The sequence below is a fragment of the Rhinatrema bivittatum genome, chromosome 3 (genome assembly GCF_901001135.1).
Source record: "Rhinatrema bivittatum chromosome 3, aRhiBiv1.1, whole genome shotgun sequence".
In the NCBI taxonomy this organism is placed as follows: domain Eukaryota; kingdom Metazoa; phylum Chordata; class Amphibia; order Gymnophiona; family Rhinatrematidae; genus Rhinatrema; species Rhinatrema bivittatum.
In genome coordinates, this window is record NC_042617.1 from 63,759,242 (window position 1) to 63,903,420 (window position 144,179).

Below are 144,179 nucleotides of genomic sequence, written 5' to 3' on the forward strand. Positions count from 1 at the left end.
TATAGTGAATAGACATTGCACGCTTACTTCTATTTCATTACTTCCTAATTCACAATTCTTTGCATTGACAATGCTATCATTATTTTTAATTAATGCTCAGTCCTTAGTTAAAAAGGTTCCTTTATTGCCAATCTACTAGCAGAAAACTATCCTGATATTTGCTGCATAACGGAAACCTGGTTTAAAAATTCGGACGCTCTACTGATCAACCAGTTGCCCAGAAGTTTATATGATGTTTTTTCTATTCCTAGGGCTAACAAGAGAGGTGGTGACTTGTTGTTAACTGTGCATAAAAAATTTAAGTTAGTACATCAGATCACTGATATAGTTTCACCATTTGAAATTGGACTCTTTAAAGCTAAATTTTCACAAATTTGCTTACTATATGTTGCGCAGGAGGTGGACCCTTGGCCTGGTGCAGAATTGGTACAGCCTTCTGGTTGGACCTAGAGAGCGCCTGCCATCAGGAGGCGGAGCACACGAGGAGACAGAGGCTAGCTGGAGCTTCGCCAATAATAGTCTGGGGTTTCCGCAGGTTGAGCCCTTGGGTACCTGAACTGCCTGGACTTAGGTGAGTCTCAGAGGGTCTCTTGGAGAGGTAGTGGAGAGGTGTGCCCAACACGAGTAAGGCTGTGCGGCTGATGCAGAGAAGATGGACAAGACCTGAACTAGAGAAACTGGAGGCCTCAGGGAGGTAACAGTTCAGGAAGGCTCTCCGAGCGGAACAGGCAGAGTCCAAGCAGGTTGGTCTGGTGGTCACAGAAGACAAGAAGAGGTTGTCCAAGTGAAGCGCAAGGGTCAAAGCCAGGGTATCTGTCCGTAAGTGGTCAGCCAAAGCAAGGTTCAAATCCAAGGTCAGTCCGAGTGTAGTCAAGGCAAGCGAGGGTCAGTTCCAGGTGGCAGTCAATGTGGTCAGGCAGGTAGAGGTCAGTTCCAGGCAGCAGTCAACGTGGTCAGAAGGCAGACAAAGGTCGGATCCAGGCAGTGGTCAGTCGTAGTCAGGCAAGCAGGGGTCACAACCAAGAATCAGTCCAAAGGGTACTACCAGGGAACATGGAGCAGGAACAAGACAGATGCTGGAAGATGCTGGAACAAGGAGATGCTGGAACAAGGAGACACTGGAACAAGGAGGCACTGGAACAAGGAGATACTGGAACGCAGGATCAGATACAAGGAACAGGCAAACTAGTACACCGAGGTGTCAACCCGATTGCCAAGGCGAGGTTCTGGAGACAGAGCCTCGCCTTTTATACTAGGGCTGTGTGATGTCATCAGGATGCGTCCGAGCTGGGTTTCCCGCGCTTGGTCCTTTAAAAGTAGAGGCGATGGCTGCGCGCGCACCTAGGGATGGGGCCGAGAAGATAGAAGACGCGGAGCCCCTATGGGATCTCCACTGAGAGGCCTGTGGCGTGGAAGAGGCTAAGGATGCCTGGGAAGAGCATCGGGGACGTCAGGAGCTGGCGGTGGCAGAGAGGTGGGAGCTGGTAGAGGGCAGCGCGAGGTGAGCAGGGCCGACCGCGGCACCAACCCCGCCGGGATGTGCAACACTATATAAACCCCATGGTTTACTTGAACATAATAATTCTCCATTAACCAAATTTATCCTAGATAATATTGATATGGATTTTCCAGCAACAGTTTTATGTGATTTTAATTTACATGTTGATGTAAAACCACTTTCCTCTACCTGTGAGACTCTACTATCTACTATGTATGCCATCGGTTTTCGACAGATTGTGGATCAACCAACTCACAAAGCTGGCCATATTGTTACGTTCTGTGTGTTTAGAACTAGATAGTGGGCCCTTGGGCCGTGGCAAGAGCCGATTCCACCCCAGGCAGGAGACCTGTGGGGACTCACCATGACAGGCGGGGTCTCAGCAGTGATGTACACCAGAGGCAATAGTTTTAGTGTACAGCAAAGATAACCCGAGGAGCGGATTGATGGACTCAATCCAGAGTAGATGACCTGCAAGCTGGTCTCTCTGGTAATGGCCCGCAGCGCAGGATAAGCCAGGGAATACTTACTCTTGATGGGGCTTGCGCAGGTTGTCTCTGGTAGTGGTCCGCAGTGTGAGGTAGGCCGGAGGCCGATGCTGGAAGTTGCACAAGACAGTATGAATCTGGTAGTGGTCCGCAGCACGGGGCAACCCAGGGAATACTTCCTCTCAATGAGACTTGTGCAGGCTGTCTCCAGTAGTGGTCCACAGTACAGGGTAGGCCAGAGGCTGGTGGTAGAAGTTTGCCAAGACAGTGTGGATCCGGTAGTGGTCCGCAGAGCGGGGTAATCCAAGAATCCACAGAGCGAAAGAAGAGGAAGTTGTAGAGTAGATCCAGTACTTACTCCGAAATGAAGTAGCCAGCTGTAGTAGTAGGCACCGTGGAGACCCAAGGTACAGGAGCACAGAAGGGTCGTCTGTGGAATCAGAGTAGAGACTCACTGGGAAAGAGAAGTGAGGCAAGTAGGGATGGCTCTCCAAGGAGTGGATAGTCCTGAGTGCGGCAAGGCCCCCGAGGAGTGGGTACCAAGATCACTCAGACAGGTCAGATATCTATGTTTAGATCTATTACTGACAATAGCTGTTTTCTAGTCAGTTTATAAGCTTAAAATATATATGTTGTCATCATAAAAGCCCACAGATCAAATGAGGCACCCTATAGTATTCAAAACAGTCCTTAACAAACTTACTGGGACATTTCTCATTTCACGTTATGGCCTTAACTCTAGCAATAATGCACATGTTATTATGGAAATGAGACATTTACTATGCAAGTGAGAGGAGTTTGGGCGGAGTTAATGGTAATCAGCAGCTCCTAACATTTAATGCAATAGAGTAACATAGAAACATAGAAACATAGAAACATAGAAATGACGGCAGAAGAAGACCAAACGGCCCATCCAGTCTGCCCAGCAAGCTTCACATTTTTTTCTCATACTTATCTGTTTCTCTTAGCTCTTTGGTTCTATTTCCCTTCCACCCCCACCATTAATGTAGAGAGCAGTGATGGAGCTGCAACCAAGTAAAATATCAAGCTTGATTAGTTAGGGGTAGTAGGGGTAGTAACCGCCGCAATAAGCAAGCTACACCCATGTTTATTTGTTTTACCCAGACTGTGTTATTCAGCCCTTATTGGTTGTTTTTCTTCTCCCCTGCCGTTGAAGCAGGGAGCTATGCTGGATATGCGTGTAGTATCAGTTTTTCTTCTCCCCTGCCGTTGAAGTAGAGAGCTATGCTGGATATGCGTGAAGTATCAGTTTTTCTTCTCCCCTGCGGTTGAAGCAGGATATGCATTGAAAGTGAAGTATCAGGCTTATTTGGTTTGGGGTAGTAACCGCCGTAACAAGCCAGCTACTCCCTGCTTTGTGAGTGCGAATCCTTTTTTCTTCTCCCCTGCCGTTGAAGCAGAGAGCTATGCTGGATATGCGTGAAGTATCAGTTTTTCTTCTCCCCTGCCGTTGAAGCAGAGAGCTATGCGTGAAGTATCAGTTTTTCTTCTCCCCTGCCGTTGAAGCAGAGAGCTATGCTGGATATGTATTGAAAGTGAAGTATCAGGCTTATTTGGTTTGGGGTAGTAACCGCCGTAACAAGCCAGCTACTCCCCACTTTGTGAGTGCGAATCCTTTTTTCCACATTTCCTCTTGCTGTTGTAGCTTAGAGTGATGTTGGAGTCACAGTAACCATGTGTATGTTTATTGAATAAGGGTATTATCTCCAGGCAGTAGCCGTCATTCTGGCGAGCCACCCACTCTTTATTGACGGCCTCTTGATTTTATGGATCCACAGTGTTTATCCCACGCCCCTTTGAAGTCCTTCACAGTTCTGGTCTTCACCACTTCCTTCGGAAGGGCATTCCAGGCATCCACCACCCTCTCCGTGAAGAAATACTTCCTGACATTGGTTCTGAATCTTCCTCCCTGGAGCTTCAAATCGTGACCCCTGGTTCTGCTGATTTTTTTCCTATGGAAAAGGTTTGTCGTTGTCATTGGATCATTAAAACCTTTCAAGTATCTGAAAGTCTGTATCATATCACCTCTGCTCCTCCTTTCCTCCAGGGTGTACATATTTAGATTCTTCAATCTCTCCTCATAAGTCATTTGATGAAGACCTTCCACCTTTTTGGTCACCCTTCTCTGGACCGCCTCCATCTTGTCTCTGTCTCTTCGGAGATACGGTCTCCAGAACTGAACACAATACTCCAGGTGAGGTCTCACCAAGGACCTGTACAAGGGGATAATCACTTCCCTTTTCTTACTCGATATTCCTCTCTCTATGCAGCCCAGCATTCTTCTGGCTTTAGCTATCGCCTTGTCACATTGTTTCGCCGACTTCAGATCATTAGACACCATCACCCCAAGGTCTCTCTCCTGCTCCGTGCACATCAGCCTTTCTCCCCCCATCGAATACAGTTCATTCGGATTTCCACTCCCCATATGCATGACTTTGCACTTCTTGGCATTGAATGTCAGCTGCCATGTCTTCGACCACTCTTCCATCTTCCTTAAATCCCGTCTCATTCTCTCCACTCCTTCCGGCGTGTCCACTCTGTTGCAGATCTTAGTGTCATCCGCAAAAAGACATACCTTACCTTCTATCCCTTCCGCAATGTCGCTCACAAAGATATTGAAAAGGACCGGTCCCAACACCGATCCCTGCGGTACACCGCTTAAAACCGCTCTCTCTTCAGAGAGAGTTCCATTTACCATCACACATTGTCTTCTGTCCGTCAACCAGTTTGCAATCCAGGCCACCACCTCGGCACTCACTCCTAAGCTTCTCATTTTATTCACCAGTCTCCTGTGCGGGACAGTGTCAAAAGCTTTGCTGAAATCCAAGTAGATGACATCGAGTGCTCTTCCTCGATCCAATTCCTTGGTTACCCAGTCAAAAAAGTCAATCAGATTTGTCTGACAGGATCTTCCAATGGTGAATCCATGCTGCCTCTGGTCCAGCAATTCTCTCGACTGTAGATAGTTCACTATTCTCTCTTTCAACAGTGACTCCATTACTTTTCCCACCACCGAAGTGAGGCTAACCGGTCTGTAGTTACCAGCCTCTTCTCTGTTCCCACTCTTGTGAAGCGGGACCACCACCGCTCTCCTCCAATCATTCGGCACCACTCCCGTTTCTAGGGATCTATTGAATAGGTCACACAGCGGACCTGCCAGCACATCTCTGAGCTCCCTCAGTATTCTGGGATGAACTTATCGCCAGAAATAATTATACCTTTTTTCTATGCATTATGCCCATGGTAGCTGTGCATTACCGAAAAAGTTTTTTTTGAGTAAGAGAGAGAGAAAGCACCTCTGTAGAGAGCACCATGTCACTCTACTATTTATTAGAGATGTGAATCGTGTGCCAGATCGTCTTAACGATCAGATTCGGCTGGGGGTGGGGGGGGGGGGGGGGGAATCTGATCGTTAAGATCGTGTGCTGCAGCAGTCAAAAAAGCAAACAGAATGTTAGGAATTATTAGGAAGGGAATGGTTAATAAAACAGAAAATGTCATAATGCCTCTATATTGCTCCATGGTGAGACCGCACCTTGAATACTGTGTACAATTCTGGTCACCACATCTCAAAAAAGATATAGTTGCAATGGAGAAGGTACAACCAAAATGATAAAGGGATTGAACAATTCCCCTATGAGGAAAGGCTGAAGAGATTAGGGCTGTTCAGCTTGGAGAAAAGACGGCTGAAGGGAGATATGATAGAGGTCTTTAAGATCATGAGAGGTCTTGAACAAGTAGATGTGACTCGGTTATTTACACTTTCTAATAATAGAAGGACTAGGGGACATTCCATGAAGTTAGCAAGTAGCACATTTAAGACTAATTGGAGAAAATTCTTTTTCACTCAGCGTACAATAAAGCTCTGGAATTTGTTGCCAGAGGATGTGGTTAGTGCATTTAGTGTAGCTGAGTTCCAAAAAGGTTTGGATAAGTTCTTGGAGGAGAAGTCCATTAACTGCTATTAATCAAATTGATTTAGGGAATAGCCACTGCTATTAATTGCATCAGTAGCATGGGATTTTCTTGGTGTTTGGGTACTTGCCAGGTTCTTGTGACCTGGTTTGACCTCTGTTGGAAACAGGATGCTGGGCTTGATGGACCCTTGGTCTGACCCAGCATGGCAATTTCTTATGTTCTTATGTTCTAATGCCAACTAAACTCTTGCAAAACTGATACAAGCACAATTTCTAATGACTCATGGGTCCATTTTCAAAAGGTTTACTGAACTGACTATAATACTGACACTTGCTGATGGATTTATTTGTTGCTTGGTGACTCCCCTTGGGTTTTTTTTTTTTAATTTTTCAGCAGTCTTTGACAATATAGTCTATGGTGTCCAGGGCTGAGTGGCAGAACTGAGGCTTGGATGAAAGTTTTTGTCTCAACATAGATTCGTTTTATAGGGCCTCTCACAAAATGTACTAATGGGTAATAATTTTTCTAATTTATGTTCTAGTGACTATGGCAACCCTCAGGGTTTGCTATTTTCCCTATCGCTTATGGCTCACTTGGGGAAAATTCTGGCTAAATTATAGTTTAATTGTTTTATATATGATGAATTGTTTTATATATATATTGATGATATACAAATTGTGGCCCCTTTGGGTATTAACCCCACTTTGAATCAATGTGTAGATGTAAAACCCTAGAAAATCTGATATCCTGAGAGTGCAAAAGCAATCTCCTGAGATAAGGCCAATAATGCCTACAAATCCCTAATGCACTGTTACAGGAACTCTATCCTCCAAACAAAGAGAGATTTCTTCGCACAAAAAATCCATCACTTCATCTTTGACTCTAAAGCCCTGTTCTCCTATGTCTCAGCTCTCACCAAACCATCCCAACCAACTATCCCTGATGAACAAGCACTATGCAAAGCTACAGAACTCGCTACTTACTTTGAGAATAAAACTACCAACCTGATAGCCCCGCTTATCTCAACCAATCGCCAGCCCCCTCCCCCTTACACCCCCACAATACAACAAAAAACAAGATTCAAAACTTTTGAGCCCACTTCATTTTTGGAGATAGAAACCATCCTCAAGAAGCTGAAGCCATCCTCTCACCCATTGGACCCGATACCGTCAAATCTACTCATCTCCATCCCAAAAACCATTGCTAAGCCTATTACTGAAATCATAAATTGCTCTCTATCACAAGGTCTAGTACCAGACTCTCTAAAGCTGGCCATTCTCAAACCTCTTTTAAAAAAACAAAACTTGCTGTCAGCTGACCCTGCTAACTTCCGCCCTATAGCTAACTTACCATTTATTGCTAAACTCTTGGAAAAAATCGTCAACAATCAACTCTCAGAATACCTCGACGAACACAAGATCCTAGCCCCAGCTCAGTTAAGTTTCTTCAAATTAAATACTGAATCCCTTTTAATATCACTCTCAGACACCATCCTCCTGAGCCTAGAAAAAAGACAACCTTATTTTCTCGCTCTTCTAGATATATGTGCGGCTTTTGACACAGTGAACCACTCAATACTCTTAGATCATCTCGCAGACATAGGCATCACTAGAACTGCACTCAGCTGGTTCAAGTCATTCCTTAGCAACAGGTTCTTCAAAGTCAGAATCAACAATAAGGAATCCCACCCTGTCAGCTCCACCCTTGGAGTCCCTCAAGGATCATCTCTCTCCCCAATTCTGTTCAACATTTATCTTCTCCCACTCTGCCATTTACTTGCAACTCTAAAGATAACTCATTATATCTACGCCGAAGATGTGCAAATACTCATTTCGATCACTGATTCCCTCCCCAAAACCCTCAGCTTCTGGACTAGCTGCCTTCAGGCAATCAACCAACTTCTCACCAGCCTCAACTTAGTCCTTAACACGAACAAGACGGAGATCCTTATCATCTCCCAGGATGACAATAATGGGTCAACCAACACTCCACTCACATCTCAATTAAGTTTCTCCTCCCAAGTGAGAGACCTTGGTGTTATTCTGGACAACCATCTAAACATAAAAAAATTTGTCAACAATACCACAAAGGATTGTTTCTTCAAATTATAAGTCCTAAAAAAGTTGAGATCCCTCCTCCACTTTCAAGACTACCGCACAGTGCTTCAATCCATCATCTTTTCAAAAATAGACTATTGCAACTCGCTCCTGCTCGGACTCCCAGCAAACACCATCAGACCCCTGCAGATGTTGCAGAACTCCACCACCAGGATTCTGACCAACACCAATAAAAGAGAGCACATTACTCCCATCCTTCAGAACCTTCATTGGCTATCCATCAAATTCAGAATTCCCTACAAAGTCCTCACGATAATTCACAAAGCCATGCCCAATCTCACCCCTCTTGATCTAAACATCCATCTTCATCACCACACGTCTTCCAGACCTGTTAGAACTGCTTACAAAGGCACTCTTTATGCCCCCCCAGCCAAGACCCCCTTAAGGAAACACGCCCTATCAACAGCTGGTCCCCCACAATGGAATGCTCTCCCCCGGATCTCCGGCAAGAATCATGCCCATTGACCTTCAAAAAAAAGCTTAAAACGTGGCTATTCAGTCAAGCATTTCCCCTATCAGATGAACATTTCTCTCACTCTTGATAGGACTAGCTTGGTTTTTCAAACGAGCTATTTTCCCTAATGGACAACCGTTCTCTCTCTCCCTAATGGACAACCGTTCTCTCTCTCCCTAATGGACGAACGTTCTCTCTCTCATGACAGGACGAGACACTTGTATTGACTGATCAGGGCATACCACCTGCTAGCAGGATATGCCTCTTTATTGCGTACATGTTAACTGAAGATTTATCAATGACTGGTTTAATTCTCTACCCTACCCTATCCTTCCCTATCCCACCCTATCCTTCTCTTCCCCCTCTCTAGACCCCACCCCATCCCTGATCCCACAGCCCCCTTGCCGCCAAATACAATCCTATTGTTAAATCCTTATTTCTCTCTCACCTGACCTTATCTTGTATGCTAATCCTCCTTTAACAAATCCCCCCCCCCCGCCTCCATCTCACACCAGAACCACACTAGATCAGTCTCCCCATAACTTTTCGGAAGTATCTCTGAGCTTATCTCATAAGCTGATATGATTCCATTTCGTTTTTGCCCACATTTGAATGTATGCTCTTTATTCTTTTAATTATTTATTTTGTTCTGGATTTTTTAATTCTAATTTAATGTTTTGGTCTTCATTCGAATGATATATAGCAGTTTGTATTTACCTCCTGTATTTATCTTCCTGGATCCCAGTTCTATGTAACCCCTGTTATATGTAATGCTTTTATGCAATAATCGTTTCAATGTAAACCAATGTGATATGTATTTTCGACATGAACGTCGGTATATAAAAGTTCAAAATAAATAAATAAATATATAATGTACGTCTATCGATTCATCTATTTTATATATTTACATTAGATTATTGATGAATGTCTCTCTATCAGAAATTTTTATATTTGGAAATTTAGCAAATTGTGTCCTGTAGGTTGAATAAATCATGATTGTGAAACGTAGGGTTAATCGGTCAGGAAAATATGCCGTCCTCTGTTTCTTGAGCCAGGAAACTAGTTTGTATTTTCTGTTTTTTTCATGATCTAGATCATTTTCAGAGCACAAAGCATTTGTGGTTATTTAAATCAAAGGGTTCAGATTTGCTTTAAGAAATTCTGTCCCACTGGAGTATGAAGCACACACAGAGCAGTTCTGTTATCTTTGTAACATTTTCACTAAGCTTGGCTTCCTCCAAGAACTAGGAAGCAGAAATGCTATTTGCTATTGAATGTGGCATTACGTTAAAGAAAGAAAAAAAAAACCAACAACTGAACATTTGCTCAGGCAGGCTGCCAGTATCCTGATCCAGCATTTATGGGAACATCTTGAAATGACTCCCAAGTGCTGTATCTTCCATCACCCCAGACCACTGTCTGATCATGAGAAGAAATAAACAAGGGATGATGATCTGAGAGCTGCTGGCAGATACAATATTAGCTCTGTTTTTTGTTCCCACTTACTATTATAGAAATGTTGTGATTAGATGAGTATTAGCAAGAAATTAAGCATCAGAAAATTATTCTGTGCCAGTGCTAATTAATTATCAGAACTTTCTTTTATAAACTAGGATAATTGTACATAAAAAGAATGCTTCGTAATATGCAATACACACAACAGCTGCCTGCTGATGTTCAGTTGAATGCCTATTTAAATTTAAGAAGGAAACATAGATCTACAGCTAACTGTAAAGTTAATATAGACCTTAAGGACAAGGATTGTATGCAAGACTGAAAATGTTTTCTTAAGTTGTGTATCTATGCAAATCATATTTTTTCAGCACAAGGAATATTTTACATTGATGCCTTAGAGGTATATATTCAAAAGGATCTAGCCAGCTAAGTAAGGACTTAGCCAGTTAGATCAAAACCTTTGAAAATTTGCCAATCTGTTACGTTTATGTTGCGCATTCCGTCCGCGCTAGGCCCGCGCCCATGCCTGCTCACCTTGCTCCTGCGCTAATGGGCCCCGGGCCGTCTACTCCCACTGCCGCTGCCAGTACCTCTCGTCCGCAGCGTCCCACGGTGGTGTCTCCCAGGTTTCCACCTCAGGCCTAGCTCCTCGCTGGGACGCGGCCCCCATCCTAGGTGCGCGCGTGTGGACCGCCCAACCCCTTAAAGGGCCAAGGGCGAGAACCAGCTTCGCGGCGCAGCCCGATGATGACAGCTAGCCTCCATATATAAGCGAGGCCCTGTTCCCCAGGACCTCGCTTTGGCAATCGGGTCGACACCGTAGTGCTCTGAGTTTGCCTAATCGTGTTCCAGTGTCTCCTTGTTCCAGCGTCTCATTGTACCAGCATCTTCTTGTTCCAGTGTCTCCTTGTTCCTGAGTCTCCATGTGTTCCTGGATCCTTCCCGGGTAGTGCCTTCGGACTGATCTCTGGTACTGACTTCTGCATGCCTGACCATTCTCTTGTCTGCTGCCTGGAATTGACCACTGCCTGCCTGACCATTCTCTATGTCTGCCACCTGGAACTGACCCTCGCTTGCCTTGACTATGCTCGGACTGACTTTGGTATTGACCCCTGCTTTGGCTGACCACTTCTGGACTGATACTCTGGCTCTGACCCTTGCGCTTCACTCGGACACTCTCTTCTGGCCTACTGTGACTACCAGCCAACCTGCTTGGAATCCACCCACAGCTTCCATCCTATCTTCATTAGGGATGTGAATCGTTTTCCATATCGTCTTAACGATAGAAATCGTGTGGCAGGGCAAGAAAATCGTCTTAGGCACGATTTTTTAGTTAAAAAATCGTTAAAAATCGTTTTTTCCGATTAGTGCGCACTAACTCGAGTTAGTGCGCACTAACGGGAGTTAGTGCGCACTAACTGGGAGTTAGTGCGCACTAACTGAAAATGATACAATTTGACACTTTTCAGGTCAGTTTAGGTATGAATATGTATTCCTATTGGCTGCCCTCTTATTTATTCATGTTACCAAGTTTCCTACTGACAGTATATGGGGGATGGGAAATGGAAACAGTTGGTAGCTTGACAAAACAAGTAATGTGATCAGTCAATGTGACTAGAACTTGTGCCCTAACCCTGATACCAGGGGTATTGTGATCTTCCTGCACACAGTACCCTATCCCTATTAATACCAGGAGTGTTGTGATCTTCCTGCACACAGTGCCCTATCCCTAATACCAGGGGTGTTGTGATCTTCCTGCACACAGTGCCCTATTCCTGATACTGGGGGTGTTGTGATCTTCCTGCACACAGTGCCCTATTCCTGATACCGGGGGTGTTGTGATCTTCTTGCACACATCCCGGTATCAGGGATAGGGCACTGCATGCAGGAAGATCACAACACTCCTGGTATTAATAGGGATAGGGCACTGCATGCAGGAAGATCACAACACTCCTGGTATTAATAGGGATAGGGCACTGTGTGCAGGAAGATCACAATACCCCGGAGGAGTGAGGGTCAGGCAGCTCCCCCCTGTCTGTGAAGCCAGCCTCTCACTAGTAATGCAGGGAGGGAGCTGTCTCAGACTTCACCATCCTCCCCCCCCCCCCCTTACCCACACACCATTCACTAGCTGGGACATGGGGGAAGTCAGGAGTGAGGGTCAGGCAGCTCCCCCCTGTCTGTGAAGCCAGCCTCTCACTAGTAATGCAGGGAGGGAGCTGGCTCAGACTTCACCATCCTCCCCCCCCCCCTCACCCACACACCATTCACTAGCTGGGACATGGGGGAAGTCAGGAGTGAGGGTCAGGCAGCTTCCCCCTGTCTGTGAAGCCAGCCTCTCACTAGTAATGCAGGGAGGGAGCTGTCTCAGACTTCACCATCCTCCCCCCCCCCCCTCACCCACACACCATTCACTAGCTGGGACATGGGGGAAGTCAGGAGTGAGGGTCAGGCAGCTCCCCCCTGTCTGTGAAGCCAGCCTCTCACTAGTAATGCCGGGAGGGGGCTGTCTCAGACTTCACCACCCCCCCCCCCCCCCCCCTCACCCACACACCATTCACTAGCTGGGACATGGGGGAAGTCAGGAGTGAGGGTCAGGCAGCTCCCCCCTGTCTGTGAAGCCAGCCTCTCACTAGTAATGCAGGGAGGGAGCTGTCTCAGACTTCACCATCCTCCCCCCCCCCCCCCTCACCCACACACCATTCACTAGCTGGGACATGGGGGAAGTCAGGAGTGAGGGTCAGGCAGCTCCCCCCTGTCTGTGAAGCCAGCCTCTCACTAGTAATGCAGGGAGGGAGCTGTCTCAGACTGGTATCAGGGTTAGGGCACTGTGTGCAGGAAGATCACAACACTCCTGGTATTAATAGGGATAGGGCACTGTAAGAGATGACTGTAGTAGATTGAATAAAGATCTGATGTTTCTGCTCTCCTCACACCAAACAAAAACAACACACAAGCAGAGAAGCCCTTCTTACAAAGCTGAGCTAGTGAGTTAAGTAGGAGGAAAAGTAAACATACTGGTGCCAGTGTGGCTACTTAAAAAATACACTTACCAACAATCAATTACATATATTTGAACTGTGTACAGTTCCAGCCAGGACCACCTTTCTAAAATGCACAGTGATTGGCAAATTCAACATGCACTAGCATTTCAGGTGCCTGCTAACAAAAATAATAAACAAACAAGTTCTAGTCACGTGAGTGCTGATCATTACATTACTTTTTTTGTCAAGCTTCCAACTGTTTCCATTTCACATCCCCCCAACCATATTGGTAACATCAATAGATAAGAGCACAGCCAGCCAATAGGAATACATACATACATATTCATTCCTAAGTGACCTTTACTGACCTGGGAAGTGTGAACACTTTGTTTCATTTTCTGTTGGTGTTCGTTAGTTTCCAGTTCCATTTCCCATCCCCCCAACCATCACCTCAGTGGTAACCTTGGTAACATCAATAGATAAGAGGGCAGCCAGCCAATAGGAACACATATTCATTCCTAACTGACCTTCAGTGACCTGGAAAGTGTTTATTTGTATCATTTTCAGTTAGTGCGCACTAAATCGAGTTAGTGCGCACTAACGGGGAGTTAGTGCGCACTAACTCGAGTTAGTGCGCACTAACACGATTTAACGATTTTTAACGATAAATCGTTAGAATTTCTATTGTATCGTGTTCTATAACGATTTAAGACGATATAAATATTATCGGACGATAATTTTAATCGTTGAAAAACGATTCACATCCCTAATCTTCATCAGTCGCGCACCCTTTCTCATAGGCACACCCCTCCGCTACCTCTCTGGCAGACCATCTGAGGCCCACTTCTGAGACCATCTGAGGGCCCGGGCCGTCCACTCCCACTGCCACTGCCAGTACCTCCCATGCAGGTCCGGATACCCAAGGGCTAAAAATGTGGAAACCCCGGACTGTTATTGGCAAAGCTCCAGCTAGCCTCTGTCTCCTCATGTGCTCCACCGTACCAATCCTGCACCAGGCCAAGGGTACACCTCCAGCGCAACAGTTTAGCCACTCAAATAATGGATGGGTCTAAGACCAGGGTTAGGGCAAATGTTAGGTGGTAAGTACAGATCTTCAGAACTAGCCATAAAACTTAAGGGGTCATTTAGTAAGCCGTGATAAGCATTTATGGTGCAAAAAATGTTATTTATTGCACAACACTTGGGCCGTATTTTAATATCTACACCCGATTTTATAACATGTGCGCGCATATTATAAAATCCAGAGTCGGCGTGCACCTTGCATGCGCCGAGCCCTAGGGGAGCCCTCAGAGGGAACTTTCCTTGCGCCCCCCCCTCACCTTCCCCTTCCTTCCCCTATCTAACCTGCCCCCCCAGCCCTACCTAAATCCCCCCTACCTTTGTTTTCTTATTTACGCCTGCCCCCGGAGGCAGGCGTAGTTTGCGGACGCCTGCCGAGTGCCGGCACGCGATCCCCGGGCCCAGCTGCAGTGGAGAGGCCTCTGGCCACGTCCCCGCCCCGCCCCACCCATGCCCTGCCCATTTTTTCAAGCTCCGGGACTTACATGCGTCCCGGGACTTGCGTGCGTTGCTGGGCCTATGCAAAATAGGCTCGGCGCATGTAACCCCCCTGCGCGCGAAAATCAAGCCGGATTTATGCACACAGGGCTTTTGAAATCTGCCCCTTATTGCGGTAATATCACATGACAGTTTTCACCAAATATTATGTGTATATAAATGCATACAAAGCAGCTCATTAAGGCCTAATTTTATGTAAATAAAATAATCTGGCTTGCCTCAAAAAGCACAAGCTCTTCTTTGTCCCAAAAAATGAGTTACAACTCTGGAGTTATATCTAACTTTCCCCTGGATCATTGGGACAATAAAGTGCATCAGGATGCACTGGGACTGCAGCTTGAAAGGCTACGCCAGTCCCTCCTAAGAGGGTCAGTTAAAAAAACATTTACATGCTTAAAATAGGGGCTTATATGTGTAAATATATTTTACCCATGTAAGTGAGCTTTTCAAAATTGCTACAGTATATGCCATTGAATTGTCCATAGGATAGTCACATGTAAGTGCACTTTATTATAGGGATGTGCTATCATTTTTCTCGAATTAGGCAATGTCAACAAAATTGTCTAATTCAAAATGGTTTGGGAGAACCGAGTAACGATTGAATTTTTTCCGAAATTTTGGGAAAAATTCATTTTTGAGTTAGTGCGTGCTAACTCCCGTTACTGGGCACTAACTCCTGATAGTGCACACTGCCAGGTTAGTGCGCACTATCGGGAGTTAGCGCGCACTAACTCCTGATAGGGCGCACTAAACCAAAATTCGGGGCCCCCCCCAAAAAAAAAACCCGAACCGTGGAAAAAACAATTCCCACGGGGGGCCCCGAAACGAAGCCCGATACAAAATCTTTACCTGAAGCACATCTCTACTTTATTAGGTGAATTTTAAAAGCCCACTGCGCACCAAAAGTAGAAGACACGCGAATATGTCCGGTCAGTGCTTGTCGAGCAGATATTAAAAGCCGCCTATGTAAGTGCACAAATAAGAAGTTGCAAAAAAGGGGCAGGGCATGGGCGTTTTGGGACTTTACCAGAAATGTGCACTTAATATTTACGCACACAAGTGTGTGCTGGGATCCCCTGCTGCATAACTTTACTACTGCTATGGACGGTGTGTTAAGAAATAAAATAAAAAATGTAGGCTAGTCAGTGGGATTTTAAGGATTGGTGCCAACAGGGTTAAAGGAAGGCTTCTTAACTAGGGAGATTAGGAAGTCCTATTCCTTACCTAGGTGAACTGGAGCGAAGTGGGGCAACTGATAACTCCATCGGCGCGTCCTCTAAAATCCTCCCACTTACATGATCGAGGCATCATTTGCATGCACATGTGCACCTCCATATAAAATCGTGCATATATGTACGCGTGTGCAGCCTATTTTATACTATGGCACGCATATTTGCATGTATGCTATAAAATGGCTTCGTCCTTTGGCACGAGCTGGCAGACATGAGTACATGTGCATCTATGTGCCAGTATCAAAGTTAGTGTCTCTGCGCAAAAATGGCTTTTTAAAATTGCTATGATAGTACGTTATTTATAAGTGTTATGCTTTTCAAAATTACTCTTTAAGAATGCAAGATGAGAGCTGTACCTGCACTAACTATTCAGGCTGGCAGGAGAAGGAAGGAATCTCTCCTCTTCCCACTGGCTTACATAGATATTTTTCAGGGTTAGTGGGTGGAGGGAACAAGGGGGATTTGAAAATTGGAAAGGGAGAGCCTAGGCCACCCACAGTCAAAAAAGCAAACAGAAAGTTAGGAATTATTAGGAAGGGAATGGTTAATAAAACAGAAAATGTCATAATGCCTCTATATCGCTCCATGGTGAGACCACACTTTGAATACTGTGTACAATTCTGGTCGTCGCATCTCAAAAAAGATATAGTTGCGATGGAGAAGGTACAGAGAAGGGCAACCAAAATGATAAAGGGGATGGAACAGCTCCCCTATGAGGAAAGGCTGAAGAGGTTAGGGCTGTTCAGCGTGGAGAAGAGACGGCTGAGGGGGGATATGATAGAGGTCTTTAATATCATGAGAGGTCTTGAACAAGTAGATGTGACTTGGTTATTTACACTTTCGAATAATAGAAGGACTAGGGGACATTCCATGAAGCTAGCAAGTAGCACCTTTAAGACTAATCGGAGAAAATTCTTTTTCACTCAACGCACAATAAAGCTCTGGAATTTGTTGCCAGAGGATGTGGTTAGTGCAGTTAATGTAGCTGGATTCAAAAAAGGTGTTGGAGTTCTTGGAGGAGAAGTCCATTAACGGCTATTAATCAAGTTACTTAGGGAATAGCCACTGCTATTAATTGCATCAGTAGCATGGAATCTTCTTAATATTTGGATAATTGCCAGGTTCTTGTGGCCTGGTTTGGCCTCTGTTGGAAACAGGATGCTGGATTTGATGGACCCTTGGTCTGACCCAGCATGGCAATTTCTTATGTTATTATGAGAAGGGGAAGAAGCCCTTGGCCAGCTAGAGCATTTGAGCCTATATCAGGGTACAAATTATATTGCAATGACAGGGAGGATCAGCTTGGTGGGGGTGTGGCACTTTATATCTGGGAGGGTATAGAGTCCAACAGGATAAAGATCATACAAGAGACTAAATGCTCAGTAAAATCTATATGGGTAGAAATCCCATGTGTGTTGGGTTGGGGGTAGATTTTTTTAAAAAGCGCGATCGCGTACTTTTGTTTGCACAGCAGGCGCAAACAAAAGTATGCTGGATTTTATAAGATACGCGCATAGCCGCGCGTATCCTCTAAAATCCTGGATCGGCGCGCGCAAGGCTGCCGATTTTGGGCAGCCTGCCTCCGTTCCCTCCAAGGCCGCTCCGAAATCGGAGCGGCCTCGGAGGGAACTTCCTTTCGCCTTCCCCTCCCTTCCCCTACCTAACCCACCCCCCCAGCCCTATCTAAACCCCCTCCTTACCTTTGTTCCTAGATTTACACCTGCGAGAAGCAGAAGTAAATCTACGTGTGCCAGCGGACTGCTGGCGCGCCGTCTTCCGACCCGGGGGCTGGTCCGGAGGCCTGGACCACGCCCCCGGGCCGGGGCCACGCCCCCGGTCCCACCCCCGAAATGCCACGCCCCGCCCCCGAAATGCCGCGTCATCTGGTCCCGCCCCCCAACATGCCCCCGACATGCCCCCTTCGAAAAACCCTGGGACCTACGCGCGTCCCAGGGCTCTGCGCGCGCCGGCAGCCTATGGAAAATAGGCGCGCCGGCGCGCAAGGCCCTGTTCGTGTAAATCCGGGCGGATTTACGCGAGCAGGGCTTTTAAAATCCGCCCGTAAGAGTATAGTGATAGGAGTATACTACTGTCCACCTGGACAAAATGGTCAGACAGATGATGAAATGCTAAGAGAAATCAGGGAAGCAAACCAATTTGGCAGTGCAATAATAATGGGAGATTTCAATTATCCCAATATTGACTGGGTAAATGTATCATCAGGACTTGCTAGAGACATAAAGTTCCTGGATGTAATAAATGACCTCTTCATGGAGCAATTGGTTCAGGAACCAACAAAAGAGGGAGCTATTTCAAATTTAATTCTTAGTGGAACGTAGGATTTGGTGAGAGAGGTAACAGTGGTGGGGCCACTTGGCAACAGTGATCATAACATGATCAAATTTAAACTAATAACTGGAAGGGGGACAATAAGTTAATCTGCAGCTCTAACACTAAACTTTCAAAAGAGAAACTTTGATAAAATGAGGAAAATAGAAAAAAACTGAAAGGTGCAGCTGCAAAGGTTAAAAGTGTTCAAAAGGCATGGACATTATTAAAAAATACAATCCTAGAGGCACAGTCCATATGTATTCCACACATTAAGAAAGGTGGAAGGAAGGCAAAATGATTACCGTCATGGTTAAAAGGTGAGGTGAAAGAGGCAATTTTAGAAAAAAAACATCCTTCAAAAATTGGAAGGAGGATCCATCTGAAGAAAATAGGATAAAACATAAGCATTGTCAAGTTAAGTGAATTTGAAATGAAGTTGGCCATAGAGGTAAAAACTCATAATAAAAACTTTTAAAAATATATCCGAAGCAAGAGACCTGTGAGGGAGTCGGTTGGACCATTGGATAACCGAGGGGTTAAAGGGGCTCTTAAGGAAGATAAGGGCATTGCAGAAAGACTAAATGAATTCTTTGCTTCAGTGTTTACTAATGAGGATGTTGGGGAGATACCAGTTCCAGAAATAGTTTTCAGGGGTGTTGAGTCAGATGAACTGAACAAAATCACTGTGAACCTGGAAGATGTAGTAGGCCAGATTGTCAAACTAAAGAGTAGCAAATCACCTGGACCGGATGGTATGCATCCTAGGGTACTGAAGGAACTCAAAAATGAAATTTCTGATCTATTAGTTAAAATTTGTAACCTATCATTAAAATCATCCATTGTACCTGAAGACTGGAGGGTGGCCAATGTAACCCTAATATTTAAAAAAGGATCCAGGGGCGATCCGGGTAACTATAGACCAGTGAGCCTAACTTCAGTGCTGGGAAAAATAGTGGAACTTATTCTCATGATCAAAATCGTAGAGCATATAGAAAGACATGATTTAATGGAACACAGTCAACATGGATTTACCCAAGGGAAGTCTTGCCTAGCAAATCTGCTTCATTTTTTTGAAAGGGTTAATAAACATGTGGATAAAGGTGAAGTGGTAGATGTAGTATATTTGGATTTTCAGAAGGCATTTGACAAAGTCCCTCATGAGAGGCTTCTAAGAAAACTAAAATGCCATGGGATAGGAGGCAATGCCATTTCGTGGATTACAAACTGGTTAAAAGACAGGAAACAGAGAGTAGGATTAAATGGTCAATTTTCTCAGTGGAAAAGGGTAAACAGTGGAGTGCCTCAGGGGTCTGTACTTGGACCAGTGCTTTTCAATATATATATAAATGATCTGGAAAGGAATACGATGAGTGAGGTTATCACATTTGCGGACGATACAAAATTATTCAGAGTAGTTAAATCACAAGTGGATTGTGATACATTATAGGAGGACCTTGCAAGACTGGAAGATTGGGCATCCAAATGGCAGATGAAATTTAATGTGGACAAGTGCAAGGTGTTGCATATAGGGAAAAATAACCCTTGCTGTAGTTACACGATGTTAGGTTCATATTAGGAGCTACCACCCAGGAAAAGATCTAGGCATCATAGTGGATAATACTTTAAAATCATCTGCTCAGTGTGCTGCAGCAGTCAAAAAAGCAAACAGAATGTTATGAATTATTAGGAAGGGAATTGTGAATAAAATGGATAATGTCATAATGCCTCTATATCGCTCCATGGTGAAACCTCACCTTGAATACTATGTACAATTCTGGTTGCCGCATCTCAAAAAAGGTATAGTTGCGATGGAGAAGGTACAGAGAAGGGCAACCAAAATGATAAAGGGGATGGAACAGCTCCCCTATGAGGAAAGGCTGAAGAGGTTAGGGCTGTTCAGCTTGGAGAAGAGACGGCTGAGGGGGGATATGATAGAGGTCTTTAAGATCATGAGAGGTCTTGAATGAGTAGATATGAATCTGTTATTTACACTTTCGAATAATAGAAGGACTAGGAGGCGTTCCATGAAGTTAGCAAGTAACACATTTAAGACTAATCGGAGAAAATTCTTTTTCACTCAACGCACAATGAAGCTCTGGAATTTGTTGCCAGAGGATGTGGTTAGTGCAGTTAGTGTAGCTGGGTTCAAAAAAGATTTCGATAAGTTCTTGGAGGAGAAGTCCATTAACGGCTATGAATCAAGTTTACTTAGGGAATAGCAACTGCTATTAATTGCATCAGTAGCATGGGATCGTCTTAGTGTTTGGGTAAATGCCAGGTTCTTGTGGCCTGGTTTGGCCTCTGTTGGAAACAGGATGCTGGGATTGATGGACCCTTGGTCTGACCCAGCATGGCAATTTCTTAGGTTCTTATGTTCTTACAAACAGCAATCCAATTTATACAAGCACCCATATGTACTGCTAAACAAAGTTTGTACAACAATAGAATCTTAGCCTCTGGAAACAACACACGTGATCTGTTTTACACAGTAAATAAGTAACAGGTTCAAATGATAACACCCATGTCTATCCTGCAGCTAATATTACTAAGGCACTATGTGAATCTTTTGCTGAAAGCAAAGAAGAGTCATGTGTGTTTCTGTGGTTGTTGCTGACCTTAGCTGTCATGTATCCAAATAACCACTGCACAGTTTTCTTTATTACCCTTTCTGGAGGCATCCATAGTGTGAGAGCAGAATCCTCGCTGTAACCAACCCTTGTGCATTTTTGTGCCCTGAGGTTCTCTTCTATGGGCGCATTGTAACCCAGTTGAACAACTTAGGGCACAGAGTGAAGCCTGCTTGCTGCTTATCACCTCCATCGAGTAGAGTGTCTTGCATTATGAGAGGGCTACAATAGTCGGTCGTCTTCTATAAAACATATTTATGTATGGTTTCTTCATACTCTGTCTTCCCAAGTGGATGATGGCAATTTCTTGTGCTGACATAGATGTTTTGTTTGTGTGTTGTCAAAAGTTATCTAAGGGAACTTCAGCAGAAACATACATTCTGCATACACAGAATACACCTCAACAATGGGTGCAGAGCAGAACTAGGGCATTACCCGTACAACTCACCATACAAAAACATTATTCTGGTTCTGGTGTCATCTCAGAAACACCAAAACAAACTCCCTCTACCACCAGGTGTAATAACCCTCCTTATGAAAATACAGTAGTTTACCACCAATGCATGTCCTATTGAGAAAGCACAGCAAATAAGACTGATACAGATGCTTACATGCTAATAAAATACCTCACCTCAGGGATACACACACCTAACAAAGGCCCAAGATCTGCAACAATACACACAAACTAATCCGCACAAAGTTACATCTGCGTTATGGAACACACTCAATCCAGTAACAACCCTATAAATATTTAAAAACAGCAAAATTGCCACAAAACAAATAATTTAAATGGCAGTCAATAAAGAAAAATAAACGTAAAAAGCCACCTTTACTTACCCTCTCCAGCAACTCTCCTACTCCTTTCCCTTGCAGGCCAACAGCATTCGCCAGATGCAGCAAAGGCTGCTGAAGCTCTGTCCTCACAGTCCTCTTCCTTAGGGCCCACAACCAGACACACACACACACATTAGACCCCACGAGCAGTTTTCTTTTCGCACACCAGTAACTTCCCCGACCAATGCCTCTCTCTCTCACACCAGTCACATCCTGATCAGTCTCTCTCTCACATACACACACACACCAGTCACCTCCCTGACTGGTCTCTCTCCCTAACACACAAACATATCACCTCCCTGACCAGTCTCTCTGTCACACACATGCTCTCAATCACACAATGCTCTTACACACACGCTCTCTCTCACACATGCTCTGTATCACACACATGCTCTCTCACTTAGACACATACTGTCAGCACACTTGCACAAACATATACATGCTCTCAATCTCACACATACATGCTCTATCCCCTCTGGCTCACACACACTCATGACCCCCCCACCCTCTCTCCAGCACAGATAGCAGGACCTTCTCCAGCCCGCACAACTCAAGAACGAAGAATCCCATCATCTGCGAGGGGCTAACGCTACTCTGTGGATAAAGGTGAACTGGTAGATGTAGTGTACTTGGATTTTAGGAAGGCATAAGTTCCTCCTGAGAGGCTTCTAGGAAAAGTAAAAAGTCATGGTATAGGTGGCGATGTCCTGTAGTGGATTATAAACTGGCTAAAAGACAGGAAACAGAGGGGTACATTTTAAAAAAGCGCACGCGCATACTTTTGTTTGCGCACCAGGCGCGAACAAAAATCAGGGGTCGGCGCGCACAAGGGGGTGCCCATTCCCTCCACCCCCCCCGCACCATTCCCTCCACCCCCCCCCCCCGCACCTTCCCCTCCCTTCCCCTACCTAACCCACCCCCCTGGCCCTATCTAAACTGCCCCTCTACCTTTATCACACAGGTTACGCCTGCTCGAAGCAGGCGTAACTCACGCGCGCCGATGGCCTGCTGCCGCGCCATCACCTGACCCAGGGGTTGGTCTATAGGCCTCAGTCACGCCCCCCGGAATGCCCCTGGGCCGGCACCATGCCCCCCCGGAATGCCCAGAACGTTGCGCCGCCCCCGACACGACCCCCCCCGACACGCCCCCTAGCAAAGCCCCTTAACTAGCATGTTTATCTGTGACACAAGAGTGCTCTTTTCTCAATCTATGGTCCTTCTTTCTGGAATTCCTTCCCTACTATATACACCTAATGAAAGATAATAAGGAATTCAAGACTCTCGCTTTCATTGGCATTGAATACGGGTGTTATTTCTCTCCTTCTTTCCGTCCCACAGATTTTTTGATGAGTCGCTCCATTTGTTGTTTTGTCTTTTACATGAGTGTTTTGTTATTTCTGTACTCTGCCCACATGATAATGGTGTAAGTTTTATTGTATCCCACCCCAAACATTTTGTAGGGCAGGTAATAAATTATTTGAAATAAAATAAATAAGTAAATGCACGGGGATTAGGTGGCCCAGATCAGAAGTCCTAGACCAGATACAATATTTTATTTATGGGGATTGGGAGCAGCTCTTGGCCAGCTAAAATATTTGTCTTTTTGATGTTCAGGGAGGGCACTAAGCTGCTAACATTTTTCATTTATTATGGAGTCAAGACAGGAGGATAACTGCTGCTCATCGTGTTTTGTTTTGTTTTTTACAGTTGTCCAGCTAATTTAGGCCTGTGATTTCTCTAACTAGAATCAGCTGAAAAATGGTACCCGCCCAGTGCTGATATTCAGTGCTAACCCCACCCTGGAACTCCTCTATCTTGACCCTTTTATATTTGACTAAATTTTAGGTGAGCAGTGACATGTCTGGCTAAAATATAGCTGTTCAGCAGGGAGGAATACTTAAAATTCAAGGTTTGATCAGCTTCGACCTGAACTTAGCCAAACTCTATTGAATATGCACCTCTAAGTTTTGATGACTAAGGGGGTCATTTTCCATGCGGATCACACGCGATAAGGGACGTTTCGCCCGCCAAAAGTCCCTTATTGCGTGCGATACCACCAAGTTCGGGGCGGAGTCGGGGCGGCATCAGCCCAGGAAGAGGAGGAGTCGGGGTGGCACCGGGGCCGAGGCCGTGAAGACTTCGTCGACAGTGAAAGGTACGCACCTTTATCGCTGCCAGGTTCACGCTGCAGAGGTGCGATCAGTGCCGGCTAGCACAGGATCGCCCCCCCCGCCCCCCGTTATCACGGGATTCAAAGAGCCTGGCAGTATTAGTAAATCCAGTCCTCAATGTAGGTGAATTTTCAGCTAAGAATAGGGAAGATAACTTTCAAAAATTGTATGCAGCAGCATGTATGTAAAGATATGGCCGTGATCAGATCTAAGCTAGTAATTTATAACCTATACATATGATGTATGCGTGTTTTATAACAGCCATGTATCTCTGTCCTGCAATGTGGATGTCTATGTACACTTACACACTAATACATGCAAATGCAGTGAAATCATATATATCAAGGTATTGAACTGTGTATTTTATGTACCTATTGTAAAAATGTACGAGTATATTTTATGCACAAATGTAAAGTTTGACTTTCTCATGTAAGTCGGCCAGTTTTAAAACATGGGTGTGAAAATGAAATTAATCAGTTCACTAATTAGTCCACCAGTTCATCCAGTCCTTCTCCAGGTCATCGGTACCTTTCTGGTTCTTCAACCTGAAATCCCCCCGGTTTCCCAAACCTCCCAACCAGTCTGTACTATAGAAAAAACATGCTTAATATAATTTATGCCAGATAATTAGCCAAGGTAAAAATACATGAGTAAGTTGGCAAATGTATGTGCATGTTTTTTAAAATAGCAAATTAAGCATGTAAGTGTTGGCCAGGCCCCGGAATGTCCTTTTTTTACTCACGTATATATGGACATGAAAGTGAAAAAAATATACACATTGGGGCGGATTTTCAGAGCCCTGCTCGCCTAACTCCGCCCAAAACCGGGCGGATTTAGGCGAGCAGGGCCCTGCGTGCCGGTGAGCCTATTTTACATAGGCCTACCGGCGCGCGCAGAGCCCCGGGACTCGTGTAAGTCCCGGGGTTCTCCGAGGGGGGCGTGTCGGGGGCGTGACGGGGGGCGGGCCCGGTCGTTGCGGCGTTTCGGGGGCGTGTCGGCAGCGTTTTGGGGGCGGGTATGGGGGCGTGGCTACGGCCCGGGGCGGTCCAGGGGCGTGGCCGCGCCCTCCGTACCCGCCCCCAGGTCGCGGCCCGGCGCGCAGGAGGCCCGCTGGCGCGCGGGGATTTACGCCTCCCTCCGGGAGGCGTAAATCCCCCGACAAAGGTAAGGTGGGGGCTTAGACAGGGCCGGGTAGGTGGGTTAGGTAGGGGAAGGGAGGGGAAGGTGAGGGGAGGGCAAAAGGAAGTTCCCTCCGAGGCCGCTCCGATTTCGGAGCGGCCTTGGAGGGAACGGGGGTAGGCTGCGCGGCTCGGCGCGCGCCGGCTATACAAAATTGATAGCCTTGCGCGCGCCGATCCAGGTTTTTAGCAGATACGCGCGGCTCCGCGCGTATCTACTAAAATCCAGCGTACTTTTGTTTGCGCCTGGAGCGCAAACAAAAGTAGGCCTATTCGCGGAGTATGAAAATCCGCCCCTCATTTTTTACTTTTTATGACATATGGAATATACGAGCAACTGCTACTCATGAGCATATTTGCTACTTTGTATGTATGCAACATTTTGAAAATTTATCTCTAAGGATCTTAAGTTCAGCTGAAAATATGTTCTTAATTTGACAGCTTAGTGTTTTTTGAATATCAGCCTCTTAAGATTTTATTTTAAAGCTCCTAGAATGTTTGACATTTTGTTCCCATATTTTATTTCATAATTATTAAAGTTTAAGTGCTCAGTAATATCGGCCAATTTTCTATATTACCCAGTTTTCAATGTAAAGGGTGTTATAGTCTGAGCTTGTTAAAGCAAATAATGCCAAAATAGTCTGCTTGACAGCATAAGACACAGAGGTCAAAATTACTAAAGAATTTACTGTCACAAAAAGGGGAAACTCTTTAGGGAAACTGATCCAAACACTGAATTCAGTACTTACGGTTTTACTTCAGTATGTTTATTTTTAATCTCTATTGTTACACAAATGGCATTTTTTTGTAGTTTAGAATTCACCTTTTGAGAATATTTTCAGCTCTTTAGGGATTTCTTCCACTGTCCTTTCCTGGTTCACTTCCTTTTTGGCTGATCAGTTTTTCAAGGTTTCATTTGAGATGATTCCTCTACTCTGTACCCTTTAGTCACAGGTGTTCCTCAAGGTTCTTCGCTTTCACCTGTCTTATTCAATATTTACTTTGCCCCTCTCTGTTCGGTCTTTGCTCATCTGGACATTAAATTTAAACTTTAGGCGGATGATATACAATTCTTTTTTCCGATCACCTCCACAATAGATCAAGTCTTTTCTAAGTTGTCTTCCTATCTCTCACAGATTAGAGGCTGGTTGTACGATAACAAGCTGTCCTTAAATTTCGGTAAAACTAAAATCATCCTGCTATCTAGAACAGCCCTGGCTAATGCCCTCCCAAGTTTTACCATTGAAGGGCAAATAATCCCTGTTGATCTTCAGGTAAGAGACTTGCGAGTCATAGAGGATTCTTCTTTCTCACTGAATTCTCATATCAGTACTTTGGTCCAGTCTTCTTATTTCAAACTTTGTCAGCTACTGTCCTTAAAACCCCTTCTCTGTGATTCGGCTTTTTGTATGGTCACCCGGTCACTTGTTCTTGACTCCTTAGATTATGGTAACGCATTGTTTCTAAGTCTTCCTCATTCTCCAATCGCTTCAGCTAATTCAAAATTCAGCTGATCGGTTTACCTCTGGGGTTTCATTAAGGGACCACATCTCCCCAACCCTGGCAAAGCTACATTGGCTGCCTGTTATTTGACGGGTTAAGTTTAACATTTTCACCCTGGTTTTCAAGGCCCGCTGCGGCCTTGCACCATCCTGCATCGCCTTCAATATTCAAAGATATCACCCAGTTAGCCCTCTTTGCTCAGCATCCAAAAATTTGTTCGAAATGCCCTCCCTTAAGCACTATTTGGTCGAACTTTGAGCGCATATTTTTAGTGTCGCAGGTCCCAGTCTCTGGAATTAGTTGCTGGACAAGATCAGAGCTGAATGTGATCTTTTCTGGTTCAGAAAGCTACTGGAAGGGCACCTTTGCCTTCCCAGAATAATGTTTGTATTGTTTGATTCAGCAATTAAAGGTGGTAACTGATCTGCTTATTCATCTGTACATTTTCAGTTATTATGCGTTTTGTACCTGTTGTTTTACTACTGCTAAATTTTGTGTATGTAACTGTATTTCTGTTGAGATTTTTAGATCAGGGGAATAAAAATTGTGCAAATCAAAAAATAGTTCTAATATTGAGATTATACGAAGTTTTCTTGATATTTAATTATTAAAAAAAGACAAAGGTCAACATTTTGAGCTGTTCTCAAACTATTGTGTTTGTATCAGGTACATCTTGAAAAGCATTGTTTCTTTAAAGGATCAAAGTGACCCCCTCCCGCCAGCCAGAATTGGAAAGGTTGCTGAGCCTACGAGCTTAATTCAAAATTCTCACTCCCTGTAAATAAACTTTGGTTAAGAGAAGCAGTACTGCAATTCTGCCCTTTAGCAAATGTCCCACATTAATCATGTCTATCATCTGAGGGTCTAATAATTAGCAAGCAACCTGCCATTCAAAACCGAATAACCTTTGCTCTACATTGTTGTCTTAATTAATCATTGCTGATTAGCTTGACTAGCTGCACATTGTTATCAATCATGATCAAAAGAGAATGCAGGATAACCAAATAATCTGGAAAACTAGATGTCAAATTAGTGAATTCCTATGTGCTGTTATTAAGATTATTCCCCTGTCTAATAAAGGCTCATCAAAGAAGAATGGTTTGAGTGCACCTCTGACAGGTCAATCCAAAGGTCATACAAAGTATATACGTTCTGTATCACAGCGCAGTGACCCTTTGTATAGAATTTATAATTCTGTCTGAGCTATAAATGTGTTCTTTCGTTAACTAGAAATGTGATGGCAGAAAAAGACCAGATGGCCTACCTAGTCTGCCCATTCCCTCAACTAATTTAGCTTTATAATTCCCATTACTCCATCAGATATCCCCTGTGTTTATCCCATGCTTTCTTGAATTCAGATACTGCTTTGTCTCCACCAACTCCACTGGAGGCTGTTCTAGGCATCTACTACCCTCTCGTAAAGAAATGTTTCCTAAGATTACTCCTGAGTCTACTCTCTTTCACTCTTATCCCATCCTTCTAGAACCTCCTTTCTGTTGAAACTGGCTCATCTCCTAATCATGGAAACCTTGGAGGTACTTAAATGTCTCGATCGTATCTCTCCTATTTTGCCCTTCCTCTAGGATATATATGTTTACAGGGCTGGTGCTAGCTTTTTTGCTGCTCTGTGTGAACAATTACTGTTCTGCCCCTCCCCCCCTCCCTGCATCATTTAGTCTCTATCCCATGCTCATCAAAAGAAGCCCAGCTCCCTCCAGCAATCAATATTTTTAAAAACTGACCTCCCCCCCCCCAAACAGAACCCATGGTTAAAGGAAATGTATTAGGTACCCTAAGCAAACCTTACAGCCTTGCACACACACGCACACACACACACACACACACACACACCCTCTACAGATGCGCATACAATTCAATTATGTATTTATAACAGAATTCTCATGGAAAAAGAACATTGAAAAGTACAGTCCTCTGAGGCAAAATTATTACTTACAACATGCATATGATATTTACTAGGGATGTGCATTCGTTTGGCCACCCCGAAAAACGAAGCGGATTTTCCCGAAATTTCGGGAAAATTCATTTTTTGGGGTTAGCGTGCACTAACAGACTGTACTTTTCAATGTTCTTTCTCCATGAAAATTCTGTTATAAATGCATAATTGAAATGTGTGTGTGTGCGCGTACTAACCCCGAAATTCGGGGCGGCCGAAAAAAATCAGCCCGAACTGCGGGAAAACAAAATTTCCCACGGCAGGCCGATAACAAAGGCTGAACCGAAAGATTCGGCTGAATCACATATCTAATATTTACATCCACTGCTGTGGTGCCAACCAGAACATCGTGCAAAAAAGACACTTGGAACTCATATGGAATTACATTTTTTTAATGTGTGCTGGGTATGGGCTTGGCCCTCAGAAAGCCATGAATAAACAGAATTATCATTACAATATAGTATACCTCGCATACCAAAACAACCCTAACTACCAGCACTCAAACAGTAACAATCATCTATGAAAAGGTAACACTGCACGTATTACACCAGGCTCTAGAACATCAATACACTTCTTTTTAGGAAAACAGAACAAATCAGACTGCTATAGATCACTACAAGAGAAGGACAACCAAAATGATAAAAGGGATGGAACAGCTCCTCCATGAGGAAAGGCTGAAGAGATTAGGGCTGTTCAGCTTAGAGAAGAGATGGCTGAAGGGGGATATGATAGAGGTCTTTAAGATCATGAGAAGTCTAGAACAGGTACCGGTAAATATGAATCGGTTATTTATTCTTTCGGATAATAGAAGGACTAGGGGGCACTGCATGAAGTTGGCAAATAGCACATTTAAAACTAACTGGAGAAAATTATTTTTCACTCAACGCACAATTAAGGTCTGGAATTTGTTGCCAGAGGATGTGGTTAGTGCGGTTAGTGTAGCTGGGTTTAAATAAGGTTTGGATAAGTTCATGAAGAAGCCCATTAACTGCTATTAATCAAGTTGTCTTAGAGAATAGCCACTGCTATTACTGGCATTAGCAGCATGGATATCTACTTAGTGTTTGGGTACTTGCCAGGTACTTGTAGCCTGGAGTGGCCTCTGTTGGAAACAGGATGCTGGGCTTGATGGACCCTTGGTCTGACCCAGTATGGCATGCTCTTATGTTCTTAATAAATCTTTATTGAATAAGTGTTAAACTTTACTGGGTCGGGGGGGCTTTAGATACGTTTGTGGGTGTCCCCTATCTGTGGTGGGTTTGGGTTACCTGAGCCATTATTTATTTAAGGAAGTGTGGACCTTTCCTTTATGGCTGGCAAAGGACAGCACTAGGGGGCTCTGGTAAGCTGTTGGTGTGATTTGGGGCAGTTGTAACACTCAGGTAGCAAAAATAAACATCTTGTAAAAAAACGGGAAAACCCAAAAGGAAGGAAGGAAGGAAGGGTGGCAAAGCTTCCTTCACCTAAACTTGAAAGGGCAAAAATAACATTCTTCCAAATGGGAAAAAGGCACCCTTTTCTCTAGTCCATACCCAGGCCTGAAGTATAGAAGCCCAAAGGCCCTTTCCCCGGTAACATAACCAAAAAGAGGATCAGGCAGAGACATCCTGCCTCCTGAAGGGCTAACTCAAAAGCTACACCCTAAAATGGCAGCACTGGGTTTTATACTCTGGGGACTCCACCATTTCAGTCTCCCACATGGGGGGGAGCTAAAACCCAACACTCTACTATTTCTATTACCCCTACTATAGTGGGCCTAACCTCTTAGTAGAGATCCTTTAGGTTTTCAACATATGTGAAAGAGGGTATGTGAGGAGAGTGTTAGACAGTCAGTCCTGGTTGCCCATGTTTTGGTTTTATTGAATTTTTACCTTTGAACGTTTCAATGTTTTTGTAGGTCTCTGAAAACGCAAACTAGATTTATAAAGAAAGCCCTGCTTTCAGGCATGGATCAAAGCAAATGTGCACCTCTTTTCTTTGTGACTGAAACATAGTGCCGAGCTCTCTCTAGCCCAGGGTTACCTCTGAGTCTCTCCTGTGTTGATAGACTGAGTGGGCTTTCTTGCTGACTTCAAAGCCATTTTCCCTTGACTCGGCTTTCATCTGAGAAATTTTGTATTCACTGTGTTTTTGAATAATGTCCCGTGGCAATACCTAAAAGAATCTATATAAAGGCTCATTCACAACAAGGTTTGTGGTAACAAAAAAAAAATACCGGTACGTCTTTCCCCATACCCACATGTATGCTCTGCTTTAATTGCCAGCCATATGCTGGTATTGTATTATTTCATTTCTTTTTCTAGTTTTCTTTCCAAATAAAGAACACACTGTATAGTTCATTGGCCTTTTAATAGCAAAGTGGTATCGATAGGTGAAAAAAGATCGATGTGGATATTCTTAGATTTTCCCATTGAGCCTGCACGTGGGAAGTGAGATGTGTGTGAGAGACAATCCATCCATATGGAAAACCTGCTAAACGCTGGCCAAGAAAGATTTAGGAATTACTGCATTTTACTGTTTTCAAGAACTTCTGGTTAAAGGAAAAGCTCTGTTGAAATATTTTTGTTTGATTTAAGTAACTCATTGTTGATTTAACTGGAATTGCTTTTTTATTACTCTGGCAGTTTTTATTCTTGAGCATAACATTCATTTTTTAAAACAGCTACACCAGAAGACCCAGCTTAACACTATCATCTAGAGATGAGAATCGGAACCGGAATCGGTTTGGATTCCGGTTCCGATTCACATGTGGTTATTTTTTTATCGGGCCCAATCACGGTTTTTTTTATCGGCTGCACCCAAGCCGATAAACAAAAACCCACCCCGACCCTTTAAAACTAATACCTTAGTTTCCCCCACCCTCCCAACCCTCCCAAAAACATTTTACAGGTACCTGGTGGTCCAGTGGGGGTCCCTGGAGTGATCTCCCACTCCTGGGCCATCGGCTGCCACTAATCAAAATGGCACCGATGGCCCTTTGCCCTTACCATGTGACAGGGTATCCGTGCCATTGGCTGGACCCTGTCACATGGTAGGAGCACTGGATGGCCCACGCCATCTTGTGCTCCTACCATGTGACAGAGGCTGACTAATGGCACCGGTAGCCCCTGTCTCATGGTAAGGGCAAAGGGCCATCGGCGCCATTTTGATTACTGGCAGCCGACGGCCCGGGAGCAGGAGATCGCTCCAGGGACCCCCACTGGACCACCAGGTACCTGTAAAAAGTTTTTTGGGGGGTCGGGAGAGTGGGGGAAGCTAAGGGATTAGTTTTAAAGGGTCAGGGTGGGTTTAGGGGTTATTTTTGTGTGCCGTTTTCCCCGCCCTCCCCCAAATCAATAAGAGAACCCCCACAATCAATATCATGGGGTTTTCCTATCGTTTTGGGGGAGCCCCCAATTTCTGACGATTTTGAAAATATCGTTTGATATTTTCAATCGTCCGAAGCCCGATTCACATCCCTACTATCATCTTTGTCACATTATCCTGTCTTCCTTTTTGAGACATTATTCACATCTTATCTCTTTTACACTAGCAGCCTACACACTATAAAGCTTAATGCAAACTCTCTCCTCCGTGTATTCACTTTCCAATCTCATTATCTCATTTATTCCATATATATCTATATGTTTCCTTTTCTTCCTGTAAACATCCACCTATTCACTAATTTTAACTAGCTTACTATATAAAAAGTTGCCTAACTCTTGAAAAAAACAATATAAAGTTGTTTGTCACTTACTACTGGCTAAGGGGGTCATTTTCTAACTGTATCACACGCGATAACTTGATAGGGGCGGAGTTGGGACCGGAGGAGGAGGAGTCGGGGTGGCGTTGGGGGGACGCAGCGGTAACATCACTGGTGGTGATAAAGAAAGACCCGTTATCGCCACCAGTAGCGCGCCCAATAGTACCAATTTTCATGGTGGCGCTATTGGGTGTGAAAGCCGGCAGCGATAACACCGTGGTGGTGCGATCGCTGCCGGCTTTTGCAGGCCCACCCCCCCTCCCCCCCCCCCCGCTTTGCCGCCCCCCGTTACCCGGGGATTCAGAAAGCCGTGCACCATTAGAAAATCCAGGCCTAAGTGAGGTAACATATTGCCTTCCATGGGAACTCTCCTCATTTCCCCTGGAGACTCATGAAATTTGCATCAATTGCCAGGTCTCAGGGGAAACACTAAGAAACCTAGGGCTTCTCAGTTTACTGTTCCAGCCATTCCCCTTCAGTAAGCTTGCAGGTAGGGGAGAAGTGAGCATGGAGCAGACACACGCACTGCAGGCAGCATGTGGGGAGAATCTGCAGCTGTGATTCCAGGACTTGGGACCTAACTGAAGGTGGAGTAAGGGTGCACAGGTTTTTGAACTGTGACTTATGAGAGGGGTGGGAGCAAAGAGAGTGCTGGGCTCGGAGAGAAAGGAAGGGAAAGAAAGTTGGGGTCATCCCTGGAGGGGAGGAAAATGGTGGTGGTGGTGGTGGAGAGAGATTGTGTGGATTAGCAGGGAAGGAGTAGAACAGAGAAAGTTGATGGGATAAGGGTGAAAGGGGATAGACTCAGGAATAATCCAAGGAAATATTTCTTTACAGAAAGGATGGTGGCTGCATGGAACAGCTTTCCCATGGAAGTGATGGAGACAAGAACAGTATCTGAATTCAAGAAAGCATGGGATAAGCACAGAGGGGCCAATGCAATGTTTTGGCAGAGAAAGCAGTCAGTGCCCACTTTCTTAACGCACCCCCAGGAGATCCCCTTGGGGGCGCCATGCAATATTTAAATTAGGGGGTTGCATTAGCAAGTAGGCACTAGAGGTGCTTGTGTGCCCCTACGCCTTCTTGCTAAGGAGAGCCCGAGTGTGTTGGCCCTCCACCGGTTAGGAAAACCGACGCCACGTTTATCGGCGTCGGTTTCCTAAACACCATACAGCAAGGGAGTTCAGGAAATGGACGCTTCCGAATTGAGCGTCTGTTTCCTGCACCCGATTGCCGGCGCTTTTTTAAAACTTTTTTTTGGTTAAATTAGTTTACTTTTTCCTTCTACTTAATATTACAATGATATTAAGTAGGAGGCAGTACAGAAAAGCATTTTTTTCTGCTTTTCTGTACTGGTTTAAGAAGGGCTCCTTTTAAAATCTGCCCCATAATATCATACAGTAGATAAGAAAATGACCAATTGGTCCATCCCATCTATCTGTTCTACTAACCTAATATCCCAAATTCCAATACAAAGAAGCTTGACAGCTTGTAGGAAATCATTCTTTATCCAAGCAAGTTTTTGATGTCTTCCTCATTGGATTTCTACTATCCAGGGTAGATGAGCATAGAAGAACTCATACTTAATTCATAGCCAGGCCTCTTCTCCTCACTTGAAAGCTTACTTCTAGACTTTGTAATAATCTAAACAATTTAAAAAACTAGTGAGGCTGTTGTTTGAATATCTGTCCAACTAGGTCCCATGGTCTTTGCTGGATGGTACCTGGCTATTACCAATTTACCCTACTAACCCAATTGGTTGCTGAGGAGTTGCAGGCTGCTGCTTCAGCCTGGCTTACCCATGGCCTGTAGTGATGCTAGATCATACTTCCTTTATCTGTGCCTTTCTTTCTCCTTTTTATCTTCTTAGACAGTACCCAATCACCACCAACCTGCTGGCATTGACTTGGTTGGCTTCTGGGGTGTTATAACCTTCTGATGGATTCCAGTGCTGTCAAATGTGTGGCCCAGTGATTTATTCAACTCATTTCAAAGGCAACACTTTTTTTTTTAATGTATGCACTTTTACAATAAATCATGAAGAAAAGAACAAAGGTTTCCAGGTTTTACATGTCATTACATCATTTGTTACTCATACTTCTTTAAAAAAAATATTTCAAGACATTACCTGTCTATACCTTATTCTCCTAATAACTATTAGTCAAAAGGTAGGTATATAAGATTCCAACCTTACTAGAACATAAATACCAAATAAATGGAAAAAGCAAAAAAGAAAAAACCCTATTCTAAATAATACTGAGCTGGCTGAGCTACGTTACTCCCAGTTCCATGGTTATCCAAAAAAATCTCAATTGGGATGGTTCGAAAAAAGATAGCGCACATTATTCAAGTATACCAAACATTTACAAGGATATCTAACTGAAAGTTTAGCCCCCAACTAACTTCTTGACCCATATCCAGGAACTTTCTCCTTCAGATCTGAGTAGCTCGAGTAAGATCCGGGAATACCCAAATTTTTTGTCCCAGGTACCTTTCACTTCTGTTACGAAAAAACAAATTCAATACTGAGTCTCTATCTGTTGATAATACAAATGTTACCAAAAGCGTCCCTCGGTATTCAATTTGTTCTTCTGCTGTTGTTTCAAGAAATGCAGTTAGATTTACTTCTGCACCCAATAAAGGTCCAACCATTGTCCTTTGTTCTTTCATTGTTAATGATACAAATATATATAAGATACTAATGGTAATGTTTCCTTTGAAAATTGAAGTTCAATAAGATATCTCTTGAACTGTTCTTTAGGAGAGATTAATTTTCCTTTAGGAAAATTTAATATCTGCAGATTCAGGTATCTGACAGAATTTTCTAAATTTTCAATCTTCTTCATAAATACATTCTCATCTTGAATTAACTTTTATTGAATATCCTGAATGGAAGAAGTTTTAACTTCTAGTTCTTTTATTTTCACCTCATGGGTAGCTAACTTTGGTTCAATTGCTTGGATTTTACACTGTGAACTATTAATAGCCTCAGTTAGTGAGGCTATCGAATTCTGGATCATCATTAAAGCTTCCCAAACCATTCTCAGTGTAACTTAATTTGGATTTACTAATTTTAAACTGGGAGTTACTCTTGCTCCTCCTTCCCGGCAAATTTCAGTGATCCTAACGGATTCATTTGCAGGTTCCTCTCCTCTTTCTAAGTTGACAAAAGAGGTGCTTATCCTTAAAATGTCAGGTTCTTCCATCAGACCACTCGACCCACTTAGTCTGTTCTCCACCTCTGCTGCGCCTCTATCAATAACACCCCCAGTTGGACTCGGTTCCAGCCTCTGCTACTGGTTTTGCACCCAAAGTTGTTTGGTGTGCAGACCAGTTCTATATCTGGATGTGGCTATTCATTAGAGGGGAGGGAGTTTCAGGAGCCCCAGGGCTTAGAGATGTATGAATGTCCAAAGGAGCCTGGGTGTGTTCTTCACCCATCTTCCTAGCAGACGCACCTGGGGTAGATACATGGGTTGGAGCAAAAAAGCCGTCAATAGTTGATTGGGAGGGTGTAGGCAGAGTATTTGCAGAGGAAACCAAGCACACCTTACCCTTCCTCTTCATGTGAGGTATGTGATTTAAGGAATTAGTTCAGCAAATGAGGGGCTTATCTAGCTCAACTTTTCTTTTATTTTCCAATCTAAGAATCTTATATACAGTGGAGGCGATAAGAGAAGAGATATTTATTGTTGTACTTTACTTACTTCTAAGTGAAGGAGAGCCTGGGAGATGATTCTAACAGTCCTTCATTTCAAAAGAAAGCTGCCCGCCCCTTAGGCGCGTACGGCTTCAGCAACGTGCTGGCAGTGGCTACGCGCCGCGGTATGGCCGGTTATGAAGGCCCTTCCCCAGACCCTTCCTGATGTCGTCAAGACCGGAACTAAGGTGCTGCAATGCCGTCGGGGCTAGGTTTCAGTCCTTACCCCCGGATTTCGCTGTAGTAGGCAGACAGGCAAAGATTTCCACTCCCTTCTCCTCAACCTCCGGCAACACTTATGAGGAATTGATATTCTTTTAATTTGAATTGCAAGCTGATGTCAGAAGGAGCTCTTTTTATTCTTGATATGAAAATTTAAATACCTTTATCCTAACATTGTAACATAAAGGTAAACATTCAAAAACCTGCTGAATTTAAAGATTACTGGAATTTTAGTCAGTTATTTTAAAGACAATTTTCAGTTGAACCTACCTGGCTAAGTTTTCTGTTGAATATTTGTCTAAATCTTTCCATTCAAAATTTAATTGGCAAGATAATACAAATTGAGCTACCTGGTGTGGAGAATCAGTGCTAGATAGTTAAGTTCAATCTTGCCTTCCCCAATTCAAACTGAAAGTGAAACTGAAAGTCCCTCTATATCCTCTTCCATTCCCCCAAAACTCTGGTATCCAAATTTAATACAGGACTGACAACCCCGTCTTCCTTCATCACAATGAGATTCCAGTTTGTTCTTTACTGTCCCTGCCTCCAGCATCAACTACTTCCAGTGCATCTGAAAGCATGCATGCTATCATCCACTATGCATAATTTTAGCCATATTCACAAGGGCAGATGTATCAAACCCATTTTTACATGGGTAAACTTGTTTTTCCAAATTAAATGTTTTGATTATTGACTCATTAATGTGTAATTCTTGACACATCAATGGCAATTTGGTGTAAAGCAGGCCCCTTACACCAGCAATGTTTCACAAATATGGTTGTCTCAAGGGGTACATCCATGTAAACCTCAGTCCACGCAAAGCATAGAAATGGCTATCTTCAGTCCATTATACTTAGGAAGGATGATTTTATAAGAACCTGCGGAGGGCTGAAGTCAGCTTAGAGGATAAATTTCAAACAACTCTGCGCAGCCCCATATACATGCACATAGAGGTCTGCACACATTTACTGTAGAATTTTATAATCTGCATAGATTCATCTGTGCAGATTATACAAATCGCATATTTATAGCTCCAGACCTATGCATGCACATTTTCTGTACGCGGAAATGTTTGCACATAAGTGAGCTCTCATGCTCATATATTTGGCCGTATATGAACTCATATATGTGAGTATGTTTTTATGCCCGAGCATGAACTTCCAGTTCTTCCAGGGTAGTCTCAGTCTGAGATGATCCACTGGGCAAGGCAGCCCAATTTCATCATTAGGGTCATGCCAAGGTTGGTGGATAATGAGGGAGAACTATTTCCAATAAGGGAAAAAAATAAATTGTTGGGCCTGGCCTGATGCAGCTTCCAGGCTACATATAATCATGGAGCCTCCTGTAAGCATGGGATAAGTACCAAGTGGGAAATATGGGGTAGGGTACAATTATGAGTAGTTAGTGGGGAGAAGTGAGGAGTAGAGGGTAGAGAATGTAGGCGTTAGCCAGTAAGTACGTTCAAACCCGTACTACATATATATAGATGGTAGATATCCCATAAAACAAGCAAAATGTATTTTTGGGAAATGATGCTATCTTTTAATTAGAACCTCACACAACAACCAACAGTAAATTAACAGCATTTTATTCTTACTTCTCCATTACCTGCTATTAATTAAGTTGACTTAGAAAATAGCCACTACTATTACTAGCAACAGTAGCATGGAATAGACTTAGTTTTTGGGTACTTGCCAGGTTCTTTTGGCCTGGAATGGTCACCGTTGGAAACAGGATGCTGGGCTTGATGGACCCATGGTCTGACCCAGTATGGCATGTTCTTATGTTCTCTATAAAGATTGAGGACCTTAAGAAGAATGTTAAGATCTTAGTTCTCTGTAAACTGAGTTGATTTGATTTGTATCAAGAAAGTCGGTATAAAAAAGCTCTAAATAAATAAATAAATAAATTAATGTTCCATTTCTGGTTTTAATCCCAGGCTCCACTATTGCCCTGCCACTGAATAAAATCCTGTCTCAGCCTTGATCAGCTAGATTCCCTCAAAAACATTGATATCTAGCCCTAAACATTCCTGGGTCATGGCCTTCCCTGTCATGAGCAAAATATAAAAAAACTACCTCCAGAATACAATAAATCTACGTATAAAAAATAAAATGAACAGTATAAAGCGTAAGTAGCAACTGGATAGACTATGTTTTTAATTATCTATAGCAGCATAATGCATACAGCATCTTAAATAAATCAAAATGAACAAAAATAACTCAAAACATACATATTTTTATTGTTGGAAATTCAAAATTTAAAATATATTTACTATAAAGTATGATAAGCGGGCATCAATTAGATAAAAACTAAATTAACGTGTGAAAAGACAATTACAATTAGTAATACATGTTTTTATTATACATCTCAGAATTTATTCATAACTGGTTTTGTAACCCGAGGAATAGTACCTTTAGGTAACTATGAGATTAGTTTGTTTTCTTTGACCTGAGTTAGAGTAAATGTATTGAACTGATGTTGAATATTATGAAAGAATGTGATTCTTTTGTGAATTTTCTTTGCGGATGTTGCTGACCTTAAGTAAATGTAAATAAAGGTGAGCATACTGTATAGTAGTATTTGTTTCTTTTTCCTTTATGTTTGATGTCTGTTTTTCTTTTCTCTCTCTGTGCTTGTGTGGAAGCCCCTGTCTAGCTAGACTTTCTTTGTATTTGTATTTCAGTCTGTGTGTGCAACTTAGCTGTTGTAAGATAGGTAATATATAGCTTGGGTTCCTAGCTGTGGGCTCGCTGTTTTGTCTCCCCATCATGTTAGAGGGTAAGGCTAGGGATCATTGCTAGTGTGCAGTGCTTGAATAGCTAGAGAGCACAAACAATTCTTCTCCTCTGTTCCATGAGTGTACATCTGATCCTGGTCCTTCTTTCTTGTTGGATCATGATGTCCTATTATACTAGGCTTTAAATAATCAAAAGGGGAAGAGATGCTGTTTACTCTTTTACTGAGAATCTTTCCACTCCTAAGAGTTCCCTTTATGTATGACCTGAGGTCTTGATGGAACTGAACAGCTAACTAAAGAGAAATCAATAAATAAGCAACTGTCCCTAATTTGAGAAAATTTGAAGGAACACAAGGTTTCTCAGAGAAACACTCTCTAATACTTTCTCTCCTCAAAGTACATTTATCTGTGATCTCTCATGATAATTTATCTTGGAAAGCTCATATATGCAGTGTTGTGCTCGGGGGGTGGACCCTTGGCCTGGGGCAAGGGTGGAATGGCTACTGAAAGGGAACAGGAGGTAACTGGCCCCAGGGGGACGGAGCACTGGAGGAGACAGAGGCTGTGAAAAGCTTCACCACTGGAAGTCCGAGGTCCCCCGGGAGGAGCCTGTAGGGACCCGGGCAGCTTGAACTTAGGTGGGCCTCGCAGGGTCTCCTGGGAGCATGAAAGTCCGGCGTGCCCACAGTCACAGAAGGAGCACGGTCAGGTTTGAGCTGCAGCAAGGAGAACCAGAACAGAGTTGGTGACGACAAGGCGAGGAACAGAGCCAGAATCTGGAAGCATGGTCAGGCAGGCGAAAGGTCAATGTCCATAGATCAGTCCGAGGAGTGGTCACCGAAGCAAGGGTCAAATACCGGAGGTCAGATGTAGTCTTTGAGGCAGGCGGCAGACAGGCGAGCAAGTCAGGAACCGGCTGAGGTCTTTGAGGCAGGCGGCAGACAGATGGATGAGTCAGGAACAGGCTGGGATCGTAGACAGGCGCCAGGCAGGCAGGCAGGTCAGGAATAAGCCGAGGTCAGTACCAGTAAGACAGTCCGAGGGTACTACCTGGGAAGGCAGACAGACGAACACAGGAACAGGCAGGACTCAGGAACGAGGATGCAGGAACAAGTCAGGAATGGAACTGGAACAGAAGGATGCCGCGGAACCCGGTCCTGCCCTTAGCCCTACAAGTCTTGGGGCAGGCCGCGCGCACGTATGGGCGTGGCTAGCATGGAGGAAGACGCCGAACCTCGGCATGAGGCCTGGCGTGCAGAGGAAGGCCCGGCAACCGCCGCCGCGGACTGCCGAGGCCTAGCTGGACTAGCCACCACCGCGAGGGAGGTCGTCCCGGGGCCCGCTGAGGAACTATGCAGGTGAGCGGTCCCGTGCTCGGGATGGCCGTGGGCGGGGCGTGTAACATGCAGTACATATTTTAATTATCTGGATATAGAAACTTTTTACATTTATTTATTTGTTTTATATTCTGTTTTTTGACACTTCGAGACAGATTACATTCAGGTAGTGTATTCAGGTATTTCCATATCTCCAAAGGGCTTACAATATAAAAGGTGAATTTTAAAAGCCTGAGGTAATTGTGTGTTCATTTAGGGGATGCACAAGTATGTTGGGCCATCCCATGCTGAGCGGATTTTAAAAGCCACAAAGGAAAAGTTCCAAACAATTGGTGTGGTGTAGACGTGGTCTGGGAGGGGAATGGACATTTTCTGGATTTCAACTTTAAAGTAGTGCATAATAAATACTTATGCGCTCAGGTGTGCGCCGGTTTCCCCTGCCACGTAACTTTACTTCTGCTATGGATGACACGCAAGTCATGAAATAAAGATAAATGGAAGGATCTGCGGAGTTGTAAGAGACAGGGCTAACAGGGGAGAAGAGCGGCTATTAAACTAGGGGGGTTTGGAAGTCCCATTCCTTGCCTAGGAATTGGAAAACTGGTGAAGGCATCAGCATGCGTGTCTTTTAAAATTCCCCCACTTCTGCGGTAGAAGCGGCATTTGCGTGCAGAGGTGCATGTCCACTTAAAATTGCCTACTCATGTGCACGCGGTCAGGCTATTTTATAACATGTGCACATATATGCACATATGTTATAAAATGGCCATGTCCCTGGGTGCGGGCTGACGAATGTGCTCACTTGTGTGCCTGTTTAATTAGTACCTGATTCACAAAGGAGTTTTCCCATAGACACAAAATGGGAGAAAAACCATAGTGAATCTGGCCCTTAGTTTGTACTTCAGGTAATGGAGGGTAGAGTGACCTGCCCAAGGTCACAAGGAGTGGTAGTGGGATTTGAACCCTGCTGCTCTAACTACTAGGCTAGTCCTCCTATATTTTTCCTGGTATAGCTGTGTATGTCTAGTGGCCAGCTTAATATTGGTGAGGTTCTCAGCACCACCCAGCTCCTTGTTTAAAAGGCACTCTAGTAAGCTGGCATTCAAGTGAACACCATCACCAGAACTAATCTTCCTGCACATTCCTGGAAAAATGCGTCTTTACATACTTTTGACAATTTACTGTTTTTTTCTAAAATAAATTATGTCTCTGAAATAAAAGCCCTGCTGGATCTGCTGAGGTAATTATCTGTGTGTTCAGCTATCTTAGCTCAGCTAACTTCCTTATAACTGGCTTTCATTCACTTCCACACTCCTAGAAAATGCTGGAAATTGTTATTCCTATGGCCCAGCTGCACTATTAACTTTGAACTATTCCTGATCTTAGCTTTGTGAAATATTTTCCAAAATATTAGCAAATAATGTTTCTCATTCACATACACCTATTCATTCATACAAATGTGTTTGCTCCTTTAATTATTTCTAGGTGTTTTTACAATGTTCTGCAGCACTTCTGACAAATACTATAACAACTGTCTGTCTCCCTGTGATTCTAAACTGTCACAAGCCTTTCTTTTACAGAGATATCCTTGCCTTAATGATGTCACTAGGAAAAGTAGGTACTTTAAAGTTCTAGTTATAGTGTTCACTTCTCACTAGCACTCCCTGCTATAAGTAGTATTGGACTATACAAATATTTAGTGTCATTAGTCAAAATACTTTCCAAAAAGCCAGGGGAGCAAATCACAGTGTTTCTCAGGTGTTACTTCTCTGGCCATCTCACCCTGGTGTTTTTCTAGCTTCTGTCACAAGGCACCTTGATTTCTATGGTAATGGTGTTTGAAACAGTTTTGATCACCTCTTAGCCCTGCTTTTAAGTGTGGAAAACCTGGACTGGGCTACCCATTTCCATCCAGAATGGAGTTAATGTATACAATTTTTTTTACTTTTTAAATTTCTTTTTCTCTAAAAATGCTACTTGAACATTTCTAAAGTGGCCTACCCATCTGATAGGATCATTCATCAAAATGTGTTATGGATTTAACACATGATAATGCATTAACGCATGCGTTAACACCATAATGCACACGATAAGAACAGTAATGCATGGCGTGAATGCAAATATTTTGGAGGGGTGGGATCAGGGAGGGGTTTAGGTGGGATTTAGTAAAATGAAGGGAAATATTGCACCATACGATAACATAACTCATGCTATTGCATGATTTTAATGCCAGAAATAACTACACCTTTTTTCCTGGCATTAGACTGTGTGATATGCCCGAATTGGCCATAATGCAATTTGTGATAAAATTTTTGAATTTCATGGGCTTAGGAAGGGGGGAGGAGTGGAGAGAGAGAAAGAGAGAACACCTCTGGGGAGGGCCTCACGTTATTTGGAGTAAAGAAAATCTCACAAAGATGACATTTTTTACTATGTTATTTCACCCTAGCTTGATGGTACCCTGTTACAGAGCCAATCAAGCTAGGGTGAGAGAACATTTATTTATTTATTTTATTTATTTAAAGTTTTTATATACCGGCAATCATGAAAACATATCTTGCTGGTTTACATAGAATGGGGGTGCAATAAAATACATAGAACTTAAGAACAAAGAACTAGAACTGTGGTGACAGAAGGTACAGTTACATTTAACAAGGTGGCCAAACTTGGAGTAGGAAAAATAGAAAAGAGGATAGAAAATGGTTAAACAATATACAATTTAAATGTAGTATACAAAATAGATAAATGTTATAAACAAACGGCAAGGTGATTTAGGAGTTATTGGATTGTGTCATTGAGTTGTGTCCGGAAAGGCTTGCTTGAATAACCAAGTCTTAAGTTTTTTCCTAAAATTTGGGAGGCAAGGCTCCTGTCTGAGGTCTGTAGGAATGGAATTCCACAGTAGAGGGCCAGCTGTGGAGGTGGCACGATCTCTTACGGTAATGTGTTTGGTCGTTTTCGCTGGGGGAACCAGGAGGGAACCTCTATATGCATCTCTGGTAGGTCTGGTGGAATTATGTACTTGGAGAGGGAATTGGAGATCGAGAGTGGTGAGTTGATGTATAGTTTTATAGGTGATAGTTAAGGCTTTATACATGATGCGGAAGTATACGGGTAACCAATGAAGCTCTTTCAGGATGGGTGAAATGTGGTCTCTTTTCCTTGCGCCTGTCAGAATACGGGCAGCTGAATTTTGAACCATCTGTAGTGGTTTGGAGTATGATGAAGGTAGACCTAGCAATAGGGAGTTGCAGTAGTCCAGTTTCGAAAATATGACTGCTTGGATGATCGTTCTGAAGTCTTGAGCGTGGAAAAGAGGTCTTATCCTTTTCAGGACCTGGAGTTTGTAGAAACAGTCTTTGGTTGTTTTGTTGATGTGTGCTTTGAAGTTTAGCCGGTTATCTATTAACACTCCTAGGTCTCTAGTTTGTGTGGTAGGGAGATTGGTGGGAAGAGTACTGTTGTTGGTGTTGTTTTCAGGTGAGATAAGAAGGATCTCAGTCTTGGAGGAATTTAAGATGAGGTGTAGACTGTTGAGTAGTTGTTTGATTTTTTGGTGGCATGATTCCCAGTAGTCAAGAGTATTAGAGTATGTGTCTTTGATGGGGATGATGATTTGGATATCGTCTGCGTATAGAAAAAACTTTAGATTGAGGTCGGTGAGAAGTTGGCATAGAGGAAGAAGGTAAATATTGAATAGAGTCGGAGATAATGAAGAACCTTGTGGGACTCCTATGGTAGAGTCAAATCTTGAGGATTCCTTGTTTTGGAGTTTGACTTTGTAACCTCTATTGTTGAGAAATTTCATCTTTGTGAGACTTTTCTCACTCCAAATGACATCAAATCTTCACCAAGGTGTACTGTGCTGTTCGTGTGTCTCACTCTACATGAGAAACTGGCCCCTAAACTACCACCAACACCTCACCTTGACCTATTAGATGGCCCTCCTATAGAAATATAAATACTTCACTACTATGAGGGTCTTATAGATCATCTCTCTCTCTCTCTCTCTCTCTCTATCTATCTAGTAATCCTAATTTGGATTACAAGTTGGACTTGTTTTGGCCCCTACCACAATTCTGGTGCCCCATGCCTTAATTTTATTTATTTTTGACTGTTTTATAGTACTCACTACTGGCACTGAAACTGCCAGTTTTCTGTAGCCTTTGAACCCTTTCAGGATATAATCATGTTCCCTTGACCTCATGTGTCCTCTTGCCTTATTTTTACTTACTTTTATACATTATAATTTATTTATTTTTAGATTGGCACTGCTGCAATCTCAGATATAATGTCATGATGACATCACTGAAAAATGCAGCCTGTGCTGGGAGCTTTCTCACTTCCTCCAGACACCCACCATAGCAGCCTCCCTTAACAGCGGCATCTCCATTGCTACTGCTGCCAAAATGAAACTAATTTGATGCAGTAAAGAAAGCATAGATTGGTGTGTGTAAATTAGCCATGGGGGCCATTCCACAGCTTCATCGCACCCTCTCTTCATAGCAGGATGCTTTCTTATTTCTTGTTGAGCTGCAAAAGGACGTGCATAGCCCTCCCCGCAGCATGCAAAGGCCTCTTTCCCTCTCTCCTATGCTGCAGGAGACAGCAGTACTCCAATGGCTGTAAGCAGCAGCACAGCACTACTCCTGTATGGTCCCCCCCTAACCTCTTTTGCAGCTCGATGCTGCAGGCATGGGCTTCCTCTCCATTTCCTAAGCATTAGTGCTGCCCTCCAACATGGGCCTCCTCCCTCAATACAGCCATTGCACCACTCCTGTCTTTAGCCAGCCATGACAGCTTCCTCAAACAAGGGCATTTATCCATGTAAGCAGCCTCTGTGTGGTAAACAAATATTCAGAAATTCAAGAATGCACACATGAGAAAATATGGGTGTACATGGATGGAGTTTCAAGGGCATTCTGGGGTGAGATTTGGAAGAATGCTCTCATTGATACATTTTGTAACTGGAGTACGTGCATACATCATCAAACGTGTGCATGCTTTAATGCTTGTAGATATTAAATTTTGATCAAGTGATGGAGGCTATGGGTGAACTGGTAGAGGGTGCAAGTGAACTGCTGAAGGTCTGGGTCAACTAGTGGAGGTCTCGGCAAATGGGTGAATTGAATTATGCACACAAATATTTTCATAAGTGAGATATATGCATAAATCAGCCAATTTTATAGAATATCTGCCTCTGTGCATACACTAAGGATTATTACTTGCACGTTACAATTATTTGACTCATAAAATATATACATGTACTTTGATAAAATAGGTGTATAAACTATGCATAGCCCTATATTAAAAGATGTGTGTGTACAGAAACATATGCACGCACTTTCGCAGTGGTGACACACGGCATTTTAGAAACTGTGTGACTCCTATTTCACAGTTTATTAAATAGAGGCGCAATTCTAGGGCCACCTATTTATACATGCATGTGCTGAGTTCTGCCCACTATTAAAAATTACTGTCCCTGCTGAGATAGCTGACCTTAGAACCTAGTATCAGCAACAATAATCTCTTAAAGTTAGCATGCATGCATGCTGGGAAATGGACATTATTTTCTTTGCATGATACAAAATATTTTCTTTTCAGCTGCATTTCAATTCATCTCTTTGGTGCCTAGGATGGCCTCTTTTGTGGAACGATGTCTTTTGCAGCCTCAGATCTTCCAGGCCACATGCCACGAGGCTTCAAACCTGTTTTGAATTTTGTGTTCTCACTCCTTTCGTTTGAAAACTCTGTCCAGTTTCAAAGAGATGCAGAAGTAATGGGTTTCTCCATGGTGATATATTGCATTTTCATACCCACCCACCTATATTACATAATGCAGCGAAGGGATTCAGCACATTCAGTGTTTACTGAAGAGGATGTTGGGGAGGTACCCGTAATGGAGAAGGTTTTCATGGGTAATGATTCAGATGGACTGAATCAAATCACGGTGAACCTAGAAGATGTGGTAGGCCTGATTGACAAACTGAAGAGTAGTAAATCACCTGGACCGGATGGTATACACCCCAGAGTTCTGAAGGAACTAAAAAATGAAATTTCAGACCTATTAGTAAAAATTTGTAACTTATCATTAAAATCATCCATTGTACCTGAAGACTGGAGGATAGCAAATGTAACCCCAATATTTAAAAAGGGCTCCAGGGGCGATCCGGGAAACTACAGACCGGTTAGCCTGACTTCAGTGCCAGGAAAAATAGTGGAAAGTGTTCTAAACATCAAAATCACAGAACATATAGAAAGACATGGTTTAATGGAACAAAGTCAGCATGGCTTTACCCAGGGCAAGTCTTGCCTCACAAATCTGCTTCACTTTTTTGAAGGAGTTAATAAACATGTGGATAAAGGTGAACCGATAGATATAGTATACTTGGATTTTCAGAAGGCGTTTGACAAAGTTCCTCATGAGAGGCTTCTAGGAAAAGTAAAAAGTCATGGGATAGGTGGCGATGTCCTTTCGTGGATTGCAAACTGGCTAAAAGACAGGAAACAGAGAGTAGGATTAAATGGGCAATTTTCTCAGTGGAAGGGAGTGGACAGTGGAGTGCCTCAGGGATCTGTATTGGGACCCTTACTGTTCAATATATTTATAAATGATCTGGAAAGAAATACGACGAGTGAGATAATCAAATTTGCAGATGACACAAAATTGTGCAGAGTAGTTAAATCACAAGCAGATTGTGATAAATTGCAGGAAGACCTTGTGAGACTGGAAAATTGGGCATCCAAATGGCAGATGAAATTTAATGTGGATAAGTGCAAGGTGATGCATATAGGGAAAAATAACCCTTGCTATAATTACACGATGTTGGGTTCCATATTAGGTGCTACAACCCAAGAAAGAGATCTAGGTGTCATAGTGGATAACACATTGAAATCGTCGGTTCAGTGTGCTGCGGCAGTCAAAAAAGCAAACAGAATGTTGGGAATTATTAGAAAAGGAATGATGAATAAAACGGAAAATGTCATAATGCCTCTGTATCGCTCCATGGTGAGACCGCACCTTGAATACTGTGTACAATTCTGGTCGCCGCATCTCAAAAAAGATATAATTGCGATGGAGAAGGTACAGAGAAGGGCTACCAAAATGATAAGGGGAATGGAACAACTCCCCTATGAGGAAAGACTAAAGAGGTTAGGACTTTTCAGCTTGGAGAAGAGACGACTGAGGGGGGATATGATAGAGGTGTTTAAAATCATGAGAGGTCTAGAACGGGTAGATGTGAATCGGTTATTTACTCTTTCGGATAGTAGAAGGACTAGGGGACACTCCATGAAGTTAGCATGGGGCACATTTAAAACTAATCGGAGAAAGTTCTTTTTTACTCAACGCACAATTAAACTCTGGAATTTGTTGCCAGAGAATGTGGTTTGTGCAGTTAGTATAGCTGTGTTTAAAAAAGGATTGGATAAGTTCTTGGAGGAGAAGTCCATTACCTGCTATTAAGTTCACTTAGAGAATAGCCACTGCCATTAGCAATGGTTACATGGAATAGACTTAGTTTTTGGGTACTTGCCAGGTTCTTATGGCCTGGATTGGCCACTGTTGGAAACAGGATGCTGGGCTTGATGGACCCTTGGTCTGACCCAGTATGGCATTTTCTTATGTTCTTATGTTCTTATGTTCTTAGAAGAAAAGCAGTACCGCATCTTGATTTATATTTCTTCATCCAATGGCACGAAATGCTCCAAGGGTATTAATGATTTACTGTAAATGTACAGGCTGTACCAGGGTCATATTGAATCTGTTTCTTATACAAGGATGTGCATATGTGTGAGCAAATTGTTGTAGTTTTCTTTCAGATGCAAGAAAACATTACAGCTGCAATAGAATACAAATTTGATTTGACACAGAGAAAGTCCATTTGGCCTTTATGATGAAAGCCTGTATTTTTAACAGAGGCTCTGGTTTAGTGTTTTTTCTTTTTTTCCCCCCCAGAAACAGAGAATGAGGAAAAGCTTTAATAAATCAGGTCCATAGTTTAGCCTATGCTTTGACCTTTTACCAATAACAAAGCACCATGTTGCTGAAAAACCGAAGCAAAGTGTTCAGCTGTGGGGCAGGCTTGCCAGATTTAATGCCTAGATTTATCAAAATGCTATAAATATAGCAGAAATAGTGGCTGTGATAAAAAAAAAAAAAGGGGGGAGGGGCAAGGTTGGGCTAATTTCCCTGCTCCTGTATCACATAGGCAATTTCCACAAGATGCAATACATTTATTACACCATACTGGGAAAAGGAGAGAGAGAGAGCTCTGTAGAGAACACCATGTCACTCTACTATTTCTGCTGTGTGACTTGATGAAAGATATAAGAGGAATTGATATGTACAATACACTGTCTACCTAGCTACATTTCATCAATTCACACGGCAGAAATTCTTCAGTAATGTCAACTTTTCTGTTTCTACCTCCTACTGTGTATGTAAAACTGCCCCCCAAACTACCACGATCCCCAAACCTCACTCCGAGTTAAAAGTGCCCCCCTCTTATAGTAGTATAAATAGTAGAACCAGTCCCATCCATGTCAGAAGCCACCGGTTCCCATGCCTTGAACTACTCTATCACAGACCCAGACATTCAACCCTTCGCAATAATTCCTTCTTCCTCTACCATTTTTAACTTGTCCTATCAAATATAATCTCAATCTGAACAGCAATTGCTACAACACAGTCTTTCTTTTGTCCCTACTGTACAATATGATTCTTTTAAGACACAAACCTTTTTTTCATCGATTTTTGAGGTTGTTGAAGATTAAATTGTTTTTTTCAACTGAGCTCATTGGACCAGATATTTCTTTACTGTCTCATAAGTCTCATTGGGTTCCTCCTGGTCCTCCTAACCCTCTATTCACCACCTTTGAAAAGCTGGTATTACATGACCTGTCTCTTTGGGAACAAGGTTTTGTCAACAAATTCTGTAATATGTCACATTCCGAAAGGGCCGCCATTATTTCTCTTGCATCTGACTCCTCTATCGTGATTAAACTGGCAGACAAAGGTGGGAGTATAGTAGTGCAGAATTGTATTGATTATGAAGCTGAAGTTTCCTGACAATTATCCGATAGAATGTATTATCTGCCACTTTTAGAGGATACTTCTCCACAACCGCATACAGTTATTACACATCTCATTCAGCATGGCCTTGATCACCACTTTCTCACTAACAAAGAGGCCGATTTCATGTGCGAGAAACACCCAGCTACTCCTGTATTTTATATTTTGCCAAAAATTCATAAGTCACTAACATTACTTCCAGGTTGCACAATTGTTTCGGGCATTGGATCTCTCTTAGAACCTCTTTCGAAGTTTGTGGTTCATTTTTTGCGTCCCTTCGTTCCGCTGTGTCCTTCTTATGTCCGTGATTCTGGTCATTTTATTTCCTTACTTAACAATTTTCCTGTTCCATCTGAACCTGTTTTGTTCATTACATTGGATATTGTTTCCCTTTATTCGAATATCCTGCAGGAGGAAGCCATTTCAGTTGTGGAGTCAATTTTATCTGTTCATAGCCCAAGTGAACATATTCCCACATCATTTCTAATCTCATTGACCCGTATAGTGATACAAAAAACTTTTTTCAATTTCTTGGTTGTTTTATTTCAACAAATTAAGGGTACTGCAATGGGGGCCACCATGGCCCCATCAATAGCCTGTCTATATGTAGCCCAGTTTGAATCTATTTTTATTCATAACTTACCTTTCAAACAGTTTTACCCTATTTGGCTAAGATACATAGACGTCGTTTTTCTAATTTGGGCCGGCACTGAGGTCCAATTTGATCTTTTCTTTGATTGGTTGAATGCCAGTAATCAGCACCTTAAATTTGATTTTTGTCTCCATCGAACCCAGGTTTCCTTTTTGGAAGTTTTAGTTAGCATTCAGGATGCTACCTTTATTACCTCCTTGTACCATAAACCCACTGATCGTAACACTTTGCTCCAGTATAGTAGTCATCATCCATGCCCGTTAAAAGACAATGGGGCCGATTTTAAATCCTATTCGCGTGGGGTACATTTGTGCGCACTACCAGGTGCGCACAAATATAATCCGATTTTATAATATGCATGCGCTGCCATGTGCATGTTATAAAATCTGGGGTCGGCACGCGCAAGGGGGTGCACCAAGCCCAAAGGGAGTCCCGATGGCTTTCCCCGTTCCCTGCAAGGCCGCTCCGATTTCGGAGCGGCCTTGCAGGGAACTTTTCTTTTGATCCCCTCACCTTCCCCCACCTTCCCCTATCTAACCCACCCCCCAGCCCTAACTAAATCCCCCCCTACCTTATTTTATATTTTACGCCTGCCTCTTGCAGGCATATCTTGCGCCTGCTGGCTGCTAGCGTGCAAACCTCCTGCACAGCCGCTATGCCGGAGGAGTCAGGACCGCCCTGGACCACCACTGGATCGGCGCCACACCCCCGGCAATGGCCCCAGACTGCCCCTTTTTCAAAGCCCCGGGACATACGGACATCCCGGGGCTTGCGCACGCTGCCGAGCCTATGCAAAATAGGCTCAGCGCACACAGGGGTAGGTTTTCAGGGGTTACACACGTATATTACGCACATAACCCTTTGAAAATCTACCCCAATATATACCAGTTGGTCAATTTCTCCAACTTCACAGAATCTGTTTTTCCCACCAACAGTTTCTCAGACAAGCAAGAATTATGTTCCTAAGTTTTCAAGAACGAGGTTATCCCATGTGCATCATTAAGCATGCCTACAAGAAAGCTCTTTACATTAATTGGGATCTGCTGTTTGTTCAGCACCATATTGAGCCTTCTTCTCAACTTATTTGTATCCTTCCTTTCTCCTCACATAGTCATGAGGTGATTAACATTATTAAAACTCGTTGGGACACACTTTGTCCGCACGCTGTTTTTCAGGAATTACCATGGTTCGCTTTCACCAGAGGTCGAAATTTAAGGGATAGCCTCGTTTTCTCTGAGCACAAATCGCCCCCCTCGGTTGACACTGACACTGCTAGAGGACATACCCCATGTGTGCACTGTTCCATCTGTACACATTCTATGAATATCCAAAGGTTTGTACACCCTGTTTCTTCAAAGCAATACACTCTCCAACATCGTACCACGTGGGCATCGAGTGGTGTAGTGTATGTCGTATTATGTCTATGCCCCTTGATTTATGTAGGCAAAACCACCCATCCACTTAGGGCAAGGATAATTGAACACCGCTCATGTTTAAAGCCAGGTTGCTGTGAGGCACTACTAGTTGACCATTGGTAGGCCAGTAACCACACCATTTCTGATTTAAGATTCTTTGCCCTCGAACAGCCACCAATACCCACACGTGGTGGTGATTGGTCATCTGCACTTATATGAAAGGAGCAGAGATGGATATATGAGTTAAATTCATTGACACCATTTGGTCTCAACCATGAGATTGAGTGGTCCATTTTCTTTTAAGTCTATAATGTTGTCTACAACATTGATTTCACAAGTTTCTTTGTCCTCTTTCTCCCTCTTTTTCTCTTTTATTTTCCCTTACTTCTTTTTCTCTCCCTTCCCTCCCCCCTCTTTTTTCCTCCTTCCTCCTTCCTCCTTCTCTTTCCCCTTCCCCCCTTTTTTCCTCCTCTTCTTTTCTTTCCTGGTGTTTTCCTTACCCCTCCCCTTCCTCCCTGCCTTCCTTTCCCCTTTTCCTTCTTCTTTCTCCCCTTCCCCCTTTCTCCCCCTTTCCCTTCCCCTCTTGTTTTCTCCCTTTCTTTTCTTTTCTTTTTCCTCCCCTTCCCCTTTGTTTTTTCTTTTTTCCCTTCCCCCCTTTCCCCCAACCCCCCCCTTTTTTCCATTTTCTTCTCATAAAAATAGGCCCCTATACACTTTACACTCTTCCATTCCCTTTATCTTACTTCAGTGTGATTTTCTCTTTTCCTACCACCTATCATGACATTGCCATTTATCATTGGTGGCTAGTTCCCTATTTAACTGTGTTGATCTGTTTTCTTTTTGGTCTCTACGCAGACTTACCCAGTTTAGATTGAAATCATTGCTGTCTGTTTCTGTGTTGTTTCTCATTTATTTATTTTATTTATTTATATTCTTTTTATATACCGACGAACGTTGGGAACATCTCATCGGTTCTCATACTCATTCGTTTATCATGCATCATGTTTTATATCTGCCTTGCTTCAAAAATATTATTTTTCCTTGCAATTACCTTTCAACTCCGTATAAAATATATCTTGTGATTGATACCAATCCCCACATAATATATACACACTATTGTCAGTCATGGTCACGTGACCCTCTTTTTGGTGTGATTTTTGTCCTTTCCTCCACCCATTTAAGCACTTGCATCTCAGGGCTCTCTTCTGTGACAACATTGTCGGAGTGCTCCTCTAACCCATTCTGGTGAGTCTGTTATTTCTTTTTCAATTCCTATTTAGCAGCTGGAACTACAAAATGAGACCTTCCCGGTCCGGATTCAACCAGTCACAGTCAGAACCTGTAAGGTTTTCCACACTCTTTGTTTGTAGTGCATCATGTATTCACTTTTTTGTCCCCTCATGCACTCAATTTTGTTTTTTGTGTTCCGTCTACTTCAGATACCAGTTAGCTATTTTTGAGGCAACTAAGTAATCTGTAATTCACATAAAAGGGAGTTCAGCTTCACTGTTCTATGGTTTCTCCGGATGACCTTGCTTGGTCTCTTTGATTTTTTTCTATATTTTCTATATTTTTTACATATTCTTTTCTATTTTTTCTTACTTTTAATCAGACTTCTCCGTTATGCACTCTTACCTGTATTTTGTTAGGTTCATATTTCCCGACATTGTGATATTCCCAAGCATAAATATTTACATTGTCCAATTCAGCAGACAGCTTTAACAAGAATTGTTCCCCAACTGAACCTTACTACCTAAACCCGGTTGTCAGTTGTTATGCCCAGGAGGGTTGTGAACCCTTGGACCGACAGGAGGTTGGTATGACCTTTAGGAGATGGCTCCTGAGGTTCCCCCGTCAGGTGGCGAGGCGGAAGAGAAGTTAGGACTGGCTGGATCTTTGCTGGTGGAGACTCAGATGGGCCCCTGAGAGGGCAAAGAGGCGTGGAAGCGGAGCAAGGACCAACTGGATCTTTGCCACTGGAAGCCCACGGCCCCCCCCCCCCCCGGGAGGAGCCTGTAGGTACCCGGGCCACTGGGACTTAGGTGGGCCCTTGAAGACGGATGGTCCGGAAGACGTCCGAGGTCGAGTACCAGAGGATCGTCGCTTGCCAGTCCGAGGTCACACACCGAGGGATCACCGCTTTCCAGTCCAAAGTCACACGCCGAGGAATCACCGCTTGCCAGTCCGAAGTCTCACGCCAAGGAATCACCGCTTGCCAGTCCGAAATCACACACCGAGGAATCGTCCGAGAAGAAGCAGGAACCAGGAATCAGGAAACCGAGGCACCAGGAGACTCACCGAAGCGAGCAGACTTGTTGCCAAGTCAAGGAGTGGCTGGAGGAAGGCTCCTTATATGCTTCCCCAAGCTTGGCCCATCAAGAGCAGGTGAGGGTAATTTAGGGGATGAGGCCCCTTTAAATCTTCTAAGGAGGTGTGGCCTCGCGCCTAAGAGCAGAGCGGCCATCTTGCCCTCGGGAATGCCTGCAGAGCGGCCTGATGCCACGCAGAGAGACGTGGGGACGCTTCCCCGCCGGCAGTCCCCGCGGAACCGCACCGAGGAGCGGGGACGGGTGGAGGCGATTCCTGGCATCTCCCTGATGCTGTCACGGCGGTGGCCGTGGCCCCTGATGCAGCAACTCTAGGTAGGGGGGCTCGGCCGCAGCCGCCCATGGCTGGGAGGCACGACAATCAGTTATTCCAAGGTATTGATACTCTTTATGGTTCTTGTTCTCGATTGTGTTTTTGGGACCGTCTGCTTGTGCTTTATCATCTTGTTTAAACTGATCCTTTACCCGTATCCTTTTTAGGTTTATTACCTGTCCTGTGCCACACTTTAGTTCTCCCACAGCACCCTGGGTTACAGGCTTAAAGTTGGCATATTCAATTTCATGCTGCTCGTTACGCATCAGATACTCTTTGATCCTTTGATCATTTCCCATATACCTTGTTTCTTTGGCAAGTTGTCCTGACCTTTCTCTCTCTAACTTCCTCATTTTTCTACTTTTCAGCATCGTCCTCCACGCTAGGTTTTTTACACAATCTTCAAGTAAGTGTTCTTGGTTTGGTGGTTCTAATGGTCCTTTGTTATGCCTTAGCCTTGTTCATCTTTCCTGAATTAAATCTCTTACATTAAATCTTTTTTAACACCTCTTCTCAGCCCTTAGATTTATTTACCTACTTTGTTGGTTAATTTTTTGTCTGTTGCTTTTTTGTTTGTGGTTTTGTTTTTTCCTTTTGGTCTTATTGTTATTTCCCTTTGTGCACTGTCCTGGTTACCTTCTCTTTTAGCCTTTTATACATAATTTCACTTATGTGCTCGCCGACCTGTGAGATACCTTAATGTTGTGCTTTGTTTCTATAGATTTTTGGAAGGTATGGTCCCCCTGAGGCAGCCCTGATGCGAAACACGGCCGTGTTGGGGTCCTTGCTTGTACACTACAGTTGAACTGTATGTCTAGAATTATGCACAACTGATGTGTGCAGACTTATAAATAAAATGCTTTTTGTTAATGGTTATTGTCTAGTACATTGCTCGCCACACATTACTTTTGCTGTATTTTCTCCATATGTGTGAGCTATGTACTCCGTGCATGCTCTGTGCTTTTGCTCTATAAATAGTAGAGTGACATGGTGCTCTCTACAGAGGTGCTTTTTCTCTCTCACTCAATAAAAACCTTTTTGGTAATGCACAGCTACCATGGGCATAATGCACAGAAAAAAGGTATAGTTATTTCTGGCGATAAAATCTGCATTGCTGCATGTTACTCTATTGCATTAGACGTTAGGAGCTGCTGATTACCATTAACTCCGCCCAAACTCCTCTCACTTGCATAGTAAATGTCTCATTTCCATACTAACATGTGCATTATCGCTAGAGTTAAGGCCATAACGTGAAATGAGAAATGTCCCAGTAAGTTTGTTAAGGACTGTTTTGAATACTAAAGGGTGCCTCGTTTGATCTGTGGGCTTTTATGATGACAACATATATATTTTAAGCTTATAAACTGACTAGAAAACAGCTATTGTCAGTAATAGATCTAAACATAGATATCTGATCTGTTATTTTATGTATTTTCATTTTTTTGAGGTTAATAAGACAGAGTTCTTTTTGCATTTACTAGAGAATGCTACATTATACTTAGGAAATGATTAAATTAGAATAGTTAAGTAATAGAAGCAATTGTATTTAGGAATATGTCATGTGCTTAGTCAGCAATCATTCATTTAAAAAGAATTGCAACCTCTGTTATTTCTTGTGAATAGTCATAAGAAGTGTATTTTTGGAAAGGAAAATAATACTCAGCATTTTCCTCATCAAGGGCAATTTCCTGAAATTTCAGACTACAGTAGAGATAAGATACACTGAGTGTATGGTTGGTATTTGATTTTTACATACTGCTTGGAAAGGGTGAAAATAATTTTCCCTAGCTCTTGTTCCATTTGTACTCATTTTTCAAATAAATAGACATGTAAAGAATTCACCAAGTTGAGATGAATAAAGTGAGTTACAGTGTTGAATGCAGGACTCATGCGACTTATGTGTCTACAGTTCAGCAAATGCTAAGAAGTGAATTTTAAAAGCCGGGGGCATGTCAAAATCAGGAGATGTGCATGCATGTATTACATGCATGTGCCCACCTGATTTTAAAAGCTGCCTACATGCACACACATCTGATACATGAATATCTCACTTTGAATAAAAAAGGGGCTTGGTATGGGCAGGTCATGGACATTTTGGGGTGGGAGTCGAGAGGTGTGCGGTTCAGCACCACATTACTTCTGCTATGGAGGAGGTGTAAGTTAAAAAAAAAATACAGGCACCCTTGAGGGGTTTAAGAGGTCTGAGGTAACTGGTGGGTGTGCAGGCTAAAGAACCAGGGGGGTTTGGAGGACCTAGCTCTAGACTGGGTGAACTGGTAGACAAACTTGTGAAACTAGTCATGGCATGGACGCACCTGTAATAAAATTCCACCACTTACATGGCTCAAACCTGTCTTTACGTAACTGTGTGTGACCACTTGCAAAATTGTGCACACACATACACGCACCAAGGCTATTTTATAACATATGCGCCTGCATGCCAGTTTGAAAGTTACCATCCCTGTTTTTCAATTTTACCATCCCTGATTTTAAATAGCAAGTTTTAAAAAAATGGATATGATAAAGTAAGGTGAAAAGGACATATGATTATATTAAGGGCAATACATAAGAATGCTAAAAACCTCAAAGCTTGAATTTGGTTGTTTGGGTGGTCTTGAAGATAAAATGTAAGCAATGAGGTCGATTTTATAAGCATTGTTCAAACAAAAATGCCCACATATGCAAGTATGTGGGCCATGCATGAGCAACATGGATCTGTGGGAGATCATCCTTAGCTAAGAGGTATCTACAGATCATAAGCCCAAGGCAGTGCAGGGATGAGAGCCAGTCTGGTGAAGTCTGCCTGGTCCCAAGTAACAGCAAGCCTCATCACTGTATGTTTTTGGGTAGTGGGGAATCTCTATTCTCCACATCTCCATGACTCCTCCGCAGTTGTCACACAGCAGTTGACACAGTGTTCTTACAGGTTGTAAGTAGATGACATATTTTTTTAACTGTCAGATCTAAATGTGTTTTTATTGAATGCCTTTTACGTGGAGTGAGGATTCAAGTAAGGGCCCACAGTAATCTCTTTTGAGGTGATTAATGTCACATCACCTAACACCAAACAAGATTTATATGTATACTATGTAGTCTCTGGGTCTAGGACTGCAGCTGCACATTTTTGCTCCCTATAGATGAACAAGACCTAGTGCTTCTGACCAGACTTATGTGTTGACAGATGTGCTAGATGTAGAGAGAAGGCCCATTGTTTGGTCAGAGGTGACAGATCTTCACAGTAGAATAGGCTAATGGTATGTTATGGCTGCTCTATAACATTGGTAAATTCAAAACAGCATCATATTTATAAAATAATGTTAAATAGCTATTCCCATGTAGTCTTATGTTTTGCCGTGCAGAGTTAACCTCATAAAGTTTTGGCGGGCTCTGCTTGATTAGCCTAAATTGCCATTCATATATTGGTGCTGTCACAGGTAAGTCACCGAATGGTTATAATCATTGGTTACTCTGCAAGGATTTTTAAAGTTATTTTTTTATTATATTTACGGTATCCAGGCAGTGCAATATGTGTTTTGTGGAGCAGGATTGGAGCAGCTCAGATGTCGAACTGGCTCTTGCCCGACACGGCTCGTGTTTCTGTTAAGCTTCCTCAGGGGCCGGGAGATGCCAGATCTAAATTTAAAGAAACAGAGTTTACTTAGGTAACGCCGAGAACTGACCTTGTTAAACTGCTAGCAACTATGTACATACGATTTCACCGTCTGCCCATAAATCTCTTCTGCTACCGGGATGCAGCTTTTGCCGGACAACAGGATCCGCCATTTGACTGGGGGTTTTAAACCTACTTGTTGCTTAGGAAGGAACCAATCAAGGAGTGAAGTTTGGTAGACTGGGAGCCAATAGCATGCTAGAATAGCGAAGACCATTCAACGGTGTCGTTTAATCCCTGGGGTGATTCAGAGGCTAGTGTGAATATCCACCATTGTTCCCGGTAATTTAATGAATAGTTATGGTCACCTCCACGAGGATGTATATTTATTTGTTCCAAAATTGCCCACTGTAATTGGTCAAAAGTGTGTCCGGCATTCATACAATGGCTCACCATGGGTGCCTCCATATTACCTGTGTTGAGGCAGCTCCTGTGTTCGTACAATGGTGTTTTTATTTTTCTACTAGTGCGACCTACATATAGAAAGGGGCAAGGACATTGGATTACATAGACTACCGAGGTTGAGTTGCATGTGGTGACAGATCTTTTCTTGTATCTGTATCCTGTTATGGGATGTTGCCATTCAGTCCCCTCTATAGTAGTGGCGCACATGTCGCACAGTCCACACTGGTTGTGACACCCTAATGCCTTGTATTGAATTTTGAGATTGGAATCTGCTCGCACTACCTGGTCTTTGAGATTTTTGCTCCGCTTATAAGCAAACATGGGATAATCGGAAAATATTGAGTGTAGTTGAAGAATGTGCCAGTGTTTTTTGATACTTTCCATAATGAGATAGGATTTGTCCATGTGGGTTAATACACAAATATCCTTAGTCATTGGGTCTTTTGCCTTGTATTGTAATAAAGCGTGCCGAGGAGAGTACCATGCTCTTTTATAGGCTCTGTATACTGCCGAGTAGGGATAGCCCTGAGAAAAAAACCTTGAGGCGAGAATGCCAGCTTGAGTTTTAAAATCCCTGTCGGATGAACATAGCCTTCTGATCCTAAAAAACTGGCTGACTGGGAGTCCGTTTTTGAAAGCCCTGGGGTGGAAACTATGATACATCAGGAGATTGTTTCTTTCAATTTCCTTACGGAAAACTGTAGTTGTAAGATGAGAATTTTGAATCACAATTAATATGTCTAGAAACGCTATTTGTTCAGAACTGTACTGCGATGTGAATTTTAAATCTTCATCAAGAGTGTTGATCCACTGTGTGAAAGCTAACAGAGATGTAAGATCTTCTGTCCAAAATATCAGAAGATCGTCAATGTATCTTATCCATAGAGAAATATGATTAAACCATGTTGACTCGTATATGTGTTGTCTTTCCAGTCTGTCCACGACTAAATTGGCTATAGATGGGGCTGCCGACGAGCCCATAGCAATCCCGTGGGTCTGAAGATAGAAAAGATCCAAAAAAGAAAAATAGTTTTTCTGTATGACTATTTTGGCTATCTCATACACAAAATTGAATGGAATCCTGGAACCCATCATGGAGTCTCTGAGGCATTCATCAATAGTGCGGAGGGCTGTCTCGTGGGACACATTAGTGTAGAGAGACACTACATCCATGGTCATAAGAAAAGTTGGTTTTGTGAGAGCCTTGTGATCTTCCAGTATTTTGAGAATGTGTGTTGTATCCTGGGAAAAGGATCGCATGTTGTTCACTCTTGGTTTGCTCTATAACATTAGCATAGCTATACAAACTATTGGAAACCAACAGAGTGAAGACATTGATATAACACCTGTAGTCAAGCATTTCTACATCTTTTCTACTGGATAGCATATAGAGGTGACCACTAGCTAGATAGTGCCCATCTCACATACATGCCCATGTACCCAAGAGTTAGCTAAGAGTATGCACTCTGTGGAAGGCAACACAAGCCACTTGTGAAGCTCCACAGTAAGGAGCTTCCTGTTTTGCTCTTGCTGTCTTCCTTGGAAACATATAATGAGCTTTCAGTTTTAGGGCCTAGGCCATATGGTCTTGCATATGAGAAATGTGTCTAGTTGCAATGGCTAATGACACTCTAGCATGCAAGGTCATGTGGGTCCCAAACCTTTTACCTATTGAATTTTTAAGACAAAAGCCATAGAATGAAAAGACACAACCAGAGAGTGAAATTTCAAAGCAGGTGACCACTTTATTAAACAAAAATTGTAGTCACCATATTCAAAGCAAGTCAATGTCTTTGGTAATCACATTCTGCAAGGACAAGATATAAAACAGCACTTGACATTGTAACTGAAATGACCAGCACATTTAGTTGAAATATGTACATACATTTTTATAAATGGCAACACGACATATACAGTATTATGATCTTATCTTTTTGAAAAATTATGATTACTGTAAAGAATCTATAAAGTGGAAGTGGCAATCCAAGAGTTCAGTACAGCTCTAATATTAGAGCCAATGCCAGCACAATTATGTGATGGCAAGTGAAGGCCCAGACAGTCCATGTTGAAAGAGTGCACACAAAGGGGGGACAGCCTAAGGGTCACAGCAGCAAAGTTCAAGAAGAAGGCCCAGACAGTTCATGTTGAAAGAGGGTACTTGAAGGAGGTCAGCCTAAGGGCCATGGCAGTAAAATTCAAGAAAAGAGGCCAGACAATTCATATTGAAAGAATGCACTCAAAGGGGGTCAGCATAAGGGCCATGGCAGAAAAGCTGAAGTAGTAGGCAGCAGGACCAGGACCGAAGAGCACAGCATTGAGGCAGTAGGACCAGGACCGAAGAGCATAGCATTGGGGCAGTAGGATCAGGACTGGAGAGTGCGGCATGGAGGCAGGAGCCCCAGCATGCAGGCAACAGCAGGATTAGATGAGACAACAGCATGCAGGCAGCAGCAGGATTAGATGAGACACCAGTATGGAGGCATGAGCAGCAGGATGAGATGAGATGAGACACCATCATGGAGGCAGGAGCAGAATGAGATGAGAGACACTAGCATGGAGCCAGCAGCAGGATGAGATGAGACACCTGCATGGAAGCAGTAGCAGGAAGAGATGAGATGAGACACCAGCAGCAGGACCAGAAGATGAGAAATAAAGAGAAGAGACAGCAGCAGGACCATGACTGGACACCTCATCAAAGAAGTAGAACTATGGGCAAAGCATAGAGGAGGGCATACCAAGTAAGCAGCAGGACAATGCAGGAAGAGAGTAGACCATCCCCATCAGCAAGCCAGCGTAGGAACTCTGTAGTCAGGACAGGCCCAGCAGTCTTCTTCCATCTAGCCAGCACAGGAACTCTGTTATCAGGAATGGACTCCCGGGAGGATGGGGGATGTTATGGGTGAAGAGTCTGGCAATCTGTCAAGGATTTGTGTTAGTGCAGTTGTCAGATTATAATGGAGGTAGAGACAAGGTTAGGCCCTGCTTCACGGCTGCTATCTGCACCTGCAGGGCCTGGGTGTGATGGATCTGAAACCTCCTCAACTGCACCAGTTCAACACATATGTGGTGGAGGTGGAGCCCAAGCCTCCTTTCAATGTGGATGAACGTGTCGTTTACTTTCCACTTCAGTTCTGCTGTGCTATGGTTGCTGGGGTTTGAGGCACTGTCTGTGGCTCCAAAACTGGCATGCCTGGGCTGGGGGGCTGATCTATCTGGGTGTCTGCTTCATCTTGCTGGAGACGTGGTATGCTGGAGCCAGGTAGGAACTGGCCAGCTTCCTCCCATTACAGGGATGTTCCCTCCATGAAGCAGGAGAGTGTAAGGCTTGTGTTGAGGTATAGGGGAGACAATATCTGGTGCTGTTCTGGTGGCCGTTGATGCTGCTCCTCCTCTTCTTCTCCACTCCACTCCACTGCATCTGTGCATCAGGTTGCAAGGCTGCAGTGATAGCTAGAGCTCTGTTCCTGGTCCCTGGGGCTGCAGTGCTGGTCCATGAGGCTTCATAGCTGGGACCAGCGGTTTCCTGGGTGAGAGCTATGGAAACAAAGAAGAAAACATAAATATGCATGCTAAGAAATACACATAAGAAGAACATAAGAAAATGCCATACTGGGTCAGACCAAGGGTCTATCAAGCCCAGCATCCTGTTTCCAACAGTGGCCAATCCAGGCCACAAGAACCTGGCAAGTACCCAAAAACTAAGTCTATTCCATGTTACCATTGCTAATGGCAGTGGCTATTCTCTAAGTGAACTTAATAGCAGGTAATGGACTTCTCCTCCAAGAACTTATCCAATCCTTTTTTAAACACCGCTATACTAACTGCACTAACCACATTCTCTGGCAACAAATTCCAGAGTTTAATTGTGCGTTGAGTAAAAAGAACCTTTCTCCGATTAGTTTTAAATGTGCCCCATGCTAACTTCATGGAGTGTCCCCTAGTCTTTCTACTATCCGAAAGAGTAAATAACCGATTCACATCTACCCGTTCTAGACCTCTCATGATTTTAAACACCTCTATCATATCCCCCCTCAGCCATCTCTTCTCCAAGCTGAAAAGTCCTAACCTCTTTAATCTTTCTTCATAGGGGAGCTGTTCCATTCCCCTTATCATTTTGGTAGCCCTTCTCTGTACCTTCTCCATCGCAATTATATCTTTTTTGAGATGTGGCGACCAGAATTGTACACAGTATTCAAGGTGCGGTCTCACCATGGAGCGACACAGAGGCATTATGACATTTTCCATTTTATTCACCATTCCTTTTCTAATAATTCCCAACATTCTGTTTGCTTTTTTGACTGCCGCAGCACACTGAACTGACGATTTCAATGTGTTATCCACTATGACGCCTAGATCTCTTTCTTGGGTTGTAGCACCTAATATGGAACCTAACATTGTATAATTATAGCATGTATTGTTTGGCATAAGATGTGCATTTTGTATCAATTAATGTGAGAATCTTATGCCAAAAGTAGGACATCTGTAGTGGACATCTGTAGCAGACTTGATATTTACAATTAAGGTGAACTTACCAGCTCAGCTCACATGGTTTCCAGATTCTCATCCATCCCCTTGAAGAAGTCCAGTTCTAGCTATTGAATCAGGCACTGTTCCATAGGTGTCAGAACTATGGGGCAAGAGGCACTTCCTTCCAACTTTTGCAGATACTTATTGCAGCTTGCCACCTTGGTCTTCAGCTGAGCCTTGATTTCACAGTAGCGATGGGTCACCTGACTGGACAGGTGACCCAGGATATCTCCTGGCCAATGGTGTACTATATCTTACCCTTGACTGCACTGGATGTCTTTGGGGTCTTGTCCAAGGCCCAGGCATTATCTCGTGCCTCTGCCAAGACCCTGGTGTCACACTCGAGCCTAGGCTACATCCCCTCAATTGGGCCAGCCTATGCCCTAGGTGAGGCCTTGGCTATGGGCTAAGACCTAAGCCCAAATCATTAGTTAAAAATAAAACAAATGAATAAGATTTGTTTAATTCAAGGGGGGGAGGGATTCAGTTCAGGGCCATCCCAAATGAATTAGCCTTATTTGTCACACTGAGGTGCCAACCAGAAAATACTGCGAAAAAGCAAGAGACACTTGGAGCTCATATGGTATTAGGCCTAATGTAATGCGTCTTGGGCATGGGCATGATCTTCATAGAGCCACAAGAAAACAGAATTACAATTAAATAAACTTTCTATAACAAAACAACACTAACTGCCAGCACTCAAACAGCAACAATTCTACTTATAAAAGTTAACACTGCAAAAATTACACCAGACCTAGAGCACCAATATAACCCCTATTAGGAAAACAGAACAAGCCATGCTGCTAAAGATCCTGATATAAAATCTACATATTATTGGAATACCTCACTTTAGTAACACATGCAAAATACATATAGACCCCCAAATACAGATGAAACAGACTATAAAGTATAAATAGAAATGTACAGACATAAACTGGAAACTGCAGTAAGTCAAATTCTATATGCACTGCAATAAAGGAAAAACAAAAGCATTACCATTCCTCATAAAACAATAAAATTAGTAAAACCATACCAATGAAAGAATAATTCAAAACTAATGAATAGAATAACATTTAATAATTGAGAACGCAATTAAAAATTTTCCAAATACTAATAAAATATTTCAAATAACACATCAAATAATTCCCAATAATTAAAACTAATAAGGATTTTAAAAAATTCTCCGTTATCCATACCTGGGAACTTTTGATGTCCAGATGCCCTAAAATTGCCGTGGATTAGCAGGCAGAGAGGAAGTATAGTCAGTCTCTCACACACTTGTGCTCATGCCCTGTCACCCACATACATGCTCTCTCTCTCACACATACATACTCTCTCTTCCACACACATACATACATGTTCTCTCTCTCCCACATACATACTCTCTCTTCCACACACACATACATACATGTTCTCTCTGTCTCCCACACACATGCTCTCTCTGTCTCCCATACTCATGCTCTCTCTCTCTCTCTCACTCTCCACTGAAGCAGCAGGCAGCAGCAGTCTCCTTTTTCAGCTTCCACACCCAATGGAACAAATTTCGGCCACAGGGGCTGAACTAGCTCTGACTTTGGGCTCCTTCCAGCAAGGCAAGGCAGGGCACACACCTCCTTCCCCTCTGAAGCAGCATGGCCCTGCTGAAATCGACAGCATGGGAGGCGGGGCCTTAGTAAGTGGTAATTCCACAGTCCCTTTCTCACATACAGACTCTCGTTCATACCCCCTGCCTCTCTCACACACATACACACACAGGCTCTGTTTCATACACATAACCTCTCTCTTCCTCACTCAGAGGCTTCTGGATTTCATACACACACACACACACGCACACTGGCTGCATTTGCATACACACAAGTACAGGCTCTCTGGCTCTCATACATCCATCCTCGGCAGTCTTGGTTATCAGCCCCCAGGAGATTTGTTCCCTAGCCCCTGCTCCCCTCCTAGACGTCCACTCCCCAGCACTCTTGGTCCCAAGCCCCCTCTCCCCTTTCAAACTCCACTCCCTAGATCTCTTGCTTCCAAGCCCTCTCTCCCCTTTGAGACCCCCATTCCCCAGCAGACTTGCTCCCCTGCCTTAGCACTATTGCTCCCAATCCCCCTATCCCCAGCAGTCTTCCTCCTCTTCCCCCCTTCCCCCCCCCAGCATTCTTAGTCCCAAACCCCTTTTTTCCCTCTCAGACCCACAACTCCTCATCAGCCTTTCTCCCCTCTCCTCTCCTCTCCCAGACACCTCACTCCCCAGGAGTCTTACTCCCCAGCCCCCTCTCCCCTTCCAGATCCCACACTCCCCAGCAATCTTGCTCTCTAGACCCCTCGCCCATCCCAGAAACTCCACCCTCCAGATGTCTTACTCCATAGCCCCCACTCCCCAGTAGTCTTGCTCAACAGTTCCCTCCCTTCCCGGTCTTCCACTTCCCAGCAGTTTTGCTCCAAAACCCCGTTTACCCTCCCAGCCCCCAGCAGTCTTGTTCCCCCTTCTACACTTTCTCACCCACAATCCCCTCATTCACCGCAGGTGGCCAGTGCATTATTTCAGTGTATGCTGCTCAGCCCTAAGGTGCTGCCATGATGCTCTCACTCACTCTCCTTGCTCTTGAACAATCGAAGGACCACTGCCTTGCAGCACGGGCTGCTTCTCCCCTCCCAGCTGCAGTGCCTGAATGACATCATCAGGTGCCAATAGCTGCAGAGGAAGAAGCAGCCCATGCCACAAGGGCACAATCCTTCAATTGTTCAGGAGTGGGGAGGGTAAATGAGGGGATCATGGCAGCACCACAGGGATGAGCAACATTAAGAAAATCATGCGTCATCCCAATGCCCCCAATGAGGCTTATCCCATTGTTGGCGGCCCTCCCCTGTTCCATCTCCTATGAGTGGAAAAAGCAGCGTGGCCCACCAGAATCATCAGTGTGGCCAGTGGGCCATGCTGCTTTTACAATTATGGAGGCCCCAAATGGCAGCACTATGGGCCTTTTGGTAGCAGCACTTTGGCCATGGCCATATTGGCCATAGGCACCTTACGGCTCTGCCTATGCCGATTTCTCCTCCTCCTTCCACTTCTTTCCAATTCTTTCCACCTCCTCCATCCTCCTCTCTCTCTTCTCCTCATGCCTTCCATACAACATCCTCTCCACCACTCCGCACTCCTCCTCATCAGTACTGCTCATCATCAACATACCTATGAGATATGGTAGAACAGACATTTCCCTACCTTAGCCGATGTTTGGAGAGCAGTTACCAAGATGGAGAAATCACTGTCCCAAGCAATATCTCAATGTGGTAATTTTTCTATGGAGGCTAGGAAAGCTCTTGAGATCATGGAAGCCGTTTGATGCAATTAGAATCTTCAATGTCTGGTTTTAGCTCTCAAGTTACAGCTAGCCAGTCATGTGGAACTTCCTTTAGGAAGGAGATTATAATTTGCTTTACTTTACTTATACATAAACATTTTGAAGGCTGGAAAATGCTATGAGGGGAAAAGATTTGCATTTCTTTAATTTTCCAATATCTAGATTGCTTTCAGCTAGTAAGCTATTTAAAAAATGTGTGCGGGAAATTTTGAGTATTCCTAGTAAAGATATATTAATTTCTAAAATGTATTATGTTCCTCGAGTTAAGAAAAGAAATCAAGGTGCTGGTGAAGGTATGGATGTTTTGCAGGTAGGCAGCCATAATTTAACATCATTTTTACAGGTATCCATAGATGATATACAAAGTAGGTTCACTTTGGAGCAAGATAAAAATTTAGTACGGCAAAAATATTTCAAAAATAAAGAATTCCTATTCTGAGGCCAAGTTCAAGTTTTTCCCGAAGTATCCAGGAATACTCAATTTAGGAGGAAGCAGCTTTTATAGTTGAGACAAAAGGTGGTTATCTTAGGTGCCACTTTTTTTTTCTCAAATTTCCCTATAAATGCTTGAAAACATTTCAGAGGAAGAATAAATTTATATTTTCTGATCCTGCTCATCTGGAAGGTTTTCTTGTTGATAAAGGTGGTTGATTGGGAAGCTGGTACTAGCCCGTTCTAGGAGACTTTGATACTGGTATAAACTTTGTTTCTCTTATACAGTGCTATAGGGATACACTGAATTTACCTTTTTTTGTGAGTTCTTTTCTCCTTTTTTCTTTATAGGCTTTCCATTTTTCAATGTGGACTGGAATTATTGGAATACTATGTAAATGTTATTCGCAGAATTTGCTTGTATAAATAGCCTATTAGGTTTTTCCTTTGTACTCCAAGTTGTTGTTTTTCTTTTCTGTTTTATGGCATATGAAGTTAAGTATTTAATAAAATAGAAATAAAATAAAATAAATGTCCCTAACCATACTCATTTTTTTTTTATCAAGCACAATGATGCACCATAGTTCTACATTATTTATAGCTTTTTGATTAAACTAACCTAAGTTATATTCCTAAATCATCTATTTTCAGCTGAAAATAGTTAGGCCCCTAAATTTAGTCCTGCTATTCATTCCCTAAATTAATCCCATAAATTAGGTGCCTAGCTCTGAAAATCAGTGCTAATCTCCTAGATTTGGGGGTAGTTTTCAAAAGGACTTACACACTTAAAACTGGGTTTTACAGGTAAAAGTGAACTTTTGAAAATTGCTATAATATATACCATTGAATTGTCAATAGGTCTTACACGCATAAGTACGTTTTAAGGGGGTAAGATTCAAAAGCATTTACATGTATAAAACTTGGTTTTACACATTTAAATGTATACTGTACCTGGGTAAGTAAAGTAGGCTTTTGAAAATTGCTATAATATATGCCATTAAATTGTCCACAGATTATACACGTGTAAGTGCACTTTATGAGGCAAATTTTAAGAGTCCTGTGTGTGCCAAAACTGGGAGATACATGCACAGGTTGGGCCGGTGCGCACTGGGCAGATTTTAAAACTGCCCATGGATGCGCATATCTCCAGCCTCACACATTAGTGAGAAGTTTCTAAAAGGGGCAGAGAGTGGGTCTGGTCTGGTCAGGGAATGGGCGAAGAAATGTGTGTGTAAAAACATACGTGTCCGTGTGCACGCCAGGGTCCCCTGCCATGCAAATTTACGTCTGCTCTAGATGGCATGTAAGTACTAAGACAAAAAAATATAGGCTAGTCAGTGGGGGGTAGATTTTCAAACGAGCGCGAACAGCCTACTTTTGTTTGCGCTCCAGGCGCAAACAAAAGTACGCTGGATTTTAGTAGATACGCGCATAGTCGCGCGTATCGGCTAAAATCCTGGATCGGCGCGCGCAAGGCTATCGATTTCGTATAGCCTGCGCGCGCCGAGCCGCGCAGCCTACCCCCGTTCCCTCCTAGGCCGCTCCGAAATCGGAGCGGCCTAGAAGGGAACTTTCCTTTGCCCTCCCCTCACCTTCCCCTCCCTTCCCCTACCTAACCCACCCGCCCGGCCCTGTCTAAACCCCGATCCTACCTTTGTCGGGGGATTTACGCCTCCCAGAGGGAGGCGTAAATCCCCGCGCGCGAGCGGGACCCCTGCGCGCCGGGCCGCGACCTGGGGGCGGGTACGGAGGGCGAGGCCACGCCCCCGGACCGCCCCGGGGCGTAGCCACGCCCCCGTACCCGCCCCCAAAACGCTGCCGGCACGCCCCCGAAACGCCGCGCAATCCGGCCCCGCCCCCCGACACGCCTCCCGACACGCCCACTCCGAAAACCCCGGGACTTACGCGAGTCCCGGGGTTGTGCGCGCGCCGGTGAGCCTATGTAAAATAGGCTCACCGGCGCGCAGGGCCCTGCTCGCGTAAATCCGCCCGGTTTTGGGCGGATTTAGGCGAGCAGGGCTCTGAAAATCTACCCCTGGGGTTTTAAGGGTCGGGGCTAACAGGGGAAAAGGAAGGCTATTAATCTAGGGGTGTTTGGAAGTCCTATCCCTTAACTGGGTGAACTGGGAATGAACTGGGAAAGGTAGCTAAGGCGCCAGAGCGTATCGCTTCTAAATTATCCCAATGAAAAATGTTCTGTCCATTCCCTACCAGATATTAAATTCCTTTCCCCTTTCTTAAGTTCCCATGCAAATGTCTTATAAAGTTCAAAGATTTAACCTACACAGTTAGAAAAATTTATAAACAATAGATCTATTGCCTTGCCAGGAGATAGCACAAGTACAGTTCCTGTATAAACCTCATTAAAGGATGAAATGTTCTATGTGATAAAACCTGTTCCTGTCTAATGCTTTCAGATTATTATTGAAGGTAAATTGTAATATTTAATTTCCTCTCAGTTAAGACGTCTCCTGTGAAAGATCTCCCGGAATTCAATTGTGGGCTATGGACTGTAAGACAGAATTATTGTTTTTTCTGTTAAAAGAAGTGATTATGTAGATTATACTGTTTCACTACCTTTTCTTTAAATGTATACAAATTTGTAACATTGAAAAATGTAATAAACAGAAAATTTTAAAAAAAATTCCTTTCTCCAAACTTTGCCATTAATGCCTTACTTTTTTGGTCCTTTTCTGCCATCATTGCTATGTTTCTATGTTTACTTTCTTTAGAATAAACCACCATACCACATAATGAGTGTCCTACCCTTCCCCACAAGCTGGCAAAATCTGAGCACAGCTAGAATAAAATCTGAAACAGGTACAATGAGATGTATCAAAAAGCATATCCTTTTGGCATAAAAATATTTATTTTATGAAGGAACAATGGAAAAGAGCTGTAGACTTCTAGATGAGCAATTTTAGCCCTTTTGAAAACCGGAAGTATATTTGCTTTCAAAAACAGAGCTGGCAAATATTTTATGCTCTCAATAAACAGCTCACAGGTAACACAGGATATAAACTATTTGATTTCTATTAAAACTTGAGTGCATGGGTCTTTAGCATCATAGCATATTTACACTGCTTTATAGGTGCAGGAGGTAATAGGAATGTTGATGTTTCCATTTGAAAAAGGCATTTGTTAAATATTGTCTTGACTTTTTACAGCAATAATATTTTCTTTGGCGACAGTCAATAAGCCTTACTTTTAAACAATGGTTTCCTACTATAAGCACGCCAGTATAAACTCTGACATGGGTATATTTTAGTTAAACAGATGTGCTAAATATTTGCCAAACTTCTGAATATGACTTCAGCTTCAAACTAATAAGATGAATATTTGTGGTATTTAATCCAAAGTTAACTAACAAGGACTTGTATACTAAAGGACATGAATGCATATTAAATGCAGCATTAATGTGTGTTACAATTTCTTGAAACCATGATAAAAGTAACTCCTGTGCTAGTATTACTGTTAAAACCATAAACCTACAGGAGATGTTTTAATGAGCTTCATCATATGCAAATACATGCAAAGCACCTAATTACTAGTAACTTGCTGGTACGGCGGTTACTACCCTTAGCAGAAGGCATGGAGATTACTACTTTGATGCTTTTAATGCAACTGCTTTCCGACGCGCACAAATGTACGCCCGATTTTATAACATGCACATGCAGCTGCGTGCATGTTATAAAATCTGGGGTTGGCGCATGGAAGGGGGTGCACACTAGTGCACCTTGCGTGCGCCGAGCCTTAGGGGAGCCCCAATGGCTTTCCCTGTTTCCTCTGAGGCCGCTATGAAATCGAAGCAGCCTCGGAGGGAACTTTCCTTCCACCCCCCCCCCCCCACCTTCCCCTCCCTTCTCCTCCCTAACCCGCCCCCCCCCCCAGCCCTATCTAACCCCCCAACCTTTGTTTAATAAGTTGCGCCTGCCTCCGCGCAGGCGTAGGTTGCGCGCGCCAGCCAAGTGCCGGCGTATGATCCCCCGGCATGGACGCTGTGCTGGAGACCTCGGTCCCCGCCCCGCCCCTTTCACAAAGCCCCGGGATATACGCGCGTCCCGGGGCTTGCGCGCGTCGCCGGGCCTTTGCAAAATAGGCTCGGAGCGCGTAACCCTTTGAAAATCTGGCACATTGTGTAGATAACTTCCGGGTTAAAGACTTCCAGAAAAAGTCCAAGGACCACCTTTAATTATAGGGGCTTCTGATGGTTCAAATTCTCCTTACTGGCATTTAGCCCATCTGAGTCCAAGATTCCGTGTTGGGGGGAGGGGAAGAATATCTCCAAGACCTTGAGGGCCAGATTTTATAACATGCACGGGGTCGTAGATTTGTTCGCGCAACCCGGTGCGAACAAATCTACGCCTGATTTTATAACATGCGCGCGCAGCCGTGCGCGCATGTTATAAAATCCAGGGTCGGCACGCGCAAGGGGGTGCACAATTGTGCAACTTGCGCGCGCCGAGCCGAGCAGCCTTCCTCCGTTCCCTCCGCCCCCCCTTGCACCTTCCCCTCCCTTCCCCCTATCTAACCCGCCCCCCAGCCCTAACTAACCCCCCCGACCTTTATTGAAGAAGTTATGCCTGCCTCCGGGCAGGCGTAACTTGGAAATATGGGAATAAAAGTGGTATAAATGGGGCAAAATGGAGAGCAAACTCACCCCTCGATTCAACAAAATGCATTATTTTGTTTATGCAATTTTACATATTATAGACAGCATATACACATGTCATTGAAAAGGCTATATATAATAAGTAATCAATCAAACTTAAATATCTTCATTTACTAATTCTAACAATTATATAAGCCATTTATAAGGAATCTAGAGGTCCTAGATACATAGAATTATCTGAAGCAATTATAAAAAAAGGAGTTATAAATTATTACCTGGGATATAAATGCTATTTGCTTTTTATTTATCTATGACCAATCTAGGCAGGTTTATTAGATGATTTAGCCTCCAGGAATTTTTTAAGCTCTGAGGGTTCTAGAAAAACATACCTTACACCTAGTAATTTTAACACACATTTGCAAGGAAAATAAACTGTCATCTGGGCTCCCAAGCTTTTAACTTCGGAGCCCATCTGCAGAAAACCTTTCCTCCTTAATTGAGTACATCGTGTGATGTCTGGGTACATCCACATTTTTTCTTTTAAGTACAATTTGTCTCGATTTTTCAAAAATAATTTCAAGATATTGTCCCTATCTTCCATTCTTGAAAACCTTACGCACAACGTTCCCCTTGAATCAATTTGTTCTCCCATAGTTTCCTCTAGAAAATTTGTTAGATTTTCTAAATGCATCGATGGACTAATAGAATTTGATTTTTCCTTCTTTTTACTTTCAATAAAAAAGATTTTTTCTATTGGTGGAATTTTTTCCTGGGAAAACTGTAGATTTTCTTTAAAAAATCTTTTAAATTGTTCCATAGGGGAAATACATTTTACAGAAGGAAAATTCAATATTCTAACATTATTATACCGGAGATTATTTTCTATTAATTCTATTCTTCTTGAATTAGCTGTTTCACCTTTTATTAATCCTATCTGTACTTGCTGTATCTGTTTTAATGTTGTTTCAGAATTTTCAATTCTCTCAGAATGTTTCTTTAATCTATCTTCAATTACTTTCCCTTGAGCTTGTACTTCAGACATTTTAATTTCTAAGTTGTTCATTGAAGCTTTCAAATCCATTAGTACTCCCATTATATTTTCTAACGTAACCGCATGTAAATCTTTCCCCTCAGAGCTTTCCTTCCTAGGTAAAACCTTGCCAGATTGCGGGCTGTTATCCATTCTCATGGATGGAATAACTGCCCCTCCTTTATCGCTAATCGGTGTTGATGTTGAGGGACTCTGGGGTAAAAAATCCCCCCCACTGCTCCTCCCTACTTCAACCAGTGGGGAGACCCCAAGATTTCCTCTTTGAACTCTAACATCATCCCCCAAGTCCTCCCCGAAGTTAGACGGCAGAACCACATCTTTGGTAGGATCTGTCGTCTCTGGATTTGAGTAGTGTGTCAGGTTAGGCGGATCTGGAGTCATAGGGGCTCCGGGGCTCAATGAGATCTGATTTTGATCCTGAGGTGATTGAACCTGCTCCTGGTCAACCACCAAAACGGAACTGCCTCCCGGTGTTACCGCATTTAATGTTTTGAGGAAGTTTTCAATCAATGGTTGAGATAAGGGAGAATTTAGACCAGTCGGGGTCTCTGGGCGAAGTCTGCCCTTTCTCTTGGTGTGCGGCATATTGGTTTAGGAAAATATTCAAATTCCCTCAAAACCCAGGTGGTACAACTAGGATCTCCAAAATGCATTATTAACAAATTGATAATGCCTGTGTTAAGAAAAAGGGGCATGTTTAGGGAAATTTTAGAATTACTGCATTATCTTACCACTTCACATTGGTAGTATGGTAAACTTATCACATGCTACAATGAGAGAGAGAGAGAGAGACTATGACTATCTGTAAGACCCTCATAGTAGTGAAGTATTTTTATCTCTATAGGAGGGCCATCTAATAGGTCAAGGTCAGGTGTGGCCTGGAAGATCTGAGGCTGCAAAAGACATCGTTCCACAAAAGAGGCCATCATAGGCACCAAAGAGATGAATTGAAATGCAGCTGAAAAGAAAATATTTTGTATCATGCAAAGAAAATAATGTCCATTTCCCAGCATGCATGCATGCTAACTTTAAGAGATTATTGTTGCTGATACTAGGTTCTAAGGTCAGCTATCCCAGCAGGGACAGTAATTTTCAATAGTGGGCAGAACTCAGCACATGCATGTATAAATAGGTGGCCCTAGAATTGCGCCTCTGTTTAATAAACTGTGAAATAGGAGCCACACAGTTTCTAAAATGCCGTGTGTCACCACTGCGAAAGTGCGTGCATATGTTTCTGTACACACACATTTTTTAATATAGGGCTATGCATAGTTTATACACCTATTTTATCAAAGTACATGTATATATTTTATGAGTCAAATAATTGTAACGTGCAAGTAATAATTGATTCCTTACTAGTGTATGCACAGAGGCAGATATTCTATAAAACTGGCTGATTTATGCACGTATCTCACTTATGAAAATATTTGTGTGCATAATTCAATTCACCCATTTGCCGAGACCTCCACTAGTTGACCCAGACCTTCAGCAGTTCACTTGCACCCTCTACCAGTTCACCCATACCCTCCACCACTTGATCCAAATTTAATATCTACAAGCATTAAAGCATGCACACGTTTGATGATGTATGCACGTACTCCAGTTACCAAATGTATCAATGAGAGCATTCTTCCAAATCTCACCCCAGAATGCTCTTGAAACTCCATCCATGTACACCCATATTTTCTCATGTGTGCATTCTTGAATTTCTGTATATTTGTTTACCACACAGAGGCTGCTTACATGCATAAATGCCCTTGTTTGTCATAGAGCGACACAGACATCCAGACATATTTACACAGTGAGACCCACACAATGATAGTCAATGAGAGACAAAGACACCCAACAACTAGATCCTCATGAACCATGGCAAGCCAGATAGCCCACAGGTAGACAGGTACAGTGACTAACACCACTCGTACATACCTTTGCAGAGATGTGCTGTTAACCCAAGGCATTAATAGAATAGGTCTTGAATTCTCATATTGTGATTGGATACTTTTCTCCTTCTTGTGCTTTTCATGTGGTTGGGCTTGTTTCAGCCCCTACCACAATTCTGGTGCCCCATGCCTTCATTTTATTTATTTTATTTATTTTTGACTTTATAAAAACAAAAAAGATTATATTCTAAGTTCTTCTTAGCATCCTACCATGTGAATTCTATGCCCATGAGGCCATTACATTTCACATTGTAACCCAATGAGCAGCGGTGGATACATACACATGCATTTAATGGGACACTTAGAAAGTCTGGGAGCAAGATGTAGTTTACTTTGGCAGCACAGCTATAAGGCCATTGATAACCTCCCAGACCAATACATTACCCACTCAGCTGCCTCATAAGTATGTAGGTCTCTGCCTGTATGGCACAGTGCCTAAGCTACATTGTGGGAGTTGTCAAGATGTTGCTACATAGGGGGAACTACAGCCAGATCTCAGCTCTATTTCATACTCCTCCAGCAAAGTGAAGCTGGATATCTGAGCTTTTACACTGCCAATGTTCTCAATCCCATCTCAGCTGAATGAATAAAGAGGGTCAGGCCAAGTTATAATCTTAGGTTACAATGTGTGAGGCCATTTTCTAACTGCCTGTAGCTTCTATCCTAAAGAGTGGAAGCCCAGGATTGTTTGTGGCTAAAACCTATGTGTACTCATTGGCTGCACACACTTTGCATGCTCTGGTGTGTGCATTGGTGTGGAAGGAAGAAAACAACGAGACCTATATCACCCCCAGACATAGACAAAGGCTTACCCAGCATATCAGTCACCCAGAAACACCCAGACACACACACACACACACACACAAATACATATGTTAGGAAATTGCTGTTTATAGACACCCTCTAGCACTTTGGTTACCTAAAGAGCTTATACATTGCTGTTCATGGCCTGTTCATAATCAAACATCAATGATGTCTGTGCCAAGCTTGTTCCTATCTGCTAATGAAGTAGTCAGAGTCTTTACTACTCACAGAAGATTGTCTATCCCAGGCAGCCTAAAAGATTTCTCTTGGAAGCAAATATGCTCACTGATTCTTCTTTGTAACAGACATGAGCATCTCCAGGCCTCAAGTGCCCCAAAATGCATGCATTTTAACAAAAAACAATGAAAGTGCAGAATATATCATGCTTTTCACATGATACCTCTGGGCATAGTTTGGCTATGCATTTTTCACTGTGGCAGTCTTCAGAAAAAAGGCTTGTTGTAGGCTCATGCAGAGCCATAGCCAGGCAATTTGGTGCCTATGGCCAAGTGAAAAATTGTGCCCTCACCCATTACAGAACACGTGACACCAGAGTTGGGAGACTGTTAAATGTTTATGCAGTAATGCCAAAGGCTGGTGCAAGGGTATTAGGTGCCTCAGGTAAACCTTACAGCCTTGCATCTGCCTTCCACCCTGTCACATCCCCCATATACACAATTAAAAATTACACATTTATAATAACAGATTTTACAAAAATTGTTCAGAGTAGTTAAATCACAAGCAGATTGTGATAAATTGCAGGAAGACCTTGTGAGACTGGAAAATTGGGCATCCAAATGGCAGATGAAATTTAATGTGGATAAGTGCAAGGTGATGCATATAGGGAAAAATAACCCATGCTATAATTACACAATGTTGGGTTCCATATTAGGTGCTACAACCCAAGAAAGAGATCTAGGCATCATAGTGGATAACACATTGAAATCGTCGGTTCAGTGTGCTGCGGCAGTCAAAAAAGCAAACAGAATGTTGGGAATTATTAGAAAGGGAATGGTGAATAAAACGGAAAATATCATAATGCCTCTGTATCGCTCCATGGTGAGACCACACCTTGAATACTGTGTACAATTCTGGTCGCTGCATCTCAAAAAAGATATAATTGTGATGGAGAAGGTACAGAGAAGGGCTACCAAAATGATAATGGGAATGGAACAGCTCCCCTATGAGGAAAGACTAAAGAGTTTAGGACTTTTCAGCTTGGAGAAGAGACGGCTGAGGGGGGATATGATAGAGGTGTTTAAAATCATGAGAGATCTAGAACGGGTAGATGTGAATCGGTTATTTACTCTTTCGGATAGTAGAAAGACTAGGGGGCACCCCATGAAGTTAGCGTGGGGCACATTTAAAACTAATCGGAGAAAGTTCTTTTTTACTCAACGCACAATTAAACTCTGGAATTTGTTGCCAGAGGATGTGGTTAGTGCAGTTAGTGTGGCTGAGTTTAAAAAAGGATTGGATAAGTTCTTGGAGGAGAAGTCCATTACCTGCTATTAAGTTCACTTAGAGAATAGCCACTGCCATTAGCAATGGTAACATGGAATAGACTTAGTTTTTGGGTACTTGCCAGGTTCTCATGGCCTGGATTGGCCACTGTTGGAAACAGGATGCTGGGCTTGATGGACCCTTGGTCTGACCCAGTATGGCATTTTCTTATGTTCTTATGTACACCAAAAATTATATTCCAAGTACAGTCTTTTGAGGTAAAATATCACTTACAATATGTATTTTATATTTGCAAGCACTGCTGTAGTGCCAACCAGAAAACTCTGCAAAAAAGCAAAACAGACCCTTGGAACCCATATGATATTAGTCATACTGTAAAATGCCATGGGCGTGGGCTTGGCCTTCAGAAAGCCAGGAGAAAATATAATTATAATAAAATAAACTTTCTATATTAAAAGAACACTGACTGCCAGCATTCAAACAGCAAGAACTCCCTATGAAAAGGTAGCACTGCATTATTATACCAGGCCCTAAAGCACCAATACACCCCATATGAGGAAAACAGAACAAGTCAAGCTATTATAGATCCCTACACAGAAACTACACTCTAGTAGAATACCTGACATCAGTCACACATGCAGAAGAAACCATAAAATATAAATAGACATGTGCAGGCAAAAATTGTATAGGGAAATACAAGAAGCCACATTCTGTAAGCAATGCAACAATAAAATCAAGAAATATAAATTTCATTAATACTAGTAAAACCACACCAATAATGACTATAATTCAAAACAGCTAACAAATACAATAATATCCAATAATTAAAAACACATATAAACATTTTTCAAACACCAATAAAATACTTCAAAATAGACACATCAAATAACACACAATAATTAAAACTACTAAGGATTTTTTTTAAATCCCTATTTTCCATACCTGGTAACTTTTGATTTTCAGATGCTCTGAGATTGTCATGCATAAGCAGGCAGATTGGAAGGGGGAGTTGTTGCATACAGACTTTCTCCACATACACAGATATGCGTTCTCGGTCTCTCTCAAACACACATACACACATGCACATTCACATGCACATACTCAGTCTCACACATACATACGATCTCTGTCACTCTCTCACTCACATACGCACACACATATTCTCTCTCTCTTTCATACACACATATATATATATATGTTCTATCACACATGCATACACATGCTTTTTCTCAATCTCTCACACACATAGGCTCTCAGCCTCACACACACAAATTCTCTCTCACACACACACACACACACACACATACACACACACATACATACATATGCATGCTTTCTTTCACTCACACACACATACATACTCTCTTTCACTTATACACACACACACACACATCACATATATATTCTCTCTCACTTTTCTCTTACTTACCTTGAAGCAGCAGCAGCAGCAGCAGTCTCCTTCTTCAACCCCTGTGGCCAACAGGATGGCTTCTTTTTGGGGCCAATCCAGCCCTGGCCTAGTGCTCTTCCTGTAGAGCAGGCCGCTCCATGCCCTCTAAAGGATCTGCCAGAATCACCAGCAAGGCCGTGGCGTTTCTCCTTGTAAGGTCCCTCTGACATTTCCAGTGGGGCCACAGCATTCGTCCTCCACCTCCTAAGACCCCGCTGGCGAGTCCAGCAAGGCTGCGGTGCTTCTCATCCTCAGGCCACACCAGTGATTTTTGGCAGTGCTTCTCTTCTGCCGCAAGCTGTGCCGACAGATCTGGTGAGGCCACAGTTTTCTTTCTCCTCCTCAGAGCAGCACCGCTATTGATTCTGGTGGGGCTGCACCATTCTGACAAAAGAGATAGGTGACATCACCAGTGGCACTAATGCGCTCTTTGGATAGCGGTGCCTATGGCGGAGGCTATATTGGCCATAGGCACATTACGGCTCTGGGCTCATGAGCTCATGAGCTAACAGTACCTTCTCTTGCCTTAATGCTATACACAGAGCTGATGATTGAATGTCTATTGGCACACCTGCCTTGGTCTCGGTATCCACAAAGTAAAAAATGCACTAACACCACAGAAGACACATCCTAAAGGACTGCAACTCTGCTATGTTGGCCATAGTTTATGGCAGAACATAACCTTTTCTAACCCCTGCATGTCAGCCACGTGGTAAAGCAAGGGCCTCAAACCTGTATACATCTTAAAGATGCACTCTGCTTGGAAGATGACAATTCTGCTAGCATGTCTCTCCTGGAGTCCTTAGCCTATGTGTTTTAAGGGTGGCCACATATAGGATAAGGACTGTAACTGATACTAGCAATCAGAATAAGCAAACTAGTCTGCAGATTTTCTATGTACCTATATAAAACCAGGGAATATGAATAGCCTAGAGCTGAACAGGCAAATGTCCTTGCTGGGCTATGATATCTCTATATTTCCCAATGGTTATCTATTACATGTCAGGATAGGTTTCTGGCTTCTAACACATCTTTGACTTTGGTTCAATGAAGTGAACCTTTTTTATGTCACATGTGGTTGCTGTTATTGTCATCACAAAATAAACTATGATCTATACATTTCAGAGGTTTCTATTTACACCATGTGAAGGCATGGCACTAGGGGTGTGCATTCGTTTGCAACGTATTGGCAATCCGCAACGTATAGGGCCATATTCGTTGTATTCGTTGCCTCGCAAAACGAATCGCGATTTCCCACGAATACAACAAATCTTCACCGAATTATTTGGCCGTCTAAAGGAGCGAATTTTAACAAAACCCTCACCCTCCTGACCCCCCCCAAGACTTGCCAAAACTTCCTGATGGTCCAGCGGGGTCCGGGAGCCATCTACTGCACTCATGCTGTCGGCTGCTGGTATTCAAAATGGCGCCGATAGCCTTTGCCCTTACTATGTCACAGGGGCTACCAGTGCCATTGGTCGGTCCCTGTCACATGGTAGTAGCAATGGATGGCCGGCGCCATCTTGTGCTCCTACCATGTGACAAGGGCAAGTCTTGTGGGGGGTCAGGAGGGTCCCCCAAGACTTGCCAAAAGTCCCTGGTGGTCCAGCGAGGGTCCGGGAGCGATCTCCTGCACTCGGGCCGTCGGCTGCCAGTAATCAATATAGTTTTTGGCATATTATAATTTCAGTAATGTGGGTTTTTCAGAAACTGGTGAGGCAGTGCTGACACCTGTGTATTTGCATGCCCATTTGAACTATGAATCCGATGAACAAATGGATACATTCAGATGCACACAGATGTCGTCTAGGGAATCTGGTTGTAACATATAGTGTCAGTGATTGATAATTGTAGCTGTCAACTTGTAGCTTCAGGCTGTACCTTTAAGCAGCTGGGATACTTGTTATTTATTGTACAAACAGAGCATCCGGCTCCATGTCCTAGGCCCTGATGGACTTCCATCATGCATATGCAATTACCTTGCCAACAGGGTCAAAGTTGTAGTTGAGGCTAGCATTAAGGCGCTAGTTATGCCATGCTATGCACACTGTTTTGGCTGTCCTACATGAATGCAATGGTGAGACATGACTCTTTTTGACTGATATTCAGTATGAATACATTAGAACAGCCACTTTTCTTTGTTTTAAGGTTTATTTTGTGTCAACTTTGTATGCTATTGTCCATTGCAGCTAGTGATCTATTTTCACAATGTTTTCTAATTAGGCCTAAGTGATTTCTGTTACATACTGACCCAGACAGAGTACAATAAAAATGCAGATGTGCTTCTGGGCTGTCTTCCAATGAATGAGAAGGATTAGATGAAGACATACAGGCAACGTAGTGTTGTATAACACTTTGCTGAAGCTAGCTGCCGGTTTGTGTGGTCTCCTCAGCTTGTGCAGGGGGACATGGGGAATCTCAGGTAGATCTGGAACAAGGTCAACTGGGATGCTAAAGCGTAGATCAAGATTATGAAATACACAGCAGACAAGCACTATCTCTGCTACTCTGACTGGGCCATACCTTAAAGCTCACCCTGTTTTGTCCAAACAGTGAAATCAACTTTAAGAACTCCAAAGGAGTGTTCAATGACTCAGCGGGAGAACATAAGGCCTCATTGTACTTTGTATCCGCCGGCGTGTTGGGAATAGCGACAGGTATGAGAAGCCAGGTCTTGCAACCATATCCTGAATCTCCTGTGACAAAAGAGAATCGCTGAATCACTAACACTACTGTAACTTTGTTAAATCATCTGACGCAAACATCCACATGAATCACCATATGTCAACCACGAGCAATTATGCCCTTTAAGCCATCACCTTAATAAAGTAACTTTATACGTCAAAAACATCCAAGCATGCTCAAACCTTAGAGTACCACCTAACGCCGCCTCCCGCGGCTGTTATCTTCAACGCTGGATAATCAACATGAGACTTATCTTAATCAAAGAAATCCCGGTGTATTTCTAATCTTTTAAGATTTTATTTGAGTACCTCACCGTCCTTGCGGCTGCTTACGGCCGAGAATTTAATTGGAGAGACCGTAAGAAGCCGCAAGGATGGCTTAAAGGGCATAATTGCTCGTAGTTGACATATGGTGATTCATGTGGATGTTTGCGTCAGATGATTTAAGAGGGTTACAGAACTGAAGTAACAGTGCATACCTGAATCCGGGAACATTTTTATTAAATCAAGGGGAACCATGTGGCCATAGTGATTCGGGGATGCTTTTTCTGACCCACTCCTTTTTGTTCAGTAATAACACAATTTTGAGGTGGGAGAGATAACTCTATGCTGGTGTCTGGTCTTTTCGAGTTAATTCCCCTGAAGAAGCCTGGCTGGCGAAACAAGGCCCTTGTTGGGATATAAGAAAACAGCATATAAGTGGGACACACCGCCGAGAGGATTTGAGAATCATCTATTTGAATATTTAAAAAGAGTCATTTGACACTAAGTTCAATGACTTAGTTTCTATTAGTTCTATTGTATTATAATATTCTAAAGTAATAGTAAGGATATACAATACATAGGTTTGAAAACAAAGTGGTGTTTCCCACTCAAGAAGACCAACAGTAATATTGGAAAAATTTATTTTTTGGTGTTATTCGGGTAATCGAGGGACAGATTGAGATTAGAGGTAGGATAGAGTTGAGGGCAAATACCAGTTGGGTCTAAAACTATAAGTTTGTGGATACTGTTATTAAGGTTGAAATTAAATATAAAAAACATTTTTTTAGATGTTGGCATGTTTTAAAAAAAGCAAAATTGATATTATGGTACACTTTCAATAAAGTATAATCATTTTAACTAAATTACGGAGTTTTTGAGATTAATTAAATTAGAAGTAATAGTGCTTTTTTCTCCCCAAATATTTTTGTTTAGGGGTTTTTTTTTGTGTATATATATATATATATATATATATATATATATATATATATATATTTGTGTGTATGTGTGTCTATATGTTGTATTGCGAACATTTAATGATTGTACTTTTTAAATCTGCACTATAATTATATTAGGAAGTAGTGGAATAGAAGAGATTTAAAATAAATAAATAAATACAGACTGCGAGCTCAGATGATATTTCTTAACTACATGCTTATCCAGCACCCCCATCAATATAGTGTGGGGATGAAAGATGCATAAGAAAGAACATAAGAAAATGCCATACTGGGTCAGACCAAGGGTCCATCAAGTCCCTGTACGATTCGCATGCCCTCCTGCATGGCAAGCCGCCATGTGAGTCGGATGACACTATATTGAAATACTTAAGAAAATCATATTTTCTCGGTACATTAACCATATACAGCCGCCTAGCCGCAAATGATGTGTAGACCGGACGGTTCATGTCCAAGAGATTGAACACGTCGACAGGCTTGCTGATGCAGCATTTATAACATTTATTTTGATACATTTTGATACATTTTTGATACATTTAAGAAACATTTGGTTTGAGCTGTGCTATGAATTAATTTTTAGGTGCCTTTTGTTTTTCATTTGTTTTTCATGTTCAAACATAATAGAGCTCTGGCTCCATTATGTTTGAACATCCTTTCCCTATTGTTGTTGTTATAACTGAGCAGCCTGAAGCATCTAGTATTAGGGATATGAATCGTTTTTCTGAGAATTAAAATATCGTATGATATTTTCTAATCCATCAAGTATTTTTTAAGATGGCACGGGCCATCCATTGCTCCTACCATGTGATAGGGGCTGGCGAATGGCACCGATAGCCCCTGTCACATGGTAAGGGCAAAGGGCCATCAGCACCATTTGGATTAGTGGCAGCCGATGGTCCGAGAGCGGGAGATTGCTCCCGGGACCCCCGCTGGACCACCAGGTACTTTAGGAAAGTTTTGGGGGTTTGGGAGGGTGGGGGATGCTAAATAATTTGATTTAAAGGGTCGGGTTGGTGTTTTTTTTCTTTTCAGCTTGGGACAGCCAAAAAAAAAAGGGGCGAGAACCATGAGAAATGATGATTTCCTGCGGTTCTATGAACATGATACCGGAAACGATTCCGGAAATGATTCACATCTCTATCTAGTATCCCACTACTAGTACACTTCCAGCTAACATTCAGGCTTTAGGAAGACAGGGAAGATAACAAAAGGTATTTTTATTGGCTCACCAGGGCTGTGTAGGTGTGTCAGAGGGAAGGCCTCAATTTATTGTGCATGCTAAGTGCTGCTATCCCATGAAAATGGCTGCTGTGTGCGATAAAAACTTTTTTGCCACCCTATCGCACTTAAAAGAGATGTTATTTGCCACAATAAATCTGATGTTGGTATGTGATATTTTACTGTGAAATGCAGTAAGAAACATTTATTTGCATAATTTTCTTGATTTTACATAATCATTATTATATTTAAATACTAACTTAAGTTGTGATAAGTATCACTTCATTGCGTGATAACCCCTATTCAGTAGATGATAATGCCCTAAGGCGGCTTGATGAATGACCCAATCAGATTATAAACCCTTGGGGATAGGGAAATATCTACAGTACCTAAATGTAATTTACTTTGAAGTGCCAAAAAGCAAAATATAAATAAATATTACTTTTCTGATAGAATTATCTTTAATGCCTATGAAGGCGTATACACAAGAAAACCCCAGAATACCTTAAAGGACTGCATCAAGACATCTGATCTGGTCTACCTTAAATAGAGATAAATAGGGAATCCTGGTCTGGGAGGAGGATTCTAGCCAGGCCCAGGAGGTCCCAGGGATTCAGTAGGAAACTTAGGAAGCCCAGACCAAGAGACTGTAGGCTGAGAATTTGCTACTTTTGTTTATAAGCTGCGGAGAGCTACAGAGTTGTTTCTTTTTCTGTTCTGAATTAATAAACATTCATGAATAACCAACCAGAGCCTAGTCTGTATCTATTCTATGGCCATTCTGACTGCACACAGTGCCACACATGGTGTGAGAAGTGGGATTTCTGAGCTAAGCTTGCACAGCGAGAAACCCATGCCAACAACAAAAAAAAAATGTTTTATTTCCCGGGCCCAGAGGCAGCTGCTGCCCAAGATACATTTTTAAATAGCCTAAGAATAATAGCTCTGGTTGCAAAGAGGGAATTAATAGTAAGGCAGGATTTGATTTAAAAAAAGAGAAAGACAAGAAAGACTTTATGGCATAGGTGTTTGGAAGCAGTGCAGAATCTTTCACAGATTCACGAGGCATCCCAGACACAAAAGCCAACATGGAATGGATGATACAAGCCCTGATGGAGTGCCAGCAGCACCTCCAGCAAACCCTGAGAGAGGGCCAGCAGCACCTACAGCAAACCCTGGGGGAGGGCCAAGAGCACTTTCAGAGAGCCATTCAAACTTTATGTGAAAAGCTCATCCAGCTGAATTCTGCTCCAACCCATGTGAATCCATCTTCTCCCATCTTGTTTAAGATGAAGGCAGGAGAGGCCCCAGAGATTTTCCTGAGAAACTTCGAAAGGACCACCCGGCGCCTAGATGATGAAAGATCATGAAAGAAAGAAAAAAATGTGAAGCTTGCTGGGCAGACTGGATGGGCCGTTTGGTCTTCTTCTGCCGTCATTTCTATGTTTCTATGTTTCTATGTTTCTATGATGGATTGGCCTAAAGCTAACTGAAACACGTACTTGGCAAATTTGCTTTCAGGCAAAAACCAAGTGGCTTTTCATGCGGCCAATCTAGAGGGAAGGGCCACCTATGCAGAAGTCAAGACCGCCATCCTAGAAAGGGCAGGGTATACTTCAGAAACCTTCTGACAGCAGTTCTGGAAGGGTGTGACAGCTCGGTGAAAGTCCCCGAAGCCTATTCTACTGACTAAAAAATGCCGGATGGAAATGGCTATAGCCCAAGACAAAGACCACTCTTGAGGTAGCCAACCACGTGCTTCTGAAGCAGTTCCTAGACGGGTTCAAATGGTCCATGCACTATTGGGTCTATCAACACCCCAGACTTGCATTGGAAAAAGCATTAGAAGTGGCAGAAGCCTTCCACCTGTCGCATTTAATGCCTGCATTGTCCGGAGGCTAGAAAGACAGCTGCAAAAGGTCCTGTGGCACAAAAACGAGAGTGGAGGACCCCAGCAATGTGCCTCAGGATTGGACAGCTGAGAGTGTGGATCTGGTTCACATGACATAGACTCTCCCACTTGCTTCAATTGTGGAAGGATAGGTTACTTGGCCAGAGACTGTCAATATGATTGAAGCAAAGTGATGGATGACAATATGATGACACAGCCAATACCAGAGACTAAAATCCATATAGACAAAGAAAATTCTTTGAACAAGGCCAATTCTCAAGCAAAAAAATCCCCAAAACAGAAACGGAGTCTCAGAGGGACTCATGCTACCTAGTAATAAGGGTACATTCTTCTTCAATGCCTTTTGTGAAGAGAATGGACATGTTGAAGATCTCTGCTCATATGGAAAAGCAGATGACGAAGAGCCCTTGGGAGGAATTGTTAAAATAAAAAGGGAACCAGCTGTATTGGCATGTTCCTATTGTAAGACAGAGGACCATATGGACTAAGAATGCACTGCCTATGGCTCGAGGGCATGGCATGTGAGTGCAAGCTAGCGGTATAGCACAAAAGGGAACAGGGGTCACAGGCAGGACCCCAGAATGAGAACAGAAAATGGGAACAAGAATGGGCAAACACTTTTGCAAAACTTCAAAGCTGTAATTTAGTGGATATTCCACATCGGGAACTTTAGGAATTTGTGGTCCAGGTGGAGTTGGATGAAGTTCCCACCCAAGTCTTGGTAGAATCAAGCTATAGTAAGACACTTGTTCATAAGGACTTGATTGAGAGCGAAAGAGAGAGAGAGAGAGAGAGTATCAGTGAGAAGAAGGATACGGTGATCTGTCTAAATGGTGGCAGACAGCAGTCAGATCCTATTGACAACGCCAGCAGAACAAATGTTTATGGAAGTGGGAGTACTCTTTGAACTCCCTTATCTTCTGGTTTTAGGGCTCAATTGTCTCCTGTTTAAAACCCTGGGGGCTAAGTTTATGGACAGTCGACCAATTTGGAATAGCTGGCACCCCAGGAATCCTGGAGTGGTTTCCCAAATGACCTGGGGAGGGGGAACCTTAACCAGGTTAAGCAGCTCCAACATAGGATGAGGAGTGAAGAGAGAAATAGGGGTTTTCTTAAGGGTGTACCCTTAGCAAGGGAAAGCACTCAACCTAATAAGGTTGAGCTGAGGGGAAGGATTATATGAAGGAGTATACATTAGAACAGTGGTTCTCAACCTTTTTTTGGCCGGGACACACCTGACAAATGGTTCTCATATGCGTGACACACTGAACATGTGACCATCACGGGGCTAAGTGTAAACATGCACTCTGCATCCACAGGACTCCCCTCAACCCTCAGCAATGAGTGCAGAGCAGATCTAGGGCATAACCCGTACAACTCACCATACAAAAAAAAGATATTCTGGTTCTGATGACATCTCAGTAAAAGCAAAACAAACTCCCTTTACTACCAGGCACAATAGCCTTCCTTATGAAAAGACAGTCATTTACCACTAATGCATATCCTATTGAGAAAACACATCAAATAAGATTGATACAAATGCCTACATGCTAGTAAAACACCTCACTTTGGTCACACACCCAGAACTGACCTTCACCAAGTACAGAAAAAACACAAATTATAAATATGGAGACAGAAACTGGAACGGAAAACCAAAAAAGCCACTCTGCATACAGTGCGAACCTGGAGAAATGGAAAGAGAAATATAGCACCTAACAGACTCAGGATTTGCAATAATGCACACAAACTAACCTGCACAAAGTTACACCTGTATTACGGAACACACGCAAACAGTAACAACCCTATCTAAGAAATACAACTATTAAACCAGGCCCTAAACACTAAAACATTTCCTATTGGGAAAACAGAATAAGCCAAGCTGCTACAGAGCCCCACACAGAAATCATTGTAAAGTTATAACAAAAATGTTACAAAGCAGCTGCTGAACAGAATAATATTCAATTAAATACTCATAAAAATTATTAAAACATGTCCAAATATCAATAAAATATTTCAAAACAGCAGACATCGCATAATACCCAATAATTAAAATGGCAGTCAATCAAGAAAAATAAATTTAAAAAGCCACCTTTACTTACCTTCTCCAGCAACTCTCCTACTCCTTTCCCTTCCAGGCCAATAGCACTAACCAGAAGCAGCAAGGGCTGCTGAAGCTCTGTCCTCAATCTTCTTCCTTAGCACCCACAACCAGTCACTCACAACACACACACCCCCAAATAGACCCCACGACCAGTCTCGGTCTCTTTCACACCAGTCATCTTCCTGACCAGTTTCTCTCTCTCACACAGAAACACATCACCTCCCTGACCAGTCTCGCTCTCTCAATCACACTCATGTTCTCTTATATACAAGCTCTCAATCACACACAAAAGCTCTTACACCCATTCACACCAGCTCTCACCCAGGCTTCCATTCATACCCCTACACACAAGCTCTCACCCAAGCACCCATTCACACCCAATGACACAAGCTCTCACCCAGGTACCCATTCACACCCACAGACACAAGCTCTCACCCAAGTACCCATTCACACCCTCCGACACAAGCTCTCCCCCAGGCACCCATTCACACCCTCCGACACAAGCTCTCCCCCAGGCACCCATTCACACCCTCAGACACAAGCTCTCACCCAGGCACCCATTCACACCCACAGACACAAGCTCTCACCCAGGCACCCATTCACACCCACAGACACAAGCTCTCACCCAGATATCCATTCACACCCACAGACACAAGCTCTCACCCAGGCACCCATTCACACCCTCAGACACAAGCTCTCACCCAGGCACCCATTCACACCCACAAACACAAGCTCTCACCCAGGCATCCATTCACACCCACAGACACAAGCTCTCACCAGACATCCATTCACACCCACAGACACAAGCTCTCACCCAGACATCCATTCACACCCACAGACACAAGCTTTCACCCAGGCATTCATTCACACCCTCAGATACAAGCTCTCACCCAGACATCCATTCACACCCACAGACACAAGCTTTCACCCAGGCATCCAATCACACCCATAGACACAAGCTCTCACCCAGACATCCATTCACACCCTCAGACACAAGCTCTCACCCAGACACCCATTCACACCCTCAGACACAAGCTCTCACCCAGGCACCCATTCACACCCACAGACACAAGCTCTCACCCAGGCATCCATTCACACCCACAGACACAAGCTCTCACCCAGACATTCATTCACACCCACAGACACAAGCTCTCACCCAGGCATTCATTCACACCCTCAGACACAAGCTCTCACCCAGACATCCATTCACACCCACAGACACAAGCTTTCACCCAGGCACCCATTCACACCCACAGACACAAGCTCTCACCCAGACATCCATTCACACCCTCAGACACAAGCTCTCACCCAGGCATCCATTCACACCCTCAGACACAAGCTTTCACCCAGGCATCCAATCACACCCATAGACACAAGCTCTCACCCAGGCATTCATTCACACCCTCAGACACAAGCTCTCACCCAGGCCCCCATTCACACACAAGCTCTCACCCAGACATCCATTCACACCCACAGACACAAGCTTTCACCCAGGCATTCATTCACACCCTCAGACACAAGCTCTCACCCAGACATCCATTCACACCCACAGACACAAGCTTTCACCCAGGCACCCATTCACACCCACAGACACAAGCTCTCACCCAGACATCCATTCACACCCACAGACACAAGCTCTCACCCAGACATCCATTCACACCCTCAGACACAAGCTCTCACCCAGGCATCCAATCACACCCATAGACACAAGCTCTCACCCAGACATCCATTCACACCCTCAGACACAAGCTCTCACCCAGGCACCCATTCACATCCTCAGACACAAGCTCTCACCCAGGCACCCATTCACACCCACAGACACAAGCTCTCACCCAGGCATCCATTCACACCCACAGACACAAGCTCTCACCCAGACATCCATTCACACCCTCAGACACAAGCTTTCACCCAGGCATCCAATCACACCCATAGACACAAGCTCTCACCCAGGCATTCATTCACACCCTCAGACACAAGCTCTCACCCAGGCATTCATTCACACCCTCAGACACAAGCTCTCACCCAGGCATTCATTCACACACAAGCTCTCACCCAGGCCCCCATTCACACACAGACACACCAGCTCTCACCAAAAATAACTTCTTCCTTCATTGCAGGGATAGGCTCCGGTTCTGCCGTGGCTTTAATCCGGCGGGCCTTCTTTTTTCGGCGCCACGGGGATGGGCGCCTCAGTCAGAGGTCGGGTTTCCTCTTCGTCGCTACGGGGCTGGGCTCCCGTAGCGGCCTTGCACCGTTGGGGTTGGGTTTTCTCTTCACCGCTACGGGGCTGGGCTCCCGTAGCGGCCTTGCACCGTCGGGGTTGGGTTTTCTCTTCACCGCTACGGGGCTGGGCTCCCGTAGTGGCCTTGCACCGTCGGGGTCGGGTTTTCTCTTCACCGCTACGGGGATGGCCTCCCGTAGCGGCCTTGCACCGTCGGGGTCGGGTTTTCACCGCTACGGGGATGGGCTCCCGTAGCGGCCTTGCTTCGTCGGGGTCCTACACTGCTATTCCTCCCACCCCACTCCCGGACAGTGCCATGCCTGCCTCACCGGCCAATCAAAGGCTTCCTCCCTTCTTCCTACTACCACTGGCAGGTGGCAGGGAGGAGGCTTCCGATTGGCCTGAGCGGGGGAAGGCAAAATGAAGGAGGCTTCCCATTGGGCAGTGGGGGTAGGAAGAAAGGAAGCTTTCAATTGGACCGCGGAGGCTGGAAAAAGGGAGAAGGAAAGTACAATGGGGCAGTGGGACACCGGGAGACGCGACACACCGGTTGAGAAGCGCTGCATTAGAATACCCCCAAATACCTTAAAAGACCAAATCCAGAGATCTGGTCCAGTCTACCATATGCACAGACAACAAGGTTTCTTGTTCCAGGAGGAGGATCCTGGGAGGAAGTATATCTAGCTAGGCCCTGGAGGGGTCATGGGGCCCCCAGGGATTCAGGAGGAACGTTAGGAAGCCCAGACCGAGATACTGTAAGTTGAGAATTTGCTACTTTTGTTTATAAGCTGTAGAGAGCTGCAGAGTTGTTTTTATTTTTTTTTTCTGTTCTGAATTAATAAAAGTTCATGAATAACCAGCCAGAGACTAGACTGCGTCTATTCTCCGGCCATTCTGACTGCACACAGTGACACAATGCCTTTAAGTCATACCAATGTAGTAATTTATCATTACAATAACAGACATCATTTTTCTGTATGGTTTTTATTGCCACTTAATATTAATGGCTGGTACCCTGGTGCACTTCTCATCCACCCACACAATCACACTGGCTTGACTTTCTTGAGCACTGCAAGCTTAGTTTCACATGCTTAAAAATGAAAGTTACCCTGGATTGTTCAAATCCATTTATTTCAGATCAATATTTTAAGAATTCCGAACCCATAAGAGGATACACAACAATTTGTGACTTTTTAAATTCAAATTCCAAATGTGAAAAAAGCTTTGCTGAATTCTTGTTTGGAACTATTCATTAGCATCTCCTGCAGAATGTGTGCAGGGACCCTTTAAGACAAACTTCTGCTTGTTCTATAGGGTGTCTCTGTTCCCAAATAAATATTTCCACTAGCAGATCCCCCATTTGTTTAGCCATCATTCACAGATTGGACTGCTTTTGGGAAGTTAATTGCCTTGCATAGAGCTCCTGTTTATCTTTTTTGACAGCACGCTTTTCGCATTGCCCCAGGTAGATGACATTTCGAAACACATTCCCAGATGAAAACAAAAGTTTTCAGTGTTTCACTGCATTTTTAAAAATAGATCCTGGTTTAACTCATAAAAAGGAAAAAAAAAAAAAAAGCAATCTACAATCCTCTCTAAGTTGGACAGAACTATTTTTTAATTGAATATGTGCGTGCTCAATTTTTGCAAGATCCAAGGCAGAGCAGCTGGTAAATATTTTTTTTGTAAATATTGGTAATTCTAACCCGCAGCATGTGCTGTATGTATATGCATGCAGTATTTCAAGTCATTTTAACATGGTTAAAATCCATCGTGTAAAAAGCCAATAAAAATCAGTTTAACCAAGAAAAACAATATTAGAATACATAACAACATCTGAAAATCCTGAAATGGGAGATCTGAGAAGGAAAAAAAAGTGAGATGGCCTTGATCTCTGAGTGAAATGCAGCAAAGCACTGGGAACCTTTTGTACTGAGAAAGTGGAAAAAGGGCATATTTCTGGCCAAATAGGAAGAACTTATATTTCTGATGAGAGACAATTCACATGGCATCTGCATTTGCTGAAATCAGAAACTGATGTTTAAAGTTTGTGTTGAAAGTATATCTATTTCCATTTTTGTTCTTTATTTCATTTATAAGCATTTAAAAAGTTATAAAGGCAAATTGACGACCTGGCTCACTATGGAGGTAATTTTCAAAAGGAATTATGCAAGTAAAGCTGAGTTTTACGTACATAAAATGGCTTTTGTAAATTGCCACGATATATCTTACTTTTTCGCCCATAACTCCTTTGGAAAACTCACTCCTGAGGTTTTCCTCTCTTTCTATACGTATGTGAAAAAAGCTTAGTGATTCAGACCTCAAGAGGTAAATATTCAAAGCCATTTAGTTATCCACCTAAATAGCAAGTTTTTGAATACTAAGCCATTTGATCAGCTAGATTTTAGCCGGATAAGTTATTATCCGGCTAAAATCCAGCCAAATAAAAAGGAGGCATTCCGGGAGTGTTTTGGAAAGGAGTTAAGTTATCCAGCAAACTTAGCTGATTTTTAACTATAATTGGCTGTCAGCTGGACAGCTTTAGACCTATTTTAAGATATCCAAGTATGTAGCAGTGTCAAATTTAAAAAAAAAAAAAGTTAAAGGGGCCTGCAGCCAATTGTCTTACTCCCCCCCCCCCCACCAAACTTAATATCTGACCCTGTTGGACTATACACCTCGCACCCTCTCATCCCCCTCCACCGCTACTAATTGAGATAAAAATGTGGTGGGTCCACAGGTCAGGCCTCTTCCCCCCACTCCCTTCCCAATTCCTATTTCATTGGGCTGCCTCATGGATCATCCCATCCACCCACAGTTTCAGTATGCTAGGCCACACCCCCAACCATCCAGACCACCCCCAAATACCTTGAAAAACATAACCTGCCAGGAGAAAGGTGTGAACTTACTCCCTCCCAGCGCTCTGGCAGAAGTAGCTCTGGAAATGTAAACTATCCACACACAGTTTATGCTTTCAGCACTGGAAGTGTAAACTGTGGCGGTTTACAGTTCCAGCACTATTTCTGACAGAAGCGGCGCCTAGAGAAGCAGGGTATTATTTTTTTAGGTATCAGGATGGACGGGGGACCCGGGATGGGGCAGGGGGGTGTGGCCCAGGATACTGAAATGTTGGGTGGGTGGGTGGGAGGCAGGGTCTGTGGGTCAGCCCGGCTTACTGAATATTGGCCTCTCTGTGTGTTTTCTCATGCTGCTGGTCTGGTGGCTCAGTGGTAATGCTGTGCACTGCAATGCCGAAGGTCCCAGTTTAATCCCTGAGTTGGGCCTTCAGTTTCTTGAGTTAGCAAAGGCTGTAGATCGCGTGAAGACATCTCAGTATACTGGGGCAAGGTCTGGGGATCATCCCCCAGGCCATGTAGCCTTGTTTGGATCCCTGGACTTTACCCCTATCACGTGGCAAGGTCAGGTCTGCGCCATTTTGAAAAATGGCTATGACTGGGCGAGGTGCTAGGGGGTGCTCCAGCCCTGAGGAAACAGATTCTTCCTTTTAAGATTTGGAAGGTGCTGGATGGGGGTCAGAAGGTGGGATGAGTGCCTGGAGGTGGCAGGGGTGGCCCTGAATCACTGTTTTACTTTCTCGTGCTTTGTGGGAGGGAGGGGGAGGGGTGCTGGGGAGGGGACTCTATAGCCAGATGAGTTGAGGCCTTTACTGGGGTGGGGGTGGGGACCCCAATGATTTTCATTTGAAATTTTGAAGGGAGGGGCCGTCACCACACATGATTTTTACAATCTTTGTTTACTTGAAGGGATCGAAGCTGCCTTGAGTTGCGGCCCTGGATTTATCTGGAGGTCATCACTGACCCCCGCTCAACTTTTTTTTTTTTTTTTTTTATAGCCACAGTCGTTTTATTTTTTGTAGGTTGCAGCCCTTTAAGGTAATGGCAGTCCCTTGAGGTTGGGCCCACCATTGCATTAAAGGGCCACTCGCCGCTTTAATTTCTCCTGCAGTGTTTTACTGCGACATAAAAGAACGTGCCATAGAGCCTTGATGTTTCTTCAGGGGAGGGGCCCCACTATTGCGGCAACCTTCCCGTCCTCCGCCATACTGGGACCCTCTCCTTTGAAAAATATTGCTGCTTAATATAGCTAGACCTAAGTTTACCATATAAGTTTAGGATTGTATGAAAGTAATCCTACAGTTAGCTAGATAAACTTATTCGGCTAACTTCACAAAAGTTAGGGATATTCAGTGGTGCGGGTGTGCTAATGAATATTCAGTATACGTTTGTCGGATATGGTTATCTGCTCCCTGCCTGGCTGAATATGGGCAATAGCTGGATGATACTATTTAATGGTTTGATGTGGTGTGAAGGCACTACGATTTAACTTAATGTATATTGGCATTTTATTTTGTATTAATAAATAATAGTTTTTGTACTTGTTTTTAATGTATATTTAAATACATTTTGTAAAAAGAAGTTAAAGAATAAAACAAACACATTCTGCCAGGGGTATGTAAACTTATGAGCACAGCTGTATGTATGTGTGTGTGTTGTTTATACAGGATATGATATCTATGATTATATCTATATCTATCTATATAAGGATTGTTAGATCAATTTATTTTTTACTTGAAGATGAAAGTACAGGGAAATATTCTTGTTTTGTTGGTGACTCTTATTCAATGAATAAAAGGTATTCATTTGAAATTTTAGAAAACTTACCATGGGCCTTGCAAAAATAAATGAGCTACGTATATCAAGACTTCTATAGACTTTCTGTAGATGCTCTGAACTCTGCTCTTTAGTTTTCCTGTTGTGTTCCGCGGCCGCGGCCATCCACGGCAGCGATCCCCTACCTGACCCACGATGACAGGGTCGCTGCGGCAGCTTTGGGGAGGCCGCGGAAGTCTGGTCCCAATCGTTCCCGCACACCGGCATGGACCTCCGCGGTGACTACCGGCTTGGGAGGTGTCCCTGCTCCTTCCTCACGGTGTCAGGCCGCTTTTCTCCGCGGCCGGGAATCCAAGATGGCCACCGTCCTCTTAGGCGCAAGGCCACGCCCCCTTACAGAATTTAAAGGGACCTCATCCCTTTAATTGCCTGCACCTGTTCCCAATGAATCAGACCAGGGGAAGTACATAAGGAGACTTCCTCTGCTCACTCCTTGACTTGGCAACTTCATTGTTCGAGTCTGCTTGCTTCGGTGAGTCTTCTGGTGCTTCGAATCCTTGATTCCTGGGTCCTGCTTCTTCTCGGTGATTCCTCAGTGTGTGACTTCGGACTGGCAAGTGGTGATCCCTCGGTGTGTGACCTTCTTCCGGACCATCATCTCCAAAGGCCCACCTAAGTCCCAGCGGCCCGGGTCCCTACGGGATCCTCCCGGGGGGACCGCGGGCTTCCAGTGGTGACGCTCCAGTTGGCCCTTGCACCGACCTCTCAATTCCTCGACCTCTCAAAGGTCCACCTAAGACCCAGCAGCCCGGGTCCCTACGGGCTCCTCCCGGGGGGACCACGGGCTTCCAGTGGCGAAGACACGTTTGGCTTCTCCGACGTCACGACTCTTCGCTTTCTCCACGGTCGCCTCAATCTTCAGTGCCGAGGGTCAGCCAGTCCCATCTTCTGTTCTGCCTCGCCACCCGACGGGGGGAACCTAAGGACCCACCTCCTAAGGTAATACCATCCTCCCGTCGGTCCAAGGGTTCACAAGCCTGATCATAACATTTCCAACTGAGAGTTAACTTCCCAAAATCTTTGGTTATATTTGTCCATCTCTACCTCTGAACCAAATCTGTAAACAAGCTTTCATATTTTTCTATGGGAATTGTGTTCTGTTTCCTAGTTCCTTTTCTTGATTTTTCCCACTATCTCATACACATACCATGCCATTTCTTTTACTATGTTTAAAGAACATCTGGAATTTTATCATCTTTCATTAATTAGGTGTTTTCATTTAAGCAAATAGACAGAAACTTTTAAACAACCGTGCAGGCGTATATTTACAAGTGTATGTCAGCTCACGCAAATGCACATGGCCATTTTATACCATACGCATGTATATGCATGTATGATATTAAAATTGGCTGTCTGCATGTACATGTGTGCACAATCCTTTATGGATGTGTGCTTGTGCACGTAAATGCCGGCTCTACCACGTAAGGGGGGGGGGGATTTTATTACATTTCATGCACCAACACAACTACCAGTTTCCCCAGTCTGTTCTCAATTTGCCCATTTAAAGGCTAGGACTTTCTAACCCCCCTAATTACCCCATTAGCCCAGACCCTTCAAGCCCTGCTGATTAGCCCTAATATTTTTATTTTAAAACTTACATGACATCCATAGCAGAAATAAAGTTATTCAGTAGGGGACACCGGTGCACGCTTACGTGCATACATATTTATGCACATACTTCAGGTTACAGACCTGGCATACCCACGTCCCACCCATTCCCTGCCCAGACTTTTCCACACCTTCCCCTTTTTTGACTTCCTGATTTGTGCACTGAGAGATACAAGAATACTCAGGTGCCTCATATATTCCAGATACTCTTGTATCTCCCGGCATTGGTGCACATAGGTGCATGGAGAGCAGTGGAGAGAAGTAGAGGAGAGTGGAGTAGAGAGAGAGAGAGTCTCTAAGGTGGCACACATAGTAGTCAACAATTTATACTGCTATAGGAGGGCCAGCTAGTAACTTGAGGTGAGGTTTTGGTAGTGGTGTAGGGTTTTGGGGCCAGTTTTACATGCAGAGTGAGACATACAAACAGCACAGTACAGCTCAGTGAAGATTTGACGTCATTTGGAGGGAGGAAAGTCACACAAAGATGAGATTCTATACAAGGGTACTATCAAGCTAGGGCAAGAGAACATTGTAGAAATCTGAATCTCATCTTTGTGAGACTTTCCTCACTCCAAATGACATCAAATCTTCAATGAGATGTACTATGCTGTTTGTATGACTCACTCTAAATGTAAAACTGGCCCCCAAACCCTAACCACCACCAAAACCTCACCTAGCATTATTAGCTGGCCCTCCTATAGTGATATCAATAGTTGAATAATATAAACCTTATAAAGAGATTCTTTCTTTCTCTCTCTCTCTCCTATGCAAAGCACTGGCATGTGCAGTAATTCAAAAATTATCATAGACACACCCCTTTTTCTTATCATGGGCCTAATCCATGCGAAATTATAGCATTTTGATAAATCTGGGGGTTAGATTGTAAGCCGTCTGGGGATAGGGAAATACCTACAGTACCTGAATGTAATCTGCTTTGAAGTGTCGAAAGCAGAATATAAAAATAAAAAATAAATAAAGATATCTATTTTGCAATACCATTCTGTCAGCCACCAATCATCTGGGTATTTCCTGATGGTCCTGAAATTCATACATGTTTGTGGCTGTTGCTAATAACTTGTGGTCTATACAGTGCTCAAAATGTAGAACACCCCTCGATGTCTGCATGTTATAAACAAATAAGGAACTTCTCAACATCTCAAGAAATATTCTCTAGATTTTTACTATAGACTTTTGAAAATGAATCTGAATAATGAAACAATATACAAAAGAATGAACAGACTACAATACACACATAGCTATTCTTCTGAAATTCCTTCAAGTCAAACACCAATTTTGGCTTCAGAACATTGCAAAAGTGCCAGAATCTACATTGCGTTAATGAAGGAGAAAATGTGTATGCTAGGTTATGATTTCTTCCTGTAATGGGGAAACAATACTTCAGTTATGTGGCTCATGGCATTTTTAAATGTTGAAAATGAAAGACCTTCTGGAAAACAGTAAGCCTGCCATAACCAATATTCTTCCTGGGAGCCATCCTTTGCTGAGTTAGTGTTCTAAGTTGATGTGGAAAAATGTATTTAAATTTCATCTATTAAAAACATTTATTAAGCAGTAGAAGAAAAGGTACACTTACTTAGTAGAACCACTGGTTTCTTGTGGCAGAAGTTTCAAGATTTTGTGGTTAGAGCAGAAAATTCTGTTGCAGATTTTTTAAAAATTCATATGGAAATTTTGCAGCAAATTTGTATAAAGTTTCACATCTCCCATGATCCAAAAAACTTTATTTTTTGTTGAAAACCTTTAAATGCTGTTTAAGAACAATGGAGGAGTAGCCTAGTGGTTAGACAAGTGGACTCCAAACCAGAAAAACCAGGGTCCAAATGCCTGTGCTGCTTCTTTTGATCTTCAGACATTCACTTTACTCTTGTTGCATCAGGCACAAGCTTATCCCTCCCTCAAAAGCACATCGCAGCTATATGGCACATTTTTTTGTGTCACAGCCAAACACCACAGCACAAAAGAATGTGGCGAGCAGCCCTATAATGCAATGGCGGCCTCAATCTCACAGGACTGCTATCAACATAAAGGGCCGCTGGCCCCAAAAAAAAAGATGCAATAAACGGGGAGCTTAAGCACCATCATAACCCGGGGCTGCCTCAACAGCAGCCCTGACTCCTCCCAAATGAGAAAAAGCGATAGCTTCGGTCCCCCATTACTCATCCCCAAAGCACACAATAAAATGTGGCCTCAGACCCTGATACCAAATACCCTCCACTCCGCAAGACAACTTCAAACCTCCCAACTCCCAAAGTACCAACATCAAACCCCATCCCCCTGAAATCCCTCAATAAAACCTCCAACTTCTCCCCAAAAAATAAAAGGTGCAGAGCCCTCACCCACCTCCCTCGCATCCTCCCACCATCTCTGACCTCCCTCCAGAACTCCCCTGTCCTTTAAATTGGATCCTGCATCAGGGCCAGGTGCACCCTTGCACTCTTGCTCCCAACTCTTGCACCCCTGCACCCTTACACCCAGCCCAGTTGGTGTCATTTTCCAAAAAGATGCTGACCTGACCTTGCCCCAGCCATGTGACTGGGTTAAGGTCTGGGCGAATTGGGGCAGGCAGGGTAGAACAGACAGAACAAGACCAGGTGGACTGGACAAGGTGGGGAGGCCTGGATGAGAAAAGGAAGAGGCAAGGCAGGCTAGGTGAGATGAGGCAAGGCAAAGCATAGGAACACAGCAGGATCAGGGTAATAGCAACATGCACCTCTAACACACAGGGGGGCCTTTTGCTGAGGCAGCATCTGGATGTGCGGCTGAAATTTAAATCCCCAGCTGGTGCTGATGTAACTTCCTGCAGCTGGGTCCTTTTCCTGCCATGGGGCCTTTAAGTGTTGGTACATGCCTAGAGCAGTGTTCCCCAACCCTCTCCTGTCAGGTTTTCAGGATATAAGTAATGAATATGCATGACATAGATGCATATATTGGAGACCCAGGGTATGCAAATTCATCTCCTGCATATTTATTGTGGCAATCTTGAAGACCTGACTGGTTAGGTGTGCCTCCAGGAGAGGGTTGGAAAGCACTGGCCTAAAGAAGCCAGCAGGGACGACATGATGGCAGCATCTGTGGCAGTTGGGAGGTAAGTGTAGATGGTCAAGGGGCTGTCCTGTGACTGGCCAAATGTTACAGTACCCCCTTCCTAAGTTGCTCTCTAGGCTTCTAGACTTTGATCCTGGGGAAAACAGTGATGGAAGTCCCTTATCATCTGGAGGGCTTGGAGATTGCATGTGGACTCCCACCAGTTATCTTCAGGACTGAAACCTTTCCAAGAAATAAGGTATTTGAGATGATATTAGTGTCTACTGAATTCCAGAATTTCCTGTTGCGGTCCTGGCCGCGAGCACCACGGCCAGGCCTTTACCTCCATGCTACCAGACCTGCTCCCGCTTCCGGAGGCCTGGTTTGCGGCCTGTTTGGCGGTGTCCCTGCTGGGGCTGCGCCGCCACAAAGACTCCCGCGGACGCCCTGCTTCTAGGCGCGCGCCACTTGGGCGCTTTTCTAGGCCATTTCCCGCCAGTGGTGACGCCGCCCAACTCCTGACGTCAGACGCCACGGCCTTGATAAGCTGGCCGCGGCTATTCAGTCTTTGCCTTGCAACGGGTTTGCCTCCCGGTTCCCTGTTGCGCTGTACCCTGGAGTGACCTGCCTTGTTTCGTCGCTCCATTCCTGCTACAGTACCTGCTTGGTTCCTGCTTGCCTGCTACAGTGCCTGCTTGGTTTCTGCCTGCCTGCTACGGTTCCTGCCTGGTTCCAGTACCTGAGTCTTGCTACAGTATCTGCCTGGTTCCTGCCTGCCTGCTACAGTACCTGCTCAGTTCCAGCCTGCCTGCTACTGTTCCTGCCTGGTTCCAGTACCCAAATCCTGCTACAGTTCCTGCCTGGTTCCAGTACCCGATCCCTGCTACAGTTCCTGCCTGGCTCCAGAACCCGATCCCAGTTACAGTATTGCTACTGTCCTAGTCTGGTTCCAGTTACCTGTCCTGATCCACAACCCGCCTAAGAACCAGCGGCCAGGTCCCTATGGGCTCCTCCTGGGGGGGGGGGGGGCTTCGGCTTCCAAGGGTGAAGCCACCTAAGTCCCAGCGGTTGGGCTCCTACGGGCTCCTCCCGGGGGAGTACCAGCTTCCAAGGTGAAGAGCATCTACATCCTGCCTGAACATCTGCCTCCCGGCCTGCTATTCATTAGAGACATTGACCATCTTTCCCAGTCTTTAGCAGGTCGGCCCAAGGGTCCACTAAACCGAGACTCCAACAACAGATTGCAAGGCCATGGACTCGGTGGCTGCGCCTGTTCCCTTGGACCTGCCAGGGTTGGCACAGCAGCTGCAGTATCAACAACAATACCTCAAGGCCCTTACTGGTTCGGTAGGGGAGTTGTCAGCCCGACTGGATGCCAGGGCCTCGTCTGCCTCAGAACCAGCACCCGAGGGCCAAGACTCAGTGACCCAGCTGCCTGCACCCTCTCGTTACGCTGTTGATTTAAGGACCTGCCGCGGCTTTTTGAACCAATGTTTTATACAGTTCTCCTTGTTGCCCCAGCAGTTCCCCTCGGATGCGGTGAAAGTGGCATATATCCTGTCCTTGCTTGATGGGAAAGCCTTAATATGGGCTTCTCCCCTTTGGGAAAACAATGATTCTTCACTAACGGACTTACAACAGTTCATCGTGAACTTTCGCCAGGCCTTTGATGAGCCCGCCCGAGTAGCCACTGCTATGTCTGATCTGCTGCAACTTCGTCATGGGGCTCGTTCCTTGGCAGATTATGCAATGGAGTTTCGGACTTTAGCCCTGGAAGTAGGTTGGCAAGATGGTAGTCTTAAGGCCATCTTCCTGGAAGGCCATTCCGGACGCATAAAGTATGAAATTGCGGCTCGAGACCTGCCGGAGGACCTCAACGCCCTGATTGAGATGGCTGCCTGCATTGACCGCCGCCTACAACAACGGGCCAAGGAGCAATGCTCCTCTCTCCATAGTCCTGCTCGTGGGCTGAGACCTGTGCCCTCTCCCAAGATTTCACGTCCAGAAGCTCCAACCTGCGAACCCATGCAGCTGGGATGGGCCCCACTTTCTGTTGAAGAAAGGCAACGCCGCCATTCGTTGAAGTTGTGTTTATGTGCCAGAAGGGCTACTTCTTGGCACGCTGCCAGGAGCGTGCAGAAAATGCCAAAGCCTAGGAGGTCGGGAGGAGCTCCTCCTAGGCTGTGCTACAGCTCCTCAGTGTACTGTCCCTGTTACTCTGGAATATCCCGGAGGCTCCTTTGAGATGATGGCATTCCTGGATTCTGGAGCCAGAGGTAATTTCATCCTGCACGACTTAGTCTCCCAGTTGAGAATCCCTACGCATAGATGGGAGGTCCCATTACAAATTACCTCTATCCAGGGGACGCTCCTTCCTGGACCTGTCCAGATGTCCACGGCACCCATTACGGTCCGCACCGGGGTGATCCATTTGGAGGAGATAGCTTTCCTAGTGTTGGATAAGGCTGTCCACCCTGTGGTGCTAGGGTTGCCGTGGTTACAGAAACACTCGCCCACGATTCAGTGGGATATGCTACAAATTGTCAAATGGAGTCCTTTTTGCCTAGCTAATTGTATGAAAGTGGCTAAGATTCCCGCACTTCCATTGATGCACTCTGCCGTAGGTCCTCCTGCACCTTATGAGGACTTTACGGATGTATTCTCCAAGACCAAGGCGGAGATTCTTCCGCAGCATCGTCGTATGACTGTTCTATAGACTTGCTACCTGGTACTATGCCCCCCCGAGGAAGGATATATTCCTTATCCTTACCTGAGACCCGGGTCATGTCCGAGTACATTGTAGAGAATTTGGCCAAGGGATTTATCTGCCCGTCCAAGTCGCCTGCAGGGGCAGGCTTCTTTTTTGTCAGCAAGAAATACGGCTCACTGAGGCCGTGCATAGACTATCGAGGCCTAAATGCTATTACCAAGCGAGACCGTTACCCGCTACCGTTAATCCTGGAGCTCCTTGATTGGCTTCAGGGAGTGAAGATTTTCACAAAGTTGGACTTATGAGGAGCGTACAATTTAGTCAGAATCCGTCCCGGAGATGAGTGGAAAACCGCGTTTAATACCCGAGACAGGCATTACGAGTACCTCGTGACGCCTTTTGGTGTATGTAATGCCCCGGCAGTGTTCCAGCACATGAATGAGGTGTTGCGGGACCTTCTGAACACCTGCGTAATTGTTTACCTCGACGACGTGTTAGTCTACTCCCAGGACCTGCTGTCACACTGTCAGCTTGTCCGTCAAATGCTCCAGATACTTAGGGAACATGGTCTGTACGCAAAACTGGAAAAGTGTAGTTTTGAGAAGACGTCCCTGCCGTTCCTAGGCTACATAGTCTCTGCAGCAGGCTTTCAGATGGATCCTGAGAAAGTGGCGGTTATTAAGAATTGGCCCCGGCCGAGGGGTCTTAAAGCATTGCAATGCTTCCTCGGCTTTTCCAATTTCTACTGTCACTTTATTCCTAACTACTCTCGTATTGTGGCCCCGTTGACTGCCCTCACCAGAAAGGGGGCTAACGCGGTGGATTGGCCTGCTACTGCCTGCCAAGCTTTTGAGGCCCTTAAGGAAGCCTTCTTGTTAGACACCTGCCTTTGTCAGCCGGATCCCAGCCGGCCCTTTGTGGTGGAAGTTGATGCCTCTAATGTGGCCGGTGGGGGGGGGGGGGGGGGGGGCTGTGCTGAGCCAGTACTCTGATTCTGGACAGTTGTTGCCCTGTTCATATTTTTTGAAGAAATTCTCCCCGGCAGAGAGCATCTACTGTGTTGGTGACAAAGAGTTGCTAGCCATGAAACTTGCCCTGGAGGAATGGAGACAGTGGTTGGAAGGAGCTAACCATCCGGTTACGATTTACACCGATCACAAAACCCTGGCATTCTTGAAGCAAGCCCAATGCCTGAATCCAAGACAAGCCCGGTGGTCGCTGTTTTTTGATTGATTTGACTACCTTACGCTATCGACCCGGCTCTAAGAACGTTCGAGCAGACGCGCTTTTGCGCTCCTCTGAGGTCGAAGAGACTCCTGACACACCTCAGTATATCTTGGATCCTGAGAAAGTAAGTCTTGCAGCAACCTTGGTGTCCTCTCAAGGGAAGACAGTCGTTCCACGTTGCACCGGGAGAGCAGTTCTCACTTGGGCCCATGACTCCCTCACTGGGGGCCATGCTGGTTGGAAAGGGACTTTAGATTTGCTAAACCGATTTTACTGGTGGCCAATGGTGAGACAGGACGTCCAAGCTTTTGTGGGCTCACGCCCTACCTGTTCTGTTCAGAAGCTGCTCATCGGGAAGCCCAGGGGCCTGTTGCAACCATTGCCCATCCTGGTGGAGCCTTGGACACACATCTCCACCGATTTCGTTGTGCACCTTCCTGCCTCAGGAGGTAATTCGGTCATCTGGGTAACCGTGGACCGATTTTCCAAGATGGCACACTTTGTTCCCTTGCCAAAGCTACCTTCTGCACCCGACCTGGCTGGCCTGTTCGCTCAGCATATCTTTAGACTTCACGGTCTCCCACAGGATATAGTCTCCGATCAAGGACCACAGTTTACAGCTTGTTATTGGAAAGCCCTATGCAAATGCTTCAGTGTGCAACTTAGTCTTTCGTCTGTGTTCCATCCTCAAAGTAATGGGCAAATGGAACGAACCAATCGAACCTTGAAGACTTTTCTCCATGCCTTCGTGAACGAATGACAAGATAATTGGGCCAAACAACTCCCATGGGCGGAGTTCTCGTATAATAATCACACGCACACTGCTACTGGAAGTTCGCCGTTCCTCGTTGTTTATGGGAAGCAACTTCGACCGCCCCTACCTTCGTCTGAACCTAGTGCACTCCCGGCAGTGCAACTCTCAGTTCGCCAGCTTCGTTCCTTGTGGATCTCTACCCAGGAAAAGATCCGTAAAGCTGCCCTGTCCGCCAAGAAGTGGGCAGATAGGCATTGTCAGCCAGCACTCATCTTCCTCCCAGGAGACCGTGTCTGGCTTAGCACCAGAAATCTACAGCTACGTATTCCATCTAGAAGACTAGCTCTGAAATTCTGTGAGCCTTTTCGAGTCGCCGAACGAGTGGGAGCAGTCTCATACCATCTACGCCTACCTTCCTCCATGCGCATACATGACGTATTCCATGTATCATTGCTGAAGCCTCTTGTGTTATCCAGGTACCACTCCCGGGCTCCTGAACCATCGGATCCTTCAGTACCGGATAAGGTCACGTATCAAGTGCGTGAAGTTTTGGATGCCCGGTTTCATCAATGCTGATGGGAATACTTGCTTGCCTGGGGGGGTTGCGGACCCGAGGATAATTCTTGGGAACCGGCCCTTAACATCCTCGACAAGGATTTGTTATGGCAGTTCCATCTGGACCACCCAAGTAAACCCGGACCGGCTAAGAGGGGCGTAAGAGGGGAGGTACTGTTGCGGTCCTGGCCGCATGCACCGCGGCCAGGCCCTTACTTCCACGCTCCCAGACCTGCTCCCGCTTCCTGAGGCCTGGTTTGCGCCCTGTTTGGTGGCGTCCCCGCTGGGGCTGCACCCCCACGAAGTCTCCCGCGGACGCCCTGCTTCTAGGCGCGTGTGTGCACCACTTGGGCGCTTTTCTAGGCCATTTCCCACCAGTGGTGACTCCGCCCAACTCCTGACGTTAGATGCCGTGGCCTTGATAAGCTGGCCGCGGCCATCCAGTCTTTGCCTTGCAACGGGTTTGCCTCCTGGTTCCCTGTTGCGCTGTGCCCCGGAGTGACCTGCCTTGTTTCGTCGCTCCATTCCTGCTATAGTACCTGCTTGGTTCCTGCCCGCCTGCTACAGTACCTGCTACGGTTCCTGCCTGGTTCCAGTATTCTGTAGGGATGTGCATTCGGATTGACCGCATATGGAAAACGCAACTCAATATTTTTTTTTAACTTAAAAAAAAGATGGGGCCTATACGAGCAGATTTCCGACATAAATGAACATAGATATGTCGGATACGGCGAATCGCCATGCGCGCGCTTTCTCGCCGCCATTACCTGCGACTCGAGCTCGGAGCCCCGGATTACCTGAAAATGGCGGCGCCCCTGCGGTAACCATGCCAACCTGTCTGACCCTGTCCTGTGAGTCTCAGTGACTCACAGGAAAGGGTGGGACAGGTCGGCATGGATACCGGAACGCAGCGAATCTGCGTTCACCTTTTCAGAGAAGCACTGAATGCAGCGAATCGCGCTGTCATTCCGTGCTTCTCTGAGGATTTCCTGACGAGCCAGCAGCACTATAAAAGCAGCAGCAGCACGAGGACTGACGGACATTGTCAGCGATTCAGTGGGGAGGTGGGGTCGGGATCGGGATCGTGCAGGGTGGGCTTAGGCAGGCTGAGGCAGAGAAGATAGCAGAACCCGATTTGATAGACAACACAGAACAGAACCAGATTTGATAGACAACACAGAACAGATTCTTTGTTAGGGAAAAAAAAAAAAGAACATTCTTATTGAGTGAGTCTGTACATTTTATCCTGGGCAGTGCCAGGCAGGGCTGGCAGTACTCTGCCTCATATTTGCTATTTTTAAACAGACTTAAAAGCATTCTCCTTGAGTGGTTCAGTGCTGGCTGGGCAGCAGTTCCAGGGCTGGGAGTACTCTGCCTCATATCTACTTTAGTTCTATGTGCACTGCAGTGCACACAGACAGACACATTCCGTGCATTGCCAGGCAGGCAGTGAGGCAGTGGGCATTGTAAACAGAGTGAACATTGCCCTTCAGCGAGTCTGTTACATTTGCTATTTTTAAACAGACTTAAAAGCATTCTCCTTGAGTGGTTCAGTGCTGGGTGGGCACTGGGCAGCAGTTCCAGGGCTGGGAATACCCTGCCTCATATCTACTTTAGTTCTATGTGCACTGCAGTGCACACAGACAGACACATTCCGTGCATTGCCAGGCAGACAGTGAGGCAGTGGGCATTGTAAACAGAGTGAACATTGCCCTTCAGCGAGTCTGTTACATTTGCTATTTTTAAACAGACTTAAAAGCATTCTCCTTGAGTGGTTCAGTGCTGGGTGGGCACTGGGCAGCAGTTCCAGGGCTGGGAGTACCCTGCCTCATATCTACTTTAGTTCTATGTGCACTGCAGTGCACACAGACAGACACATTCCGTGCATTGCCAGGCAGGCAGTGAGGCAGTGGGCATTGTAAACAGAGTGAACATTGCCCTTCAGCGAGGCTGTTACATTTGCTATTTTTAAACAGACTTAAAAGCATTCTCCTTGAGTGGTTCAGTGCTGGGTGGGCAGCAGTTCCAGGGCTGGGAGTACTCTGCCTCATATCTACTTTAGTTCTATGTGCACTGCAGTGCACACAGACAGACACATTCCGTGCATTGCCAGGCAGGCAGTGAGGCAGTGGGCATTGTAAACAGAGTGAACACATTCTCCTTCAGTGGTTCAGTGCTGGGTGGGCAGCAGTTCCAGTGCTGGGAGTACCCTGCCTCATATCTACTTTAGTTCTATGTGCACTGCAGTGCACACAGACAGACACATTCCGTGCATTGCCAGGCAGGCAGTGAGGCAGTGGGCATTGTAAACAGAGTGAACATTGCCCTTCAGCGAGTCTGTTACATTTGCTATTTTTAAACAGACTTAAAAGCATTCTCCTTGAGTGGTTCAGTGCTGGGTGGGCAGTGCCAGGGCTGGCACTGGCAGTTCTCTGCCTCATATCTACTGAAAAGGAAGCTTGTTCTCTGTGCACTCACTGCACACACACAGACAGACACATTCCGTGCATTGCCAGGCAGGCAGTGAGGCAGTGGGCATTGTAAACAGAGTGAACATTGCCCTTCAGCGAGTCTGTTACATTTGCTATTTTTAAACAGACTTAAAAGCATTCTCCTTGAGTGGTTCAGTGCTGGGTGGGCAGCAGTTCCAGGGCTGGGAGTACTCTGCCTCATATCTACTTTAGTTCTATGTGCACTGCAGTGCACACAGACAGACACATTCCGTGCATTGCCAGGCAGGCAGTGAGGCAGTGGGCATTGTAAACAGAGTGAACATTGCCCTTCAGCGAGTCTGTTACATTTGCTATTTTTAAACAGACTTAAAAGCATTCTCCTTGAGTGGTTCAGTGCTGGGTGGGCAGTGCCAGGGCTGGCACTGGCAGTACTCTGCCTCATATCTACTGAAAAGGAAGCTTGTTCTCTGTGCACTCACTGCACACACACAGACAGACACATTCCGTGCATTGCCAGGCAGGCAGTGGGCATAAACAGAGTGAAGATTGGCCTTAAGCGAGTCTGTTCAATTTGTTATTTTTAAACAGACTTAACCGCATTGTCCTTGAGTGGTTCAGTGCTGGGTGGGCAGCAGTTCCAGGGCTGGGAGTACCCTGCCTCATATCTACTGAAAAGGAAGCTTGTTCTCTGTGCACTCACTGCACACACACAGACAGACACATTCCGTGCATTGCCAGGCAGGCAGTGAGGCAGTGGGCATTGTAAACAGAGTGAACATTGCCCTTCAGCGAGTCTGTTACATTTGCTATTTTTAAACAGACTTAAAAGCATTCTCCTTGAGTGGTTCAGTGCTGGGTGGGCAGTGCCAGGGCTGGCACTGGCAGTTCTCTGCCTCATATCTACTGAAAAGGAAGCTTGTTCTCAGTGCACTCACTGCACACACACAGACAGACACATTCTGTGCATTGCCAGGCAGGCAGTGAGGCAGTGGGCATTGTAAACAGAGTGAACACATTCTCCTTCAGTGGTTCAGTGCTGGGTGGGCAGCAGTTCCAGTGCTGGGAGTACCCTGCCTCATATCTACTTTAGTTCTATGTGCACTGCAGTGCACACAGACAGACACATTCCGTGCATTGCCAGGCAGGCAGTGAGGCAGTGGGCATTGTAAACAGAGTGAACATTGCCCTTCAGCGAGTCTGTTACATTTGCTATTTTTAAACAGACTTATAAGCATTCTCCTTGAGTGGTTCAGTGCTGGGTGGGCAGCAGTTCCAGGGCTGGGAGTACCCTGCCTCATATCTACTGAAAAGGAAGCTGGTTCTCTGTGCACTCACTGCACTCACACAGACAGACACATTCCGTGCATTGCCAGGCAGGCAGTGAGGCAGTGGGCATTGTAAACAGAGTGAAGATTGGCCTTCAGCGAGTCTGTTCAATCTGCTATTTTTAAACAGACTTAACCGCATTGTCCTTGACTGGTTCAGTGCTGGGTGGGCAGTGCCAGGGCTGGCACTGGCAGTACTCTGCCTCATATCTACTGAAAAGGAAGCTGGTTCTCTGTGCACTCACTGCACACACACAGACAGACACATTCCGTGCATTGCCAGGCAGGCAGTGGGCATTGTAAACAGAGTGAAGATTGGCCTTCAGCGAGTCTGTTCAATCTGCTATTTTTAAACAGACTTAACCGCATTGTCCTTGACTTGGTCCGTTCATTTTGTTATTTTAAACAGACTGAGCATTCTTCTTGAGTGGGTCTGTTAATTTAGTTATTTTAAACTGACCGAACATTATTATTGTGGGACAGTGGGCAGTGTTACCACTAGTACTCATTGACATTAAATCCATAATGTCAGGGAAAGGGAGATGCAAGCGACTTAGTGGGAATGGCAGCGGAGGCACCGCAAAAGACACCAGCGCAACACCACCAGTACAGGTAAAAAGGCAACTGTCGCAATCAAACGTCTTTGTAGGGGATGGCAGTTCCATGGCAAAAAAAAAGAAATCAGACCATGAAACTTTGCAATCGCCAGCACGTGTTTCTGGCACTGTAGTTTTGGAGGAGAGTGAAGAGGAGGCAGAGTCTAGCCAGACAAAAGTTACACACCCAAGAGCAGCCAGGGGACAGAAGTGTCCTGCAAAACTTCGCGGTGACAAGGTAGCGCTGGCACTGTTAGCTTCTGATTCAGAAGAAGAATCTTCTTGGATGGGATTCTCATCAGAAACGGAAGATGTAATTCCTGAGCAATCTTCGGTAGAATTGTCAGTTAGTCCTGTTTTAGCCTCCACCTCCAGAAATCTGCGGCAGGGGAGACATTCCACTGATATCGAGGAGGAGGAAGAGCTGTCAGAAGGGAGACAGAGGGTGACTGTTGCCCCCGCTGGCATTGCTTCGCCGGGTGCAGTGGGTGCACCACCCACACCCAGTAGTACCTCAACTCCAGTGCCACCATCCACCCCCAGGGCGGGAAAGAGAGGAGGATCACAAAAGAAATCTGCGATCTGGGCACATTTTAAAGTGACAGAAGACCCGCGTTATGCTCGGTGTAATTACTGTGCCAGGGATATTAGCAGAGGCAAGCAACTGGGACATCTGTCAAATTTTGGCATGGAGTATCATATTAAGAGGCAACACCCAACAAGATTACTGCCATCTGGGGATGGTAGCATTTTCCGTCAGGGGACCCCTTCCCCTTCCAACCAGGGTGCAGTGGTAGGAAAGCAGCAGAGTCAGCCCACGCCCTCATACCCTTCTAGCAGTCAGGCGGCAGGCCAGAAACCCACTGACATGTGGGAGAAGCGACAATGCACCATGGAGGAAATGGGGGTGGAGTGCGGTAACGCTATCCCGGGGTAGGAGGCAGGCAGCCGCAAAAGTAGTAACCAGGAGCATTGGGGAAATGATTGCCCTTGATGACCAGCCCCTGCAGTTAGTGGAGAATGTGGGTTTCAAACGTTTCTTGAAGGTCGTACTTCCAAATTACAAAGTCCCCTCCAGAACCACATTTAGTAGAAAGGTCATCCCCAGCCTGTACAAGCACTGTGTCAGTCGCGTGCAAGCACTGCTAGGAAAGGCAGACGGAAGAGTGCATTTCACCTGCGATATCTGGACCGCCATGAATGCTGCACACTCTTACCTCTCTCTGACAGCACACTGGTGGGACATGGCAGAGGCAGGGGCAGCCAGCAGCTCTATTACTGAACAAGCATCAGGGTGGAGGTGGGCTTTACTGAACACCCACCTGACGGACCATTCCCATACCGCTGCCAATATTCTAGCATGCATCAGAAAGATGCTGGCGAGCTGGAAAGTACACCAGCGAGACAGTAAAACGCGGGCAGGCTTTTTTGTCACAGACAACGGTGCAAACATGGTTAAGGCAATAAGCGATGGGCGGTTTAAGAACATCCGATGTTTTGCACACACTCTGCATCTGGTAGTGAAGTCAGGTTTGGGCTTGGAGTCCAAGGACAAGGAGACTGAATACCTGCGTCGGTTAATACACAAGTGCAGGAACATAGCAGCACACTTCCACAGAAGTGTCAGGGCGGGGCAGGTTCTCCGAGAAAAGCAGACTGATTTGGATATGCCTCAGAAGCGTCTCATTCAAGACGTTGCCACCCGGTGGAATTCAACCTTTATGATGCTGGAGAGGTTACTGGAGCTGCAGACACCCCTTCATGAACTTTCTGGTACAATAGACATAGGTGTGCAGAATCCCCTAGGGCATCACGATTGGTTAGTCATGAGTCAGCTGGTAAAAATCCTGCAGCCCTTCAAGGACATCACGGAGGAGCTGAGTTCCAGAAGTTCCACCTTGGCTGACATCATCCCTATAGTGAAATTCCTGGATGACCATTTGGAAGGCATTAAACGGCAAGAGGGAATGACTGCTGAGGTGCTGCAGTGTGTGGACGTTTTGCAGCAGCAGGTGAAAGACAGATTAAGGCCTTTAACAGAGGACAGCACATACATGCTCGCCTCTGTCTGTGATCCCCGTGTGAAAGGTAAACTCGCCCTACAGACCAATTGTCTGTCATTTGTGAAGGAGCTGTTGTTAGCACAGGTCCGTGAACAGGAGCACCATAGGTGGAGACAGATTAGGCTTGAAGCACAGGTGGAAACAGCAGGCACGTCACAGAGTTGTGCTGCTGCTAGCCCTGGCAGGAGAAGGACTGTGTCAGTGACAGATACTATTATTAGTGCGTCCACCTCAACGTCAGAACGCCCAAGGCATGTTGGCCATAAAGATACATCAGTTGTGCAACGGGCGAGAGAGAAAGTAACTGGATTGAGTGACTCTCAGCCCTCCCAAGCACAAGAGGAGACAGCAGCAGAGCTGTCAGTGACACGGTATCTCTCAGAGCCGATAGAGAACACGCAGACAGATCCGCTGGCATATTGGGCACACAAGTCCACTGTCTGGCCACACCTAGCCAAAGTGGCTGAAGGATATCTGTCATGTCCACCAACCAGTGTGCCCAGTGAACGTGTTTTTTCAATGACAGGGGATATCATGAGCCCTCACCGCTCAAGGCTGTCACCGGTCTTGATGGAAATGCTAGTGTTTTTGAAAGTAAACCTGCCATTGCTTGGCTTTCCCGATTTTCCTTGTGAATGGCAAGATGAATAAAAGCTATTGAAAGGAGCCTTGCAGCAGTTCCAATTGCCTCCTATGCTCAAGATAATGTAAGCACTGCAGCACATGTTCTTGACATGAATCGCTGTGCCTGACCGGCATCTACTGTGCAGCCCTTGTGTTCCCACAAGTGTTTTAACTCCGTTGCTGTTCCTGCCTGTACCTCCAGGCATTGTGTTCCTACTGGTGTTTTAACTCCATTGCTGTGCTTGCCTGTCCCTCCAGGCCTTGTGTCCCTAGCCGGGATTGACCTCTGTCCTCCAATGATGTGCCTGTTCCTCCAGGCCTTGTGTCCCTAGCTGGGCAGTTCCGTTTTGTTATTTTAAACAGACTGAGCATTGTCCTTCAGAGTGGGTCTGTTGATATTGCTATTTTAAACAGACTGAGAATTGACCTTCAGAGTGGGTCCGTTAATTTTGTTCTTTTAAACAGACTGAGCATAGTCCTTGAGTGGGTCCGTTAATTTTGTTCTTTTAAACAGACTGAGCATGGTCCTTCAGAGTGGGTCCGTTCATTTTCTTATTTTAAACAGACTGAGCATTCTTCTTCAAGGCCGAAGTGGAGAAGGGTTCCATGTGAACAACAGTTCAACATGGGTCAGTCGGTCCTAAGAGATAGGCGAGAGCCGTTCCGAAGGGACGGGCGAAGGCCTCCGTCGCCCTGGGCCAATCGAAAGGGAGTCGGGTTCAGATCCCCGAACCCGGAGTGGCGGAGATTCGGCGCTGGGCTCTTCCCTCTTCACTCGCCGTTACTGAGGGAATCCTGGTTAGTTTCTTTTCCTACGCGGCTTGTGTCCCTAGCTGGGATTGACCTCTGTCCTCCAATGATGTGCCTGTTCATCCAGACCTTGTGTTCCCACGCGTATTCTTATTTCTGAGAGATTTTCCGATTCCTTTGTCATCAGCTAAAGTGCATAAGATGCGTTGATGAATAGTTTTGAAGATGACACATCTGGCTTTATAGATGATACGGAAGTGGACGGGTAGCCAATGTAACTCTTTCAGAATGGGAGATATGTGGTCTCTCTTTCTTGCGCCTGTTAGTAATCGGGCTGCTGAATTTTGAACCATCTGTAGTGGTTTGGAATAGGATGAGGGCAGACCTAGCAATAGGGAACTGCAGTAGTCTAATTTCGCAAAAATGACTGCTTCGATGATCGTTCTGAAGTCTTGAGCATGGAAAAGAGGTCTTATCCTCTTCCGAACCTGGAGTTTATAGAAGCAGTCTTTGGTTGTTTTGTTGATATGTGCCTTGAAGTTTAGCCGGTTGTCTATTATCACTCCTAACTCTCTAACTTGTGTGGTAGGTAGGTTGGTGGGAAGAGTAGTGTTGGAGATATTGTTTTCAGGAGAGATGAGTAGGATTTCTGTCTTGGATGAGTTTAAGATGAGGTGTAGGTTGTTTACTACTTGTTTGATTTTCTGGTGGCATGTTTCCCAGTACTCAAGAGTTTTACAGTATGTGTCTTTGATAGGGATGATGATTTCAATATCATCTGCGTAAAGGAAGTACTTTAGATTGAGGTCGGTAAAAAGTTGGCAGAGAGGAAGAAGATAGATATTAAATAGGGTCGGAGACAATGAAGAACCTTGAGGGACTCCTATGACAGAGTCAAATCTTGAGGATTCCTTGTTTTGGAGTTTAACTTTGTAACCTCTGTAATTGAGAAACGTTTTGAACCAGGATAGGACGGTGCCGCTGATTCCTATGGACGAAAGCTGGTTTAGGAGGATGGCGTGGTTGACCGTGTCGAACGCTGCGGAAAGGTCTAACAAGATCAATAGGAAAGAGTTTCCTTTGTCGAGGCCCATTAAGATATAATATTATATCTTATAGTTGTGGTTTGGATCATATTCTTTAGGTGAAGACGGTTGTCTATAATTACTCCCAGGTCTCTCACATGGTTGTGGGTGAGAAGGTGTTTGTGATGGATCTGAGATGGGAGGTTTTCTTGCTTGTAGGAAATGAAGAGGAGTTTAGTTTTAGAGGCATTGAGGACCAGGTTTACACTGTTGAGGAGATTAGTGGTGGCTTGTAAGCTGTTGTTCCAAAGTGCGATGGCTTTGTTAATAGATTCTGTTATGGGAATAAGAATCTGAACATCGTCTGCATAGATGTAGTGAATGAGGTTAAGACTACTTAACAGTTGGCAAAGGGGAAGGAGGAAACGGCGGGAGAAACGGCAAAGCTGCTGCCAGGGGGGGCTATAACACGCGCCGCCGGAGCGGCGGGCCACCTGCCCCCCCTGGGCCTTCCCAGCTGACACGGAGCCGGTTGTGGCGCTCCGCCGCGGAGGAAATGCGCCCTGCGGCCGTCCGGGAGGCGTTCCCCGCCCCCCCGCGAAAGGGGTGGGGGATCCGCCGAAACCCCGGTCCCACCGAACCCGCCGGGTTCAATCCTCCAGGCGGACTGCACGCACCCCACCCGTTTAACTCTTAACGGTTTCCCGCCCTTTTGAACTCGCTCTTGAAAGTTTTTTTCCACTTTCCCTTACGTACTTATTGATTTTATTTATTTATACCGGCATTGCATCCTCTGTAGGCTTCCCTGGTGGGTCTTGTGCATTTGAATAAACGAAGAGGAATTTGTAGGTCGATTATGGTGTGTTGGTGAATGATTTCTTATATCAAGGTGATGGATTTGTAAATGACTCTGAACTGAATTGGTAACCAGTGGAGGTCTTTTAGGACTGGGGAAATGTGGCCTCCTTTCCTAGTGTTTGTTAGTAGACGGGCTGCTGCTTTTTCAACCATTTGGAGTGGTTTTGTGTATGAGGAAGGGAGTCCAAGAAATGTAGAGTTGCAGTAGTAGAAAATGAGGGCTTGGAGGATGGTTCTGAAGTCTTTGGCGTGGAAGAGTGGTCTTATCCTTTTTTAAACTTGCAGTTTATAGAAGCAGTCTTTGGTGGTTTTATTGATATGGGATTTCAAGTTTAGTTAATTGTCGATTAGCACACCTAGATCCCTCACATGAGTAGTTTGTAGGTTGGTTGGGAGACAAGCTGTGAGATTGTTGTCAGGAGTTATGAGTAATACTTCAGTTTTAGAGGAGTTTAGTACCAGATTTAGGTTTTTGAGGAGGCTTTTGATTTCTAGGTGACAGGAATCCCAGTATTCGAGGGTTTTTGTGTATGATTCTTTGATGGGGATCAGGATCTGGATGTCGTCAGCATAGAGAAAGTGTATTAAATTGAGGTTGGTAAGGAGTCGGCAGAGTGGTAGGAGGTAAATATTATAGAGTTTAGGGGATAAAGAGGAACCTTGTGGGACTCCGATGGCCGAGTCGTGGCGTGGTGATTCTTTGTTCTGGATTTTTACCTTATAACCTCTGTTGGTTAGCAACAATTTGAACCAGGCGAGCGCCAATCCAGAGATTCCGATTGCTACTAGCTGTTTCATCGGTCTCGTGCCAGTATTCAGCCTTACACGGAGTTTACCACCCGCTTTGGGCTGATTTCCCAAAGAACCCGACTCAGAGAAGACCCGGTCCCGGCGCGCCGGGGGCCACTACCGGCCTAACACCGTCCGCGGGCTGATCCTCCATCAGAAGGACTTGGGCCCCCGAGCGGCGCTGGGGAGGCGGTCTTCCGTATGCCACATTTCCCGCGCCCGCCGGACAGGCTGGGATTCGGCGCTGGGCTCTTCCCTCTTCACTCGCCGTTACTGAGGGAATCCTGGTTAGTTTCTTTTCCTCCACAGCTTGTGTCCCTAGGTGGTCCCTGCGGGTCGGTACGGCAAGAGCGGTATTCAAACAGCAAGCACTGGGGTATGAAAATACAGACCCCTGTGTACTTACTTGGTAGAGGTTTTGCTAGGAGTAAGAATTTGTTGAGGATAATGTCAGTTTCTTAATAAGATCTCATGCTTTGACTGTTGAGGAGATTAGTGATGGCTTGTAAGCTGTTGTTCCAAAGTGCGATGGCTTTGTTAATAGATTCTGTTATGGGAATAAGAATCTGAACATCGTCTGCATAGATGTAGTGAATGAGGTTAAGACTAGTTAACAGTTGGCAAAGGGGAAGGAGGAAACGGCGGGGGAAACGGCGAAGCTGCTGCCAGGGGGGGCTATAACACGCGCCGCCGGAGCGGCGGGCCACCTGTATATACAATATATACAGCTTCTGAGCAGAGAATTTATTGATGGTGCATGTTAGGTGGAGTTCGGGAAGGCTTGCCTGAAAAGCCATGTCTTGAGTCTTTCCAGAAAGGTTAGGAGGCGAGGTTCATTTCTGAGATCTCCCCATGTACAACATTTTGAATTAAACATGCCACTTTTTATTGTATGCGATATTGGATGGACATGCACAGCATTCCAGGTCAAACCCTTTTAGAGACGTCAAGCCTCGACAGACAAAGTAAAGAGTAAGACATTGTTGAACTTGGAGGTGGACCCTTGTCCGGGGGAAACGGCGAAGCTGCTGCTGGGGGGGGGGGGGGGGCAATAACATGCGCCGGAGCCGGTATTTACCCTTAGATGGAGTTTACCACCCACTTTGGCCTGCATTCCCAAACAAACAGACTACGAGAAAACCCGGTCCCGGAGCACCGGGGGTCGCTACCGGCCTAACACCGTCCGCGGGCTGAGGCTTGATGAGAAGGACTTGGGCCCCCGAGCGGCGCCAGAGAGGCGATCTTCCGTACGCCACATTTCCCGCGCCCGCCGGACGAGCGGGGATTCGGCGCTGGGCTCTTCCCTCTTCACTCGCCGTTACGGAGGGAATCCTGGTTAGTTTCTTTTCCTCCGCGGCTTGTGTCCATAGGTGGGATTGACCTCTGTCCTAGAATGATGTGCCTCTTCATCCAGGCCTAGTGTTCCTACTGGTGTTTTAAGTCCATTGCTGTGCCTGCCTGTTCATCCAGACCTTGTGTTCCCACACGTATTATTATTTCTGAGAGATCTTCCAATTCCTTTGTCATTTTCTGAAGTGCATAAGTAGGGTAGGCTAAATGAGGAGAATATTGGAGGGGCGAAGTTCCATATTCAAAGCTGAGTAGCTGTACTTATCTAGTGAAAGTTTGAAGGATCAGGGAAGGCTTGTAAGAATAGCCAAGTTTGTTAATAGATTCTGTTATGGGAATAAGAATCTGAACATCGTCTGCATAGATGTAGTGAATGAGGTTAAGACAAGTTAACAGTTGCCAAAGGGGAAGGAGGAAACGCCGGGAGGGGGGGCTATAACACGCGCCGCCGGAGCAGCGGGCCACCTGCCCCCCCTGGGCCTTCCCAGCCGACCCGTTGCCGGTCGCGGCGCACCGCCAAGGAGGAAATGCGCCCTGCGGGGGCCGGGGCCGTCCGGGAGGCGTTCCCCGCCCCTCCCCCACCCCCCGCGAAAGGGGTGGGGGTGGGGGATCTGCCGAAACCCCGGTCCGACCGAACCCGCCGGGTTGAATCCTGCGGGCAGACTGCACGGACCCCACCCATTTACCTCTTTACAATTTCACGCCCTCTTGAACTCCCTCTTCAAAGTTGTTTTCAACTTTCCCTTGCGGTACTTACTTATTTATTTTATTTATTTAAGGTTTTTTTATACCGGCATTCATGAAATCGTTCACATGATGTCGCTTTACAGAAAACAGGGGTGCAAAGAAAACAACCTATAACATAAATACACGTGGTGAAGAGATGCAGTTACAATTAACTGGGGCTATGAACTGGGAGTGTAAGAAATAAAGAGGGATAGAGGAGGTTAATTATATACATGTGTAGAATATAAAAATATACAAGAGTACATTACAAATATGGCGTCCAATATATACAGCTTCTGAGCTGAGAATTTATTGATGGTGTGTGTTAGGTGCAGTTCGGGAAGGCTTGCCTGAAAAGCCATGTCTTGAGTCTTTTCCGAAAGGTTAGGAGGCAAGGTTCATTTCTGAGATCTGGGGGGATGGAGTTCCATAACGGTGGACCTGCTGTGGAAAGGGCTCAATCTCTAAAGGTGCTGTGATAAGTGGTTTTGGAGGGTGGAACAAGGAGGCATCCTCTGTAGGCTTCCCTGGTCGGTCTTGTGCATTTGTATAAACGGAGAGGAATTTGTAGGTCGATTATGGTGTGTTGGTGAAAGATTTTGTATATCAAGGTGATGGATTTGTAAATGACTCTGAACTGAATTGGTAACCAGTGGAGGTCTTTTAGGACTGGGGAAATGTGGTCTCTTTTCCTAGTGTTTGTTAGTAGACGGGCTGCTGCGTTTTGAACCATTTGGAGTGGTTTTGTGTATGAGGAAGGGAGTCCAAGAAATGTAGAGTTGCAGTAGTCTAATTTGGAGAAAATGAGGGCTTGGAGGATCCTGGTTAGTGTCTTTTCCTCCGCGGCTTGTGTTCCTAGCTGTGATTGAACTCTGTCCTCGAATGATGTGCCTCTTCATCCAGGCCTTGTGTCCCTAGCTGGGATCGACCTCTGTGCTCGACTGCTGCGCCTCTTCATCCCGGCCTTGTGTTCCCACAAGTGTTTTAACTCCGTTGCTGTGCCCGTTCCTGCAGGCCTTGTGTTCCTCTGGGGATAGGGAAATACATACAGTAACTGAGTGTAAGCAAGTATGATTTGCATTGAATACAAGAATGTCAGTATATAAAAATGACAAATAAATATAAAAATAAATGAAGTGCTATAAACTTTTTAAAAAAAGAATATAAATCCATAAAAAAAAATTGTACTATCCGAGTATCAGTGTTCATCCATGTTCCTACTGGTGTTTTAACTCCATTGCTGTGCCTGCCTGTTCATCCAGGCCTTGTGTTCCCACAGGTGTTTTAACTCAGTGGCGGTGCCTGTTCATCCAGGCCTTGTGTTCCTCTGGGGATAGGGAAATACCTACAGTACCTGAGTGTAATCAAGTATGACGTGCTAGAAACGTTTTCGAATAAGAATATAAATACATTAAAAAAACACATAATTACTATCCGAGTATCCGTGTTCATCCAGGCCTTGTGTTCCCACAGGTGTTTTAACTCAGTGGCTGTGCCTGTTCATCCAGGCCTTGTGTTCCCACAAGTGTTTTAACCTGGTTGCTGTGCCTGTTCATGCAGGCCTTGTGTCCCTAGCTGGAATTGACCTCTGTCCTCGAATGATGTACCTGTTCATCCAGGCCTTGTGTTCCCACACGTATTCTTATTTATTTATTTATTTATTTATTTAATGTCTTTTTTATACCGATAACCGTTCACACATCATATCGGTTTACAGTTAAACAGGAACCATTGGGCAGAACCCTTACATATAACATTATTTGTGAGAGATCCTAGGCTCCAATTCGTTTGTCATCAGCTGAAGTGCGTAAGTACAGTCTGAATTCACTAGACGCCAACGGAATTCACTAGACGCCAACGATATTCACTGGACGCCAATGTAAACACCGGGTACACACAACTCTAGGGGTGGACCCGTTCCAGGGAGTCCTTCCCTGAACAAGCATGAGGGTGGAGGTGGGCTTTACTGCACACCCACCTGACGGACCATGCCCATACCGCTGCCAATATTCTAGCATGCATCAGAAAGATGCTGGCGAGCTACCAGTGTTTTAACCTAGTTCCTGTGCCTGTTCATGCAGGCCTTGTGTCCCTAGCTGGGATTGACCTCTGTCCTCGAAGGAAGTGCCTGTTCATCCAGGCCTTGTGTTCCTACTGCTGTTTTAACTCCATTGCTGTGCCTGCCTGTTCATCCAGACCTTGTGTTCCCACACGTATTCTTATTTCTGAGAGATCCTCCAATTCCTTTGTCATCTGCTGAAGTGCGTAAGTACCGTCTGAATTCACTAGACGCCAACGGAATTCACTAGACGCCAACGATATTCACTGGACGCCAATGTAAACACCGGGTACACACAACTCTAGGGGTGGACCCTTTCCAGGGAGTACTTCCCTGCACAAAGGAAAGGGAACTCTCTCCTGGGCCAATTGATAAGAAAACCACAATGTATAATGGGCGACATATGTACATATACCCAACTCATTAGATTTTTTTTATGTCCATATTGGCCGCAAGTGGGACCCCCTTTCGGACATAAGAAATATGAACATAAAATTTTGCTCTGCACATCCCTAGTATTCTGAGTCTTGCTACAGTTCCTGCCTGGTTCCAGTACCCGAGTCTTGCTACAGATCCTGCCTGGCTCCAGAACCCGATCCCAGTTACAGTATTGCTACTGTCCTAGTCTGGTTCCAGTTACCTGTCCTGATCCACAACCCGTCTAAGTCCCAGCGGCCGGGTCCCTACGGGCTCCTCCCGAGGGGGCTTCGGCTTCCACAGGTGAAGCCACCTAAGTCCCAGCGGTTGGGCTCCTATGGACTCCTCCCGGGGGAGTACCAGATTCTAGGGTGAAGAGCATCTACATCCTGCCTGAACATCTGCCTCCTGGCCTGCTATTCATTAGAGACATTGACCATCTTTCCCAGTCTCCAGCAGGTCGGCCCAAGGGTCCACTAAACCGAGACGCCCACAACATTTCCTGTACCTCTAACTTGGTATCGGTCTCAGATATAGCTTCTGTGGGGCTGGGAGGTTTCTGCAAGGGCCAGGAGAAAATCAGAGGCTTCAGGAGTGAGACATGGAAGATGTTGTGGATTTTCAGATTGGGTGGAAGTTTTCATGGACAGGCAACAACTCCTACTTGTCACAGAAAAGGGACTGGTCTGATAAATATTGGTAAAAACTTGATTGACAGCATCTTAAGGCACAGATTAGTGGTATTCAACCATACTAGTTCTTCAGGCTTGAATTGTGGTGCCAGCTGTAGCTTCCTGTCTGCCTGTTTCTTGAAGCATTTTGCCACTGTGGTGAATAGCTGAGATCATGACTATAGGCTATAGATCATGGCTATAGGGAAAAAGACTGAAAGTGGGACCGGGAGGGGTAGTCCAAAGTGTCTGCTATAGACTATTTGAAATGGTGATGAACCAGTGGAGCTCCCTACATGGTTATTGTGGAACATTTCTGCCCATGGGAGGTGCTGCCATTTTTCCAATGCAAGCTTTACTACTAGGAGCTCACAGTCCCTGATTGTATAGGTTTTTTTGGTGGGAGTAAAGCTTTTGGAGAAGTATAAGCATGGCAATATGGAGCCCTTGGTCATTGTGTTGGATGAGGATAATCCCTATCCCAAGGGCAGAGACATCCATCCCCAAGATGAAAGAGTTTGCTAGGTCAGGATGTCATAAGTAAAGTTCTTGCAATAATTCTTCTTTGAGGCATTGGAAGGCTTGGATAGCCTCCTTTGGCCAGTGTATAGAATCCGCTTTCTTCTTGGTAAAGGCAGTTAGCAGAGCTGCAAGTGAGAAATACCTGAGTATAAACTGCCTGTAGTAATTCGCAAAGCCCAGGAAGCATTGTAACACCTTGAGTTTGATGGGTTTGGGCCAGTCCAAGATGGCCTTTACTTTTGCAGAGTCCACTCAAAACCCGACCAGATAATGATATAACCCAGGAAGGGTAGCTCTTCCTGTTCAAAAGTGAATTTTTCTAGCTTCACATATAGGTGGTGTACCTGCAGTTTCTGTAACACCTGCTTCACGTGCTCTCGATTTTGATCCAATGATCATAAGATGAGAATGTGGGAATACAGAAAGTCTGGAAAAATCTCATTGACTATATGTTGGAACATGGCAGGGGCATTACACAGACCAAATGGCATTATGCAGTACTTGTAATGACCATCCCTTGTATTAAAGGCCATCTTCTACTTGTTGCCTTCTCGTATACATATAAGGATATAAGCCCCCCTTCCCCGGAGATCAAGTTTGGTGAAAATCTGTACACCCTGAAGGCAATCAAAGAGCTCCATGATAAGGGACAAGGGATAGCGGTAATCTATACAGGTCCTAAGGGATCTGTCCTTTTTTCCCAACAAAGAAAAAGCCTGCTCCTGCCAGAGACAAGGAAGGCCAGATGAAGCCGCTTTCCAAGTTTTCTTGAATAAACTATGACATAACAGCAGACTCAGGCACTGATAAGGGGTAGATTCGACCTCAAGGTGGCATCATTCCTCGAAGAAGTGATCTATAGGGCAATTGTAAGATTTGTGCAGGAGTAAGGCCTCCACCTGTTCCTTACTGAATGTCAACATATGTGGTGTACTCTGGCGGTAAGCCTGGCAAGGTGGTAGTGGCCTGAGCCATGGTAAAAGGTGGCAAGACTGGGGTTAGACATGTCTCAGCACACATACAGCCCCATTGGGCAAGCTACAGTGTGCCTCAGTCTATGGGGGGATTGGTGTGGCTGAAGCCAGGTTAAACCCAAAATAATGGGGTTGACTGCATTAGGTAGCACATAGAAGGTGATAACCTCTTTATGGAGAATGTCCATCTGCATGGTAAGAGGTAGATAATCTTGACTAGCCAATCTGGGAGAGATGGATGAGATAGTAATAGCATAGCTTTCTCCAAGGTGGATTTGGGTAGACTGAACTGACAGACCACAACTCCTCAATAAAGTTCCCACCTGCCCCAGAGTCCACAAAAGCCTTAATGTGGATCATAGATTCCCCTGTGGCAAGGTAGACAAGCACCAGCATCTATGAAGAGGAATGTATCTGGCCTAGGGTTGCCTCCCCAAGCAACCCTAGGTGCGAGAGTTTCCCGACTTTTCAGGGCAGTGACTGGAAAAGTACCCTTGACCAGAGTAATACAGGCAGAGCCCAAGCTATTTCCATCTCAGTTTTTCCTTTTTGGAAAGCCTCGAGCAACCCGATTGCATGGGCTTCTCTGTGTGTGTGTGGGGTGTCATCTCTAGGTTAAGCGAGAGACCAGGGGTTTTGGAATTGAGGATCCTGATGGATGGCCTGCAAGGAAATCTTGGAGTCTTGAGCCTGCTGTTGAAACCTCAGGTCTACCCAAATGGCCAGGGCAATCAAACCATTTAAGGTAGGAGGAATATCATGGATGGCCTTAATCCTTAATGGCTGTCTGGCTATCCTTTCCCTATCAGAGTTCCGAAGCCAGGGTATGGAATTGTATCGCATATTCTCTGACCTTGCGCGCATCCTGGTGGATTCCTAATAGTTCAGCAGCTGTGGACAAGACATAGCCCAGCTCATCAAAAACAAAAGAATATGTTGGAGGAAGTCATCCAGATGGAGTGGGTCATCATGCTCCCATAACAGGAAAACTCAGGCAAGAGCAGTGCCATCCATCAAATAGATCATTACATCACCTTGGCACTGTCAGAAGGAAATAAGACTGTCTGGAGCTCAACATGCATCTTGCACTGATTTATAAAGCCCCAGCATTCTTTAGGATCCCCATGATACCTGGCGGTGGTGGAAGGTATGGTATGGGTCCCAGGAGACTGACTGTTTCAGGTGGAGGTAGGCCATCAAGAACTGGAACAGGTACTGGAGCTGAGCCTGCATGGCATCCATCTTTATGACCAATACCTCGAGCAGCCCTGTCACTTGGTCTAGGATCCTGTGTTGCTGCTGAATGTGCTATACCAACCCTGGAATGGCCAGAAGAGCAGCCGAGTCTGACGAGTCAATGACCTCAGCAAACTGGTAAGGGTTGTGAACCCCTGTGCTGTGTCATGGTTGATGCAGCTTTATGATAGATCCTGTTAGGCCCACGCTGACGGCTGGTGAACATGCCCTGGGCTGGGACAAAGCTGGAGATTCACCTAAACGAACCTCATTCCCTGCAGGTTGAGCCCTTGGGTTCTGGGGTCCAGAAGGACTTAATCGATGGCCCTACAAGGCAAAGAAGGTAAGAGAGTTCATGCCAAGCTGAGGTCAGGGCAGGCAGCAATCAGTTTATCACTGGTTATAGGCCGAGGGTTGGGGAAGGCAACAAGCAAGGTATAGTTGAGGTCCATAGCAATGGTCAGTGGCAGATGGCAGATGGCACGCAAGAGAGTAGTTGAAGTCTGAAACAGTAGTCATAGGCAGGCAACAGGCAAGAAAGTAGTCTGAGTCTGAAGTAATTAATGGTCAGTGGCAGGCAGTGGGTAAGAGGGTAGAGCAATGGTGAAATCCAAGAAGGCAAGCTGAGGCAAGATAAAACAAACTGGAGCAAGCAGGGAAGGATGGGCAGGATGAGACAAGGTGGACTGGATGAGGCAGGGCAGGCTAGATGAGATGAGGAAGAGGCAAGGCAAGGCACAGGAATACAGCAGGATCAGGATCACAGCAACATGCACTGCTAACACGTCGGTGGACCTGTTGCTGAGGCGGCACCTGGATACACTGCTGAGGTTTAAACCCCCAGCCATCACTTATGTCAACTCCTGATACCTGGGTCCTTTTCCCACCTCTGGGCCATTAAGTATTGGTGCATGCAGAGTGCATACATCTAGACATGCCAGCAGGGACGGTATGATGGTGGCATCTGAGCCACAGTGCAGGACAGGGTGGTGTCTATGGTAGTCGGGGGTAATTGTGGCCAGTCACGGGGCCATCCTGCAACCAGCCAAACATGATATTCTTTATTCCTCCCATTGCTATAAACCCACCTTTTTGGGGGATAGGCTTTTTGAGATATAAAGACCTTTGGAGACTAGTTCTTCAGAGGTTTGGTGGGTTAGAGGGTAATGAGCAAGATTGGTGAGAGGAAGAGTGAGGAGCTAAAACCCTCCCTGGGTTTCAAGAGAGAGAAAAATGGAGAGCTTAAGATTTCCATAAGATTTCAAGCAAGATGGTTGGATAGCTGGAGATTCCCCTGGGATCTCACAGATGGCAATTCAAGCCTTTGAATATAAGAACATAAGATATGCCTTACTGGGTCAGACCAAGGGTCCATCAAGCCCAGTATCCTGTTTCCAACAGTGGCCAATCCAAGTCACAAGTACCTGGCAAGTACCCAAACATTAGATAGATCACAAGCTACTATTACTTATTAATTACCGTCATAGCAGTTTATGATTTATCCTCTAGGAACTTTTCCAAACCTTTTTTAAACCCAGTTACACTAACTGCTGTAACCACATCCTCTGACAATGAATTCCAGAGCTTAACTATGCGCTGAGTGAAAAATAATTTTCTTTGATTTGTTTTAAATGAGCTACTTGCTAACTTCATGGAGAGCCCCCTGGTCATTCTATTATCTAAGAGAGTAAATAACTGATTTACATAAACTTGTTCAAGTCCTTTCATGATTTTGTAGACTTCTATCATATCCCCCCTCAGTCATCTCTTCTCCAAACTGAACAGCCCTAACTTCTTTGGTCTTTCCTCACAGGGCAGCCTTTTCATGCCCCTTATCATTTTGGTCACCCTTTTCTGCACTTTCTTCAGTGCAGCTATATCCTTTTTGAGATGTGGTGACCAGAACTGCACATGGTATTTAAGGTGCGGTCTCACCATGGAGCGATACAGAGGCATTATGACATCCTCTGTTTTATTTTCCATTTCCTTCTTAATAATTCCTAACATTTTGTTTGTTTTTTTGATCGTTACTGCACACTGGGTCGATGATTTCAATGTATTATCAACTATGACACCTGGATCTCTTTCCTGGGTGGTAACTCCTAAGATAGAACCTAACATTGTGTAACTACAGCAAGGGTTATTTTTCCTTTTATGCATCACTTTGCATTTGTCCACGTTAAATTTCATCTGCCATTTGGAAGCCCAATTTTCCAGTCTTACAAGGTCCTTCTGCAATTCATCACAATCTGCTTGAGATTTAACTACTCTGCATAATTTTGTGTCATCTGCAAATTTGATCACTTCACTTGTTGTACCCCTTTCAAGATCATTTATAAATATATTAAAAAGCACTGGTCCAAGTACAGATCCCTGAGGCACTCCACTCTTTACCTTTTTCCACTGTGAAAACTGACCATTTAATCCTACACTTTGTTTCCTATCTTTTAACCAACTAGCAATCCACAAAAGGAGAAAGGACATCGCCTCCTATCTCATGACTTTTTAGTTTTCTCAGAAGCCTCTCATGTGGGACTTTGTCGAACGCCTTCTGAAAATCCAAATACACCACATCTACCAGTCCACCTTTGTCCACATGTTTATTCACCCCCTTCAAAAAAATGTAGGAGATTTGTGAGACAACACTTCCCTTGGGTAAATCCATTCTGGTTGTGTCCCATATTTTTGAGGAAAATATTTGTTGTGAAGACTTTATTTTGGATTATGATTAACCAGTGCTTGACGGAAAGGCATATCCCCAAAGGGCTGGGACAAAGACCTTTTCACTGATTTGCTGAGGTATCAGATTGAATGAAGAGAAGAATGTAAACTTTTGGGCCACTAACTCAAAAGACTAGTATTTTTGATAGCTGAATTACAGTTGATGAGTTTGACTTTTTTGAACTCTTTTTCTTGGATATTTTTGCTTGGGGATATTTGTCCCTGTTCAGTTCATGTCAGATCTTGAACTGCACTCTAATTATCCAAATCTCACTGGTGAGGATATTTTAAATCAGCGTGAAGGTGCAAGATCAAGAAGGGAAATGAACAGAGTAAGGAAGGACAAAGAAACCATTTGTTTTTTTATTGATCATTGGATATATGCCGATTTTTATTTTTGTAATCCTGATTTGGATCTTCTTTTTTAAGATACATAAGAACATGCCAGTTAAGACTACTAATAACAGTCATGCCAGTTAAGACTACTAATAACAGAGTCATTAGAAACAGAATACAAATGTTTCAAATAAATAAATAAATAAATAAATAAATAGATAGATAGATATTAAGGACTACATTGAGACTACTTTGAGAATTTCTCGTATGGATGGATCCTTTTGTGATTCCTGGTTTGTCTTTCTTTTCTTAATTTTGTCTTCCCTACTCTTATTTTTCATTATCAGGCACCTTCTGGAAATATTTGATCTAGAATGGGAAATGGTCACTGAGATTGTGATTGACAACATTAAGGGCCCCAGAATAGAAATCTTCTTTGTCTGGACCTCAACCCAGACTTGTAGCACCCCTAGTCTAGGATAAAGCCCTGACCTAGACAGACTACATGAGTTTGCAGGGGCTATTCTACTCCTCCTGGCCTCATGCTAATGACCAACTATTATGTACTCTTGAACTCCCCTCTCCTCCTTATTAAGATGCTTTTTTTTCCTGTTGGTGGGAGTCATGCTATGGTGCTCCTCCCTAACCATTGGGAACATTCTATCTCCTACTCCTAGTAGTACATAATACAATTATTTGTCTTTGTAGATGTTAAATGATTGCAAGTGTAAATGTTCTATACAATAGTATTATAGATAACTTGTGATATCCCTATACCCTATGATTACACTGTGCTAGGGTTGTTCAATTGTTGATGCTTTAATATGTCAAAAATGGATTAGAATGCATGCAGAATATTTGTAGAGTGTGAGTATATGAGGTAGGAATGAATGAGTGTGGGAGAGGATGTAAAGCTGTGAAAAGAAGATTTAAACTGGGATAAGAGAGATGATATGTATATTCCAGATAGTATCCTAGATGTTAGGTAGGTTAGAGCACATCTTAAAAAGTGAACCTCAGAATCCCTGTCTCAAAAAGCATTACTAATAATGACTTTTGAAAGTGAAACCATAAATTGTCTTTAAAAATTGGAGAAGGTTGTAAACATTTTCTGATAATATCATCTGTTGTATTATGGTGATGAATCAGTGGTTTCACACAGGCAGATGCATCCCAGAGAGACACCACAGTTAGATTTTCCAGAAGACAGAGGAAGATCTACAGGGAGTTCTAGGGGGAACACTGCTTTAAGGCAGAAAGAAAAAGTAAACAAGAGTTCACTAGGAAAATGTAAATCCAGATGGAACATGAAGCACAAAGCTGCTGGGAAATATAGTTTAGAGATCCTTAACAGAGAACCTGTTAAGATGAAGATAGCAGCACAGAAAGGTATGTTACTAATTGAGAGACACAGCTGAAGCTAATTATAGCTGTGCAGAGAATCAGTGTGTCTCCTAAGGGAGAGACCACTACCTTTAAGGCAAAGAAGGAGAACCAGGTGGGGGATCCAGGAGAGAGGCCTCATCAAGACCCAGAAGCAGAGATTCCTGCAGCCATCAGTTAGGGATTTTGAATCTGAAAAGATACAGTTGGGGAAGCAGGTTCCATATAGCCCTGGGTATTTGGGTTGACCTGTGGGGAACTACCAATATATCCTGATACAGAGATGCTCACATACATTGGTTATAGATTTTTAAGTCTGTGTGGTTGGAAAGTATGTTCTTTATAGCCCTGGGGAATTGGGCTGGCCTACAGGGGATCACCAAAGTATCTTACTGAGGTGGTTCTGGTCTCTAGGGACAGGAACTGAAAGCTATGAGTGTGATGTGAACACTGATACATGGAATAAATTTATTTTTTACTGCAAGTGTCTGTGAGAACTGTCAGTGGATCATGAAGGGCCTAGGTGGCATCCAGTGGCAAATTAGATAGTCTAATATTGGACAGCTTGATAGAGAACAAAAGATAGAAAAAAGCAGAGAGCAAAATGGGGCGACAATCTTAAAAAATGATCAAGATCTAGAAACAAAGAAGAAAGCTGAATGCAGAGAGAACTGGCACATCATATCAGAAAAGATACTTGGTGAGGATGATGCTGATGATTTAAAGAAAAGGATTTGTTTCTAGAGATGTGAATCGTGTCCTCGATCGTCTTAACGATCGATTTCGGCTGGGAGGGGGAGGGAATCGTATTGTTGCCGTTTGGGGGGGGTAAAATATCGTGAAAAAATCGTAAAATCGCAAAACCGGCACATTAAAACCCCCTAAAACCCACCCCCGACCCTTTAAATTAAATCCCCCACCCCCAATGACTTAAATAACCTGGGGGTCCAGCGGCGGTCCGGAACGGCAGCGGTCCGGAATGGGCTCCTGCTACTGAATCTTGTTGTCTTCAGCCGGCGCCATTTTCCAAAATGGCGCCGAAAAATGGCGGCGGCCATAGACGAACACGATTGGACGGCAGGAGGTCCTTCCGGACCCCCGCTGGACTTTTGGCAAGTCTTGTGGGGGTCAGGAGGCCCCCCCCAAGCTGGCCAAAAGTTCCTGGAGGTCCAGTGGGGGTCAGGGAGCGATTTCCCGCCGCAAATCGTTTTCCGTACCGAAAATGGCGCCGGCAGGAGATCGACTGCAGGAGGTCGTTCAGCGAGGCGCCGGAACCCTCGCTGAACGACCTCCTGCAGTCGATCTCCTGCCGGCACCATTTTCCGTACGGAAAACGATTCGCGGCGGGAAATCGCTCCCTGACCCCCGCTGGACCTCCAGGAACTTTTGGCCAGCTTGGGGGGGGCCTCCTGACCCCCACAAGACTTGCCAAAAGTCCAGCGGGGGTCCGGAAGGACCTCCTGCCGTCCAATCGTGTTCGTCTATGGCCGCCGCCATTTTTCGGCGCCATTTTGGAAAATGGCGCCGGCTGAAGACAACAAGATTCAGTAGCAGGAGCCCGTTCCGGACCGCTGCCGTTCCGGACCGCCGCTGGACCCCCAGGTTATTTAAGTCATTTGGGGGGGGGGTTCGGGAGGGTGGGGGATTTAATTTAAAGGGTCGGGGGTGGGTTTTAGGGGGTTTTAGTGTGCCGGCTCACGATTCTAACGATTTATAACGATAAATCGTTAGAATCTCTATTGTATTGTGTTCCATAACGGTTTAAGACGATATTAAAATTATCGGACGATAATTTTAATTGTCCTAAAACGATTCACATCCCTATTTGTTTCTGCTTATGTTTTCTATTTTGCTCAAACTAAAAAAAGTAATTGGAACTGTATAGCAGCAGCTGTGAATAAAAGGCACATATTCAATTCATTTTAGTGATTCGGTGTTTGTACGCAGGTCTGTGGGCAGTGAAGAAGGGAGAATGTTAGTGGATCACCTCTGATGGCTTATCCCATTGAGCATTTCAAATATAATTTTCAGATCATACTGAATCTCTCTCTTTTTTTTTTTTTTATAAATTAGTCCCAAGTATCAGTTTTTACAACAGTTATTATTCAGGGTTTTGGCTCTTTCAAACCTCTCGAGGCCAAAAAGGTTTTCAGTGAATGGAACATGCTGTTCTTAAACTGGAATGAACAGAAATTTCAAAGATTAGATTCAATGTAGCTGGTCAAACTGCAATAGGAAAAGACTTGCTTAATCAATCCAAATACGATAAACAGATGGGGGAACTCATGATGCCTGCAGAGCAAATGGCAGCAGTTTGGAATCGCTCCCATTTCTAGACATAAAGGAGCTAATTCCCCTCCCCTGCAGGAAAATACGGTTAAAGAGTTCCCAGAATGAGGCCTGCTGATGATGTGGGCAGATCAGAGTGTAAGATCGAAGAGGTCCAGCAAGAAGTCGCTGTTAGACAAGATGGCACAGCAGGACGAGGCCCCACCAGGGGATGAGCCAGTAAGTGATACAGGCCTACCTTTGGATGTGGTGGAGCTGATCCGAAAGGTCATGAAGAGAATTGGAGTGCAGCTACAGAATAGTTTGGAAACCAAGCTGGAATGTGAGTGAATAAGGTCACCCAGCTCGTAGAAACTGAAGGAGAGATCACTGTGTACCTAGATAATCTGCAGAAGCAGGTTGATGAAATGGAACTGTTGTTTACAGGGGTCAGACAACATATAGATAGGCTTGAACCATAGGCATTGGAACGAGGGGAGGTGGCTCAGGGGCCATGACCCCCCCTAAATTTGGGCTGCTGCTGGCGACTCCTCCCCACGTTCTCACGGTTCTAAAATTTCAGTTGGGTTCCCTACTTACAGAATATATCTGGAAGCTGAAAAATGCTAGAAAGTGAGACCTCCTTTGGCTAGAGTGCCATGATTGTCGGTCTTCCCCCTTCCCTCCACAGAACAGGCTTTGCTGATTCAGTCTCTCCCCTCTCCTCCTCCCTCCCTTGGAGAATCCAATGATGTCATTGCTGCGGCTTGAAGGAGAACAAATCACAGCTAATAAAAAAAAATAAATAAGCAAGAACTACAACTTTATTATCACCTCATGAGAGACTGATAGCAGCAGTAGAGCAGAAGAAAAGGCAAGGGCTGTGTTTTATCATCATCGGTAATCTTTTTTATGTTGCTGTACTGCTGGGACTCAGGGAAAGATTTCTGCCCTGCTAATCAGGCCTTTGTCTGAGCTGCCTGAGTCGATATCAGAGAAGGGCACTGCAGTAGGCCATTTACAGAGCAAATGAAAAAATAAATGCTGTGAAGAGGGGGAAGAGGGAGGAGGAAGTGTAAAGGTGGCTGCTGCAGGCTGGGTAAGGGCTAGCTACATGATGATGCAATAGTACCTTTGGTTAGCCAGTCCATGGGAGGTGATACTCACTTAGTGAGCACATAAGCAGCAGTAGAACCATGTGTGTGTGTGTGTGTGTGTGTGTGTGTGTGTGTGAGCATATCTAAAAAGGTTTGTGTGCCTGAGAGAATGATAGTGTGTGTGTGTGTGTGTGTGTGTGTGTAGTCAATTTCTGAGAGAGCAAGACAGTGTGTGTGTGAGTATGAGCCACCCTCTTTCCCCACCCCTCCAATCTGCACCAATCTTAGGCTCATCAGCTATGCTGATGCCATTGTGCAACACATGGTTTTAGCTATTTACCCAATCTGGAGACTTTTTACACTGGATCTAGTGGCTTTCTTCAAGCAGGAGTGGGCAACATTATATGGGTGTTGGAACAGAGTGGGCCACCCAGGCCCTGGGTCATCCAACTTTATCTCAAGGGCAGGCCCCTCCCTACGTGCATACAGAAAGAAGCCCTTAGCTGCTGTGACAGCGGCACCTCCAAATAATCACCCGCCTGTGGAGTAGAAGAAGCTCCAGTGTATGGGTGGGGGTGTGAGGGTAAAGAAGGAAAGGAGTGAGAGAGAATGAGAATATATGTTTGTGTGTGTGTGTGTGTGTGTGTGTGTTTGTGTGTGGCGAGGGGATGGGATTAGAGGGGGTCAGTGAGTGAGTGAGAGTGGAGGTGAGAAAGGTGAGTTGATGGGATGGAGTGGAGGGGTGGGTGAATGAGAAGGATGGAAAAAGCAAAGGGGGTTCTGGGAATCAGGGGGAGGTGTGATTTTTAAGGAAAGGGGAGGGACTTGGAAAAATGGATAGGGTTGTCGCTGTGCAAATTTAAAATCATTTTTTGACTTTTGCCCTGCCAGGCCACATTTAGAGGCAGTGGGGATCTTTCTGGGACCCCGGGAGGATTTTTTCACTTTGGGGGTAATTTTTGGGCAGCTTGGCCCTTTAACATGATGGTGGCTCTGGGCTAAGTGGGCCACCATTGCACATTTTTCCCCATTTTGCAGTGATATCTTTTATCGGAGGGTTTTTCCATGATAAAAAAGGTCGCTGTTAAACTGCCATGATATTTTACCGGGGAAGGGCAATATATTGCCGGAAGTCTCCCCCCCCCCCCCCCCACTGTGATATTTCACCCCTCCTGCAGAAAAATTATCATGGCTTGTAAATGACCCCCTTAGTTGGTTAAAGGAGCTAAACAGTTCAGTGGTTAGATATGCTTGGCTAAAGCCTGATTTTAACAAGTTAAATCATTTGAATATCGACTCCTATGTGGCTAAATGTGCACTTGTGCCCTTACATATTTCAAAACAATGACATAAATCTTGCTAGTGGCATCCCTACAATGTGCATACATTTTTAGACATTCAGGGGGGAAATTTTAAACTTACGCGAGGGCGCAGATTTGTTCGCGCAACCCAGCGCAAACATGTGCGTGCATGTTATAAAATCCAGGATCGGCGTGCGCAGGGGGATGCACAATTGTGCAACCTGCGCACACCGAGCTGAGCAGCTTGCCTCCGTTCCCTCTGATTTCGGAGCGGCCTTGGAGGGAACCTTTTTTTTGTTCCCCCCACCTTTCCCTCCCTTCCCCTCCCTCCCCCTATCTAACCCACCCCCCAGCCCTGACTAAATCCCCCCCCACCTTATTTCATGGCGTAACTTGCGTGTACCGCTGGCTCCCTGCCCCAGCACAGGCCGTTGTGCTGGAGCACTCGGCCCCGCCCCCGGACCACCGTCACGCCTCTGGCCCCGCCCACGGACTGCCGCCACGCCCCCGGCCACGTCCCTGACCTGCCGCCATGCCCCTGACACGCCCCTGGCCGCCGCCATGCCCCCGGGCACGCCCCTGGCCAGCCCCTTATTCGAAGCCCCGTGACTTACGCGCTTCTCGGGGCTTGCGTGCATCGCCGAGCCTATGCAAGATAGGCTCGGCGCACGAAGCGGGAGGCAGTGGTAGGTTTTTGGGGGTTGCATGCGTATCTTATGCGCGCAACCCTTTGAAAATCTACCCCAGTGCGAGCATGCCTCCAAAATGTCCCATAATGTCTCTTTTCAACTTTGCAACTATGTAGGCTTTTATTTATTTATTAAATTTCCTAGACCGCTAATGCAAACGGCTTAAGGAGGTGAATAAAAGAAATTCCTAAAAATTGTTAGAAATAAGGACAAATTGCCCCCACAATGCACGAAACATACAAAAACTGAACTTTAGTTGTCTTCTTTTCACTAAACTGCACCCATGAAAATATATATATGCTTCCTTAAATAAGTAAGGACCTATGCAGGCAGAGATTTAGGCACAGGCAACATAGGCATTTGCCTAAGAACATAAGAACATAAGAGATGCCATACTGGGTCAGACTAAAGATCCATCGAGCCCAGCATCCTGTTTCCAACAGTGGCCAATCCAGGCCATAAGAACCTGGCCTAGGGTGCCAAATTTGGAAGGCATCTAATATCCCGGCTAAAGAGAAGCCAGTGTCTGCTTGCTATAGTGCTATGTGCCAGCACAGCTTCAAAAGGGGCTCCCACTGCCTGGCAGTGCCTATGGGCACCACAATCTTAAATCTGGCCCTGGACACCTCCCTCCCCCAGGTAGGCTCCCATTCACTCATCCTGACAAGGATTTGTTTTGCTTTCTATTCATGCAGGTCTCCTTATGCTCCTGCCCAAGTTTTGAGGATAGCAATACCAAGTTGACATGGGTCAGAGGTTCAAGCTTTACACACTCCCCCCCCCCCCCCCCACACACACACACATTCAATATTCACACACAGGTACACTGAGGAAATAATAAAGCAACTACACTGTCTGAAAGAGCCAGGCACTAATAAATGGGTTTAGTTCAATCTCAAGGCTCGGTCTTGACTTCTGAAACACACTGGGACACTGCACTATGTATTAAAACTCACACCAACATTTTTTAACATGCACTTAGTAAAAATGCAACGTGTATGCTAAAATGTCACTTAATGTGCGATTTACTAAATGAATGCATCCATAACTGAACCATACCTTTAATAGTGAATATGCTCTAAAAGCATGAACATTAAATTTAAAAAAATGTTAGTTTGTACAGGAGAGAAATCTCTTGTATTAACCAGCCCAAAATTACTGGGCCGATTAGCATGGGGAAGTTAAATTCTCCCTGGAAAGGTAAATCACTCTTTCCCCCCATCTCAGCAAATAAATGAAGAGGCCTCTATGCCCTGATCCTGCCCAACCCTCCCAGGCAAAATGTGCAGGAGCCTCTGAGTCACCCTACCCTCTACCTCCAGCAGAAAAATCCCAGTGCCTGTGAGCCCACCCCTTCCCTCCCAAGCAGAAATATTCAGTGGTCTCCAAGCCCCCCCCCCCTTCTTTCCTACAATAGTTTTCTCCAGTCCCCGTCTACCCCTTCCCAAGTTCTTGGGCTTAAGATGAGGGCAGGCGAGGATCACACTACCTTCTGGCCCAATACTGGTAACAACCAGAGCTTCATGTGCCCATGTTCTATGCCAACTTGAATTTTCATAGGAGAACTCTGCTGGGAGTCTCTGAAAATGAGTCTGCAGCAGATACCCTGGGGAGTTTAAAAGTTACCCTCAAGGGAAATTCAGTAGTTTAGCATCTTCAAATTATCAGTTTGCCTGTTTCCTCCACATTTAGCACTAATCATAAGTCTCTTTTCTTCTTTGGCCTAATATTTGAGAATATAAGTACCGGTATGTGCATATTATTATTATGGTTTCCTCCCTGTTTTTAAAAATCTCCTTCCCTGAGTCCACTCTGCTGTTTTTGTTTCGGTGTTGACGTATTATACTAGGCTGGTGGCCGAATCGGAATCCTTACAGAGATAAATACAGCAGCATTAGCTTTAATTTCTTTATGTTTGTAACCATGAGAATTACTACGTAGGAGGAGCTTACAAAAATGTCAGACACTATTATCTCCTTAGGTGGGGCTGGGAGGGGGAAAGGTCTATCAGAAAAGATTTGAATGGTTTTGTTTGTTCACAGTACTAACTGAATTATCTCTGTCTTTTGCTAGTACAGCTGCAATGAATCTTTAAAATGATGTAATAATGTAAAAAGTCAAAGTTCTGCAGACAACCAGCAAAAGATAACAACTAGTATTAAGAGCTGATAGCAAAACTGATTTATTGTTTAACTCTGATGGGCAATAGCGAGGTCACAACTGCTGAAGCCAGTCTTGCAAGTTGAATAAATAAAAAGAGTAGAGGGCCTATGCATTGAAGGAGTAACTTTAAGAGGTTTCTAGCGGGCAAAGCAAGGACTTGTTGGCCAGATCCCATGGGGCTAAAACTTCACCCCAGGGCATCCCTTCTGTGATGTCCAGACTTGTAGTCTCAGCAGTCTCTCTGCCCAGCCACTGCCCTCCCTCCTCTGAAGCCCCAACCCTCTGCATGCGCTGCTGCCAGTGGCGTAGCCAGAAATCCATTTTTTTTTTTTGGGGGGGGCCCAAGTTTAACATGGGTGTGCAGTTGACATACAAGCCTAAGCCCTACTATTTGTATTCTTATCAATAAATAATGCCTTAGAGTGCATCTGACAATGGATTTTTAAGTACTTTCATCATGAGTGTTGCTTTAAAATATTTTAATTCTATTATTTCAAGCACTTACCAGCATTAAAAATACCTTAATAATCATCATAAGAACGTAAGATTTGCAACAGGTGCAGAACAGAACTAGGACATGCAAAAAATATATATATTCGATTGCTGGTGCCACCTCAGTGACAGCAAAACAAACTCCCACCAATGCCAAACACTTTGTGAAGTAAAAACGAAAACATCTAGAACCTTCCCATGCCATACCATAACAGCAGTAACGCTCAGGACTCAAACAGCAGCAACCTTATCTACAAAAAGACAGCAAGGCAAACATTATACCGAGCCCTAGAACACTAATACAATATGTAGTGGGCAAACAGAACAAACAGGACTGCTACAAATTCCTACAGAGAAACTACACGCTAGCCAAAATACTGGTATCACAGAAAAATTCATACACATACAGAGGGAAATTTTGTATCTGTGCTTGGTAGGGTATATCTGTTTGCGACTTTTATACATAAACGTTACATATACGAACGTTATACATATACGAACTTATATGCATGTAAAATTTGCATGTAAGTGCCTGCCTGAGCATGCTCCCAAACCCACACCTACAAAGTTATACCTGTTGTATCGAGGTGAAGTAACATTAGCATTTTTTTTAAATCAAAATGTATAAGACACAACCCTTCCCCAATTCTGCCCCCTCTCCCAAACCCAGTGTTGTGGACTAGCTAGACAGTGGACCCTTAGGCCGGCCTGCGGGAGACCTGGGGTAGTTGGACTATTGTCTCGGGGCAGCAGGCCGGTAGGCAGACCAGGCTGATGTAGACAGTAGGCTTCACCCGGATGCTGGTACTCCCCTGGGAGGAGCCCTTGGGAGCCCAGCCGCTTGGGACTCAGGATGTTCACCCTGGAAGCCGGTGTCCCCCCGGGGGGGAGCCCGTAGGAACCCGGCCGCTGGGACTTAGGTGATCTCTGGTCCGGATCTTGAGTAGGCTGGAGCTGAAGCGGATGAAGGAGGCCTGGCAGGAACTGCGGCGGGCCGGAATCAGGCAGCGTAAAACCAGGCAGGAACTGTAGCAAGCTGAAGGCAGGCAGAGCAGGACCAGGCAGGAACTATAGCGAGCTGCAGGCAGGCAGAGCAAAACCAGGCTGGAACTGCAGCGAGCTGAAGGCAGGCAGGGAGAAACCAGGCAGGAACTGTAGCAAACTGAAGGCAGGCAGAGCGAAACCAGGCAAGCTGAAGGCAGGCAGAGCGGGGCCAGGCAGGAACCTGGACAGGTGCTGAAGCAGGCAAGAACTAAGAGGTTAGAAGTGCGAGCAGGTCACATAGTAGACCAAGCAGGCAGGCAGGCAGGAACAGTGTGCGAGGGAGTCACACACCGGAACTCAGGGCAACTGGGCACCGCAAGGGACCCGGTTGCAAGGCGTCGTAGTGGGGTCCGCGGGGAGTTTAAGTAGGACTGGGCGTCTGACGTCAGAAGCGGGGGCGGAGCGCGCTCTGGCGGGAAACGGGCTATATCAGCGCCGTGACAGCACGCGTGTGCGCCTAAGGAGCCCAGGGTAATGGCGTCTCCCCTGCGGAGACGCTCACGGAGCTGGTTCAGGCATCGAGTGGCCCAGCTGGAACTTTGAGGTAAGGGCCGGGATGCGAGGGTCGCGGAGTGGACCGCAACACCCAGAATGTCTCTTCACAGTGTGAATAACATAACTTGTCTCAATGGTGGCACTCAGGCTGTAAGCCTAGGAGTGCTGTTGTGGTATCCACAATGGCAGGCGATATTTTTTTCTCAGCCCAGGGGTTCACTTTCCTCTGGCATTTCCTGAACTCCATGAGCACAGCTTTCTGGTTTGTTTCTCTTTGTTAGAGAATCAGCCTGTATCTAACCCCGCGTGTGCAGAAGGAGTGGCGGCAGTGGCCTCAGAGATGATGGAGGGGTGAAAGTATCCATGATTTTAATATTTGCTGACATGGTAAAAGTTGCTCCAGGTGTGTGTATGTGTGTGTGTGTGAGTGTGAGAGGACCAATGTAGGTGGCCGCTGGAGTGGGGGTGCTGAATCATGTGCTAGAACTATTGTGGTCAGATGGAGTACAGACGTAGGACAATGGAGAAGCAACTTGGAGCCCATCCCGGCCATTCCTTCAGAAGAAGAATGGAAGGCAAAGAGCCTGTGTCCTTTTGAGTCCAATATATGTCTTTGTCTGTGAAAGATCTCTGACTCAGTTTCAAAAGTTTTAATGCCTAGCTTTGGAAGTAAGCTTGTTAAACCTCTCTTTTTAAGAATTTCCCCCTCCCTCTCCCAAATTCACAGACTAAATTTAACCATCTAAATTCACAAGGCAAAAAAGCAGCAACTCAAGTGGCATTCCTGGTGCAGGCTAAACGACTTAACCAGTTAGTGCTGATTTTCTCTCCGCTATCTGGCAAAGTTAGAACCTTTTTCCATTTAAGTGACTGTGAAATTACATGATGCCTAGGTCTTCCTCATTGTATCTATATGAGCCTACCTTACAGAGAACTTGTCTTAGTTTTGCTTATGTTGTGTGTGTGTGTGTGTGTGTGTGTGTATACAGTGTATATACCCAGAAATAGAGAAAGACAGACAAAAAAAGCAACATAAAAACAATGCAGCAGAATTTTGCCATTGGGATGTGACCCGTTTTGAAATGACAACTCGTCCTGCATCACTATCTCTTTGGAGTACTTGGAGGGCTTGTTCTGCCACTTTGAAAGAGAACATTGTTTGAAACTAAGCCAAGCCCTGACCTGGCTTATGCAGTGACCTGACATAAATCAACCAGTAATAACTAGCAGGGCTGTAGAAGAAAAAAAAAAAAAAAGGACCTTTACAAGGAATAAGAGTGCCCTGGCAGGCAGGAAGAAAGAGGCCATTTGTCTGTGCCTCCTTAAAGTCCATATTGCTTAAATAAATGCCAGCAGCTTGTCCTTGTTTGTTTTATAAACAACACTGATTCACTCTTTATTTGAAACAATGCCTTGTACTGATCCCTTGCTTTCTCACAGATGCAGGCTTCTATGGATAAGAAGGCAATCTTGTGTACTTTGTGTACAGGCTATATTTGATTTCCTTCATGCCTGATCACTTAAGTGCCTGTGGCTACAACAAAGCAATGAGAGTGCAATAAAGGAGTCCGTAAGACTCACTGGGCTGTATTCAATAAAAATGTTTTCCCATACACATGGGAGGGAGAGTGGGGGGTGCTATTCCCATTAAGCCCATGCAGCTCTAAGGTACGGGGGTGCTCTTAGGACATTTAACTTTACTCTGACTTACACAGCGAAACTACCCGGGTGGTTTGTGTCTGAAAACCAGCCGCAAGCATGAGCATTCAGGGGACGGTTTTGAAAACCATTTACGCACGTAAATGGGCTTTTATGAAAACGACCGTGGGGGGAGGGGGAGTTGTAAAATGTAAAAGTAAGCCTGGAAGCGATGATGTGTGTGTGAAACCGTATTCAGGCTTATGTCTGTTATTTCTATGTCCTTGTGATTGTTTGGATTTTCTGTTATGTTGAATTGCCCGCCACCCTGAACCCTGCAGGGCGTGGGAATATAAATCTTTTACATTATTTTGACTTTCCAAAGGAAGGCTGCAAATTTATGCCTGCACGCTGACACCTGCTCCCCAAGCAGGCATAAAAGTGGGCACGAATGCTGGCACGCGCCTATCTGCAAATTTCCAAAGGGGGCTTAGATGCTTACGTCCACTTTGATACCTGAGGCTAAAGTTCACATGTGTTTTCTACCCTCCCTCCCCCCCCCCCCAAGATTTCAGCCCAGTAGGGGCTGTTATAAAATTACCCTCTAAAAGCACCCATGTATCTTGCTTCTGCTATTCTGTACAGGAAGCTGGGAGGCATCAAGTAGTGGGCGCAGTTTCGAAAATTTATGGGTGGGCATTATTTCCTTCCACAACCCTAAGCACACCTCCCAGCACCGCCTTCTTGCAATCTGGGCTATAAGTACATCCGCTATGGAGGCCTGAGTGTTATTTTAGGCAAGCAGAGAAGGCAGTTTTCAGTGAAAGCCTGGGAGTTTGTGTGGGAATGAGAACCTGTGTGTGTGAGAGAATGTAAGAGTGAGAGTTGTGTGTGTCATGGGGGGGGGGGGGGTGAATGGGAGCCTGCATGTGAGAGCGAGAGCCTGTGTATATGTGTGGGATTGGGAACCTGGGAGTGAGAGCCTGCATGTGAGAGAGAGCATATGAGAGAGGGAGACTGAGTGGGAACCTGTGTATGTGAGAGAGAGCAGGCAAGAGTAGGAGCCTGTGTGAGAGAAAGCTTGTGCTTGAGAGAGTGCATATCAGAGAGAATCTGTGTGTATATGGAGGAGGAAGGAAAGAAGACAAGAGGAGAGAGAAGAAACAAAGAATAAAAGAGATCTTGAAAAAGGAATTAGGAAAAGATAGACAAGGGGGAAAAAGAGACTAGGACCAACTGATTAGAAAAATAAAATCAGACAACAAAGGGTTAAAAAAATATTTTAACTTTCAGCAATTGGAATATGCCATCTTTGGGAATGTGTATGTCTTATAAATTTGTATTTTTCTGTTTCTTCAGTATTTCCGTGTTCACAAAGGCTGAGGCTGGTTTCTCAGGCTTTCCATTTCAGTTTTGTCTATAAGTTTGTTTCTAATTTGTAGTCCCTTATTCTGTATTAGGTAAGGCTCTGTCTGTGATGCGCATGTGTGACATAAGGGCATAAGATAAGTGACCTCCTGAATGAGCCTGGTAATTAAAGAATGGGCAAGTATTCTTATTGAATGTATTTATTTATTTAAATGTGCTTATATTGCACTTATATTGAATGATCCATTCTAAGCAGATTCCAGCTAAGCATACATAAAATTGATTCATAAAAACAAAATTACAAGGCCATATAATCAGAGAGACATGAAGGACATGACACAAACACCAAAAATCTAAAAATCTACCATGTAAAGTAAAATAAACACTATGAACGTTAACCATAACCTTGGAGAACTAGGTACACCTTCAGTTTATTTTTGGAAAACAAATCATTGCATAAAGAAAGCCCCACCATAGAAAAGGCATGCTGATTAACCGAGAGATGAGCCTCATTTATAGAAGGCTAACTCAGAAGGGGCCATTCACAGAGCCTAGTAACCGGGAGGGTTTATACGTGACAAGAAGGTCAGCAAATTATGCAGGACATTCCCCATTACAAGACTTAAAATCTAAAAGAATCAGCTTAAACTTACCCCTCTGGCCTATAGGTAGCTAGTGAAGTTGCTTCAAAACAAGCAAAGTATGATACCGTAACATTCTGCAGTAGTTGTAAAACTCTAAGATTACAATGAGGAAGCCCTACATATTGAGCATTACAGTAATCTGTGGTAGACAAAATAAAAGAGTGAATGACTGTATGAAAGTCATCACTCATCAATGTATACCTTAGAGGCTTTTTTCCTATTCAGTGTCTATGGGAAAAATGCTCTGAAAAGTCAGTCAACTGGGTTAAAACTATCCTATCCAAAATTTTACCCATGGTTGGCAGGTTAGAAATTGACTTATAGCTCACTAACTTCTTGCTCTTAGCTCCAACTGACATCTCAGAGGAAGCATGTTTGTTGTGCTTCTGTAGTCCAATTCTAGATGTTAGGAAAATGGCTCTACATATTAGAAAGGGATAATGAGGAACAAAATATGGTAAGGAAGCTGATAATGTTTTAACAGACCTGGATTTCTGTACAGCCTAATAATAATTACTGGAGAGCTAATAGTTTGTTGATGATTATTAATTGTGTTCTTGTTTTTAATATGTTGTAAACCAGCTCCAAAGAAATTCTATTTTTATATGCTACAGTATAAAAATAACCCTCCCTTCCAACTCTTCATGGATTTATGATGACTAATTTTGTCCTCATAGTGCTGCAACAAGTAAGAACTCACTGAGCAGCTATTGGCCCAGCCTGAGGAAGGAAAGGGGTGGGCTGAGCAGAAGGATGCACTAATTAACCTGAAAGTAGCACTGCCTTCCACAGGCAGATCCATAAGACAATACTACATCAAGACACATTTATAAGGACCTTCCCGCAATACAGAGGAGCTGTGCCTAGGGCAGAAAAACTCTGGGGCAGAAAAGTTCCAAGGGACACAAACTGTTGTGGTGAATCCAGATGGTAGCACCCCTTCACCTTCTCTGTTAGAAGGCAAAGTTACATCTTCTTGAGGGGAAACAGAGCTTTGCAGCTGAAGCGACTTGCCTGGGGACAGGCTCTTGGTGCTATCTGCCTCCCTGCTACCTCTGCAGATTTCACTGTGTGACAGAGGCTGTAACATAAGGGATGGGCCACAAGACAGCACCATGGACTCCTGTACCAGACCATGTCCAAGCTTCCAAGAAAAGAAAAGGGGTGGAGGTGTCATGCAGTACCAACTGTACCTAGAGATGGGAAAAAGTGAATGTTGCCACTGTGTATTATGGAGTTTAGTGTTGGCAGCAAGGGCAGATTTAAAAACCCACATAAACAGGGTTTATTTTGTTTATGTACACAGTGCTCATGAAGTCCATCTTTTAAGAAAGATAGAATCTAAATAATTTTTATATTCTGCTGGAGATGTTTCTACCTCTCATAAGAATGTGCCATGCAGGGTCAGAACATAGGTCCAACAAGCCCAGCATCCTGTCTCCAACAACAATAACCAATCTGGCAGATTGCAAAGAGTAGATCCATTGCTTGTTGCTCACTCCCAGGGATAGCGATGGCTTTCCAAAGTCTACCTGGCAAATAATTATTTAGAGACTTTTCCTCCAGGAACTTGTCGAAACATCTTTGAAATCCAGCTAAGCCATATGCCTTGATCAAATCCTCCAGCAACAAACAGTGCCTACAGTACATGAATGTAATCTGCTTCTCTGATATAGTTGCACTGGAGAAAGTGCAAAGAAGGGTGTACATGGAAAGGCTCCTCTATGAGGAAAGGCTAAAGAAGTTAGGGCTGTTCAGCTTGGAGAAGAGACAACTGAGGGGGGATATGATAGAGGTCTATAAAATCATGAAAGGACTTGTACAGGTTAATGTAAATCAGTTATTTACTCTCCCAGATAATAGAAGGACTAGGGGGCACTCCATGAAGTTAGCAAGTAGCTCATTTAAAACAAATCAAAGAAAATTCATTTTCACTCAGCGTATAGTTAAGCTCTGGAATTCATTGCCAGAGGATGTGGTTACAGAAGTTAGTGTAACTGGGTTTAAAATAGGTTTGGATAAGTTACTAGAGGAAAAATCTATAAACTGCTATTAATTAATAAGCAATAGTAGTTTGAAATCTATGTAATATTTTGGTCCTTGCCAGGTACTTGTGACTTGGATTGGGCACTGTCAGAAACAGGATACTGGGCTTGATGGACCCTTGGTCTGACCCAGAATGGCAATTTCTTATGTTCTTATGTTTTTATGCTTTGAAGTGCCAAAAGACAGAAATAAATACATTCTGTAGCTTGATTGTGCATTGAGTGGAAAAATATTTTCTTCAATTTGTTTTAAATCTGCTACTTGTTAGTTTCCTGGAGCGTCCCCTAGTGGAAAGGGTAAAGAAGAGTTCCCTATTTACCTGTTCCACGTCACTCATGATTTTGTAAATCTCTGTCATATCCACCCCTCAGTCATCTTTTTTTCCAAGTGAAGAGTCCACACCTGCTCAGCCTCTCCTCGCAGGGGAGCCGCTCTATCCCTTTCTCATTTTTTGTTGCCCTCTCTGTACCTTTCCTACTTTCTGTCTTTCTTGAGATGGGGGTGACCAGAAATTGGTTGAATGTATCCCTTTGTTCCTTTAATATGTTCATGACTTACTTCAAATATATAATGATGGATTTACATGGTTAATGAAAGCGAACAATATTATTGTTCACAGACAAATGTCTTTATTATCTTTTGGCTTGCTGAAGATTATTGGTATGTCTTTTATTTGTAATGTACGTTATCAAATCATTGTGTATGATTTTATTGTGAATCGCCTAGACCTTTTTTCTGTGATAGGCGATTAATAAATTTTAATAAAATGAAAATGAAATAAAATAAAATAAGGGTGGTTTCATAACTTACACTTTAGGGAAAATAATTCTTCATTAATAGAATCAAATTAATCAGAACAATAATAAATGCCCAATTTCCTATTCTAGGTTTAAAATGAAAAGCTGTACCTGTACCTTTAATTTTTCCATGTTAAATATATATTTAGAATATTCTTTCAATTCATGCACATGGCCATTTGTGTTCACTTCAGCTCTATCTTCCATCTCCCTCCCTGCCCCCCACATAATTGCTAACTATGAAGAAATCCAAGTATTCTAGGGTTAAAGGTCAAACTACACCTGTTCTAGCAGCAACTTGTCTCCCCCTCCCTCTCCACACATACTATTCAAACAATAGAAAATGATAAGCCATAGATTAAAGTAATCTTTTTAATTAAGGCAATTAAAAACAGCTATTATTGCACTTTTATCAGAATGACAAAATATTTGCTTTGCAAAGCTGCAAAGCACTAAAACTGCTCAGGTTTTAAGTAACTGTCTGTCTTGCTTCTAGATTAGAGGTTAAAAAAAAATAACCAAGTACATTAGCAGGAGTGCAGTTAAATGTTAATGTTTTGGAAGTCCAATTTTCTACCTATTGAAACTGGATGTTATTTTCATGCTTTGCAAATCCGAATAATGATCGCAGCCCTTTTAAAGATACAAGAAATATTTTAACATTGACTTCTTCATTCTCATTCCTGGGGAGCTAATAGTTTGTTGATGCATCTTATTCATTGTGTTGCTGTTTTAAATGTGTTATAAACCACCTCAGTGACTCGGAGTGATATTGTATTAATTCTATAAAATAAATAAAGGGAGGTCAGATGAATCCCTGAATATGAGGGATATTAGTATGGTGTGGACCACAGCAAAAATAGGCATTTACAGAAATTCTGGTGTAAAGATCAAAGAGGGTCATACAGTAGCAATTGTTTACAGTTTGTTTATAAAACTGATTTATTAAACACACTTCCCAGTCTCCTCACATTATCTCCTTCATTTATTATTTATTTATTTATTTATTTATTATTTTTGTTATACCGAGTTTCATGACAGATATCACATCAACCCGGTTTACAATTAACAATGTGTGTAAAGCATGGCGTAACGTAATAAACAATATTCCCAATAAACTGTGAAACTTTAAATACAGTGAATCAATACAGTGTGTGAGGAAGTTACAATAAAACAGGGAAAATTAACTTGGAGCTGGAAGAGGGGGAAAATTGAACAATGCAATATATACATTTCTTCCAATTAATAAAATAGTATAGTAGAGTAAATAAATAAGCCTATGTGGATACATGTGATGGTACATAAATAAGAGACGGTAAAATAAGTGATCAAGGGAATAAATAAGACACAGTAGTGCATGAAAAGATATGATAAAAATGGAACGGTAGTATGTAACCAAGAGAATAAATAAATAAGACACAGTAGTGCAAGGTAATGGTATGATAATACTCAGCAGGTAAAGATGATAATACTCAGCAGGTAAAGATGAGTATAAGTTTATGGTAGGTGGATTCTTGATTAGATCCAGTTATTGCAAACGAGTTTATGAAGATGAGTAAGGGTTTTATTCAAGGCTTGGAAATGCTTTTTTAAAAAGCCAAGTTTTAAGTCTTTTCTTAAATGTTAGAGCGCATGGCTCCTGTCTCAAATCAGGAGGGATGGAGTTCCACAACGCTGGACCTGCTGACGAGAAGGCTCTGAGACTCAAGGCTTTATGTTGGAAGGTTTTGGCTTTTGGAAT